Raw genomic sequence first — 120,091 nt, 5'->3', positions numbered from 1 at the left:
CAGCTGCGCTTCAGCTCGCAGATGGAATGCTTGACATTCTCCCGTAGAACTATCTGATACAGAGCAGAATTCCTGGTTCTTTCTATTAACTTTTTGAGGAAAGGGAGGCAGTATTGAGTAGCTTGGATGAAAAACATGCCCAAAGTAAAATGCCTGCTACTCAGACACAAAAACTAGAATATGCATATAATTAGTAGATTTGGATAGAAAACACTCTGAAGTTTCTAAAACTGTTTGAATGATGTCTGTGAGTATAACAGAACTCATATGGCAGGCAAAAACCTGAGAAAAATCCAACCAGGAAGTGGGAAATCTGAGGTTTGTAGTTTTTCAAATGATTCCCTATCTAATACACAGTGTCTGTGCGGTCATTTTGCACTTCCTAAGGCTTCCACTAGATGTCAACAGTCTTTAGAACCTTGTTTCAGGCTTCTACTGGGAATGGGAAGAGAATAAGAGCTGATTCAGTCGTGTGTCTGGAAAATTGGCATGAGCTCAAACGTGCGCACGGCCGTGAGAGCGAGCTGCCTTTCCTTTCAATTCTAAAGAGAATGGAATTGTCCGGTTGGAATATTATTGCAGATTTATGATAAAAACATCCTAAAGATTGATTCTATACATCGTTTGACATGTTTGTACAAACTGTAATGGAACTATTTTGACTTTTCGTCTGGACTAAACTCACGCGCTTAGTGAATTTGGAGTGCTGGACTAAACGCGCGAACAAAATGGAGTTATTTGGACATAAATATTAACTTTATCGAACAAAACAAACATTTATAGTGGAACTGGGATTCCTGGGAGTGGATTCTGATGAAGATCATCAAAGGTAAGTGAATATTTATAATGTTATTTGTGACTTCTGTTGACTCCAAAATGGCGGGTATCTGTATGGCTTGTTTTGCTATCTGAGTGCTGTACTCAGATTATTGCAAAGTTTGCTTTCGCCGTAAAGCTTTTTTGAAATCTGATACAGCGGTTGCATTAAGGAGAAGTTTTTCTATAATTCTGTGCATAACACTTGTATCTTTTGTCAAAGTTTATGATGAGTATTTCTGTAAATGTATGTGCTCATTCACTGGAAGTTTTGGAGGCAAAACATTTCTGAACATTACATGCCAATGTAAAATGGGGTTTTTGGATATAAATATAAACTTTATCGAGCAAAACATGCATGTATTGTGTAACATGAAGTCCTATGAGTGCCATCTGATGAAGATCATCAAAGGTTAGTGATTCATTTTAGCTGTATTTCTGGTTTTTGTGACGCCTCTCCTTGCTTAGAAAATGGCTGTGTGGTTTTTCTTGTCTAGGTGCTGTCCTAACATAATCTAATGCTATGCTTTCGCCGTAAAGCCTTTTTGAAATCGGACAATGTGGTTGGATTAACGAGAAGATTATCTTTAAAATGGTGTATAATACTTGTATGTGTGAGAAATTTGAATGATGAGATTTTTGTTGTTTTGAATTTGGCGCTCTGCTATTTCAATGGCTGTTGGCGATGTGGGACGCTACCGTCCCATATGTCCTAGAGAGGTTTTAAGGCAAGTCGTCCAGGTCCTGAGGCAGCAAAGCACCCTCCAACTGTCACACTACCAGCCCGCTTGACCGTTGGTATGAGGTTCTTACTGTGGAATGCAGTGTTTGGTTTTTGCCAGACATAATGGGACCCATGTTGTCCAAAAAAAGTTTGACTTTTGAATCATCTGTCCATAGAACATTATTCCAAGAGTCTTGATGATTATCCAGGTACTTCCAGGTGCTTTTTGGGAAAACTTGAGCCAACTTGGACCCCTGCGTGTCGACAAACTCCACTGTTACTTTACTTCGACAATGTTAAGACAGACATGGCAGAACAAAACTCTGTCATCTCATGCTACTAAAGGCTGTCCAAGTTTTAATCAGCCCGGTATGTTTGTTCTGTCTCTGGTGGGTTCCAGGTGGTCTTTTTTCCTAGTCGTGCTGCACCTCTCAAAAGAGGTGTTTTAAAACTTCTCCCAGGCGTTGTGAGATCTTATTATCTGTGCAGCTGCATCATTACTAAAAAACAGGACAACCTGGAACCTTACATGTGTGGTTGGGTGTGCTAGTGTATGGTTAGAACCAGTCTCTGTGTGTGTCTGTCCTGCAGGTTCACCTGCAGGACAGTGTCAGTCAGGGCCGGTTCACCTTCCAGACCTCTATGCACAGTGACGGAAGCATCGTCTTCGCTTACAAGGAGGTGATTCTCCTCTGGCAGTCATACATATCGACTGACTTTGGTGTGCTTATTCTTGTGTTTAGGTTCCTATTGACATCAGTGAGGTCAGTGCAGTGAACCACCCAGTCGAAGTGAGTGTCTCTGATGTGTTTGCGGTGCTTCATGAGATTGAGCAGATACCCAGTGAGTATCAACGTACTTTACTAACCTACTGTCTCTGTGTGTCTCTTCTCCCTGCATCCATGGTCCTCCAGTATGATTAGACCACTATGCCTGACCGCAGTCTGACCACCATTGACCACCTAACTCATTATGCCAGATGTCCGCAGGAGGACCGTCTATGAGTACCATAAAGTGAGCATCCTTAAGTCCAAGATCTCCAACTCCACTGCAGTTGAGTTGCTTCCTCTGCCCAGTAAGTCAAAGTCTGCAGTGCTATTTACAGTTAGATCCATATGGTTATTGTTTGTGCTGGGTTGGAACGAAAATGTAACATTTTCGGGGTACTATTTGGCACAAAACAGACAAACAGGGCGGACTAGCTGAACTTGTGCATTAAGAAACATTTTAGTTTTCCTTTTGCAAAACATTTTGCTACAGTGTGCTCTAATGAATATGGCTCAGGAGACGCTGCTCTATTGGAAATGCCTTCTTCTTTTGTCTCTCATTGTGTTTCCAGTTCTCCAGCTGTGGTCCTTGTCTCGTCTGAGATCGGCTTTAACTGCAGCTGGTGTAGCGGACAGCAGAGGTAAACAGTGCAAGTCCAAGTAAAGGTCATTGCCATTTGTAGGTACAGAATACACTGGAATGTTGTTGTGAAGAACCCAAAAGAAGAAAATACCAACCTATCTCTCCCATATCAGCCCTGTGTGTTCTCATAATTCCTGTTCTCTCCTAATCAGGTGCTCCAGTGGCTTCGACAGACATCGCCAGGACTGGGTAGACAGAGGCTGCCCTGAAAAGAAACTGAACAATTCACTATTCAATTCATTCGTTTTCTTCTGCTTCAAGGAAACTAATTCAAAACTGGAAACCAATTCCCACCGTCTTGGTTTTACAGGGGGAAAAACAAAGCTGAGTTCAGATGGTTCACACCAACACCAGCACCACACCACCTTACATTGTTACTCTCACTCACACTACAACCACTCCAGTTGCTATGACAACCACAGTGAGACAACGGACCGCCACTTTCGTCGCCACGACTACCTCCACCACCACAACTACTACTACAACCAGACCCAGCACCACGGTATCCACCGCCCTGCCCTTCACCAGTGCTCCTCCAGTGTGTTAGTAGCACCACATACCTGGCACACTTTCTGACCAACGCATTCTCCCCAAAGCGTGCACTAGTTTTATTCCTCCTCATGGATTCACTGTAAAAGGACTGAATTGTGTGAAAATCTCTCGTGTGAAAATGTGTCTATGCTTGCCAAAGCCAATCCAAAGCTTCTAAACCCATGATGTGAAGTAAAAGAGTGCACACTCCAGGGAGACAAGTATACAATAGGAGTTGGGCTGAGGTTTGTGTTTAGCTCTGGCTGCTCAGGGACGTAGTGATGGCGACGGTATGCCTCTATATGTGGCTCTGGTGTGAACATTGACTGCAGCCCTCTGACTTGCCATGAATTGATCACTAGGTGTCCAAACAAATCCTTTACCCATCTGTATGTACTTTTGTTCTTTCAGATCACACAAAGAAGTGGTTGCCAATCCTATTCTAATGAATAATGCATATGATCACGATAGGCAGGGCGTGCACTTTTAGGACTATTCCATTGGTTCCATTAGGCTGGGCAAGCAATAAGCAAGCGCACCGAAAGTACTTGAATGAACGCCAATATTATTTTGACCCAGATCTGAGCGACAGCCCAGCAAACGGAACATTCCTACAATGTTAGGTAACGACCCAACTTGTCCCCCTCCACAACACATCTCATTTTATTTAATTTATGCTAAACACATTGTGACATTTAGGACCTTCATCAGACAGAACATCAGATATTGCTTATGCCTACATGGAGTAGTTACACATTTTAGGGATGCCTCTCTTACACAGTTGTTTGTGCACAAACCTCCTTTCATTTCTGTGCTTCCCCCAGAGGCGGCTGGTAGACTGGCCTGCTATAAAGCTGACGTTCTGTCACAGCTCGCGGAACCCTGCATACTCCGAGGTGGTACGCAGGCCGCTGGAGAAGGACGGTGTGGTGGTCATCGACCCCAAACAAGCGCTCATCATCTCTGACCGAGATCTCAGGGAGAGCTTTATGGACGGCAAGGACAGTTTCATTGACCCCGACCAGAGAATACGCTTCGTGTCAGACCAGTGCTGACTGGAACTAACCGGATCTGACCAGAACTAACCAGACCTGACCATTCAGGGGGCTTTGGGGAGGAACTAGTATTTTATACTGTGGAAGGAGAATGTATGCTTCCGCTACCTCGCAGTCCAACCAAGGTGTAAGAAACTGGTACTTTCTACGGTGGAAATAAGATTGTATGCTATCGCTACCTTGCAGTCTAGTGAAGGTGCGTGAATAGAGGAACAGACAGAGTTTGTGAGACCAAATTCAGACACTTGGAGGACAAATTGAAGTTTGTGAAAAAAAACAACACGCTTTGGCCTTCTTCAGTTCTTCCATGGAAGAACTGTGTCGAGAAATTTATTCAATTACCTTTTATTCAGCATATGACAACCTCCAGGTTGATTTAAAAAGCAATGAACAATATAAGCTAAGAATGTCATCAGCATGATGACCAGGTTTTGTTTTCCTGGTGGACTACACTACTGCAGCCTACTGGAGATGGAAATGGCGGTGCCACAGGAGAGTCTCATGCCTATGCAGAGTTGACTGAACTCAACGACAGTGACAGAAAAAGCTGGAACAATGTACTAATGATTCTCTTCTCATTTGTGTGAGAATGCTGTGACTGCAGAGGACTGGACACAAAATCAATTCAACTGGACAGACGAATTGACCTATTCCTCTCAGGTCATTAAGTGATGTTTACTATAATGCATACCTTAGTGAAGGGGATGAAGGTAGGATGCTGTCGAATGTCTATGGAAAACAAAGGCAGGAGCACTGCTTGAGGGAAACAAGTGGATGTTAAAGGAAGCACTCACTGGAACATAAACTGTTGAATGTTTGTTTCCATAAAGATGGATTTTACTTCTCCAGAAGCCCTATGTGCAGATCCTCGGCTCCATCAACACAGGTGGAATGTCAGACAGTGGTGCCACTTCCTCCTCTCAAAAACCCAAACAAACGTCTTTCCCCATCTCTTTAACCTGAAAGGTTAGGCAAGCTCTGTGTGTGTGTGAATCTCAAGATTGATTACTTCAATGGCTTTAGTTCATGACTTTGTTCCCACACTTGTAATAGTGGAAGACAAGTAGCTAGCCTTCACATTGAAATGTCTGTCTGTAGGAGTCTGTAGGAGCACAATGATAAGCCATAAGTAATTGAATTATTATTTTATTGTGCACCATAATTTACAATGTAAAATCAAACATCAAATGTACAAGGTTAGAAATAACTAACGACCATAGACCTTTAATGTGGGACTTTCTGTTTACCTGAAAATCCAAAATGATGTATTACGCATATTCAACAGATACTTAACATTAGACAAATCATTGATGATTAAGGATGTAATTTGGCACTTTTTGCAATAACTATCTCATATGTAATTCTTCCCATTACAATGATAGACTATTAAACATGTTAAAAGGCCCAGTGCAGTCAAAAAAGTGATTTTCATGTCTTTTATATATGCATTTCCACACAGATTGGAATAATACTGTGAAAATAATGATAATGCACTTTTAGTGTAAAGACTGTTTAAAAAGAACACCTGCAATTTCTGCCTGTTTTTGTGGGATGGAGTTTAGACCTGCCTGGTGGCATCACCAGGTGGTAAATTAGTTAATAGACTGATAGGAAATAACAGCTAGTTTTCTGTTTTCTCCACTCCCACACAGCCCAAGCTAAATTCTTGCTTGAGAAATTGCTCTTTGCTAAGAAGCTATTTTTGTTTGTTTTAAATTCAAATGGTAAAAAAAAATTATCACAGTTAGGTACTTAATTGTTTCCCAGAAATGATTTTACGTTGAGATAAAAATGGCTTTAATTGTTAAAACAATCAGTAGTATTAATCACAGCTTTCAGCCAGGAGCAACACAGCTTGTTAGTGTCCGTTCTCTTCATTACCTTATATGGCTATATGGTTACTGATTGGTTAAAAGGTCCAATAATAAAGAAATTATTGACATGATATTTATTATAAATAGTCTATACGAAACCATCTTTGTTTTTAACTTCATCCATTTTTTTTTTTACATACATATGTACTATTTTCATCTCATTATAAAAAAATCTACAACTCTCGTATATGTCCACAGTGCCAAAATTAGTGGTAATACTGTCAACCTGTACTCGACATTGTCCTGATGGTTGGTTAAAGGCAGGTAGCACTGGTGTGAGGGGAAGCTAGGGGTCATGACAGGGGTCAACATGCCTGATCAGTCTGGCTTAGGTTTCTTTATCTGAAAAAAGATAAGGCATGTGGGTCAAAATACAGAACATATACAGTATGAGACCACACACTATTGAATACAGGAACGAATGTGATTGCAGTACATGTGTGACTATCATGGCATACAGCATATATATAATATACACTGGTACAATATATATATATATATATATATATATATATATATATATATATATATATATATATACATACATACACAGTACCAGTCAAAAGTTTGGACACACCTGCTAATTCAAGGGTTTTTCTTTATTTTTTATATTTTCTACCTTGTAGATTAATAGTGAAGACATCAAAACTATGTGTTATAAAATATATTTATATTTGAGATTATTCAAAGTAGCCACCCTTTGCCTTGATGACAGATTTGCACACTCTAGGTATTCTCTCAACCAGCTTCATCAGGTAGGAATGCATTTCAATTAACATATGTGCCTTGTTAAAAGTTAATTTGTGGAATGTCATTCCTTCTTAATGTGTTTGAGCCAGTCAGTTGTGTTGTGACAAGGTAGGGGTGGTATACAGAAGATGGTCTTTTACCAAAAAGGGCTAAGTCCATATTATGGCAAGAGCAGCTCAAATAAGCAAAGAGAAATGACAGTCCATCATTACTTTAAGACACGAAGGTCAGTCAATACAGAACATTTCAAGTTTCTTCAAGTGCAGTTGCAAAACCCATCAAGGGCTATGATGAAACTGGTTCTCATGAGGACCGCCACATGAAAGGAAGACCCAGAGTTACCTCTGCTGCAGAGGACAAGTTCATTAGAGTTACCAGCCTCAGAAATTGCAGCCCAAATAAATGCTTCAAAGTTCAAGTAACAGACACATCTCAACATCAACTGCTTAGATAAGACTGCCTGAATCAGGCCTTCATGGTCGAATTGCTCCAAAGAAACCACTACTAAAGGACAACAATAAGAAGAAGAAACATGAGCAATGGACATTAGACTGGTGGAAATCTGTCCTTTGGTCTGATGAGTCCAAATTTGAGATTTGTGGTTCTAACCACCGTGTCATTGTGAGATTCAGAGTAGGTGAACGGATGATCTCCGCATGTGTGGTTCCCACCATGAAGCATGGAGGAGGTGGTGTGAGGGTGCTTAGCTGGTGACACTGTCAGTGATTTATTTAGAATTCAAGGCACACTCTCTTCTATTAGTCTACAATAGAACAAAAAATAGTAAAAAACAAATTAATAGTAAAAATAAAGAAAAACCCTTGAATGAGTAGTTGTTTCTAAACTTTTGACTGGATTATGGTTCATTGTTTACCTAGCTAGCTAGCTAATGTTAGCTGGCTGGCTCGCTGGGTAACATTACATGTATGATCTTATTATTCATAGCTCAGAGTAATTTGCTTGGCTAGATATAGCCTAATGTTAGCTAGCTAACATTGAACCTTGTTGGTGCGCTCTGAATGCTCCAAGAGCGAAATGCTCTGAATTAACGAACGGACAATCTGACAGCACAGTTGCAGTCACCAACACTCTGGATAACAGCTCTGCTAGGGCAAGTAATGTTAAGTGAGCTGTTCTCTCATTTGTGTCTGGAAGTAGCTAACAAGTTAGCTTGGGTGCTTGACTGCTGTTGTTTGCACAGAATGCTCGGATCAACCCTTAAAGAGATGGGTGGGGCTATTGCTTAAGAGGGTGTGAACGATGCTGAATGGGTGTAGACAAAGACTCCAGTAGTAGTACCAAAACATTCAAAGGCCATTTTCTCAAAAGTGAGTTTACAAGTTTATCAATGATCAAAGCAGAATGACTTTCCCACTGTTCTCAACTGTAATGTATAATAAACCATTTTGTAGCTCTGAGTCTCTACTTGTATCCAATGTAAAAAACACATTTCAAATTTTGCTACATAAGACTGATTTGAGCTGGCTGGTCACATATCTCTAACCCTTCAAGGGTGGAGCAAGTAGTCGCCTCCTCTCTGCCATGACGAGACCAACATTTGTGGCTGCAGAGAGTCACGTGACACTTGATAAGTTGTTGTTCAAAAATCACAAGATAAGTTTATAATTGTTAGTGAGTGACAAGTAGGGCCAGGAGTTTTTCCTGACCACATGACCTGACCAGGTAAAACTCCTGGTCCTAGTGCTAAGTGACCTGGTCTGGTCCAGTACCTTAGGCTGTTTCTTGGGCTTAGTGAAGCGGTTCTGTGGGACCACGTTGAGACCTGCATTCTTCAGAGCTGTGATCCTGGCTGCAATGTCCGACACCTACAACAAAATACGTAACATTAACATGAATTTTCTCTCACTCAGATCAACTTAAAAGGACTTAAAAACACAATTGAATGTATATGTTTTTATGTTTTCAGGCAAATATCCACATTATGGACATCTTTCTAATTCTTTCTTTCAAACATTTTATTTGATAGTTTCATTATGTGACAATCACCAACATTCAAACATACAATTTTCTAATTCTAATGTCATCATACCCGAGGTAAAACCAGAGGTAAAATCCCCCGCTTTCTCCTTTTTTCCAAAGCAAAAGTCTGCGTCTGAAATGCCACAAAGGGCTCGGGTCAAAAGTCGTGCACTACATAGAGAATAGGGTGCCATTTTGGACACTAACTAGCTAGCTATGAGACACAGAGGGCATCCAGACTTGAACACACCTGGAGGTCAGACTGATGCACCTGGGCGGCAGCCGATGCCACCTGCTCCTCCAGGTAGGACAGCTCCAGGTCAGAGGTGGCATCGCCTATGGCCCGGGCACACTCCTCCAGGTCGTCCAGCTCCGCCTCCAGGCCGTACGCCGTGCCCGCCGCCACATACACCTGAATGGCACAATTCATTTGGTGCAGACAGATAGATATACTGTTGGCATTTCAGTTTTATAACATTAGCAGAGGTTAGCATCACAGTGTTCTTGAACCCACAGGGACTGTGAAATACAGTGCCTTCGGAAAGTATTCAGAACCCTTGATTTTGAGACGTAACAGCCATATTCTAAACTGGATTAAAAAAAAAATCCTTAGCAATCTATACACACACAGTACCCCATAATGACAAAGACAAAACAGGTTTTTTGAAATGTTTGCTAACTTATTAAAAATTAAAAACAAGTATTCCAACCCATTGCTATAAGACACGAGATTGAACTCAGGTGAATCCTGTTTCCATTGGTAAATAAAATTAATTGGACATGATTTGGAAAGGCACACACCTGTCTATATAAGGTCCCACAGTTGACAGTGCATGTTAGAGCAAAAACCAAGCCACGGGTCAAAGGAATTGTCCGTAGAATTCCGAGACAGGATTGTGTCGAGGCACAGATCTGGGGAAGGGTACCAAAAACTGTCTGCAGCATTGAAGGTCCCCAAGAACACAGTGGCCTCCATCATTCTTAAATGGAAGAAGTTTGTAACCACCAAGACTCTTCCGAAACTGAGCAATCGGGGGAGAAGGGCCTTGATCAGGGAGGTGACAAAGACCCCGATGGTCACTCTGACAGAGTTCTAGAGTTCCTCTGTGGAGATGGGAGAACCTTCCAGAAGGACAACCATCTATGTAGCACTCCACTAATCAGTCCTTTATGGTAGAGTGGCCAGACGGAAGCCACTCCTCAGTAAAAGGCACATGACAGCCCACTTGGAGTTTGCCAAAAGGCACCTTAAGACTCACAGTCCATGAGAAACAAGCATCACGTCTGGAGGAAACCTGGCACCATCCTTACGATGAAGCATGGTGGTGGCAGCATCATGCTGTAGGGATGTTTTTCAACAACAGAGACTGGGAGACTAGTCAGGATCGAGGCAAAGATGAACGGAGCAAAGTGCAGAGAGATCCTTGATGAAAACCTGCTCCAGAGCCCGGACTTGAACTTGATCGAACATCTCTGGAGAGACCTGAAAATAGCTCTGCAGCAACGTTCCCCATTCAACCTGACAGAGGTTGAGAGAATCTGTAGAGAAGAATTGGAGAAACTCCCCAAATACAGGTGTGCCAAGCTTGTAGTGTCATACCCAAGAAGACTCGAAGCTCTAATCACTGCCAAAGGTGCTTCAACAAAGTACTGAGTAAAGGGTCAGAATACTTATGTAAATGTAATATTTCAGTTTTTTCATTAGTAATACATTTGCAAAAATGTCTGTTTTGATTTGTCATTTTGGGATATTGTGTGTAGATTGTAGAAAAACAATTTAATACATTTTAGAATAAGGCTGTAACCAAACAAAGTGTGTGAAAAAGTCAAGGGGTCGGAATACTTTCCAAAGGCACTGTGTGTTAAAGGTTATACAGACACAAAGACAGACAGGTCTTACGTTCTCCTCCAGTCTGCTGAGTTGTTCGTCCAGCTTCTTGGTGTCAGTGTTGGGGGGTAGTGAAGGGGTGTAGGGAGGAGAACAAGCGTAGTCACCCCCTTCCACCCCCTGGAGTAGATCCTCTGTCGCATTCAACACCGTCAGCACCTCAGTGGTGATATTGCGCAGTGACATCGCCGAGTACCTCTGCACACACGCAATTGGATTTACACAGGTTTTATGCAATCCCTAAATGCCTACGGTCCCTGTGTGGCACACATCCATTTATGTGAGAATAACCGTTTTAGACAAGCAGAGAAGAGCCAAAGAGTCAAGAGAAAGAAAGAGTGTTTGACTGGTTGACTGCGTATAGCGCTACCCCTGTTGCCCAAAGCACGGTCAAGTTATCAGTTTGCCATCGCACCTGCTGTAGCAAAGCGGAAAAAGAACTGGAGTGTGTTTTCTAGGTCCTAATTGTTAGGACTATCCTAACACAGAGTAATGGAATGAGGGAGGATAGAGGGGGGAAAAAGAAAGGGAAAGTAGAATGGCATAGAGGAGCAAGCACAGAGTTAGTGTTACAGCTGTTAGTTGCTTTGAGGTTAGAAATGTCGAAAGGGTAGATCCACAGAATTACATAGCAATTTAGGCATCTCTATGGGTAAAGCTAGGTGTTTTTTCGTTTCTTACATTCTGGATCTCCTCTGAAGACAGTATCTCCTCCTGAACACAGGGGGCGCTCTCTTCTGGGTCCTTAGAAACTGAGAGCAACCAAACTTTCTCATCTGTATTCTTCTCAAAATTCTCCCCTTCTCTTTCCCCAAAATCATCCATCTCCTCCTCGCTTGTTTGCTCCTCTACCTCCCCACCTTCATATCCCCCTCTTTCTACTCCCTTGCTCTCTTCTTCCAGGTCTCGGGATGTCTCGCTCTTTGTCTGGTCTGATACTTGTTCCTTTCTCTCATCTAAATTCTGTGGTAGGATGCTGTTATGGGTCTCTGTTTCAGTCTGCTCATCTTTCTCTCGAGCCTCTTTCTCACCTCGCTCCACGACACGCTCTACTGTCTTATCCGAACTGTCCCTTTCTCTTTCCTTCCCTCCAGCCTTCTCTTGAGGTTTGACTCCAGTCTTATCTAAAGTGCCAAATCTGTCTGACAGCTGTTCTAACATTAGCATCTCATTAATTAGATATTCATCCATCTCTTCTTCTTTCTTAAACTCGCTTTCTCTAACCTTTGTTTGGTTCCTATCCTCTTCTCTCCCTTCTCTTTCGGGGTCCGCCACCATCTCTCCATCCATCTCTACCTCCATCCCACCCAGTGTGTGCTCCAGGTTGCTGATTATTTGGTCAAACATCACCTCTTCCTCCACAGTGTCCACACTTTCTGTTGTTTCTCGCTCTCTTCCTCCCACTTCTGTCTCTCCCATCCCTCCTTCCACCTTTCTCTCTGCTTCCCCTGCCCTCTTTCCTTCCTTCCCTCCTTCAAACATCCTCTCCATCATCCTCTGTACCTTCATGACTCCCTCTTCCTCTACCTTTGTGTCCATCTCTTCGCTTTGCAGCTCTCCCTCTTTCTCACTTTCATCCTCAAAGTCAAAGAGTCTGACATCTAGTTCTCCGATGCTATCTCTCCTCTCCTTGTTCATCATCCTCCCTTCCACCTCCATCCCCCCCAGGTACCAGGGCTTCTCTCTCACCCTCTCCACCTGTACCCTCCTCTTCTCTCCCTCCATCTCTCCCCATCTCTCTCCATGCCACTTTCCCTCCATTTCTCCACATCTCTCTCTGACCCAGTCTGCCACTCTATTGGACAACTTAATTCTGTCTCCTTTGCTCCCCTCTTCCCTCTCTCCCTTGTTCTTTCCCACTCTATCCAGTTCGTCTTCCGTAGAGGAGAATTGGGAGGCGCTAACGAGACTGGCCAGATCTCTCAACTTGGAGGTCAGTTCCTCTTTATCTCCCTCCATCTCCCACAGTGCCTCAGCGTCTATCTCCTCCCGCTCGCCACCCCCTTCTCCTCCTCTCTCCTCCCTCCCTTTCTCCATCTCTTCATCATAGAGACCCACTCTATCCAGCTCGTCCTCTGTTGATGACAACTGCGCATCATTGACCTGTCTAGCCAGTCTGCACCGTTTGTATGTTAGCTCTTCCTTCTCTCCCTCCCTCTCTCCTTCTCCCTGTTCCTCCATCTCTCCATCGCTGACACCGACTCGGTCAAGCTCTTCCTCTGTTGATGAGAAATGTGTGACTTGGCTAGCCAGCATACGCAACTTTACGGTGTGCTCCTCTCTTCCTTCTCTCTCCCTCTTTTTTGTCCTCTCCTCCACCCGCTCTCTCTCCCATTCTCGCTCAACCCTACCCACTCTGTCCAACTCATCTTCAGTGGATGAGAATTCTGTGCCTCTGACCTGACTAGCTAGCTTGATTAGTGTTGACTTCAGCTCTCCTCCTCCATCTCCCTCCCTTTCTTTTGTCCTCTTCTCCTCCTCACCCTCTCCCGCTCTCCCTCCTTCCATCTCGATTTCTATATGCCATAACTGCTCCTCCTCCTGAGTTCCTTCTCTCCTTCCCTCCCTTCCTCCCTCTTCCTCTCCTGATCTGTCCAGTTCGTCCTCAGATGATGAGAGGTGTGCGAGGCCGACTTGGCTGGCCAGCTCTCTCAGTCTGATGGTCAGTTCCTGCTCAAGATTGATGGTCACTCCCATGGTCCCTCCTCCCTGGCCCTTAGGGGCCCCGCAGCCGGGGGCCTCCCCCTCAGGACCCAGGGGTTCAGGGGTCAGTGACCTGGAGGTCAAGCCACCATCCAAAGTCAGAGTGTCTGCACCAGATTGGCTGGTCTTTTTCACACTTAGTTTCTTGGCCAGGGCATCCAGTAGCATGCTGCTATTCTCCTGTTAACAGCAGATAGAAGACATAGAAGCTATCAGAGAAATAAAATGGATGTCCAACATGATAAGGGGAATAAGTGAAATTGAGGTCATAAGTGAAAGTGACAGACTGTCTCGCTTTACCTCTCCTCTTCCCTCCCCCTGATCCTTCTTAGTCCTCTTCCTCCTTCGCGTCCTCCTGACTTTGCACCCCTCCTCCAGCTCATCAGCCCCGCTGCTCTCAGCCTCCTTCCCCTCAGGGTTAAAGTTCACGTCGAAGATGCCCGGCCGGGACGACCGACGTGAAGAGGGGGTGCACCGGTGCTCCACGGGCACCTTTCTCTTCAGGACGGTGAGCAGAGGCTTCTGGGGCTTCGGCCCTTGACCTCGAATCTGATCTTCTCCTACCTCAGATTCAGAGTTGAGGGTGTCCGTGCTGGAGTGGTGGTCCAGCAAGGGTGAGGGGAGGCTGTGCTGCTGATCGGCAGAGGCCTGGGCATCTGGTGCCTCTGACCCCTGGTTGTTGTTGGCTTTTGTCATTTTCCTGCGTATCTCCAGCAGGGCGGCGCCCCAGGCCCCCTCTCCCCCCTCGGCGTCGTCTGAGCCCATCTCATCGTAGGCGGAGATCACACCGGACTCCTTCTCCAAAACGCTGAATACCAGTGACTTCCTCTTGGTCAGCAGGCTGGGCCGAGACAGCTGTGTGCTCTGCTGGGCGATCCAGTTCCCGTCTGGGCTCTTCAGCACTGAGGACGCACCTCCGGACACACACACATCAGGGTAGACAGATGCCACACACACACACACACACACACACACACACACACACACACACACACACACACACACACACACACACACACACACACACACACACACACACACACACAGCAGACAGGCAGACAGGCAGACACACAAACACAGGGGAGGATGCCTTTAGCCACCAGTCTTTTACTACAGTACATCAATAATAGGTAATTTTGTGTGTTTGCTTTCCCCTTATTGAACTGTATAAAGTTGCATGTATGTACAGTGCCTTGCAAAAGTATTCATCCCCCTTGGCGTTTTTCCTATTTTGTTACATTACAACCTGTAATTTAAATTGATTTTTATTTGGATTTCATGTAATGGACATACACAAAATAGTCCAAATTGGTGAACTGAAATTTAAAAAATTACTAAAAAACAAGAAAAGTGGTGCGTGCATATGTATTCACCCCCTTTGCTGTGAAGCCCCTAAATAAGATCTGGTGCAACTAATTACCTCCAGAAGTCACATAATTAGGTAAATAAAGTCCACCTGTGTGCAATCTAAGTGTCACATGATCTGTCACATGATCTCAGTATATATACACCTGTTCTGAAAGGCCCCAGAGTCTGCAACCACTAAGCAAGGGGCACCACCAAGCAGGCGGCACCATGGAGACCAAGGACATCTCCAAACAGGTCAGGGACAAAGTTGTGGAGAAGTACAGATCAGGGTTTGGTTATAAAAAAATATCCAAAACTTTGAACATCCCACGAAGAATATGTCACCACAACAAACCTGCCAAGAGAGGGCTGAACACCAAAATTCACAGACCAAGCAAGAAGGGCATTAATCAGAGAGGCAACAAAGAGACCAAAGATAACCCTGAAGGAGCTGCAAAGCTTCACAGTGGAGGTTGGAGTATCTGTCCATAGGACCACTTTAAGCCGTACACTCCACAGAGCTGGGCTTTACAGAAGAGTGGCCAGAAAAAAGCCATTGCTTAAAGAAAAAAATAAGCAAACACATTTGGTGTTAGCCAAAAGGCATGTGTGAGACTCCCCAAACATATGGAAGAATGTACTCTGGTCAGATGAGACTAAAATTTAGATTTTTGGCCATCAAGGAAAACGCTATGTCTGGCGCAAACCCAACACCTCTCATCACCCCGAGAATACCATCCCCACAGTGAAGCATGGTGGTGGCAGCATCATGCTGTGGGGATGTTTTTCATCGGCAGGCACTGGGAAACTGGTCAGAATTGAAGGAATGATGGATGGCGCTAAATACAGGGAAATTCTTGAGGGAAACCTGTTTCAGTCTTCCAGAAATTTAAGACCGGGACGGAGGTTCACCTTCCAGCAGGACAATGACCGTAAGCATACTGCTAAAGCAACACTCAAGTGGTTTAAGGGGAAACATTTAAATGTCTTGGAATGGCCTTGTCAAAGCCCAGACCTTAATCCAATTGAGAATCTGTGGTATGACTTAAAGATTGCTGTAAATCAGCAGAACCCATCCAACTTGAAGGAGCTGGAGCAGTTTTGCCTAGAAGAATGGGCAAAAATCCCAGTGACTAGATGTGCCAAGTTTATAGAGACATACCCCAAAAGACTTGCAGCTGTAATTGCTGCAAAGGGTGGCTCTACAAAGTATTGACTTTGGGGGGGTGAATAGTTATGCACCCTCAAGCTTTCTGTTTTTTGTCTTATTTCTCGTTTATTTCATAATGAAAAATATTTTTAATCTTCAAAGTGGTAGGCATGTTGTGTAAGTTAAATGATACAAACCCCCCAAAAAATCCATTTTAATTCCAGGTTGTAAGGTAACAAAATAGGAATAATTCCAAGGGGGGTGAATACTTTCGGAAGCCACTGTATTGTATCTTGAAACTGTAATTGTCTAGGACATGGAAGACAAGCGAATAAATAATTGAGAAAAAAAAGTGTAATTTTGAAAATGACTAAACTAGGTGTGTGGAAAGACTGTTGTAATGGTGCGTGTGAATAATGACTAGCAGAGTTGCGGTGGCCAGCAGGGTCTTACTGGAGTTGTCCAGGCGGTCAACACTCTTCCAGTTTGCCAATCCTGCCGCTCCTCCCTCCTTTTTCAGCCCCTGCTGAGAGTCCTGGGAAACCCCAGAGCACTGCATCATAACGTTGTCATCCAGCAGCGAGAAGGCAGAGTGAGACCGCTGAGACAAATACAAATAATGAAATAGTTGAAATAGTAAATATAATCAACATAGGCCACACTATATATATATATATATGTTCTGTACTGGTCTTATGTGACAGACTGGGTTTTTAACCTGGGTTGACTGCATGCCGCAGTTAGACATCTGAGCTAAAGCCTAGGCAAGGCTACTGATCACGTAAGGTAGTTCCCTGAACCACCTTACACTCCATACTAACCCATATAGAGGCCTTGGCGCGGGCTGATGTGGTGCGGGAGATCTTGGAGCTGGGGGAGCTTGATGCCAAGGGCTGGTCACCACTCTGGTTGTCGGGGAGCCAGTCCAGGTCATAGTCTGGCTTCATCTCAGCTAGGTTCTTCCTCCGCCGGATGATCTAGCATGAAATAAACTGAGTTGAATTAAATTGTATTGAAATTAATTGAAATTAAATTAAATTGGACGTACTTTCTGCACAATGGTTGTGGTCAGTTCCTCAATCAGCTCTTCTCTGTGGTCTCGCAGATACATTGCCTCGCTCTGCTTGTCCTAACCAGAACAACAACAAAGTCAGCCAGACAGTCAATAAGATGTTTACTGTTTTTAGACAACTCCATCCTGCAGAGTATGTTACCTGACTGTCGGTGTGTCCCTCTGCCTTGGCGATGGCCTCGTCGATGGCCTCCTCTGCCACCCTCAGTGCCACCGTTAGGGTCTCTGCCATGCTGTGCTCTGAAAAGGGATGGGGACATAACCAAGAGGTTTCTTTAGATTAAAGTCTGTCTTGCTATACACACACCAGCCAGCAGAGGGCGGTAGTACTTAGTGTTTTGTTTGTCTATTTTTGGAATAATTTTTTTGTTTTTATTTATTTTTGTAATTGTTATTTTTCAGAGGGGAGTTACATGTACACAACATTTTTTTTGTGTAACCCCAATCCATTGATCCATTATAGAGATCAGTCCTTTTTGGAGCCCAGATAATTTATTTATAAATCCCATCATTAGATGATTCGGTAGCTGACCTAAGTTGTAAATATGGGGAAAAAAAGGAATTACCTGGTAATGTGAATGTATCTTTCAAATCTTGGAATGTTCTCAAACCATTACTGTCCATGATATCGGTAAGGGTCCGGAATCCACATTCGCACTACTGGGGGGATGCAAAAGGCCGCCTTCCAGATCTCAAGGCATTGTTGTGAAATATTGGAGTATGGGCATGCCATTTTGATTCCCAGTTACATTGTTTTTCAATTTTGCACCAAATAGAAAGTGTGAGCAATAGTAGCATCAAATCGTAATTGTGACGACCCTCCCACTCTGTCTGCCGTATTCTCTCTCTTTGTTCTTGTTTCCTTATTAGGATGCCGGTGGGCGGAGTTGGAAGGGTCGTCAGCTAAATGGGAAGCACCTGGGCCTGGGTGTGTCCCAGGATAAAGAGACCTCTTCCCCAGTCAAAAAAAGACTCTCTCCATGCAGACACCTTGTTGTTTTTGGTTGTGCTAGTTGTGGCTTTTTGGTTGTTTGCTTTGGCACCCTTCAACACTCTGCATTATTACATTCAGGTATGCAAAACACTCACTTACACTACTGATTACTGATTACACACACCATGGTTAATTATTTAGTTACTTTATTTAATAAATATATATTTTGACACTCCTTGTCTCCACGTTGTCTCCCTTTTGTTGCGAACTCAGAGCCGGTTCGTAACATAATTTACATTAAGGGATATATCAGTGAAGACCACCTCTTCCAGGGCAATAGGAGACATTATATTTCTCTATATACTCAACCAAGAGGCAGAATAATAATGTCTGAAACAATTTAAGATGGAGCCAAATGCTTGAGCCAGGAAATACAATTGAAAGTTTGGTAAAATATAGTCCTCCTACGTCTTTCCCTCTTTGTAAATGTACAAATTGTATCCGAGATCGTTTACCTTGCCAAAAACATTTTTATATATATATGGCTTCCCTGTGGCTCAGTTGGTAGAGCATGGGGTTTGCAACGCCAGCAGGGTGTGTGCAATGCCAGGGTTGTGGGTTCGATTCCCACGGGGGGCCAGTACAAAAAAATAAATAAACGCATTAAATGAAATGTATGCATTCACTACTGTAAGTCGCGCTGGATAAGAGCGTCTGCTAAATGACATAAATGTAAATACTGCACTATGAATTTTATCCCAATAGCCAGAAGGGGGAGCCATGGGATGCATTTAAGTACAGAAATTCAGCCATGGCAATATTCATTTTGACAACAAATATTCAGCCAGTCAAAGCAACCGGGATATCATTCCATCTACTGATGTCGGAATGAATTGATTTGAGCGTTCTGTTAAAGTTTTTGGCAATGGTTTAATCTAAAGAAGGAACTATATCTACTCCCAAATATTTAAAATGGGAAATGATTGGGATTCCATAAGTAGAGATGGAGTCCTCCACCGGGGTCTTGAGAGGCAGTAGAGAGATTTGGTTAGATACATTTTATAACTTGAGTTAAGCTGAATTTATCTATGATCTTCAATGCATTTGGGAACGATTGAGATACAGTGTCTAGATATAGTGAAATGTAATTTGCGTATAAGGAAATGAAATGATCAGTAGAATATAGAGAAATCTGTGTTATTTAAATCGATTGCCAAATTGCCTGGGCCAGGGGATCCATGGATAAAAAGAACAGCAGAGGTGAAGTTGGATCTCCTTGTCTACTGCTTTTAGTGATTCTGAACGGAGCAGAGCAGATATTGCTTCGAGTGGCGCAGCGGTCTAAAGCACTGCATCCCAGTGTTAGAGGTGTCACTACAGACCCTGGTTTGATTCCAGGCTGTATCACAACCAGCCATGATTGGGTGTCCCATAAGACAGTGCACAATTGGCCCAGCATTGTCCGGGTTAGGGTTTGGCCTAAAGTCATTGTAAATAAGAATTTGTTCTTATTATTAAAAAATAACCATGACTGAGGAATTGGCATATGGTATTTTAATCATATTAATGAAATTGTTGTCAATTCCAATATGTTCCAAGACTGACCATTCTAGTCCATCAAATGCTTTTTCTGCATCGAGAGATAATACAGCCCAAAGAGCTGTTGTTTCTGATGATATAGTCGATGGAGGTTATCCGAGGATAAACGCTTTTTAACAAACCCACTTTGGACCGTGTGGATTAATTTAGGTAAGTAACATGCTGACCACACTGCATTGCGTGCGCGAGAGTTGCAAAATAAATGTACACATACATGTTATTCAATCATTGCATCCACACTGCTTGCGCACGTCAACGAGTCTGTGTAGCCAGGCGGTAAAGTAGAACTTGCTTCTATTTGTGAGGCTTGATGCGCTGCAAGTCCCGCCTCTACCATCTCCTCATTGGTTTTTAGGAGTATATAGCCACATGGGTGACTGAAAGATGAACTGAGGTCCACACTCCAGTCCAGTTGGAGGCAGTAATGCACATTAAAGTTGTTTGCCAACTGCCATATAAAGTCCAAAGAAGAAGACTGAAAGAGGAGAGATTACTAACTCATTATCTGTGGATTAATTGTCGTAGAGGACCTTATGCATTTCAGGTAAAACAACAACCCAATGTTTATATCCCAGGACAAATTAGCTAGCAACAGCAAGCTAGCTAGCTAAATTGCCATGACTGTTTAATGCTTTTCGACCTGTCCCGAAATTAATATAGTTGGTTCAGAGTATGTTTAGATATTTCAACCTGGGTGTCCTGATCAAGTCTGGTGTGGATGGACAAAATCAACATGCGCACGCCTGGTGTAGTCAGCATGTGAGTCTCGAGACGCGACACCAATATTTTATAAAACAGTTTAATATCTGTGATTATCAAAGATAGAGGACTATAGTGAAAACACTGGGTGGCATCCTTACCTTTTTTTAATAAGAGCGAAATTAGTGCCGTGTTCACATCTCTCCCAAATTAACCTTTAAGAACGGCTGTATTAATCATTTAATAGTGGACCTAATTGATTCCAACATTTTACATAGACTTCAGTTGGAATACTTTCCCATCCAGGTGATTTGCCTATGTTCATGGTATCCAATGCCCCTTTGAGTCCCCTGAGACAGATTTGGGCTCCAAGCAAGGTGGCTTCCTCTGTTGAGAGGAGTTCTTAAAAGGTGCAATATGCAGAAATCGCTCTGCCATTTCCTCGTATCAAAAATGTGAATAGTTCGCCAACTTTTCTGTTTATGTGGCAAAACAAGCGTACCATCTAAATACGTTTTTAATAAAAATATTGTATTTTCAGCTGTTTGAAGCTGGTGTACAAAACTTAAAGTAAAAGAGGCAAAAACAAAACATAAGAACGGGAAGCATAGAAATAAAACAGATCTACCGGTTCTTAGACTTGCTTTCAATGAGAATGACAGATCTATAGCTCATATTTCTATTTGAATTTGGTTGGGTCTCCCATGAATTTACATATTGCAACTTTAATTATTTTACAAAAAAGTCTGGTTTGGTGTGGATTTACAATCAGAGGTGTACAGTTCTTTATAGGAGCGGGGGAATCTTTGATTCGTTTGGGTTCTGATAGCAACTATTGAATCTGAAGCGGGAATTACTATGTCAGCTAATTGATCATTACTGCATAGCTTGTTAGTCAGTAAAGGACTGGGATGATTACCATGAAAGTAATGGTTAAGTCTTACTCGATGGATGGCAAATTCTGCTCTTTGTCTTATCAATAAATTATGTTCTGTCTTGACTTTGGAACAATAATAGCTACCTGGTCTGAAAAGAGTGTTTGTTGAGAATGTTCTAACACAGCATTTCCAATTCTGATATCTTCTTTAAATGTAATTTATTCAACACAGCTGCAAATGTAGTTGCATTATGTTTTATATAACCTTTGGTGGCATCCCATAGAATCCGGGGGTCATCGACCAAATGTTTATTGCATTTCAAATTGATCACAGAATGCAGGATTTTGTAGTAATGACCTCTTAAAATGCCGTCTTGTGGCTCTTTTAGGAGATTCTGACATTTGAAGTTGGCAGTAGTAAGCGTGGTTAGACAAGCTCATATGTCGAATTTCTGTTTTCTTGATTAAAGAAAATAGAGGTGTAGATAATAGTATGAAATCCATTCATCAGAATGATTTATGCTTGTTTGATTAGAATGTGTATTATTTTGCTTTAGGATTATGTGCTTACCAGGCATAAATGAGATGTAATCAGAGAGTATATGCTGGAGAGCCTTGGTTTCATTGTACAGTAGTTGCTAAAGCGGTGTTTGTCAGACATCCCCCCCAAAAATTGGTCTTCTCACAGAATCGTCTGTAGCGTCCGAACGGTTTGGCCTACAAACTCCTCTATGGAAAGATGAGACTCGTGAACACGATGGTGTTCTCTGTTTTGCTCTACGGCCCCCACAAGCATCTTGGGACTCGCTTGGAGTCAGTACAGCCAATCTGCCAACTTATGTCTCTAGCGTTTGGGCTACATGCTAATATGACCCCTCTGTGGAAAGGCGAGACTCTCACATACATTGTTTTGCTCTAGGACGACCACAGGCCTCACAAGACTCATCTGAAGGTCCCCGGTACGAGTTGAAAAAATTAATGGAAGTATATATGGATAGTGTTCAGTGGCAAAAATATGGGGTTAAATATGTGTAAAAAAATATACAAATGTGACTTGTTTCAGGAAACTAGGCATATGTCGCACGTCATAACTTCACAGGAGAGGCATTTCAACATAATTTTTTAAAATCAAAAGGCATTTTTGGGCAGAAATGCCTTCTCGAACATGTGAACTTTCATGTGCCTTAATATAAAACTTGTATTTCATCTGTAAATACGAATAAAATTGTTAAATTACGAGCCTAGTTGGTTAGCCACAGAGAAAGTAAGCAACCTTCCCGCTTGCCATGATTGGCTGAGATAATGAGTGGGCTGGACATGCCGAGAGTTGAGTTTGGATTGGTCTGCGGTGTTGCATCTTGTGTCTATAAAATGAGCTGCTCGTAATGCAGTTTTTTCAAAATGTATAACTTTAGCCATGGAGAACTGCAAATATGTTGCTACTGCTCTTAATAACATTGCTGCCTTGAATTTATCAGGTGCTATCGACAAAGGTCAGTGGGAAAAAGTTATGATGGACTACTTTCTGGATGACGATCGTGCCATGCAATGTTGACTTTCTCTCACTCTGAAAATAACACGTTTTGAAATCAGTGGAACACAACCGACCAAACAAGCTGTGCAAACTAAACGGAAACAACACAGGATGTGTTATAAAAAATCTAGTTTCAGATTCAGATATTATACGTTTCTAATTTTGTCAAAGTTGTTTTCATTGCAAGCTAAAGCTTGCTGTTAGCTAGCCAGCTGGAGTTCGATGGCTGGCTTGCTAACTAACAAGGAACCTAACCAAAATAACGATAACTTTAGCTTGCTATGACAATCGGTTTGTATTGCTAGTAACTCTATGGATTGGGGTTATAATAGATTATAACATGACATGTCTAAACAAAAGACCCCAAGTTTAGGTTAGGTGGCTGGCTTGCTAGCTAACATTAACTTATGTGTATGAAGTGTCTAGCGTTAGTGTAGTTTTCTCAGAATGCCATTTCACATTGCTAGTTATAGCCTAATGTTAGCATTGAACCTATTGTAGGCTGGACAATAGAACGAGTCAAAATTCACTCAAGGCTGAAAAACGACTTAAGAACGTTGGCTAAGCTGGAACACTAGCGTGAGCCCATAGCAAATGAATGGAATCGAACGTTCGCAGAGCTTGTTTTGACTGGAATGATGCTTAGAATTCCATTTCGCCTAAATGCCACAAAAAAATGTATCCCTTTTTATTTTACCACTATAATCTGTTCGTCGGACGGAACTGAAAAAAAACTACTTATGTAGAAAGTAAACATCCGCACTCCGATGGTGTCAACTGTGCTTATGTCTGCATAATGAGAAAGTAGGGAAAAAATAAAAACTTCTGACTATTTCTGGTCTAGTGATCGATGACAAACGAGCTGCCCAGATTTACATAATTACAAAGAGGAGATTCTCCTGATTTAAAATGGTGTAACTTTAAAAAAATCTAAATATACACAGTGAGATATTTGGCGAAATAGACCGGCATGCCTCTCCATAGGAAAACAGTGGGAAAAAGTGTTCAGTGTTAAAAGTGCTCAGTGTTACTGAGGGCAACAAGTATTTTGGGGCTAGCATTTGATGACAACCAAGCTAGCTGCCCAGGCTTACATAATTAGAAAGAGGAGATTCTCATGATTAAAATGGCATCCGACTTGAAAAAATCAAAATATACACATTGCGAGATATTTGGCAAAATAGACAGACATGCCTATATTTCCCCCATAGGAAACAATGGGAAGGCCCCAGAGTTCCAATATTATTTTTGTTGTTGTTTACATTTTAACTATAAAACAACGTGAGCAGGTCTCATTGCCAACAATAGCAAAGCAGGAATTGTGACGTTGAACAATATACTGGGAATAGAATTTTCGGAAGGCGAGTTGATGCCACCGTGCTCAATAGAACTAATAGGAGCTGGCAGGGTGAAAAATGCACTAAAATAAGGCCTGTTTTTCACGATTACTTCAAACGACGGCAAGCAGCTGGGAAATATGGTCATATTATGAAACGGATGCAATGAACTAGTTTTTATCAGAAAAGAACGTTGTTAAAATGTCATGTGTCCAGCCTACCTATTGGTTAACTTTAGCTAGCTATGACAATCAGTTTGTATTGCTAGTTAAAGCTTGCTGTTAGCTAGCCAGCTGACGTTAGATGGCTGGCTAGCTACAGTAGCTAACATTCCTTGTATGAACTGTGCATAGTGATATCACTACTGTGCGTAGTGATATCTGGCCTTCTGCCTAGAAGGCCAGCATCCCAGAGTCACCTCTTTACTGTTGACATTGAGACTGGTGTTTTGCGGGTACTATTTAATGAAGCTGCCAGTTGAGGACTTGTGAGGCGTCTGTTTCTCAAACTAGACACACCAATGTACTTGTCCCCTTGCTCAGTTGTGCACCGGGGCCTCCCACTCTTTCTATTCTGGTTAGAGCCAGTTTGTGCTGTTCTGTGAAGGGAGTAGTACACAACGTTGTACGAGACCTTCAGTTTCTTGTCAATTTCTCGCATGGAATAGCCTTCATTTCTAAGAACAACGATAGTCTGACGAGTTTCAGAAGAAAGTTATTTGTTTCTGGCCATTTTGAGCCTGTAATCAAACCCACAAATGCTGATGCTTCAGATACTCAACTAGTCTAAAGGCCAGTTTTATTGCTTCTTTAATCAGAACAACAGTTTTCAGCTGTGCTAACATAATTGCAAAAGGGTTTTCTAATTATCAATTGGCCTTTTAATATGATAAACTTGGATTAGCTAACACAACATGCCATTGGAACATAGGAGTGATGGTTTCTGATAATGGGCCTCTGTTCGCCTATGTAGATATTCCATCAAAAAATCTGTCATTTCCTACAATAGTCATTTACAACATTAACAATGTCTACACTGTATTTGTTATCAATTTTATGTTATTTTAATGGACAAAAAATGTGCTTTTCTTTCAAAAACAAGGACATTTCTAAGTGACCCCAAACTTTTGAACAGTAGTATATATACATACATAAACATTCATACATATACACACATATATACACTTTTTTTAAATATACCTTTATTATTCCCAGCAAACCCTACCACCCTTCCCCCAATTACAGTAAACTAATAAACAATAACACTTTGGCTTCTACCTTCAGTTTATACATACTATACACATTTTACAGACACAATCTATTTTACAGTTCTATTTTGTTTGTTTTTAGTCCTGGCCTTCCTCTATTTCTGATGTCAATCCAGTTTGATTTCTATTTGTAACTGTGCTATTTCACAAAAGTTCTGAACCTATATACATTTTACAGACCCTGTATGTTTTACATTTATTATCTTGTTGTTATTAGTCACGGTTGTCGTAAGGAGAAGCGGACCAAAGTGCAGTTTGTGTGTGTGTGTGTCGTTCCACATTTTATTTACACTGTGAAACTATGCAATACATGAACAAAACAACAAACCGTGACACAGAGTAGAAACATACACTACTCAAAAAAAAATCTCCCACAAACCCAGGTGGAAAAAAACCCTACTTAAGTATGATCTCCAATTAGAGACAACGAGGACCAGCTGCCTCTAATTGGAGATCATCCCAAACAAAACCCCAACATAGAAATACAAAACTAGACCCTGACAACATAAAAATAGAAAACATAGAAGAAGAAAAACCTGTCACGCCCTGACCTACTCTACCATAGAAAATAACATCTTTCCATGGTCAGGACGTGACAGTCCCACCCTTCAGCTCCATTCAACCCATCCCATCTATCTCTTAACCATCCATTTTGGATTTCTATTTGCCATCCATTTTTAACTGTGCTGTGATGCTTCACAAAAGTACTGAACCTTTCTATTGTCATAGTTTCTACAGATTGTAAATTAAAGAAACATTTTTGCTAAAATAATTATTATATTATTGATCGATTGACTATGACTTTTCAAATCACCCAGTATTGCTATCTGCAGCGTTAGTTCTAGGTAAATGTTGCAATTCTTCAGTCATTCCTGGACCTGTGACTAAAAACGAGCTACATATTGACAGTACCAAAATAAATGATCTAATGACTCTGCCTCCTCACAGCAAAATCTGCAGAGCTGGGAAGATTGTATCCCCCATATATATAACATTCTATTGGTTGCAGAACGTTGTATAATAATTTAAATGGAAAAATTCTAAGTTTTGAATCAGGTGTCGTTTTGCGTGTCAATTCATAAACCATGTGCTATGGAATCGGTACATCGAAAATCTCTTCCCAACTATTTTGCAATTTATATGGCACAGTTATCAATTTTTTGGTCCTTAAATGAAACTGGTATATATTTTTTGTTATCACAATTTTCTTTAACCATTTTTGGTCTTTAATGCAGGACAGACAGACAAGTTCCTTACTTTTTCCCCGTAGACTTGCTATTGTTACTTGCCATACAGTAAACGTCCCACACCTTAATGTGATGTTATATGTTGACAATAATTTGAAAATAAGTAAATGTATAGTTATTTTGCAAAAGAAAAGCCACGAGATAGCCACCATTCCCAATGCATGCCACCGGAACCAGAAGTTATTTTATGAACATTGTATATCTCCTTGAGATACCTCAGAGAGTGAGGTCCAAGCCAGGGATCAGCCATGATGGACAACAACCAGGGTTAAGTGCCTTGCTCAAGGGCAGATCAACAGATTTTTCACCTCGTCGACACAGGGATTCAAACCAGCAACTTTTCAGTTACTAGCCCAACATTCTAACCACTGGGCTACCTACGGCCCCCGTATCTGCTCTTTCAGTAAAGACATGAAATGCTTTAGAAGGGGAAAGCCGGAAGCCTACCTTCACTCTGTCTGTAGAAGGCGTTTTCACTACAGACGCTGCCCTCGTTGCCGATGCTCTCCTCGTACGCGCTACCCTCTGCAAAAAGATACAACACACAGGGCATGGGTCATGTTCAGTAGGTCACAATGTAGCAAAAAGGTGTAAACTGGGTATTGGAAAACTTAAGGCATTGGACAACTTTGTCTGTTTCAAATAATTGTCTCCTGTGATGTGCTTACTGAACAGGAGGACTATGGCCACAACATTCACACACTGAACATTCAAACAAACAGCTACAGTGCACAGGCTATAGCGAGAAATATTGCAGATCAATTTCAACCCCAATTCTTTTTGACAATTATTTTGCGCATAACAGTGACAAAATACTCTAATGACATGAGCAAACATTGTAGCACGCTGATGGCCTCAGAGTAACTGCAGTCGAATAGATGGTTTTTACCTGAGCAGTGTTAACTTATGCCTGGGCTGTGGCGGTCATGACATTTTGTCAGCCAGTGATTGTCAAGCAAACAACTGCCGGTCTAATGGTAATTGACCGTTAATGAACATGAACACATTTAGAATTGACTGGCTTCCATGCATAGCCTACAAGCCACTGATGCAGGCATTTGGGTCATCTACATCCATGTAATATAGCCTACACCATCACAATAAATCCATGATTTATTTTAGACAGGACTAAAGGTACATGATACGAAGAAAATGTAGTCTGTTTCAGAAGAACAGAAAAACATACCCTGAGTTGTCCTTACAGTATGTTAGGTCTTGATCTGGCTATGCCATGTAGCTGTGGGCTACACTAGTTCATTTAGCAGACAAGATTTGCTTAGAATTCCATGGTATTTTTTTAATGTTATTTTATAGTATGAAGAATACAATTGAACGAAGCTGAATAAAATAGAAAGGATATTGTCTCAAAACGATTTGAGGGAGTGGACATGCGGCTATTTTATGTTGAGCGGTTGATAAATCCTCTACTGGATCGGTGGGTCCCCCGCGGGACGGTTGAGGAAACGTAGGCTAATGTGATTACCATGACGTTGTAAATAACAAGAACATTTCCCAGGACATCGATATATTTGATACTGCCAGAAAGCTTAAATTCTTGTTAATCTAACTGCACTGTCCAATTTCCAGTAGCTATTACAGTGAAATAATCACATGCTATTGTTTGAGGAAAGTACACAGTTATGAACTTGAAAATGTATTAATAAACCAATTAGGCACATTTGGGCAGTCTTGATACAACATTTTGAACAGAAATGCAATGGTTCGTTGGATCAGTCTAAAACTTTGCACATACACTGCTGCCATCTAGTGATCAAAATTTAAATTGTGCCTGGGCTGGCATAATACATTATGGCCTTTCTCTTGCATTTCAAAGATGATGGTACAAAAAATATACAAAAAACATGTTTTGTTTCTTTTCCTTTCAAATGGTATCAATAATATGCATATCCTTGCTTCAGGTCCTGAGCTACAAGCAGTTAGATTTGGGTCATTATAGGCACAAATTTGATTTACGGTGTCCACAGATCAATTTATAAGTGAAAATGGCTGTCGGAACCGGAACCAGAGGGGGACCTTACATCTAAGAGGATTTATTAATGTTTCCGACATTTTCTGACTACTAAACAACTATTGATTTAATACCATGGAAAGTTACCGCAAGTCACAAAGAAAACAGAAGCTGCCTCCACTATTTCAACACCATTTCAACTTCAACATTTCAACATCATCAAATCACCTATGCTAAGTCTAATAGTGACTTACCATCACCTATGCTAAGTCTAATAGTCTAACTTACTTTCATGGGCAACGTTAGCTAGTTAACATTAGCCTTCAATGTTTAGCTACATATTGACCTTCCATCGGCTGATTGGCTATTATTTTATATTTATTTTATCAAGGGAGGCCAAATGCTCGCTGCCTTCCCTTGCATTCAATGCTACGGGCAGCAACAATGTCATACTCTTTTTGCCCAGACAGCATCAGATAGATGGCCTACACATATGTTTTGCTCGCTCTGATGCTTTCTCCGGTGAGATACATTCAGCCTTTTGTGAATTGAAGGAAAATTATTAAAAAAAACAGAGAGACAAAATATAAAAATGTATCTTTTTATAAAAAAAAACATTTTAGCATTTATTTTTTTAGAAAGCCTGGCTTCCCTTGGCAACCATGAACACACACCACCGTTTGTGTACACATTTGAATGGTGTATCTGCGCCACTCAGAGAGAGAGAGAGAGAGAGAGAGAGAGAGAGAGAGAGAGAGAGAGAGAGAGAGAGAGAGAGAGAGAGAGAGAGAGAGAGAGAGAGAGAGAGAGAGAGAGAGAGAGAGAGAGAGAGAGAGAGAGAGATTATTTGTTCTCAAATCTAGTTCATGTCACTCAAGTTCACTGCCTTCCTCCTTAAAAGGACTGGAAATGACCATAGTGTTCCCCAATCCACTTCTGAACTACATGAACACTGGGCACACGCAGTCCAGGGATAAGGCTGATAATGCCCCACACAAGACTCAGTAATGCAGTTATATAACAACAAATAACCTCAGCTTTATGTGCATATTTAGAGCACCTGAATAGAGCTCAAAGCAGAATGAGAATGTATGACTAGGGCTGCTATGGTGACTGTAATACCGCCACACCGACGGTCACCAGTCATGATGGCAGTCAAATTCCACTTCACATTTAGTTTCTGCAAGCTCTGATGCTACTCAACACTCTACTGTCCCTCTAACCACTCTGACATCAATGCAAATGTAATCGAAAATCTCTTCAAATACATCTTGAGCCCATGTTGTCCAACATTTCAATAGGTCATGCAATTGAGTGAGAAAACATGGCCTCTATTAAAAAGAGGAGGATCCCATCAGCTTTCTATAGGCTTACAATATTTAAAACTCAACTTTCCTAATATTAAGCACATTGCTTCTCTTTACAACAGGAGTATAGCCTACCTGGCTGGCATGAAAATGAACCATTCGCTATTTATGTTTTTTTTCCCGCTGCCCCTGATTTGATACAGGTGCATGATAATGGCCACTTCTAAATCAAAACAAATTTCACACATATATTATTTAGTATATGTAAAGACAAGATTAAATCAAGAATAGTGTGATGGGTGACAATATTAGCCTATCACTTGTGAATAATATATTGTCACTTGTGAATGATACCTAGCTTAAGGCAAGAAACAGCGCATCTTTTTTTTGCTACTTTTTAAAATCATGTAGCCTAGCCCATAGGCCTATATGTTTTGATAAGGTGTGTATCACAACTAAAGTGGCCAAAAGTAGCATGTGAGTTTCAAGTTTGGGGAAGATAACTTTCACCATAAAAATGCACTTTTATAATAAAAGCAATGCATGCATAATCGCAATTGTGGTTACTTTTGAGAATTGTGTTTTCCTGCTAATGGAACATTTGCGCTTATAGCCTACTGCCATGTGCACATTGCTGCGCTTACACTGTGAAGAAATAGCCTAATAGTTTATCAACGTTTAAAGCTAAACGTTCTCATCTGTTGCGTCAGGCTCATTGCTTAAAGGTTTTTTGATGCTAGTGGTTGTATTAATTTGGCATCTACCGCATCCCACAACTGTCCCAGACTAACATGCGTTTTTTAATTTTTTAATTTAAACCATCATCTTTGAAATGCAAAAGAAAGAACAAAATGTATTATTCCAGCCCAGGCGCAATTTAGATTTTGGCCACTAGATGGCAGTAGTGTATGTGCAAAGCTTTAGATGGATCCAATGAACCATTGCATTTCTGTTCAATATTTTGTATCAAGACTGCCCTAATTGGTTTATTAATACATTTTCAAGTTCATAATTATTTCACTGTAATAGCTACTGGATATTGGACAGTGCAGTTAGATAAAAATTGATTTTAAACAGCGGTTGACATGCTTCGAAGTACGGTAATGGAATATTTAGAATTTTTTGTCACGAAACGCGTCAGGCGCGTAACCCTTCGTCACCCTTCGGATAGTGTCTTTAACGCATTAACAAAACAGAGGATATTTGAACATAACTATGGATTATTTTGAACCAAACCAACATTTGTTATTAAAGTAGAAGTCCTGGGAGTGCATTCTGACGAAGAACAGCAAAGGTAATCCAATTTTTCTTATAGTAAATCGGAGTTTGGTGAGGGCCAAACTTGGTGGGTGTCAAAATAGCTAGCCCGTGAAGAATATTGCAAAATGTGCTTACGCCGAAAAGCTATTTTAAAATCGAACATAGCGATTGCATAAAAGAGTTCTGTATCTATAATTCTTAAAATAATTGTTATGTATTTTGTGAACGTTTATCGTGAGTAATTTAGTAAATTCACCGGAAGTTTTCGGTGGGTATGCTAGTTCTGAACATCACATGCTAATGTAAAAAGCTGGTTTTTGATATAAATATGAACTTGATTGAACAAAACATGCATGTATTGTATAACATAATGTCCTAGGAGTGTCATCTGATGAAGATCATCAAAGGTTAGTGCTGCATTTAGCTGTGGTTTGGGTTTATGTGACATTATGTGCTAGCTTGAAAAATGGGTGTCTGATTATTTCTGGCTGGGTACTCTGCTGACATAATCTAATGTTTTGCTTTTGTTGTACAGTGTGGTTAGATTAACAAGAGTCTTGTCTTTAAAATGGTGTAAAATAGTCATATGTTTGAGAAATTGAAGTAATAGCATTTCTAAGGTATTTGAATATCGCGCCACGGGATTCCACTGGCTGTTGAGTAGGTGGGACGATTTCGTCCCACATACCCTAGAGAGTTTAATAAAAGGTAGACTTGGTTTTAATGTAACTGTCACACCCTGATCTTTTTCACCTGTCCTTGTGATTGTCTCCACCCCCCTCCAGGTGTTGCCCATCTTCCCCATTATCCCCTGTGCATTTATACCTGTGTTCTCTGTTTGTCTGTTGCCAGTTCGTCTTGTTTGTCAAGTCAACCAGCGTTTTTGTATCAGCGTCTGCTTTTACCTGATTTTGACCCTTGCCTGTCCTGACCCTGAGCCTGCCTGCCGTCCAGTACCTTTGCCCCACCTCTGGATTACCAACCTCTACCTGACCTGACCCTGAACCTGCCTGCTGTCCTGTACCTTTGCTCCTGTTGCTGTAATAAACATTGTTACTTCGACACGGTCTGCATCTGGGTCTTACCTTTATCTGGATAGTAACAGCCCTTCACTGACAGGGAGGCAGGTTATTTAAAGAGTGCATGGTGGGTGGAGGAATTGACAGACAAATCTATGGATATAGCAGCCTACAGCCTAATTTAATCTGTAAAACAGGCAGGCATGCCTCTTATTTCGTAAATAGGAAGAAATAGGCTCCAACAGAAAGTCTTCTTGTTGTTAGTAAAGTCTAATTCAAATGAAGACGGTTGCCTACTCAAATTTTCCTACTTTCAGCAACATTAGCTGTCTGTTTCCGATTGATTGTGCTGTGGCTGCTGCATCAAGTTTTAGCAGCACAAAGTTACTTGAATCTGCCTTACGAGAGGTCAATAACTCTGATAAATACATCATGGGTAAGAAAAATGTTGTAATAAAATCGATTATAGTAGTAGAAAGCTATCAACCTTCTCATCTTTGCGCTCTTCCTTCTCAAACTGAACAGAACATAAAGTATAAGCTAGTCCATGTGCAATATTTTTTAGACTAGGCCTAATTTAAAGGAAAACATTTGGAGGAAGCCTTTCACTCCTCCTGAACTGACACTGGAGGCCTACACAGCACAGCCATTGGATCGCAGCACACACATTTTTTTTGATCAGCAAGAGCAGAGCAGGACCGGGGCTCAGGGTTGGAATATCCATTGCAGTGTGTAATGCAGTCGTATTTACACCATCCTAGCAGCTATCTTAGAAATATATAACTTTGCTCTGTGATTTGCTTCTCCGAGCATGCACTTCGTAGCCCATATGGATCTTTTGACTTGAGACGACACTAAATAGCCTATAGGCGCATTTTGATATTAAGCGCCCAGCGGAGAATCAGAGATGAGGGACGGCATCGGGCACATATCGATTTATAGCTTAATAAGCAATTAATTCTAAAACACTAAGAAATATTGACATTTTATCAATTACAAATGACATGACCTCCCCTGGACTAGATTACTAGACCTCCCCTTGACTGAAATTGAAAAAGCATTACCCTCCCCATTTTCCTCCATGTAACCATTCTGGAAATGTTGATCCATCCCTAAGATGCTGGAAGATTTGCCACAAGCAGAGAGTCTCTGCACTCTTACGGTCGATGCAAACGTTTGGTTAATGTAGTGGCAGCAGTAAAAAATAACTGTCCAGTCCAGTACCTGTGAGTTCTCCCAGCGTCCCATGCTCCGCCAGGTGTTTTCTGTATAGTGTCTTTAGCACCTTGGCACTACCAAACCTCTTGAAGCGACACTTTACATTGTTGTAATACCACTCCAGGGACTGGGTCTTCAGAAGCCTGGCACAATGACAACAGAGAGGAGAGAGAAAGGAGGACTGATGAGATGTGGTGATATACAGTGCTTTGGAAAGTATTCACACCCCTTGATTTTTTTCCTGATGTTGTGTTACAGCCTGAATTTTAAATGGATTAAATTGAGATTTTTTGTCACTGGCCTACAGACAATACAGCATAAAGTCAAAGTGGAATTATGTATTTAGAATATTTTACTAATAAATGAAAAGCTGAAATGTCTTGAGTCAATACGTTTTCAATCCCTTTGTTATGGCAAGCCTAAATTAGTTCAGGAGTATAAATGTGCTTAACAAGTCACATAATAAGTTGCATGGACTCTGTGTGCAATAAAAATGTTTAACATGATTTTTGAACGGCTTCCTCATCTCTTTACACCACACAAACAATTATCTGTAAGGTCCCTCAGTCGAGCAGTGAATTTCTAACACAGATTCTATTCAGGGACTATTCCATTTGGTTGTAACTTTTAGGACTATTCCATTAGGGAGGGAGAATTTTCCTTTGTTTTACTATCCTTTTGGGGATTTCAGGTCCCCATGAAGATAGAAGAACAAGATCACACACACACACACACACACACACACACACACACACACACACACACACACACACACACACACACACACACACACACACACACACACACACACACACACACACACACACACACACACACTTTGTCTGCCAGGGAAAGCATCTTAATTCTAGCTGCGTATGTAGGTCAACAGTCCACAGGTCTAAATCCTACAGTGGAACAGCTGGGCAGAACAGGGCTGTCATTAGAAACAGCTGGTCCAGAGTGTACAGGAGGAGACAGAAGGCCTGTAAAATCTCAGTTAATGACCTGCCAATGACCTGCTGAAATCAAATTATTAGTCACATACACTAGTTTAACAGATGTAGTGAAATGCGTGTGCTTCTAGCCCCGACAGTGCAGTAATATGTAACAAGTAATATCTAACAATATCTAACAATTACACAACATATACCCAGAACTGTCACGCCCTGGCCATAGAGAGGTTTTTATTCTCTATTTTGGTTAGGCCAGGGTGTGACTAGGGTGGGCATTCTATGTTTCTTTTTCTATGTTTTGGGAAGTTGACTTTGTTTAGGGCACATAGCCTTTAGCTTCATGGTTTGTTGGGTAGAGTTTATTGTTTTGTTTGGCGTCTTTCCAATAAAGGGAATATGTACGCTCACCACGCTGCACCTTGGTCCTCTACTTTCAACCGGTGTGACAGAACTACCCACCACCAACGGACCAAGCAGCGTGGTAAAAGGGAGTCATGGACCTGGGAGGAGATCCTGGATGGGGCAGGACCGTGGACAAGGCCGGGAGAGTACTGCCGCCCGCCGGAGGAGATAGAGGCAGCGAAGGAGGAACGGCGTTTCTGGGAGGAACGGCTAGGAAGGCAACAGGAGGCCGAGAGGCAGCGGCAAAAATATTTTTTTGGGGGGGGCACACGGGTAGATTGGCTAAGGCGGTTGTAAGACCTGAGCCAACTCCCCGTGCTTACCGTGGGGAGCAAGTGACTGAACAAGCACCATGCTATGCGGTGATGCACACTGTTTCATCCATGCGCACTTACAGCCAGGCTCGGTACAAGCTCCTCATCGTTGCCGTGCGAGAGTGGGCCGTCAGCCAGGAAGAAGTGCGCCGGCTCAGCGTATCTGGTCTCCAGTGTGCCTCTTCGGCCCAGGTTATCCTGTGCCTGCTCTATGCACGGTACCCCCCATTCACCAGCGCAGCACAGTTCGTCCTGTACCTGCGCTCCTCCCGTGCTGGGCGAGAAGAACCATCCAGCCAGGACGGGGTGTGTCAGCCCCGAGCTCCAGACCTCCACTGCGCCTCCATGGCCCAGTACGTCCTGTGCCTGCTCCTCGCACTCTTCCTCCAGTGCTCCCCCACAGCCCGGTCTATCCTGTGCCTGTGCCCAGAGCCAGGCCTCCTGCATGTCTCCCCAGCCTGGTGAGTCCTGTGCCTGCTCCCAGAGCCAGGCCTCCTGCATGTCTCCTCAGCCTGGTGAATCCTGTGCCTGCGCCCAGAGCCAGGCCTCCTGCATGTCTCCCCAGCCTGGTGAGTCATGTGCCTGCTCCCAGAGCCAGGCCTCCTGCAAGTCTCCCCAGCCTGGTGAGTCCTGTGCCTGACTCCAGTACGGAGCTGCCAGAGTCGCCCGCCTGTCCGGAGCTGCCAGAGTCGCCCGCCTGTCCGGAGCTGCCAGAGTCGCCCGCCTGTCCGGAGCTGCCAGAGTCGCCCGCCTGTCCGGAGCTGCCAGAGTCGCCCGCCTGTCCGTAGCTGCCAGAGTCGCCCGCCTGTCCGGAGCTGCCAGAGTCGGTGCCCAGTCCGGGGTTGGTGGCGAGGGTCCCCGCTCCAGAGGAGCCACCGAAGTGGGCTGTGCCAGAGGTGGAGCGGGGTCTGCGTCCCTCACCGGAGTCGCCACCATGGAGAAAAGCCCAACCAGACCCTCCCCTATAGGTTCAGGTTTTGCGGCCGGAGTCCGCACCTTTGGGGGGGGGGTACTGTCACGCCCTGGCCATAGAGAGGTTTTCATTCTCTATTTTGGTTAGGCCAGGGTGTGACTAGGGCATTTTATGTTCCTTTTTCTATGTTTTGGTATTTCTTTGTTTTGGCCGTGTATGGTTCTCAATCAGGGACAGCTGTCTATCGTTGTCTCTGATTGGGAACCATACTTAGGTAGCCTTTTCCCACAGGGTTGTTTTCCGCTAATTGGGTAGGAAACCAGACTGAACTGTTGGCTGTCATTTTGTTTCTTTTGTAAAGTGGTCTATTTCTTCATTAAACTTCAAGATGAGCACTAAACACGCTGCGCCTTGGTCTACTCCATTTGATACCTGTGACAAGTACACACAAATCTAGTAAAGGAATGGAATTAAGAATGCTAATTCCTGAACACTGTCAACCAATGACACACTGAGATATACAAATAATAATGAGTATTTATTTATGATGCAAGGTTCTTTGTAGATCAGTCAGTCGGCAGTAGGCTGCACTGTCAAACGACTGTATTGTCTCTTGAACACTCTCAGCCAAAAGCCTGCTTTTCTCTGTATACTCTCAGCCAGAGGTCTTCACGGATCCAGTTGTACCCGATACCCGAGAGGGTCCGGATTCAGAATTCTAAATAATGTCACAGGTCTGGGTCGGATCTGATATGATTGTCACGGGTCTCCTTATGTGTAATTTGAAATGACTTGTCCGGAAGGACCCATATAGATCTGAACCCGACTGCTGCAGTAAAGAGAGAGAGAAAATGTGTTACATTTATGCTGCTGCTCTTTGCTTTTCACAAGAGTGTGTAGCTTGTTGTTGTTGTTGGCCAATCATAAGTGAACAAAGCGGCAATAGGCTACTGTCATAGAGCCTCCTTGTGGGGCAAAAGTTAGGAGATATCTAATCAATGGAAGATGGAATTAAAATGACGGAGTTAAAAGTTAAATGAGAAGGATAGTCTACAATGACCAAGAGCCAACAGCCTGCTGCTTCATATCCTGAATGGAGTTGTTATTTGTAACTATGAGAAAGTGCATGCACTACAGCCTTTTCTGCTGCTTCCCTCATTTGGATCGGACCGGGTCTGGATCTGAACAGGTCTACACGGAATGGGTCTAGTGTTCCTCGGGTTCTTTCGGAACGGGTCTCTATGTAAAAATTAAAAATAAATTATGCATTTCGGGTCCGGCTGGGAAAGCCCCAGGTCTACTTTGTGAACAGGTCCAACTTTTTTGACATGTGAAGACCTCTACTCTCAGCTAATTAGGCTACCCTTCACCTGTTGCTTCCTGAACCCAGTCAGCCAATGACACACTGTCTCTTGAACACTCTCAGCCAATAGGCTGCTTTCCGCTGTACACTCACACAATCAGACTTCACCTGCTGCCTCATATAGACTTAGTCAATGAACGGCGTACCCCTGTACACTCTCAGCCAATGTCCTGCTTTCCCCTGTACACTCTCAGACAATCAAACTTCACATATTACTCCCAGCCAACCGTTGCCCGGGTTGACTCACTTACAGAAGTCCCGTTTATACCTGGTAACATGAGACCTTTGTTCTGATTGTGCCCACATTTTTAAACAGGTGTAGATAATCAAAAGACAGGTTGTGATCAGATCGAGATCAGATCTTCGTGCCTACCTCCGGAGGTAGTCAGATACACACTTGTTCTGGATATCTTACAAGTGTATATGAATCTGGACAGTGAATTCCATAAATCATCATTAGACTGGCGTTAAGGCAGCGCTAGTGTCAAACGCACACTCTTTGGCAATTTCTTCTTGTAAAAGCCAGCAATCCGCTATTTTACAACATTTGCACCAGAGTTGGTAATTTATCTGTCTAACATCAACTCCATTGCGCTGAGGTTGGAGGGGTGGAAATATTTGAGGTGTAACATGCGCCAATATGCCAATTTCAGTCAGCACAACTAGACCGACCAAAAGCTGGTTTTAGCAGTAACGCAATTGTTTAAGGCATTGATTTTGCCAACGGAGGCTCACACAGTAGCCTTATCAGTAGCCTACATCCCCAATGTTTTATGAAAATATCACGAACAGCAAAGCAGTCAACAGAAATTCCCCTTTTTAATTTATATTGGACATATATACATGCATACACTGTATATTTGTCCAGATTCTGTGAAACGTTTGGACTCATTTGCGCGATGCCCATTGCATGAAGGGTGTCAGTGACCATAGGAACCCTGATTAGGAGCATCCATTTATTTAACTAAAAAGACTGATATTGTTTTTTGTTTATTATCTTCAACTTTACTCTGAGGGACGTAACTGTCAAATCGCGGGAATTTCGATTGCTGTCCATGCTGCTGAATCCGCTTGTAGGCTGTTAATTTACAAAGTCACTATTGGCCATATCAACAGCGATGGTAGGCTATAGATATACAATTGGGAGCACAATAACAGTGAGTGGACATTTCCTTTTTCTCTTTACATTGGATATTTTTCCAGCTCCTGTGAAAATGTTGGATGTGCGTAAAACTCTCCATAATCTATGTTGTCTTAATATTATATGCCCATGGGGCGCAATTATGGTTCCTGTAGCCTAACTCTATTTAGACATACTGTGTCTTATTTAAAACAAGTAGCTTTTTTGTTTTATTAGAATTTGATTTGAATTATTCACTGTCTTTTTAGGTCTTATCAATGGTGACTTATCTTGCTTTTTGGCAATGTTTGGCCCAAGGCTCATGATGCGTTTTATAGTTGGCCTACATAAGTGCGAATGCTATGTTTAACAATATATTTCCATGTTAAAGCCATGCAATTACTTAGAACAATGTGGACTGTTCAATATATTAAGAAAATATGGGATAGCCTCACATTTTGGCATTTTGTTTATGTAGGCTATTTAACAAACTAGGCTATAATGGACTAACATTCGAATTGGAGTTGGAGAATTGGAGAAGCAACCACATATTTAGCCAGGGTAGGACCAGGACATCTGGTCACAATGCGGACACAGAGGACAGATAAGAGACACATTTTAGTACCATGTGTAGACGCATGTCTGAAAATGTTGGCACAATCAGAATGTGGACAAGATCAGGACACAGAACCCATGTTAGCGCCAGGTATAAACAAGGCCAGAGAGATGCTGGACAAGTCAACCAGGGCAACAAGCATAGCCTACACAGATCTTCTACATCCTGCCTCGTTGAACAGACTCACTAAGGCATGAAAGCACCACCTGTAGTGCAGCTGCTAGTCTCTCATGACAGACAAAATCGACTTACTGGCCAGACCATGCAAGATTTGATTCTGGGTGCCAAAATTATGCACCTGCATTAATTTGATTACTCTGTTGTCGCAGATATTTTTCCTGTGCAGCAGGAAATTTAAATTGTAATGTATTTTGAGATTTAAAAAGGCTTCTAAAGTTTGTAATTTCCACTTTAAAATGTCAAAACATTTATCAACCCCTACAAAAATGTCCATGAATTATAATCTACATGATAATTCACATTTCCTGTTGTTGAAGTAATATTTTCCTGCTGTGAGAAACTGGTCAAATTAAAGTAGAACTGTACATATGTAGAGGCGTTGAGTTCTGGAGGAGCACCAATCCACTTCAGCCACAGTTGATGCATTAAATACAGTTGGTCCACAGAGAATCAGAAGTGTTCGACATCTTCAGAGTGCAGTAGCCAATTGTGAGGATGAGATCCTCAACTCTAAAAGGCAGAGACATTTTCCCGATATTTACAGTACATTCAGAAGGTATTTACACCCCTTGACTTTTTCCACATTTTGTATTTTTACAGCCTGAATTTAAAATGGATTAAATTGAGATGGTTTGTCATAGGCCTACACACAATACCCCATAATGTCAATGTAGAATCATGTTTTTAGAAATGTACATTTTTTTTATTAAAAATTAAAAGGTTAAATGTCTTGAGTGAATAAGCATTCAACCCCTTTGTTGTTGCAATACTAAATATGTTCAGGAGTAAAAATGTGCTTAACTAGTCACATAATAAGTTGCATGGACAAACTCTGTGTCCAATAATAACTAATCTCTGTACCCCACACATACAATTATTTGTAAGGTTCCTCAGTCGAGCAGTGAATTTAAAACACAGATTCAACCACAAAGACCAGGCAGGATTTCCAATGCCTCGCAAATGAAGCAGACATTGAAAATCCCTTTGCGGATGGTGAATTTATTAGTTACACTTTGGATGGTGTATCAATACACCCACTCACTACAAAGATACAGGCGTCCTTCCTTGTTGCTGGAGAGGAAGGAAATTGTTCAGGGATTTCACCATGAGGCCAATGGTGACTTTAAAACAGTTACAGAGTTTAATGGCTGTGATAGAAAACTGAAGATGGATCAATATAATTGTAGTTACTCCACAATACTAACCTAAATGACAGACTGAAAAGAAAGAAGCCTGTACAGAATAAAAATATTCTAAAACATACATCCTGTTTGCAACAAGGCACTAAAGTAATACTGCAAAAAATGTGGCAAAGCAGTTCCCTTTTTGTCTTGAATACAGAGTGTTATGTTTGGGGCAAATACAATACAACACATTACTGAGTACCACTCTCCATTTTTTCAAACTTAGTCGTGGCTGCATCACGTTATGTGTATGCTTGTAATCGTTAAGAACTGGGGAGTTTTTCAGGATAAAAAATACACTTTTTTATTCTAGAGGAAAATCTGGTTCAGTCTGCATTCCACTAGACACTGGGAGATTCACCTTAATTCACTTTTCAATAACCAAATGTACACTTGAATTTCTTATCAAGAAGACAGTGAATGTTCCCGAGTTACAGTGTTTACTTAAATCTACTTGAAAATCTATGGCATGACCTGAAAATGGTTGTCTAGCAATGACCAACAACTAATTTGACAAAGCTTGAAGAATTTTGATAAGAATAATGGACAAATGTTGCAAAATCCAGGTGTGGAAGCTCTTAGAGACTTACCCAGAAAGACTCACTGCCAAAGGTGCTTCTACAAAGTATTGACTCAGGGATGTGAATACTTATGTAAATTAGATATTTCTGTATTTTATTTTCAATCAATTTGCTAAAATTACTAAAAACATTTTTTCACTTTGTTATTATGGGGTATATGGTGTGTGATGGGTAAAAAAAATATATTTAATCAATTTTGAATTCAGGCTGTAACACAACAAAATGTGGAATAAATCAAGGGGTATGAATATTTTCTGAAGGTATCTATGAGTGTCTGATACACAGTGTGAATACGGGCCTATATCATAAGCTATAATATTACAAAAGAGACCAACCATTGGCTTAGTATTTACAATATCTAGATGAGCTTGTCTTAAGATATTTACTGTATGCAAAGCAGCATGAGATCATGAATAATAAATGAGGTTAATGAGTGTTTCAACACAACACAGAGGTTGTGGTCCCTGTGGACTGATGTGATTTAACCTAACCATTACTGGACAACCCAGGGTAAGCTCCATTAACTGGTTAACATTAATATGCACATAATAGCTTACACATAGTGCTACATGACCACATAGTGCTGCATGACCACAACATGTCTTGAACAGAATGAAAGATCAAATCAATGGGGAGAAGTGTGGCTTTAAAACCTTTACCAAAGATCAGTGTTACCTAAAGCGTGTGCCTCTAGGCCTACACGGGCGATAAACTTAGTAAATGTGTGAGTGGTGGTTGCCGTGTTGAGGTGCGACAGTGTGTGTGCATGTACAGTATGTGCCATAGTGAATATAAACTAAGCTGACACAGGCGGTGTACATTCTAGACATTTTACATTTTAGTCATTTAGCAGACGCTCTTATCCAGAGCGACTTTCATACATTATTTTTTTCTCTGTACTGGTCTCCCGTGGGAAACTAACCCACAACCCTGGCGTTGCAAACACCGTGCTCTACCAACTGAGCCACACAGGTGTCACAAACAGTGACGTCTGAGAGAGGAGACTGTGGAGATATCCATGTGTTTATGACAGTGTGGCTACCTGACATTAGTACTAAATACATGTTAGTCACTGAGGTCGAAGGCTCAACACAAGCTCACACAGCGGATGAAGACTGTCACTGTCATTCACCATTGGCAAATAGGCTAGCTATACGGTATACAAAATGCACACACACATAGACACACCCACACACATAGACACACCCACACACATTGACACACCCAAACACGTAGACACACCCACACACATGGATAGTTCTCTGACAGTCTTCTCTTCCATCTCCAATCTACCATCCTACTACACCTCCTTCCACCCCTCCATCCCCGCTTATACCTGTACACAGAATCACACATTCCTCCATCCCCACTGACCTGCCCTTCTGACACGCCGAGCAAACCCAGGCTTTGTCCTTCTTGCTGTAGGAGCGGCAGGTCTTGCAGACGTTGTACTTGCAGTCCAGACACGTGCGCTTGGGGTTGACCAGGAAGGTGAAGGGAGAGCAGCAGCGGATGCAGCAGCGCTCGTTGAAGCGATGCTGCCGAGAGAGCAGGGAGCAGCGACTACCCTCCTCGTCCAGCTCCTGCTTCAGCTCACTGAGGGAGGATGATGGGGAGGGGGGGGGGGGGGGGTTAGGGGGAAGAGAGGATGAGGGGAGAGAGGATGAGTGAGAGGGGGAGGGTGATTTCCACCAACTGAAGTTATCTATTAGGGGAAAAAAATGAATAATAGTGTAAAATTATCAGCTGTACAGGAAGACTTGTGTAAGGGACAAATTGTAGAGGAGGAAGTTCTTGAGGGCTGGATGGCATACCAGTTGAAGTATATTAAACCTTTTATAGTCTACTCAATGATACATTATTAGCATGTTTTAACCACTCCTATAAAAATTGTCAACTATCAGGTACTCAGCAAGGTTCCGTTTTGGGACCACTATTGTTTTCACTATATACTTTACCTCTTGGTGATGTTATTCAGAAACATAATGTTAACTTTCACTGATATGCGGATGACACACAGCTGTACATTTCGATGAAACATGGTAAAGCCCCAAAATTGCCCTTGCTGGAAGCCTGTGTTTCAGACATAAGGAAGTGGATGGCTGCAAATGTTCTACTTTTAAACTCAGACAAAACAGAGATGTTTGTTCTAGGTCCCAAGAAACAAAGAGATCTTCTGTTAAATCTGACAATTAATCTTGATGGTTGTACAGTCGTCTCAAATAAAACTGTGAAGGACATCGGCGTTACTCTGGACCCTGATCTCTCTTTTGACGAACATATCAAGACTGTTTCAAGGACAGCTTTTTTCCATCTACTTAACATTTCAAAAATCTGAAACTTTCTGTCCAAAAATGATGCAGAAAAATTTATCCATGCTTTTGTCACTTCTAGGTTAGACTACTGCAATGCTCTACTTTCCGGCTACCTGGATAAAGCACTAAATAAACTTCAGTTGGTGCTAAACACGGCTACTAGAATCTTGACTAGAACCAAAACATTTGATCATATTACTCCAGTGCTAGCCTCTTTACACTGGCATCCTGTTAAGGCAAGGGCTGATTTCATGGTTCTACTGCTAACCTACAAAGCATTACATGGGCTTGCTCCTACCTATCTTTCCGATTTGGTCCTGCCGTACATACGTACGCTACGGTCACAAGATGCAGGCCTCCTTATTGTCCCTAGAATTTCTAAGCCAACAGCTGGAGGCAGGGCTTTCTCCTATAGAGCTCCATTTTTATGGAATGGTCTGCCTACCCATGTGAGAGACGCCGACTCGGGCTCAACCTTTAAGTCTTTATTGAAGACTCATCTCTTCAGTAGGTCCTATGATTGAGTGTAGTCTGGCCCAGGAGTGTGAAGGTGAACGGAAAGGCACTGGAGCAACGAACTGCCCTTGCTGTCTCTGCCTGGCCGGTTCCCCTCTCTCCACTGGGAATCTCTGCCTCTAACCCTATTATAGGGGCTGAGTCACTGGCTTACTGGTGCTCTTCCATGCCGTCCCTAGGAGGGGAGTGTCAGTTGAGTGGGTGAGCGCCCCCCCTTGGGTTGTGCCGTGGCGGAGATCTTTGTGGGCTATACTCGGCCTTGTCTCAGGATGGTAAGTTGGTGGTTGAAGATATCCCTCTAGTGGTGTGGGGGCTGTGCTTTGGCAAAGTGGGTGGGGCTATATCCTGCCTGTTTGGCCCTGTCCGGGGGTACCGGCGGATGGGGCCACAGTGTCTCCTGACCCCTCCTGTCTCAGCCTCCAGTATTTATGCTGCAGAAGCACAGTTCCCACTCAGCCCAGTCAAAACTGTTCGCTGCTCTGGCACCCCAATGGTGGAACAAGCTCCCTCACGACGCCAGGACAGCGGAGTCAATCACCACCTTCCAGAGACACCTGAAACCCCACCTCTTTAAGGAATACCTGGGATAGGATTAAGTAATCCTTCTTTGATTTGATTTGAGAAGGTCTGATTTCACTATGACTGAAAAAGAAACCAGGTAGTAAGTATAAAGATGCAGTCTATCTAAAAAACTGGAGGCCCCTTACACTTGAGTGCTGTGATGCAAAAATCCTAGCAAAGGTGTTGTTGAATATTATTCATCCTGATTAGACATGTTTTTTTAAATGAACGATACATTGGAGATAAATAAGACAAGTACTTAAAACAATAGAACACTATACAAAATCTACGAAACCAGATATGGTATTCATGGAAGATTTTGAAAAGGTATGATAAAGTAATTTTGATAAAGTATGACTAGAATTGATATATACAGTAAATGCTTGGACTATTTTAATTTTGGTGAATCTCTTATACAATAGGTTAAAGTTATGTATAGAACTCCAGGTGTAAAATAGTAAATAATGGCTATTTCTCAGAAAGTATTAAACTGTCAAAAGGAGTAAAACAAGGTTGTACACTCTCTGCATATCTATTTATTGTGGCCATCAAAATGTTAGCTATTAAAATCCGATCCAACAATAATATAGAAGGGCTAGAAATCCAGGGCTTAAAAACAAAGGTGTCATTTTATGCTAACGATGTAATTAAGTTTCCTCTTAAATCTGCAATCTGGATCCCTGCACAGCCTCATAGAGGATTTAGATCATGTTTCTAACCTCTCTGGATTACAACCCAACTATGATAAGTATACCATATTACATATTAAGTTGCAAAAAAATACAACACTTACATTACCGTGTAGTTAACCAATAAAATGGTCTGATGATGAAGTGGACATACATGGTATTCATATCCCTAAAGAAATAAAGGAACTACCTTACTCTGCTTATCTTAATCGGTGCACGGTCAAAATGGAAGTAAGCATATGCCGATTAAAACACCTGGTTTTCTGAGCAATCTTTTTAATTATTAGGACATGTAAACACCTTAATTGGTGTTCCAGCGGTGTACTTCATCTGTGCATGTGCTAGCACCGGCCAAGTGGTAGAACGTTTATTTTGATTGGCTATTTTATTTTCTGCCATCATGTAGCCTGATTTCAGATGTGTCCACGTAAACAGTATTACTAGGGAATCACTCTTCTTGCAAAGCATGTAAACATTTTAATTGAACTATTATATTAATCAGACTATCTACAATAATCACATTATTGTGTGCATGTAACCATACTCATTGATGAGGGACTAGTCTGATGAACTGATAACTGACAAAATGTTTTAATAAAATCAAACCAAAAATGTTTTTGTCACATGCGCCGAATAGTAGACCTTACCGTGAAATGCTTACATACAAGCCCTTAACCAACAATGCAGTTCAAAAAAGAGTTAAGAATATATTTACCAAATAAACGAAAGTAAAAAATTATAAAAAATGAACACAAAAAAATGAAGACGCTATGTACAGGGGGTGCCGGTACCGAGTCAATGTGCGGGGGAACAGGTTAGTCGAGATATTTTGTACTTCCTCTGACACTGCCTAGTATATAGGTCCTGGATGGCAGGAAGCTTGGCCGCAGTGATGTACTGGGCCGTACGCACTACCCTCTGTAGAGCCATATGGTCAGATGCTGAGCAGTTACCATACCAGGTGGTGATGCAACCATTCAGGATACTCTCAATGGTGCAGCTGTAGAACTGTTTGAGGATCTGAGGACCCACGCCAAATCTTTTCGGTCTCCTGAGGGGGAAAAGGTGTTGTCATGCCCTCTTCACGACTGTCTTGGTGTGTTTGGACCATGATAGTTCGTTGGTGATGTGGACATCAAGGAACTTGAAACTCTCGACCCGCTCCACTACAGCCCCATCGATGTCAATGGGGGTCTGTTAGACCCGCCTTTTCCTGTGGTCCACGATCAGCTCCTTTGTGTTGCTCACATTGAGGGAGAGGTTGTTGTCCTAGCACCACACTGCCAGGCCTCTGACCTCCTCCCTATAGGCTGTCTCAATGTTGTCGGTAATCAGGCCTACCACTGTTGTGTCATCAGCAAACGTAATTATGTTGTTAGAGTCATGTTTTGCCATGCAGTCGAGGGTGAAAAGGGAGTACAGGAGGGGACTGAGCATGCACCCTTGAGGGGCTCCAGTGTTGAGGATCAGCGTGGCAGACGTGTTGTTACCTATCCTTACCACCTGTGGAGTCCAGTCAGGAAGTTCAGGGACCAGTTGCAGAGGGAGGTGTTTAGTCCCAGGGTCTTTAGCTTAGTGATGAGCTTTGTGACACTATGGTGTTGAACGCTGAGCTGTAGTCAATGAACAGTATTCTCGCATAGGTGTTCCTTTTGTCCAGGTGGGAAAGGGCAGTGTGGAGTGCAATTAAGATTGCATCATCTGTGGATCTGTTGGGATGGTATGCGAATTGGAGTGGGTCTAGGGTATCCGGGATGATGCTGTTGATGTGAGCCATGACCAGCCTTTCAATGTACTTCATGGCTACCGACGTGATTGCTATGGGGCAGTAAGCATTTAGGCAGGTTACCTTCGCTTCCTTGGGCACAGGGACTATGGTGGTCTGCTTGAAACATGTAGGTATTACAGACTCGGTCAGAGAGAGTTTAAAATGTCAGTGAAGACACTTGCCAGTTGGTCTGCGCATGCTTTGAGTACACGTCCTGGTAATCCGTTTGGCTCTGCGGCTTTGTGAATGTTGTTTGGTTTTAAAGGTCTTGCTCACATCGACTACCGAGAGCGTTATCACACAGTCGTCCGGAACAGCTGGTGCTCTCATGCATGCTTCAGTGTTGCTTGTCTCGAAGCGAGCATAAAAGGCATTTAGCTCGACTGGTAGCTCGTGTCACTGGGCAGTTTGCGGCTGGGTTTCCTTTTGTAATCCGCAATGGTTTTCAAGACCTGCGACATCCGACGAGCATCAGAGCCGGTGTAGTAGGATTCAATCTTAATCCTGTATTCACGCTTTGCCTGTTTGATGGTTCATCTGAGGGGGTAGCGGAATTTCTTATAAGGCTCCGGATTAGTGTCCCACTCCTTGAAAGCGGCAGTTCTAGCATTCAGCTCGATGCGGATGTTGCCTGGTATCCATGGCTTCTGGTTGGGATATGTATTTATGGTCCCTGTGGGGACGACATCAATGCACTTTTTGATGAAGCTGATGACTAAGGTGGTATACTCCTCAATGCCATTGGATGAATCCTGGAACATATTCCAGTCTTTGCTAGCAAAACAATCCTGTAGCGTAGCATCCGCATCATCTGACCACTTCCGTATTGAGCGAGTGAGTCACTGGTACTGCTTTAGTTTTTGCTTGTAATCAGGAATCAGGAGGATAGAATTATGGTCAGATTTGTCAAATGGAGGGCGAGGGAGAGCTTTGAATGATTCTCTGTGTGTGGAGTAAAGGTTGTCTAGAGTTTTTTTTACTCTGGTTGCACATGGGACATGCTGGTAGAAATTAGGTACAACGGATTTAAGTTTGCCTGCATTAAAGTCCCCGGGCACTTAGAGCACCGCTTCTGGATGAGCATTTTCTTGTATGCTTATGGCCTTATACAGCTCGTTGAGTGCGATCTTAGTGCCAGCATAGGTTTGTGGTGGTAAATAGATGGCTACAAATAATATAGATGCAAATTCTCTTGGTAGATAGTGTGGTCTACAGCTTCCCATAAGATACTCTACCTGAAGCGAACAATATCTTGAGACTTCTTTAATATTAAACATCGAGCACCAGCTGTTATTGACAAATAGACACACCCCCCCCCCTCGTCTTACCAGACGTAGCTTCTCTGTCCTGCCGATGCATGGAAAATCCCACCAGCTCTATATTATCCATGTCTTCGTTCAGCCATGGCTCGGTGAAACATAAGATATTACAGTTTTTAATGTCCCGTTGGTAGGATAGTCTTGATTGTATATCATCCATTTTATTTTCCAATGATTGCACGTTGACCAATGGAACGGATGGTAGTGACTAACCACTAGGCTACCTGCCACCCCCAATGACGGGGATTTGGGCCCGTTTCCGAGAAAGCAGTATATCCTTCGCATCTGACTCGTTAAAGTAAAAATCTTCATCCAGTTCGAGGTGAGTAATCACTGTTCTGATGTCCAGAAGTTATTTTCGGTCACATGGTGGCGTAGCAGAAAGATTGGAATGCTGTGAAGTAAGAGGTCAATTCAAATCCCAGGGGTGGACATATGGAATAATAATTACTTTATAAATTAACATGCAAAATGTAATCATGTGTGTTAAATATGTAAGCTGAAAACACTATGTTAAAAGCATTGTTTGTGTGTGTATGAGTGAGCCTAACCTTGCCAACAAACAAAGAGCTGTGAATGGATCGGTGGTTCACCAATTAGAGCCTTGATGGGCTCAGCCACAGTAACAAGGGGTGATGTATAATGATGAAACAATAATTTTTTTGTAGAATGTTTCTTTGGGACTATCCCGATGACTGATACATAGGAATACTAGTATTTAATAAAATGTATGCACTCTACTGTAAGTCGCTCTGGATAAGAGCGTCTGCTAAATGACTAAAATGTAAAATGTTAATGTTCTTGCAACATTCTCATGAAATGTGTCTAGAACATTAATATCTTATAATTTGAGAACATGGCAACCATGTTCTGTGTATGTCTGGTGGGACGTTGAATGAATATTCTCCTAACCCTCAGAAAACTGGACATATGAATGTTCTTGCAACATTCCCATGAAACGTGTCTAAAACATTCATATTTTATCCGGACATGGCAACCATGTTCTGTGTATGTTTGATGGATCATTAATGGAATATTCTCCGAACCCTCAGAAAACTGGACATATGAATGTTCTTGCAACCTTCCCATGAAACGTGTCTAGAACGTTAATATCTTATATTCTGAGAACATGGCAACCATGTTGGCACTCTTTTACCAGGTACTGCAGGAATGTGAGAATAGAATGGCAACCACCTCAGTAGTATTGGGTAACATAAAACTCAGCAAAAAAAGAAACGTCCCTTTTTCAGGACCCTGTCTTTCAAAGATAATTCGTAAAAATGAAAATAACTTCACAGATCTTCATTGTAAATCGTTTAAACACTGTTCCCCATGCTTGTTCAATGATCCATAAACAATTAATGAACATGCACCTGTGGAACAGTCGTTAAGACACCAACAGCTTACAGACGGTAGGCAATTAAGGTCACAGTTATGAAAACTTAGGACACTAAAGAGGCCTTTCTACTGACTCTGAAAAACACCAAAAGAAAGATGCCCAGGGTCCCTGCTCATCTGTGTGAACGTGCCTGAGGCATGAGGATTGCAGATGTGGCCAGGGCAATAAATTGCAATGTCCGTACTGTGAGACGCCTAAGACAGTGCTACAGGGAGACAGGGCGGACAGCTGATCGTCCTCGCAGTGGCAGACCACGTGTAACAACACCTGCACAGGATCGGTACATCCGAACATCACACCTGCGGGACAGGTACAGGATGGCAACAACAACTGCACGAGTTACACCAGGAATGCACAATCCCTCCATTAGTGCTCAGACTGTCCGCAATAGGCTGAAAGAGGCTGGACTGAGGGCTTGTAGGCCTGTTGTAAGGTAGGTCCTCACCAGACATCACCGGCAACAATGTCGCTTATGGGCACAAACCCACCATCTCTAGACCAGACAAGACTGGCATAAAGTGCTCTTCATTGACGAGTCGCGGTTTTGTCTCACCAGGGGTGATGGTCGGATTTGAGTTTATCGTCGAAGGAATGGGCATTACACCGAGGCTTGTACTCTGGAGTGGGATCGATTTGGAGGTGGAGGGTCCGTCATGGTCTGGGGCGGTGTGTCACAGCATCATCGGACTGAACTTGTTGTCATTGCAGGCAATCTCAACACTGTGCGTTACAGGGAAGACATCCTCCTCCCTCATGTAGTACCCTTCCTGCAGGCTCATCCTGACATGACCCTCCAGCATGACAATGCCACCAGCCATACTGCTCGTTCTGTGCGTGATTTCCTGCAAGACAGGAATGTCAGTGTTCTGCCATGGCCAGCGAAGAGCCCAGATCTCAGTCCCATTGAGCACGTCTGGGACCTGTTGAATCGGAGGGTGAGGGCTAGGGCCATTCCCCCCAGAAATGTCCGGGAACTTGCAGGTGCCTTGGTGGAAGAGTGGGGTAACATCTCACAGCAAGAACTGGCAAATCTAGTGCAGTCCATGAGTAGATGCACTGCAGTACTTAATGCAGCTGGTGGCCACACCAGATACTGACTGTTACTTTTTTGACCCCCCCTCCCCCTTTGTTCCGGGACACATTATTCCATTTCTGTTAGTCACATGTCTGTAGAACTTGTTCAGTTTATGTCTCAGTTGTTGAGTCATGTTATGTTCATAGAAATATTTACACAAGTTTGCTGAAAATAAACACAGTTGACAGTGAGAGGTCATTTCTTTTTTTGCTGAGGTTATATAGTTTCTCGCTCTTAACTCGGATCTCTGAGACCACACTGAGTGTGATGTGTCTTCCAGTGCCTCTGGGCTCTCACTCATCCCTATATGGTATTGTGTGATGCTCCTGCGTGTCAAAGGAGAAATTGAAAAGCAGCATGCATAGAGCCAACAGCAAGCACTTGGGGACAGATGGGTAGAGAGAGAGAGAGAGAGAGAGAGAGAGAGAGAGAGAGAGAGAGAGAGAGAGAGAGAGAGAGAGAGAGAGAGAGAGAGAGAGAGAGAGAGAGAGAGAGAGAGAGAGAGAGAGAGAGAGAGAGAGAGAGAGAGAAAAAGCCTTAGCCCAGGTACACTAGCTTAATGAAATGAGTTTAGCCTCTTGATGCAATAACAACTGAAAAGAGTGGGGTGTGAGTGGTGTGTGTGTGTGTGTGCAGTAAACAAATTATAGCTCAATGTCATTAAGCCATTGAGTCATTAATAGACAGTAACTAAAGTACCAGTCAAAAGTTTGGACACACCTACTCATTCCATGGGTTTTCTTTATTTTTTACTATTTTCTACATTGTAGAATAATAGAGAAGACATCAAAACTATGAAATAACACATATGGAATCATGTAGTAACCAAAGTAGCCTCCATTTGCCTTGATGACAGCTCTTGGCATTCTCTCAACCAGCTTCATGAGGTAGTCACCTGGAATGCATTTCAATTAACAGCTGTGCCTTGTTAAAAGTTTTGGCCAATATTATTTCCTTCTTAATGCATTTGAGCCAATTAGTTGTGTTGTGACAAGGTAGGGGTGGTATACAGAAGATAGCCCTATTTGGTAAAAGACCAAGTCCATATTATGGCAAGAACAGCTCAAATAAGCAAAGAGAAACAACAGTCCATCATTACTTTTTACCTTTATTTAACTAGGCAAGTCAGTTAAGAACAAATTCTTATTTTGAATGACAGCTTAGGAACAGTGGGTTAACCTGCCTTGTTCAGGGGTGGAACGACAGATTTTGACCTTATCAGCTCGGGGATTCGATCTTGCAACCTTTCAGTAACTAGTCCAACGCTCTAACCACTAGGCTACTTGCTACTTGCATGAAGGTCTGTTAATCCCTGAAATTTCAAGAACTTTGAAAGTTTCTTCAAGTGCAGTCGCAAAAACCATCAAGTGCTTTGTGAAACTGGCTCTCATGAGGACCGCCACAGGAAAAGAAGACCCAGAGTTATCTCTGCTGCAGAGGATAAGTTCATTAGAGTTAACTGCAGCTCAGATTGTAGACCTTATTATTGCTTCATAGAGTTCAAGTAACAGACACATCTCAACATCAACTGTTCAGAGGAGACTACATGAATCAGGCCTTCATGGTCGAATTGCTGCAAAGAAACCACTTCTAAAGGACACCAATAAAAGAAGGAACTTGCTTGGGCCAAGAAACAATGGACATTAGACTGGTGGAAATCTGTCCTTTGGATCCGATGAGTCCAAATTTCAGATTTTTGTTTCCAACTGCCATGTCTTTGTGAGACGCAGAGTAGGGGAACGGAGGATCTGTGCATGTGTGGTTCCCTCCGGGAAGCATGGCGAAGGAGGTGTGATGGAGTGTGGGTGCTTTGCTGGTGACACTGTCTGTGATTTATTTAGAATTCAAGTCACAGTTAACCAGCATTGCTACCACAGCATTTTGCAGCGATACGCCATCCCATCTGGTTTGCGCTTATTTATTTTATTTTATTTTACCTTTATTTAACCAGGTAGGCCAGTTGAGAACTAATTTTCATTTACAACTGTGACCTGGCCAAGATAAAGCAAAGCAGTGTGACAAAAACAACAACACAGAGTTACACATGGGATAAACAAACATACAGTCAATAACACAATAGAAAAATCTTTATACAGTGTGTGCAAATGCAGTAAGATTAGGGAGGTAAGGCAATAAATAGGCCATAGTGGCGAAGTAATTACAATTTAGCATTAACACTGGAGTGATAGCTGTGCAGATGACGATATGCAAGTAGAGATACTGGGGTGCAAAAGCGCAAAAAAATAACAATATGGGGATGAGGTAGTTGGGTGGGCTATTTACAGATGGGCTGTGTACAGGTGCATTGATCAGTTAGCTGCTCTGACAGCTGATGCTTAAAGTTAGTGAGGGAGATATAACCAGCTTAGTGGGACTATCATTTGTTTTTCAACAGGACAATTACCCAAAACACACCTCCAGGTTGCATAAGGGCTATTTGACCAAGTTGGAGGTTGATGGAGTGCTGCATCAGATGACCTGGCATCCACAATCATCCGACCTCAACCAAATTGAAATGGTTTGGGATGAGTTGGACCACAGTGTGAAGGAAAATCAGCCAACAAGTGCTCAGCATATGTGGGAACTCCTTCAAGACTGTTGGAAAAGCATTCCTCATGAATCTGGTTGTGAGAAGGCCAAGTGTACAAGTGTACAAAGCTGTCATTAAGGCAAAGGGTGGCTACTTTGAAGGTTTCTAAAATATAAAATACGTTTTGAATTGTTTAACACTTGTTTGGTTACTACATGATTCCATATGTGTTATTTCATAGTTTTGATGTCTTCACTATTATTCTACAATGTAGAAAATAGTAAATATAAAGAAAAACCCTTGAATGAGTAGGTGTGTCCAAACTTTTGACTGGTACTGTATATCACCAGCATTTGATTAAAACAGGATCACAGGATCTGACGCTAACTAAACTATCCAGTGTCTTATCTCTGAAACTACCTATAAATCAATGAAATTATGCTTAATAATCAATATGATGATGAATACAGCTGAAGTTCAACCAAGCCACACTTCAGGAAACCAGCAGTGCATTATGCTGTGTTGAAACTGCACCATCAAGCTCACCCAATCTCCCCAGCCTGGCTGTACAAATCCAGACATAAATGGAAAACAACAAGATTAGTTGATGGTAAGCGCCTGCCCTGTTTACTACAATCAAACACAGCAGCAGCAGCTAAACTCACTTCCTAATCACTGGGGAAGTGAAGGGTAAAACATCTGGTTGGAAGATAGAGCGGTGAAGGCCGCCAACAAGAGTATGCTGGATATGCGAAGGTTGTACAGTTGTGATATAAACTAAGTGAAGCCTTGGTCTTTACAAACTGGTCATCCTCTTGTCAGTTGCCACTATCTTGAGATCAGTCAAGTAGGAATGAAAAAAGGTTCAGCTTAAGCTAAACCTAGTTAGAGTCTCCAAGGACTGAGCACACACTCCTTATGCGGTTTATAAATTCCAGGTTGTAGCGACAGCACATCTCTACTACTCTCAGTCAAGTGGATCAAGCCTCCATGGTAGCTACATCTCCATAAAGTTGATACGTACCTTATTGCACTGAGTGTCGCAATAGATCACGAGTGAATGCTGGCCAGACACCAAAGATTCAGGCCAAGACTTTGATTAGTCCAAAACAATCTAATAATCTTGGCCAAATCCCCATATTTCAGTTACCACTGATTCAACAACAGCCTCGTGAACCAGCCTGGTTGCGTGATAGGTCACCATTTTAACACAGCTATCAGACTGGTTCTGCGAGGCTAGATCAACTCTGTGCCCATTAAGACAGAATAACTCACTGTGGTTTTCAACAGGGAGAGATACAATCGCAGAGAGAGAGAGAGAGAGAGAGAGAGAGAGAGAGAGAGAGAGAGAGAGAGAGAGAGAGAGAGAGAGAGAGAGAGAGAGAGAGAGAGAGAGAGAGAGAGAACTGTCCCTGAATGTTCTGGAGCATAATAGAGAGATAGGACTGAAGTGATGACATTCTAATGTTATTTTAACCCTCTAAAGGGCATAACTCAGACCATGAATCCATTAACAGATGCATTTAATTAATTGCGATTGTGGGTATTCAGAACCAACCAAGGACACCTCTTAGTTTCATTCAGTTAGTACCCAATTATCACAAACAGCACACTGTGGTCTTGACGCTTGTATCTAAGGACCTTCAATAGCTGTCAATGGAATTCATACACCCCTACCTAATTGTGCAAATCTGAAAGGACTGGTAATGACTGGATGGGTATAAGCAATATAGTACTGTACAGTAATGACTCTATTTCCCCCCTGATATGCCATATTGATTATCACTATCCTATCCTCTCAGATCTCCCCAGGTCCCTTGGGGGTTTGGGATTGGGCCTATACCAGTTTCCATGGTGATTTAGGCAGGAGGTGAGTCATAGTCAAACAGGAAAGGGCAGGCTCTTCCTGTCTCTTGTTTTGGAGACACAGTGGGCCAGAGGCAGGATGGGAAATCTCCTGTGATATCCAATGCCTGGACTCCAGCCACCCAAGTCATAGACTGTTCTCTCTGCTACCGCACGGCAAACAACAAGTCTGGAACCAACAGGAGCCTAAAGAGCTTCTACCCCCAAGACATAAGACTGCTAAATAGTTAGTTAAATAGTTAGTCCGGGTAGCTATTGGTTATCTGCATTGACCCTTTTTGCACTAACTCTTTTGACTCATCACATACGCTGCTGTTACTGTTTGTTATCTATCTTGTTTCCTAGTCACTTTGTCCCTACCTACAGTATATGTACATACCTACAGTACCAGTCAAACGTTTGAACACACCTACTCATTCAAGGGTTTTTCTTTATTTTTTACTATTTTCTACATAGTAGAATAAGAGTGAAGACATAAAAACTATGAAATAACACATATGAAATCCATGTAGTAACCAAAAAAAGTGGGGCGGCAGGTAGCCTAGTGGTTAGAGCGTTGGACTAGCAACCAAAAGGTTGCAAGATTGAATCCCCGAGCTGACAAGGTAAAAATCTGTCATTCTGCCCCTGAACAAGGCAGTTAACCCACTGTTCCTAGGCCATTATTGAAAATAAGAATTTGTTCTTAACTGACTTGCCTAGTTAAATAAAGGTAAAAAACAAATCAAAATTGATTTTATATTTGAGATTCTTCGAAGTAGCCACCCTTTGCCTTGATGACAGATTTGCACACTCTCTATTTTTCTATTTTTTTCTCTCTGTGTTGTTGGGAAGGACCAGTAAATCAGCATTTCACTGTTAGTTTACACCTGTTGTTTACGAAGCATGTGACAAATACAGTATGATTTGATTTGACCTAGATGGAAATCTGTGATCCTCCATAACCCATAGCAAGTCCCAACAAGTTGACTACTTTAGAATAGTGAAAGCCTTCAATGGCACTACCCATGCTAAAACAGGCTTTGTGGCAAGTGTGCCCTCCATCCAACTCTATGGTCCAACGGTCCAAACTCACCTGAGGCGCTCGTCCTCTTTCTTCCGGAGCCTCATGTCCCGCTGCACCACTTGTAGAACGTGCTCTGCCTCATCGTCCGTCAGTCCCGACATGTCCAGCTTCCGCCTCATGGCTGACTCAGGTACCACAGTCAATCCAACACCCTGCCCCAATCTGTTGTCTCCACTGAGCTCAGGACAGACTGTAAGGGGATGACAGACATTGGGAAAAGGTCAAAGGATGACGTTTCTCCTAGATTATGATATAAGGACAGTTTAGGTTGTTTCTTCTAATGGTTAAGGTTTGGATTTGAGAGGGTTAAGTTTGTCTTAAGTGTGTGCCTAACGTAGATCAACATAGCACAACAGAGAACTATGCTCAGTGTCGTCTCCTCCTTCAGCAAAGTCGTTTTCAGTGAGCACACGCTTTGAAAAAGGGTTCTAAAAAGGGTTATTTGCGGAGGAATAGGGTTCTACCAAGAACCGTTTTCGTCTGAAGAACCCTTTTTGATAAACAATGGTTCATTGTAAAACAATGGTTCATTGTAAAACAATGGTTCATTGTAAGGCAAAGGGTTCTATCTAAAACCTTTAACATTCTATGTTTCTTTCTTTTAAATAGTGCCTGAGCATTAGTGTTGACCTAAGTAATTAAACTTTAAAATCAGGAGTTTGAATAATCTGATCAATTTAAAAAGATATGTGTGAGAATGTTTTAAAATGTATATGGAAATATTGTGAATGTATCTGGTATTCCCTTAATCACTTTACATTTACAGTACTGACAATTTATATTGTTGCCATGATTTCTGTCTTTCAAATGAGTATTTTCTGTGATTTTATTGAGCAGAGAATAGGTGAATAGAAGGGAGTATGAGTGAACCAGCAGTGTCCCCATGGGGACAAACCCAAATAACCATATATGGTTCTACTTTGCACCTTTTTTCAAAGAGTGTATCACACACCTCACTGCTGTATCACTAACAACTAGCTACATCAAGATTAAACTAAAACAGATATACTGTTGAAGTGAATGTGAAATGTCAGAATAATAGTAGAGAATTATTTATTTCAGCTTTTATTTCTTTTATCACATTCTCAGAAGTTTACATACACTCAATTACTATTTGGTAGCATTGCCTTTAAATTGTTTAACTTGGGTCAAACATTTTGGGTAGCCTTCCACAAGCCTCCCACAATAAGTTGGGTGAATTTTGGCCCAATCCTCCTGACAGAGCTGGTGTAACTGAGTCAGGTTTGTAGGCCTCCTTGCTCGCACACACTTTTTCAGTTCTGCCCGCACATTTTCTACAGGTTTGAGGTCAGGGCTTTGTGATGTCCACTCCAATATCTTGACTTTGTTGTCCTTAAGCCATTTTGCCACAACTTTGGAAGTAAGCTTTGGGTCATTGTCCATTTGGAAGACACATTGGCGACCAAGCTTTAACTTCCTGACTGATGCCTTAAGATGTTGCTTCAATATATCCACATATTTTTTCTCCCTCATGATGCCATCTATTTTGTGAAGTGCACCAGTCCCTCCTGCAGCAAAGTACCCCCACAACATGATGCTGCCCCCCCCCCCCCCCTCCCAGGCTTCACGGTTGGGATGGCTTGCAAGCCTCCCCCTTTTTCCTCCAAACATAACAATGGTCATTATGGCCAAACAGTTAGATTTTTGTTTCATCAGACCAGAGGACATTTCTCCAAAAAGTACAATCTTTGTCCCCATGTGCAGATGCAAACCGTAGTCTGGCTTTTTTTTATGGCGGTTTTGGAGCAGTGGCTTCTTCCTTGCTGAGCGGCCTTTCAGGTTATGTCGATATAGGACTCGTTTTACTGTGGATATAGATACTTTTGTACTTATTTCCTCCAGCATCTTCATAATGTCCTTTGCTGTTGTTCTGGGATTGATTTTCACTTTTCGCACCAAAGTACGTTCATCTCTAGGAGACAGAACGCGTCTCCTTCCTGAGCGGTATGATGGCTTCGTGGTCCCATGGTGTTTAAACTTGTGTACTATTGTTTGTACAGATGAACGTGGTACCTTCAGGCGTTTGGAAATTGCTCCCAAGGATGAACCAGACTTGTGGAGGTCAACAATTTATTTTCTGAGGTCTTGGCTGATTTCTTTAGATTTTCCCATGATGTCAAGCAAAGAGGCACTGAGTTTGAAGGTAGGCCTTGAAATACATCCACAGGTACACCTCCAATTGACTCAAATTATGTCAATTTGCCTATCAGAAACTTCTAAAGCCATGACATAATTTTCTGGAATTTTCTAAGCTGTTTAAAGGCACACTCAACTTAGTGTATGTAAACTTCTGACACACTGGAATTGTGATAGAGTGAATTATAAGTGAAATAATCTGTCTGTAAACAATTGTTGGAAAAATGACTTGTGTCATGCACAAAGTAGATGTCCTAACTGACTTGCCAAAACTATAGTTTGTTAGCAAGAAATTTGTGGAGTGGTTGAAAGACGAGTTTTAATGACTCCAACCTAAATGTATGTAAATGTTCTACTTCAACTGTACAAATTAAACCTTTTTTACTTTAAAGGTCTAATGAAATTCTGAGTCTGTGTTGATTTCACAATATAGAGCATGCTCCAGGAATGAATACATGGTGGCTCTGCAGTGTTTTGTCAGTGTGGGAGCTTTCTGGTATGCAGGTCAGGTAGAAAGACCTTCCTATCCAATCCTTACATAGCATAATTTGTCTTCCTGTGTACAAACAATGCAGCAAGAGAGCCATAAGCATTTCGAAATGCACACTTATTTACAAAGTGTTATAAAAATGATCTCCTTTTACAGAAGACTGAATTGTAATTAGTCCCTTTTCACTTAGCAATGAGATGCCTTTACTTGAGTGAATGAATATAACCTAATCATCCATAAATTAAATATAACTGTAGGCTCTGACTCTCTCTTAAATCAAGATATCATTGTCTAGGTTGGTTCCAAGTCCTTCATTTCCTCCAAGACAAAAGACAAATCATGGCTGGTATTTTGTGTGTACGGGAAACACAAAACTAAATATTTAAGATGAACAATGATGAATGAAAAGCTCAACTAACGCTCTGTGCTGAAAAACAAGACTGAACACAAGATTACAAGTGTGACTGATTGAAAGAAAACATGGGTGAGCTACACTGTGCTAGATACTTGTACTCTCAGATTGAACAACAACATTGAGCTGTCTGACTCTTCAGGAGCAGCCAAATACCCACCAGACCTGGGTTCAAACACAATTTGAAAACCTTCAAATACTTTTAGCGTTTGCTTCAGCCTGCCTGAAGTGCCAGATTGGTGGGTTTTGCACTTTTGCAACTGTTGCATTTGATCCATTGCACCGGGCAAGGTCAATCAAGCCTAGATAAAGTATTTGAAATGATTTGAAATAGTATTTGAACCCAGGTACGACACCTATCACTGCCTTGTTAATAACTCCTGATTAAGGTACTAACTACAGCAGGTGATTAGGACTGCTCTCAGCACAGCAGCACCCTAAACCCCATGGTGAGAGAACACACATTTCAATCGGCTAAGCCACAACAATCAAGCCGTTTTGTAAGGAGAATTAGTACTCATGACCTGAATTACATTTCCCAAGTAATAATTTTTCTCTCATTCTGACTCACAGAACAACATTTAAAACAACGTTAACTGTATATGAACTAGAGGACAATCAGGACAGTCAGACCCGAACCCGAATGGAGCCAACGACAACCAGACCTAGACCCGACCCGTACCCTAATGGGTCTGGGTCTAGACCAGACCCGATTGGACCCGAGTGAGAAAAAAAAAGAACATCAGCCAAGTTGCCATTCTGGTAAACAAATAGGTTTTTATATGTTGGCTTGGCCTTCTATAAATCAATAAATTCACCTTATTAGTGTAAAATAAATATGCTATAGGTTATGCAGAGCTGTGGTCGGGTCCATTCGGATCTATTAGTTGTAGTTGACTCGAGACCCGATGGCAATCAAACAGACCCGACCCGGACCTGAGGGAAAAGTTTGCATTTTTGGACCCGGACTCGCTTAGGTCCTGGGACGGGTCTGGGTATCCAGGTTCAGGTGGACCCGTGAAGACCTCTAATACCGTATGTCAGAAGTCCCAGAAGAGATTCAACTGTGTGTGTGTGTGTGTGTGTGTGTGTGTGTGTGTGTGTGTGTGTGTGTGTGTGTGTGTGTGTGTGTGTGCGTGTAGGCAGTCCAAAAGCTGATGTCTCACTCCAACTCTGACATAATAGCGTATAATAACTGATTTACAATCTGTTGAGCTGATGTGAGGAGGAACACAGGAGTCCCTATTCCTGGAGTTAACAGCAAACATTGCCTGCATCTGTACAATCCTGTTAATTAATTCAGTATCTCTTTTGGAGGGGGGTGGGGGGGGGACGAGAACGAGAGAGATTGAATGTACATTTGTGATTAATTCGTTATTATACCAGTACTACCTTGTGATGATAGTGATGAACAGTGAAATCCAATTCATATTAATGAATCGGCTACTACTATTAGGATATTCTGCTTCATCAGTCGTATAGTACTACTATAACTTTGACGGGGTGTAATAATAACATTTTAATTTGTCACTAAAAACGTAGCTTATATCGAAACATTAAAATGTAGAAAAATAAGTAACTCACCGGGTCCGTGTCCTAGTCTTCTTCTTCTCAGTTCCACACCGGTACAGTAAGCAAATCCCGGTCTCTGGCCAGATGTTGTGCAAGTCAGCTGTCGTGCGCGCATTAACACGATTTATAAAAAAACAGAAACACTCTAGCCTACATGATCATATCCGTGTAAGTCAAGTCCATTTCATTCCCATTTCATGTTAGTCTCTTCAGAATTTCGACTGACTTTTTAGGCAACTCATGCATAAAGCTAGTAACCTATGTTTCAGTCTCTGTACAGTACGGAAAGGGCGGCATCTGGGCTACTAACAAGCGCAGTTGAAGTTGCAAACACCTGCTGGCGAAAGAGCCTATCAGACCGCGACATATAAACCGTTATTTTACTGTTTGGAATAAACGCGGCACAGTAGGCTAAACTGTAAATTAATTTGTACAGCCCGTCAGTAATATAACAAAGACTATGCCACAGTAGTTCATTTCATCGACAAAAGTTAATATAATTGAGCAATACATTTAACATGAAATGTTTTTAACTGAATGAGAATAAAGTCATTATATTCTAAGCTTCCATCATCTATTTCTAAGGAGCAACTATAGCTGGATTTTGAGGTTAACTTTTCATTGAACAAAGTTTAACACTCCATAATCACATTGGCCCACTAAACCTGAAATGCTATGAAATAATACACTTGTAAATACAAATTTGTTCATGGGCACATTTTAGCACATTTTTAATGTAAGTCATGAGCAACCGAACGCTCTCTGAAGCTTTTATCCTGGGATCCCTTTCCCATTCAGATAGCCTTGCTCCTCATACCCTTACTGAACCCAACCAGAAAACAATGCATTCTATACACGTGTCAGCCCAGCATGAAAAAAAAGAGAGAAAAACAGGTACTCAACTGCAAGAGATGGTGAAATAAATACAAACTAATAACCAGGAAACTCCACAGCCTGTGACTATATCCCAGAAAAAGAAAAGCAAGCTCCTGCTGGAACAGTGAACAGTCACACAGTGAGGTTTCCTGGGGTAAGGAGGCTTTTTGTAGCCTGGTCCCAGATCTGTTTGCGCTGTCTTGCCAACGTGAATGGTCATTAGTGAGACACAGATCTGAGTCCAGGCTTTTTGAGGGAGCCAGTAAAGGGATTCTTTGGAGAATTAAGCTGGACTAATGATTGCTTCATGTGAAACCCCAGTCACATGAGGATCCAGTCAGCTGGGGCTGCTGCCAAGGCTATGGTGTGGTGTGGTGTGGTGTGGTGTGGTGTGGGAGGGCAAAGTTCTCTGGGGGCCTCTGCTGCTCCATGGCACGTCTCTAATCTCTGATGCTTGTAGTAGACTCGGTATCAGAGCGCAGAATCCCACCTAATCACACTATTCACCATATACTGCACTAAGTAGTACACTATACAGGTAGTTGAATTGAATTGAGAGAGAGAGGAATGGTGAGAGAACTGGGAAGTGGGTGTGTTGCATGCATGGGTGCATGAGTGTGCGAAATGCATTTGTGCGTTGTGCTTGCGCATGTGCGCCCGTGTGATAAAAGTACAAAAGGGAGTTGAGTGTGTAGCAGGTTGTAGTGTATCAGTATGGAGCAGGCTGTGTGGCTGCTGGGCGTCCTGTGTCTGCAGGTCTGTCTGCTCTCCACCACAGCCCTCCCTGACCAGACAGACGAACAGCAGCCTTACAAACCAACCAAGCCATGGTAAGACATTCCAATCCTCTGTTCTTTACTGGTCAGAATGAACTGTGTTCTTCTACCCACAGAGTTAAATAGAACACTAATATAAATGTTTCTCCATGGGTCTACCAACCTTTGGGGTCGGGGAACATTGTGAGTCAGTGAGGGTTTGTCCACTAAGGTCACAAATAAAGTAATCAGTACGGTACATGTTTTAGGCAAATTTACTCTTATCTTCAAAGTACATCATGTCACGTCCTGACCAGTGAAAGAGGTCATTTGCCATAGTCGAGTGGTCAGGGCGTGGCAGGGGGGTTTGTTTTGTAAGTATTTCGGGTTTTCTGTTTCGATGTGGGTTTGTTCTAGTTATCATTTTCTATGTGTTGGTTTTCATGTTCGGCCGGGTATGGTTTCCAATCAGAGGCAGTTGTCTTTCGTTGTCTCTGATTGGAAGCCATACTTAGGCAGCCTGTTTTTCCTTTGGGGTTGTGGGTAGTTGTTTTCCATTCTAGTCTAGTGTACCTGACGGGACTGTGTTGGTCGTTTGTTATTTTGTCAAGTGTTTTCATTAAAGAGTTTGAAAATGAGCACTATCCACGCTGCGTCTTCGTCTCCATTTTACAACCCCTGTGACACATCAATGATATTACTGTGTGCATGTGCAGGCTTCAACTGTGTGGGGTGACACACGTCATGTTTTCACTCAATTATCCAGGACCTCTGCCATTCAGGACCTCTATACCAGGCGGTGTCAGAAGAAAGCCCTAAACATTGTCAAAGACTCCAGCCACCCGAGTCATAGACTGTTCTCTCTGCTATCGCATGGCAAGCGGTACCGATGCTCCAAGTCTGGAACCAACAGGGCCTTGAACAGCTTCTACCCCCAAGCCATAAGACCGCTAAATACGGTAAAACTTAAATTAGTAGCTCAGGCGTTTATCACTGAACACCAACAGCGCTTATTGGAGTCTATTTCCTTAATTCACACAGCTTTTGCTCAATAAAATGTTGAAAAGACCACCGCACTGTTTACTGTGACCAGTATGACCAGTATAAACATTATAATAACAAATCCATCGCAGATCAGACTTGCAAAGACTAGGCTGCCTATCATACACCCCCAATTTCACACTTCAGCACCATTCTCTCACCAGTTTCACCTTGTTGAGCTTTGTATCCCCCGTAGTTCCAATCACATCTGATAGAATTCACTATTCAACGTTTGTCCAGGTCCCCAGGACATCGTGAGATGCCTTCAATACCGTCCACTTGGGGCAACTTAACCGTCAAAGTTAATTACGATTGACCATCAATTTTTTTCTGTTTTAACTACCTTTTAACAGCCTTACCTACTTTCTCTTAGACATTTATCTCCCCCTGGACAGATGTTGAATACTGATGTGAGACCGTGAGATCTTGTTGCTAGTTGAGCTGACCATGTCAAACCACACTTCTGTTTCATCCATGGCAAGGATGTGGCTCTCCTTTCTCTTCTTTTGCGCAATCTTTGCGCACTCACTGTCGTTCACTCATAAACAAGAGAATTTAGACTCTGGGTTTATTTGATACAGGCTCTTATTTGCTGATACTGTATGTGTGTCGATGCCCGGCTATTAAAAAGAACAGGCAGCTATTTGAGACTGCGTTTATCTGAAGTTTTACGGTAGTTAGTTAAATAGTTAACCAACAGCTACCCGGACTGTCTGCGTTGACTCTTTTTTACTCTTCACATATGCTGCTGCTACTGTTTTTTTAATCTATCCTGTTGCATAGTCACTCTATTCCTAGTTATATGTACATAATTACCTCAATTACCTCGTACCCCTGCACATCGACTCGGTACTGGTACCCTGTGTATATAGCCAAGTTATCGTTACTCATTGTGTATTTATTATTGCCTTTTTATTATTAAGTGTTATTACTTGTCTATTATTTCTCTGTTTTCTTTCTCTCTGCATTGTTGGGAAGGGCCCGTAAGCATTTCACTGTTAGTCGACACCTGTTGTTTACAAAGCATGTGAATAATAATATTTGATTTGAATTGAATTATAGTAATAGAGAATGGAAATGTACAAATAGATGAATTGCTATCATATTCATATTTCTGTGAGGTTCAGAAGGTTTTTTTACTTCCGATGTTCGTTTCTCTATAATTAATTCCTGTTAACAATGAGGATGCAATTGTTGTATTGGGTAATATCCTGCTGATGTAGTTATTGTATGGTGTCAAAGATAAAACCAACTCCTTATCTTATCTGAGGGTACAGTTCCAGTGCTAGAGAAGTTACATTGCGCCATTGGGGTTGTCGAAGCAATTGTCATGGTAACATGGTGCTGTCAGCTCCCTACCAAAAACCCATGTAATGTTATTCATCCACAAGTACAAGAGAGCTATCCAAGCCTACTGTAGCTAGGCCGGCTGGGCTGTCTGTCCACTTTAGTGAAGAGACATGTTATATAATACATGAACTCCACTAACATCACTAAGGTATGAAAATATATGCAGTCAACAGGAAGGCTCATGTCCAATCATACTGTGAGCACCACCTCAGATGAGAAACAATTAACCCACAACTTCAGAAACTGAATTTCATAAGAACCACTGTCTGATTCCTCTCTCATCTGGCCTCAGAGTTCAAGGACTAAGAGGCAGACTGAGGCCGAGGGCCAATGCAAGAACGGTTGTCTCTCCCTCATAGGAGAGATGAGTGGACTCTCCGAAATGCCTGGGCCTCCTACCGGTTGGGTAAGACTCGATGATTCGATTGGATGAGTTTGTTAGCCACATTCACAGGGTCGCAGATGTAATTGCAGGGTACAGTGAAATTCTTAAGCTCAGAGCTCCAACAATGAAGGTCAAAAAGTGAAGGGAATGAGAAAATATTAAATAATAATATATACGTATTTACAAATGTAATAATGATAAATGTTCATTGGGCAGGGTAAATGTCCATGAGGGGGAAGTCAGGGGGGCAGGAGGGGGAAAGGGGGAGCAGGTAACTACCTAGTGGTGGCTACTCAGGAGCCTGATGGTCTGTGGGTAAAAGCTATTGGTCAGTCTTACAGTTTTTGACATGATGCTCCTACACTACCCGCATCTGAGTGATGGAAGCAGGGAGAAAAGGCCGTGGCTTGGGTGGCTTAGGTCCTTGACAACCAAACAAAGATTTGAAGAATCAAAGTGGTTGAGTGGTCAAAAACCACTGTTATTGTTTCCACTGTCTGAACCCTCTCTCCTTTATCCTCAGAGTTTAAGGATTAAGAGGCAGAAGAAATTCAGGAGTGAATGCAAGAAAAAACAGAAAATGTGTCGCTCCCGCCCAGGAACCTTCACACCCATGGATGCTCCGCAGCGCAGTTGGGTAAAACACCAACAAACAACAACCAAAGAGGTTGTTAGTAAAGCAGAAGCTGAGAAAAGTCATGTTTTCTTATGGTATGACAATATGTATCACGTTTCAGGTAAGACCCAGATGCAGAACATGTTGAATTAACAACAGTTTATTAATCCAACAGGGGCAGGCAAAAGACAGGTCAAGGGCAGGCAGGGGTCAGTAATCCAGATAGACAGGGCAAAGGTACAGGACGGCAGGCAGGCTCAGGGCAGGCAGAAAGGTCAAAACCAGGAAAACAAGAAAACAGGAACAATCGAGAGCCATTGGTTTTGTCTTGTCTTCTATCACACCTGCTTCCAATTCCATCAATAACATGTTGTGTATTTAACCCTCTGTTCCCCCCCATGTCCTTGTCCGTAATTGTTTGTTGCAGTGCTTGTGCACGGTATGCTGGTATTTTACCGGGTTTTGTTTGACCCATTTATTGTATTGTTCTGTTGACGGTGGTTTATGGTTATTAAACACAACCGTTGTAAATCAGTTTCCGCTCTCCTGCGCCTGACTTCTCTGTCACCAGTAGCATCGCATTACATTTACACCACTGCCCCATACAAATGATAATTACATTTAGTCTGTTTTATGCATAATACGCATAGTATTTGTGTCATGCAATGTGTCATGCATATGAACTCAAGATAGTGCATTTATATTGTTACAGAGCAGACATATTCATGCATGTGTATACAAATGTAAAACAAGCAGGGGTCTAGAACCCCCTTGAGGTTCTTGAAAGAGCCACCAAGGAATTAAAAGGGAAAAAGGCCATTTGAGCAGCAGCAAGGGATGAAGAAAATAGACTGAATGACACTGAAGACGTACATTAACAATAAAGAAAATGAACATGTACCTGTGTGAAAGAGAGGCTATGACAGAGTAGCAGAGGAGCACAAGGTATTATCTGATGACATGGAGTCTGAGCTTGATAAACATATCAAGAATCTCGCGGACAAGTTTCATGGGCTTAGTTGCCTCAAATGCAGAGACGTTGCCTCTAAATTGGCACATCGAAACAACATCCCTGTCCCAGACAACTCGTCAAGAAATGCATGGGTAAGTGATATTGCACAGAGATACACTACCGTTCAAAAGTTTGGGGTCACTTAGAAATGTCCTTGTTTTTGAAAGAAAAGCTAATTTTTTTTGTCCATTAAAATAACATCAAATTGATCAGAAATACAGTGTGGACATTGTTAATGTTGTAAATGACTATTGTAGCTGGAAACGGCTGATTTTTAATGGAATATCTACATAGGTGTATATAGGCCCATTATCAGCAACCATCATTCCTGTGTTCCAATGGCACGTTGTGTTAGCTAATCCAAGTTTATCATTTTATAAGGATAAATGATTGTTAGAAAACCATTTTGCAATTATGTTAGCACAGCTGAAAACTGTTCTGATTAAAGAAGCAATAAAACTGACCTTCTTTAGTCTAGTTGAGTATCTGGAGCATCAGCATTTGTGGGTTCGATTACAGGCTCAAAATGGCTAGAAACAAAGCCCTTTCTTCTGAAACGTGTCAGTCTATTCTTGTTCTGAGAAATTAAGGCTATTCCATGCGAGAAATTGCCAAGAAACTGAAGATCTCATACAACGTTGTGTACTACTCCCTTCACAGAACAGCACAAACTGGCTTTAACCAGAATAGAAAGAGGAGTGGGAGGCCCCAGTGCACAACTGAACAAGAGGACAAGTACATTAGAGTGTCTAGTTTGAGACAGACGCCTTACAAGTCCTCAACTGGCAGCTTCATTAAATACTACCCACAAAACACCAGTCTCAATGTCAACAGTGAAGAGGCGACTCCGGGATGCTGGCCTTCTCGGCAGAGTTCCTCTGTCCAGTGTCTGTGTTCTTTTGCCCATCTTAATCTTTTCTTTTTATTGGTCAGTGTGAGATATGGCTTTTTCTTTGCAACTCTGCCCAGAAGGCCAGCATCCCGGAGTTACCTCTTCACTGTTTAATGGGCATCTGTACGCCTAAAAAATGTGCTTTTCTTTCAAAAACAAGGACATTTCTAAGTGACCCCAAACTTTTTTGTGTATATACTGTGTATCTGAATGTAGACATACATTTAAGATATACAATATACCACACCCCCATCCCATTAATTAAACATTGACCTACCATCACCCACTTTCACAGGACATCATCACTCACTTACCCCAAGGCAGCTCAACTTACCCTGTTCCTATGCTCAACTTACTCCATACCCCAGGGGTAAGTTGTGCCAAGAGACCACCTTTTTTGGACAAGCTATGTTTTCAAAACTGTAACGTTGACATGAATTCTGATTATTTCCATGGATACACAACATCCTGAAATATATGTAGATATCTTTGTTAGAAAGAATATTATATTTCCCTTGACGAAGTGATGCTGAATATTAAATATCTCAACATACCTCACTCTCCCCTAATCACAATCAACAGGAAGGCGTACCCCCTTTCCTGCTTCCTAGACGACCTCCTCCTCCACTCCACCTTAAGTGAGAAACAAACAAATTAAGACAAGCCACTGGGCTTGTTTCCATCTCTGATCATTCTCTCATCTCGCCTTAGTGTTCCAGGACTTAAAGGCAGGAGAGGCAGAAGAAAGCCAAGAACAAGCAAGAACATACCACAAAGTGTGTGGTGTCGCAATTGGCTTGGACTCCATCTTGAAGGCAGCCCAGTAGCTGCTGAAGACATTCACATAATCATCTATTGCTACTGGATTATCAATACCAATAATAACTACAGTGTTTGTTGGTATTTTATTTCTCTGTATGCATTTAGACTGCAAAACTATGTGAAACGTCTTGGCAAATAAAATTGGCTGTTGTTATTATTATTATTACAAAATCACATATTAAACCAAACCAACAGCCAGGGAAGCTAAGATCAACTCCCTCTTGTCTGACAAGCTGTTCCAATAAGAAAGTATATTACTCAATCCAATGGAGGCTCCTTAGATGAGGAAAGAGGGGACCATCCTCCTCAGTGAATTTCAGAAAAATAAAATTGGTGAAACATTTAAAAAGTGATACTTTTCTTAGATAAAACTGTACTAAATATATTCACATCACCAAATAATTGATTAAAACACACTGTTTAGAAATCCAGTCCCACTCCATGGCCGGAGCCTTCCTCTGCGCCGGTGCCCAGTCCAGGCACGGCGTCCAGTCCCGCTCCATGGCCGGATCCTTCCTCTGTGCCGGTGCCCAGTCCAGGCACGGCGTCCAGTCCCGCTCCATGGCCGGAGCCTTCCTCTGCGCCGGTGCCCAGTCCAGGCACGGCGTTCAGTCCCGCTCCATGGCTGGAGCCTTCCTCTGCGCCAGTGTCTAGTCCAGGCATGGCGTCCAGTCCCACTCCATGGCCGGATCCATGGTCTGGGCGGGTGCTAAGAGCCGCACCGGAGCCGCCACCAATGTTAGTCATCCCCCCCAACCCTCCCCATTTGGTTTTAGGTGTTGCGGCCGGAGTCCGCACCTTTGGGGGGGGGGGGGGGGGTACTGTGACGCCCTGAGCATGGAGAGCCCTCGGGGTTCTCTATGGTGCTTTAGGTCAGGGCGTGACTTGGGGGTATTCTAGATTTATATTTCTATGTTAGTGTTTTTTGTATGGCTCCCAATTAGAGGCAGCTGATTATTGTTGTCTCTAATTGGGGATCATATTTAAGTGGTTCATTGTTCCCACCTGCTTTGTCGGATATTGTTTTTGCATGTGTGCATGTTGCACCCCGGCTATCACGCTCGTTGTCTGTTTATTGTTTTTTTTATCTTTCACTTTAAATAAAAGATGTGGAACTCAACTCACGCTGCGCCTTGGCCCGTCCATTACGACGATCGTGACACATCCTCTGGATACATTGACTTCGATACAAAACCTAGGAGGCTTGTGGTTCTTAACCCCTTCCATAGACTTCCACAGTAATTATGAGAACTTCCGGAGGACATCCTGCAACCTATCAGAGCTCTTGTAGCATGAACTGACATGGTGTCCACCCAAACAAAGGATCAGAGAATTAATCTAGTACTGAAAGCATAAGCTACAGATAGCTAGCACTGCAGTGCATGAAATGTGTTGAGTAGTTGACTCAAAGAGAGAGAAAGACAATAGTTAAACAGTTTTGAACTCTTCAAAAACGAAGACGCAAAAGAGAGAGAGAGAGAGAGAGAGAGCTAATGAATGCAGCTAGCTAGTTTGGCCTACTCAAACACCCGGCTCAAACAGAAAGGGATACTATGTCAGCTAGCTGGCTCTGGTTATCCAACACTGGAACTCTTCCAAGTCAAGGTAAGCTTTTGGTTTTATAAATGTATTGCCACCGAGGCCTGCCAGTGTAACTGCTAAACTACTTGCTGACTGTACACTGTACTGCATGATTGTAGCGGGTCTACTAACGCGTTACTTCTAGTAGCTATGTTGACTATGACGTTAGCTAATACGGTGACAATGATATAGGCCAGGGTTCCCCAACCAAATTTGGCCCAAGGGTGGTTAATTTTCCACCCAAGTTTTCTGAGTTAAAAAAAACACTTAAAAATGTAATAATAATTGTTATACATAAGAATGTAAAAACACCAGAAAATCAGCTCCAAGTGATTTTAATTTATGAAATCTGTTCCCAAGTCTTCACATGCATAATAGAGAGACACATGATCATACACAAATGTAAGCAAGATTTGAAATTATTATGTGTTAGTCAAACATATCTGTTTGGGCTTCTTGTGGTCAATTTGCAGTCTACACATTTATTTATAATTATGTTACGGTCCCCCGACCATCCGCTCAAGAAAAAAATTGTCCCGCGGTTGAATCTAGTTGAAGTCCACAAGCGAAGAGAAAAGGTTAGAGGAGGTCGCGAGAAGGAATTATATATACAATGAGCAAATTGATCATGCTGTTTGTATGTGGTTGCTATGAAATGGAACTGTGTTTGCGTGTGATCAGGGTGTATTCATTCCACTGATTCTGTTGAAAAACTTTTCTTAAACGGAAACAAATGGAATGAAGCGGGGATAAACATACCTGAATTTATCCAATAGAAACTATCGTTTGCAACTGTTAGACTAATGATTACACCCTAGATCAGCTAGGTGCAGCCAAGAGTGCGCAAGGCGGTATTGAATGTGTCACTGTCACAGATTCAACCTTGATTACAATTTTTTTTTTTATCTCGACCTGTGCACTATGTTGTAAGCTTTAATTCATAGGCTAGATTGTAGCAACCTCATGATGGGTATAGGGAAAATTAGAGTATCATGTATACCTATCGATGTTACATTGAACTGGGTGAATGGAATATGAATGAGCCATCCAATATGCTGTAATAGAATTAAGGCCATGCTCATAAAAAATATACAATCCTCCCTCATTTTAAATGGCACCGACCGCCACTGACTCATATTTTCCTAATACAGTCCATACCTCCTCCCTCTTGTTCACACACAGTTAAAAATTGCCCTGTCTCTGTGTGTGTGTGTGTGTGTGTGTGTGTGTGTGTGTGTGTGTGTGTGTGTGTGTGTGTGTGTGTGTGTGTGTGTGTGTGTGTGTGTGTGTGTGTGTGTGTGTGCGTGTGCGTGTGCGTGTGCGTGTGTGTGTGTGTGTGCGTGTGTGTGTTATTGTTGGCATTCCTCAGTGTTCCCTCTCTACATCTGGTAATCATTAGCCATGTCAGTATAAAGAGGATTTTGTGCGTAGTCAGGATCCAGTGCGTCAGTATGGAGCAGGCTGTGTGGCTGTTGTGTGTCCTGTTTCTGCAGGTCTGTCTGCTCTCCACCACGGCCCTCCCTGGACAAGACAGACGGACAGCAGCCTTTCAAACCAACCAAGCCATGGTGAGACATTCCTCTGGATTCTACTAGGTTTATTCCCTGTCCTATAATCTGTGATTCTAACCCTGTTCCTGGAGAGCTACCCTCCTGTAGATTTTCACTCCAACCCCAGTTGTAACTAACCTGGTGCAGTTTCTCAACTAGCTAATTATTAGAATCAAGTGCGCTAGAGGGGGGAGGTTTTCGGGGGTGACTGTGACTAGAATGTAATGTAAATGTTGAGCGGCTTCACGGCCGGTGGATTGTATATTTAATTATTAAATAAAGAAATATATTTTTTAAAGGGTGCTAAATTAGGGTTGAGGCGAAAACCTACAGGACGGTAACTCTCCAGGAACAGAGTTGGAGAGCCCTGCTCTAGACTGACACACAGTTAGAATGTGCACATTGGTATAGAAATCAATCTGGTTCTATCACGTTCATTCTGAACCACTCTCAACAGGGAGGCTCTTCCCCATTCCTCCCAGGACCTCCACCTCAGGTAAGAAACAATTTTATCTCATATTACCACATTACATTTCCACATAATTTCTACGTAAAAAAAATAAAAACACAAAGTCAGTAGTCTAGCAAAGATTGCTTTGAGACATGATCGATTCTAATGGTATCATCATTTGGACATCAGGTAGACATGAAGCCACTGGTTGTGCAGCTCAGAGCAAAGAGACATGAGGAGAGTGTCCCCGACGGAGACAGGGTAAAGGGATGCAGCGGCCATCGTCCAGGGGGTTGTTCAGTGATGAAGAATGCTATTAGACCTCCACCGCCACCCGAGGTAAGAGAGAGAAACAGAGAGAGAGAGACGCTATAGTGTTGAAACATGTAAAGGATATGTAGACTTACACCTGATTTTAAGTAAAGTCCTACATCTCTGTCAAAGGAATAAGTAACCTTAAATGTATCAAAGCTACACTCAGAAAAAAGGGTTCCAAAAGGGTTCCACCTGCATAAAAAAATTGTTCTTCAAAAGGTTCTCCCATGGGGACAGCTGAAGAACCCTTTAAGGTTCTAGATAGCACTTTTTTTCTAAGAGTGTATAAACTGGCTGATAGAGTGGACAGCCCATATCATAACAATGCTATTGTACTGTCATACTGCAAGGTTGATATGAAATCTCTTAAATTCATTTGTTCTCAAGGAAACCCTGACTTTGTGATCAGTGACAGTAACAGATTTGATCGGAATCACTGTGCTCCTTTCCGCTTTTAATCCTTTCACCTCAGAGTTCCAGGACTAAGAGGCATGAGAGAAAAAAGGGCAGACGCAAAAGACCCTATCGTCCTGGAGCCTTGGCTGCATTTTCCGAACCAGCTGTTCCTGTAAGTGTGGTGTACCCGACAATCGTCCATATAAGGGAATGCTAAAGGTTTACATGATGGTATATGTGTCTGATTGTATTAATCCTTTGCTGCCATACTTACAAAACATTTTTATCTGTGCATTCAGCCTTACAGATCTTCAGCATAGAAGAAGACGGTACTGAGACAGAAGACATGCCATGGAGAGGAAACCCACCGCTGAAACTTGCTTTATTTTAGGTCATAAGTGAAATAAGCATGAAAACAATATGTGTTATCGACAGTAAAACACTCAGTCCTGCTTTATTTGAAGTGCATCTTGAGAAAGCTTTAAACATTCATATAGGCTTCATAAGCACTGCATAAATGGGACACAAATAATCTATAACTGTATTTCATGCTCTATAAAATATTTCTTAATGTGATTTATAAATGTGAACAAATAAATGTATGGTTATGTCATACAGTTATGCCACATTATGAATCTTTATAGAGCAAGATATAAGGTTATAGATGATATGTGAAGCATCTATGTGGTGCTTTATGAAGCCTTCATAAGATGCATTTCAAATAAAGCGGGACTGAACTTTCATTGACTTTGCTTTCAGTTTTCCAGCAACGCAATTATAAATAATACTCTCCCGCGCTATGGACTGGACTAGACTATGAAAGCAATTCACTCATTTCTGATTGTTCTGTAAGACAAATCACATTGGGGCCACCAAACTTGTAGGTTATTTTCCTGGAATCTACTCTGTATTTTAATGTTTTTCAAAGCCAGATAAAACAAAGGAAACAAAAATGTCAAGACACGCGTTCAATGTATTTGCTTCAGTAGTCAATAATTTCACAATTTCTCTTTATTCTTTGTTAAATGCTCAATGTTACTGCATATTTTACCATAGCAAACCTTTCAACAGTTGTATATGTCTGTTCTACTAAATAGAAATGTTATATCTAGGACATGAACACAATCCAATTTATTCCTACTGTTGTTATTACGAGAGATTTGACTCAATCCAGAAAACATCACAACCCCAGATGTATTGATTTTTGAAAAGGTCATTATGGACGTTTGCAATATCTCCACAAGTTCCAATCAACAGCTGAAACTTAGGTAGATTTAGGGAGGCAGTTAGAGAATATACACATGTTGAAAACAGAGTTAGAAGACCAGCTGTCTGCAACTTTTAACAGAGCAGTGAATCAATCACCTCAGTGCTGTCTTTGGGCGGTGCCGCATTAGACTGGAATCCAAGCTGATGTGCTCTGTTTTACCAGTGAATCAGTTCGGATCCCAGACTAGTGCAGTGTAGAGACTTGGCCAAAGAGCAGAACCTTAGCAGATAAATATTTACAGAACAACATACTTCAGCCTAAACATGATGGAAATGTACAGAACGATCGTAAATCATTAATTTCCCTCCTAACTCACACAAATAAAGACTTGATCCAATATCAGCATTACGTGTGTACTGAATCTTGAGTCCTGGACTCTGTGAACTCTCTATATCCATCCTTAAAATTGTGATTATAGCTCATAGGCTTCAACATACATACACTATATATACAAAAGTATGTGGACACTCCTTCAAATTTAGTATATTTGGATATTTCAGCCACACACGTTGCCAGGGGAGCATCTTTGTTTTTAGAAGTGGGGGAGACATAATTGGAGGGGTATTTATCCCATTTTTGGGGCATCTAAAGCTAATTTCCTGCATTTCTACACAATCTAATATGGCCCTATGGCCATCTCTTTTTAGAACAACGTAAAGTAAGCAAAAATGCCGAGTCATCAAGCTAGGTAAGAGATCATTCTTAAATATGTTTAAGTACCAATTCCAAGATGGCGTAGCAGTCGGACGTGTGTTTTGTCCTGTCCCATGTATATATCGTTTTTCCCTCATTTTTTTCATATATATTTCGTATATATTCTAATCCCACTTTCCATCTACGGACTGAATATACTCTCCTGCAACCCGCCTCACCCAATGTGGTACGGATCTGCTATATTTTATACTTTAGAACCGGAACCCCCATCAGAGGCTAGCCAGCTAACTAGCTAGTAGTCAGTTAGCCCCTGCTAGTGGTCTTCACTGTTAACTCGGACACCAGCCAGCCTCAGCTCAGTCAATACCTGCCAGTCTGCACAGCGCGATATCAACCCAGAGCATATCGGACTGCTTTTTCTCTACCACATCTCTGGATTCCTACCGCAAGATCTGAACCTTTACACCGGATCATCGCAGCTAGCTAGCTGCAATCCGAGTGGCTACTCCTGGCTAACGTCTCTGTCCCGAAGCAAGCACCAGTTAGCCTTGAGCTAGCCTCGATCTAGGCCCATCTCCCGGCTAGCCGAAGAGGTCCACCAGCCAATTCTTGGGCTACAATACCTCTTTTGCCAATTGGCCTGGACCCTTTACTGCCGACACGGAGCCCCACCGATCCATCATGACTGGTCTGCCGACGTAATCGTCCAAGGTGGTTTCAACAGGCACTTCCGTTGTGACATCGCCGGAGGCCCATCTGCAAGCCCCGGCCCGCTAGCTGTCTGAATCGCCGTGTCTCCAGCTCGCCTAGCGTAGTTGCAACTACTGAATCGGCTCCCTGACTCATCTATTGCTACTCTTTGGACCCTATGATCACTTGGCTACACATGCCTCTCCCTAATGTCAATATGCTTTGTCTATTGCTGTTTTGGTTAGTGATTATTCTCTTATTTCACTGTAGAGCCCCCAGCCCTCCCCAATATGCCTTAGATAGCCCTTTTGTTCATCCCCCCCACACATGCGGTGACCTCACCTGGCTTAACTGGTACCTCTAGAGACAATATCTCTCTCATTGTCACTCATCATCCGACCATACCCTTGTCTGTACATTATGCCTTGAATCTATTCTTCCACGCCCAGAAATCTGCTCCTTTTACTCTCTGTTCCGAACGCACTAGACGACCAGTTCTTATAGCCCTTAGCCGTACCCTTATCCTACTCCTCCTCTGTTCCTCTGGTGATGTGGAGGTTAATCCAGGCCCTGCAGCGTCTAGCTCCACTCCCATTCCCCAGGCGCTCTCATTTGTTGACTTCTGTAACTGTAAAAGCCTTGGTTTCATGCATGTTCTACTTTTAAAAATCCACCTTTCCAGAAACAAGACTCTCACTGTTGCCGCTTGTTATAGACCCCCTCATCCCCCAGCTGTGCCTTTGACACCATATGTGAATTGATTGCCCCCATCTATCTTCAGATTTCGCACTGCTAGGTCACCTAAACTGGGAAATGCTTAACACACTGGCCATCCTACAATCTAAGATAGATGCCCTCAATCTCACACAAATTATCAAGGTACCTACCAGGTAAAATCCTAAATCCGTAATCATGGGCACCCTCTTAGATATCATCCTGACCAACTTGCCCTCTAACCCTGTTGGGGATAGGGGGCAGTATTTGCACGGCCGGATAAAAAACGTACCCGATTTAATCTGGTTACTACTCCTGCCCAGTAACTAGAATATGCATATAATTGTTTGATTTGGATAGAAAACACCCTAAAGTTTCTAAAACTGTTTGAATGGTGTCTGTGAGTATAACAGAACTCATTTGGCAGGCCAAAACCTGAGAAGATTCCAAACAGGAAGCGCTCTCTCTGACTATTTCTTGGCCTTCTTGATCATCTCTAACCAAAACAGGGGATCTCTGGCATAACGTGACATTTTCTAACGCTCCCATAGGCTCTCAGAAGGCGCCAGAACGATGAATGGTGACTTTGCAGGCCATGGCTGAAAAACAGTAGCGCATTTGGATAGTGGTCGATCTGAGAACAATGAGACTGAGGCGCGTGCACGAGCCGACACCATGTTTTTATTTTTTGGTCTTTGAACGAAAACAGGGTTTCCCGGTTGGAATATTATCGCTTTTTTACGAGAAAAATCGCATAAAAATTGATTTTAAACAGCGTTTGACATGCTTCGAAGTACGGTAATGGAATATTTTGAAATGTTTTGTCACGAAACGCGTCGGGCGCGTCACCCTTCTTTACCCTTCGGATAGTGTCTTGAACGCACGAACAAAACGCCGCTATTTGGATATAACTATGGATTATTTGGAACCAAAACAACATTTGTTATTGAAGTAGAAGTCCTGGGAGTGCATTCTGACGAAGAACAGCAAAGGTAATCCAATTTTTCTAATAGTAAATCTGAGTTTGGTGAGGGCTAAACTTGGTGGGTGCCAAAATAGCTAGCCTGTGATGGCCGGGCTATCTACTCAGAATATTGCAAAATGTGCTTTCACCGAGAAGCTATTTTAAAATCGGACACCGCGATTGCATAAAGGAGTTCTGTATCTATAATTCTTAAAATAATTGTTATGTTTTTTGTGAACGTTTATCGTGAGTAATTTAGTAAATTCACCGGAAGTGTTCGGTGGGAATGCTAGTCACATGCTAGTCACATGCTAATGTAAAAAGCTGTTTTTTGATATAAATATGAACTTGATTGAACAAAACATGCATGTATTGTATAACATAATGTCCTAGGAGTGTCATCTGATGAAGATCATCAAAGGTTAGTGCTGCATTTAGCTGTGGTTTTGGTTTTTGTGACATTATATGCTAGCTTGAAAAATGGGTGTCTGATTATTTCTGGCTGGCTACTCTGCTGACATAATCTAATGTTTTTCTTTCGTTGTAAAGCCTTTTTGAAATCGGACAGTGTGGCTAGATTAACGAGAGTCTTGTCTTTAAAATGATGTAAAATAGTCATATGTTTGAGAAATTGAGCAAGCGTCCCACCTAGCCCATAGAGGCTAAATACACCTCTGCTGTCTTCAACCTGGGTCTCAGCGATGACTGCCTCATTGCCTGCATCCGTAATGGGTCCGCGGTCAAATCGACCACCCCTCATCACTGTCAAACACTCCCTAAAACACTTCAACGAGCAGGCCTTTCTAATCGACCTGGCCCGGGTATCCTGGAAGGATATTGACCTCATCCCGTCAGTAGAGGATGCCTGGTTGCTCTTTAAAAGTGCTTTCCTCGCCATCTTAAATAAGTATGCCCCATTCAAAAAAACGTAGAACTAAGAACAGATACAGCCTTTGGTTCACCCCAGACTTGAGTGCCCTTGACCAGCACAAAAACATCCTGTGGTGTTCTGCATTAGCATCGAATAGCCCCCGCGATATGCAACTTTTCAGGGAAGTCAAGAAACAATATACACAGTCAGTTAGGAAAGCTAAGGCTAGCTTTTTCAAACAGAAATGTGCATCCTGTAGCACTAATTCCAAAAAGTTTTGGGACACTGTAAAGTCCATGGAGAATAAGAGCACCTCCTCCCAGCGGCCCACTGCCCTGAGGCTAGGAAACACTGTCACCACCGATAAATCTACGATAATCGATCATTTCAATAAGCAATTTTCTACGGCTGGCCATGCTCTCCACCTGGCTACCCCTACCCCAGCCAACAGCTCTGCACCCCCTGCAGCAACTTTCCCAAGACCCCAAGGCACTCTAGACCCAAACTGTTATAGACCTATATGCATCCTGCCCTGCCTTTCTAAAATCTTCGAAAGCCAAGTTATCAAACAGATCACCGACCATTTTGAATCCCACCGTACCTTCTCCACTATGCAATCTGGTTTCTGAGTTGGTCATGGGTGCACCTCAGCCATAGCATAACCGTCATCGATAAAAGACAGTACTGTGCAGCCGTCTTCATCGACCTGGCGAAGGCTTACGACTCTTGGCAATCAGTGCATTCTTATCGGCAGACTCAATAGCCTTGGTTTCTCAAATGACTGCCTCGCCTGGTTCACCAACTACCTCTCAGATAGAGTTCAGTGTGTGAAATTGGAGGGTCTCTTGTCCGGACCTCTGGCAGTCTCTATGGGGGTGCCACAGGGTTCAATTCTCGGGCTGACTCTCTTCTCTGTATATATCAATGATGTCGCTCTTGCTGCTGGTGATTCTGTATACATCTGGCCCTTCTTTGGACACTGTGTTAACAAACCTCCAAATGAGCTTCAATGCTATACAGCACTCCTTCCGTGGCCTCCAACTGCTTTTAAATGCTAGTAAAACTAAATGCATGCTCTTCAACCGTTTGCTTCCCGCACCCGCCCACCCAACTAGCATCACTACTCTGGACGGTTCTGACTTAGAATATGTGGACAAATACACATACCTAGGTGTCTGGTTAGACTGTAAACTCTCCTTCCAGACTCACATTAAGGATCTCCAATCCAAAATTAAATCTAGAAACGGCGTTCTATTTCGCAACAAAGCCTCCTTCACTCATGCTGCCAAACATACCTTCGTAAAACTGACTATCCTACCGATCCTTGACTTTGGCGATGTCATTTACAAAAATTCCTTCAACACTCTACTCAGCAAACTGGACGTAATCTATCACAGTGCCATCCATTTTGTCACCAAAGCCCCATATACTACCCACCACTGTGACCTGTATGCTCTCGTTGGCTGGCCCTCGCTACATATTCATCGCCAAACCCACTGGCTCCAGGTCATCTATAAGTCTCTGCTAGGTAAAGCCCCGCCTTATCTCAGCTCACTAGTCACCATAGCAACACCCACCCGTAGCACGCGCTCCAGCAGGTATATTTCACTGGTCATCCCCAAAGCCAACACTTCTTTAGGCTGCCTTTCCTTCCAGTTTTCTGCTGCCAATCACTGGAACGAATAGCAAAAATCACTGAAGCTGGAGACATATCTCCAAATCTAACTTTAAGCATCAGCTGTCAGAATGTCAACCAACAGTACGGCAGACCCCGAGGGCCAGGACTGAGCAGCCCAGCAGCTAGAGTTTGCTTAAATAGGTAGGTATCTTCCCTGACGTGGGCGTGTTTTCAATGCAGACTCCTTTTGTTGTACTGTATTCCATATAAGGCATCCAAACCGTATGTTGCCAGTATACCCTTAATCTTGTAATAAATCAAATCTAGTGATACATAACTTGACATTTCTTCCATCCATTGTGGGAGGATAACCAACCTTCCAATTAACGGCAATTGTAACGGCTGTCGTCGGAAGAAAACCAAGATGCAGCGGAGGTTGTGTGTTCATCTTGATATTTCATAAAAATGAACCACTACAAAACAAAACACTCAATAGCAACGACAGCAAACAGTCCTGTCTGGTCCCAACTGAACAAAACAGAAAACAATCCCCCACAAAACCCAAAGGAAAAACCTGCTCCTTATGTGTGACTCCCAATCAACAACAACGAACTTCAGCTGTGCCTGATTGGGAGCCACACACGGCCCAAAACAAAGAAATACAAAAAACATAGAAAAAGAACATAGAACGACTACCCAATGTAACACCCTGGCCTAACCAAAATAAAGAACAAAAAACCCCTCTCTATGGCCAGGGCGTTACAGTACCACCCCCAGGTGGGCCTTCTTACGGCGGCGGCTCAGGTGCGGGACGTGGCCTCTGCCCCACCCTTGGCGTCGCCCTCTTAGGTGGCGCACCTGGCCACGCCGAAGGTCTGGTGGGCGACCCTGACTTTGCCCGGCTGGCGGGCGACCCTTGTTGCGCCCGGCTGGCGGACGACCCTGGATGCGCCCCCCTGGCGGGCGGCGATGACTGAGCCCGGCTGACGGGTGTCCCGTGCTGCGCCCGGCTGGCGGGCGGTGATGGCTGCGCCCGACTGGCGGGCGACCCTTGCTGCGCCCGACTGGCAGACGACCCTAGCTGCGCCCAGCTGGCGGGCGGCGATGGCTGCGCCCGGCTGGCGGGCGGCGATGGCAGATCTGGACAGGCGGACCACTCTGGCAGATCCGAACAGGCGGGCCACTCTGGCAGATCCGGACAGGCGGGCCACTCTGGCAGCTCCTGACAAGCGGGCCACTCTGGCAGCTCCTGACAAGCGGGCCACTCTGGCAGCTTCTGACAAGCGGGCCACTCTGGCAGCTCCTGACAAGCGGGCCACTCTGGAGGCCTAGTCCTGGGAGGAGGCACAGGACGGACCAGGATGGGGAGACCCACTGGAGGCCTGGACCTAGGAGGAGGCACAGGACGGACCAGGATGGGGAGACCCACTGGAGGCCTGGTCCGAGGAGGAGGCACAGGATAAACCGGGCTGTGGGGGAGCACTGGAGTTCTGGTACGGACACTCGACATGCTTACTCCAGGCTAGATGCCCACTTTGGCAAGGCACGAGCGGAGAGCAGGCATTGGGCGAACTGGACCCTCCCAGCGCCCTGGAGACCCAGTGCGCAACGCAGGCGCAGGATAACCTGGACCGAGGAGGCGCACTGGAGACCAGACGCGCTGAGCTGGCACAACCCGTCCTGGCTCGATGTCTGCTCTCGCATGGCACTTGCGGGGGGCTGGCATGTAGAGCTCCGGGCTATCAACGCGTACTGGGGACACCGTGCGCTTTACCGCATAACACGGTGCCTGACCAGTACTGCGCTGCCTCCTGTAAGCACGGGGAGTTGGCTCCCGTGTCCGTTGCGCTCCCTCTCTTCGTACCAGCGCCTCTCAGCTCTCGCCGCCTCGATCTCCCACTGCGGGCGGCGATAATCCCCAGCCTGAGCCCATGGTCCTTTACCGTCCAGGATTTCCTCCCAAGTCCACGACTCCAGATAGCTTCTCTCCATTTCTTTCAACGTCCATGAGTCCCGATAGCTCTTCTCCTTCCTCCGCTGCTTGATCCGTTTCTTGGTGGGGGATTCTGTAACGACTGTCGTCGCAAGAAAACCAAGATGCAGCGGAGGTTGTGGATTCATTATAAATATTTAATAAAATGAACCACTAATAACAAAACATCAAACAGCAACGAAAGCTAACAGTCCTGTCTGGTCAAAACGAACGAGACAGAAAACAATCCCCCACAAAACCCAAAGGAAAAACCTGCTCCTTATGTGTGACTCCCAATCAACAACAACGAACTTCAGCTGTGCCTGATTGGGAGCCACACACGGCCCAAAACAAAGAAATACAAAAAACCTAGAAAAAGAACAAAGAACGCCCACCCAATGTAACACCATGGCCTAACCAAAATAAAGAACAAAAAACCCCTCTCTATGGCCAGGGCGTTACAGCAATGCACTTCTTAGCTGCTATAAATGCTTGGTTACACAGTTTCTTCTGATAACAGTCTCCAGTATCAACATTTCCAAGCAAACAAAACCAGGGAGAAGGGAGAATCTGTAGACATGCTGAGATAAAGAACATACTCTTTGACAGAATTCAGCCAGCCTTCACAAGACCATAACATATGCAAGTATGTCCCTTTTTGTGTTTTACACCTCCAGCAGAATAATTACATTTCTGTGTGCATGATATTCAGTTTCATTGGCATATAGTATGTTCTATAGATGGTTTTAAACTGCAGCAATTTATGTCTGAGATTATATGAACATGACTGGGCATTCTGTATCCATTCATCATCTATATCCATTCATCATCATCAATAGCGTCTCCCAGGACTTCATCACATTTTTGTTTGACATGTTTTGTGTCATGGGGAAAAGCCTCTATCAACCCTTGATACAGTTTGGAAATCAAATTTAGAGGTTTAAAAGACTGCCTTAAAATAGTTTCAATCTTTGAAGCTTCTTGCTTGTCCAGTGTTTGCTGCACTGAGAAAATAAAGTGTTGTATCTGCAAAAATTCACCTCAACTCCGTCAAAGACTGGTCTTCCATGGCTGCCTGACCCTGCTGAGACCCCTGTCACCATCTGATCCTGTTTAAATGAGGCATGGCAAATAATTACATCAGTGTACATTTAGACATTATATTATCCATGAATAGAATCAATGGTTCAACAATTGAAATTACCATTATTCCCAGATCCCAGACTGTAGCCTACCCATCAACACAAGATGGAACTTTGAATCCATTGTTATAATATACTGCAAAATTCACCTGAGCTCCGTAGACTGGTCTTCCCTGGCTGTCTGACCCTGCTGGGACACCTGCCACCATCTGATCCTGCTAAGACATGATGAGCATAGTGTTGTGTACTGACTGTGCACCATGACAGTGAAGCCTGTAGAGTTGTTTATACCGTATACGTGTGAAAAGTAGGGAATTAGCCAGGGAAACTGACATCAATAACGTTACATTGCTATACTGACTAATAGAAACTCACATTGCACTGAAAAAATAGAATATCAGTCTTCAATCGTTGGCCGCTGGTTTCATCGTTTAATTCAGGTCTAATGTGATTGAGGCAAAAATAATAGCTAAAGTTAGTAAGCTAGCTAACGTTAGCCAACTTTTGGCTAGCTCTGCTAGCTAATGGTACAATGGTACATCATTAAATTTACTTCTGTTGAAACGGGACAAAACAGCTGTTAGATACTGCTACCTGACAGATACTGTAGCTAGAGGCTAGCTAGAGCTGAACTGGCTGTGGATGGTAGCTACTAGCTAGCTAACTAGCTGCTAGTAGTTCATTCACTTGAGTCTAGAGGGGAGGATACATTAGATAATGTAACATGTCAGTTACACTACTGGCTCAGCACTGGGAATATACACTACCGTTCAAAAGTTTGGGTCACTTAAAAATGTCCTTGTTTTTGAAAGAGAAGCAAATTTTTTGTCCATTAAAATAACATCAAATTGATCCGGAATACAGTGTAAACATTGTTAATGTTGTAAATGACTATTGTAACTGGAAACGGCAGATTTTTAATGGAATATCTACATAGGCGTACAGAGGCCTATCATCAGCAACCATCACTCCTGTGTTCCAATGGCACGTTGTGTTAGCTAATTCAAGTGTATCATTTTAAAAGGCTAATTGATCATTAGAAAACCTTTTTGCAATTATGTTAGCACAGCTGAAAACTGTTGTCCTGATTAAAGAAGCAATAAAACTAGCCTTCTTTAGACTAGTTGAGTATCTGGAGCATCAGCATTTGTGGTTTTGATTACAGGCTCAAAATGGGCAGAAACAAATAACTTTCTTCTTAAACTTGTCAGTCTATTCTTGTTCTGAGAAATGAAGGCTATTCCATGCGAGAAACTGAAGATCTCGTAGAACGCTGTGTGCTTCTCCCTTCACAGAACAGTGCAAATTGGCTCTAACCAGAATAGAAAGAGGAGTGGGAAGCCCCGATGCACAACTGAGCAAGAGGACAGGTACATTAGAGTGTCTAGTTTGAGAAACAGACGCCTCACAAGTCCTCAACTGGCAGCTTCATTAAATAGTACCCACAAAACACCAGTCTCAACATTAACAGTGAAGAGGCGACTCCGGGATGCTGGCCTTCTAGGCAGAGTTGCAAAGAAAAGCCATATCTCAGACTGGCCAATAAAAAGAAAAGATTAAGATGGTCAAAAGAACACAGACACTGGACAGAGGACTCTGCCTAGAAGGCCAGCATCCCGGAGTCGCCTCTTCACTGTTGACGTTGAGACTGGAGTGATGAATCATGCTTCACCATCTGGGAGTCTGACGGACGAACCTTGGTTTGCCGGATGCCAGGAGAACACTACCTGCCTGAATGCATAGTGCCAACTGTACAGTTTGGTGGGGGAGGAATAATTATCTGGGGCTGTTTTCATGGTTTGGGCTAAGCCCCTTAGTTCCAGTGAACAGAAATCTTAATGCAACAGCATACAATGACATTCTAGACGATTCTGTGTTTTCAACTTTGTGGCAACAGTTTGGGGAAAGCCCTTTCCAGACATGATTGGGACCCTGTAAATGATTAGGGCGCTGGGCAGTGGTGCCCTGCGGTGTTTGTTTGTTCGTTGTTTAAACTAATCCGTTTTTGTTGCTTTGTTTATGTAGTTTAATAGTGTTTTATGTTGAATCGGAATACCGATTAGGCTATAGTAGAGGGACATGAAGTGCATACAGTGGATTATTCTCCTACTTGGATAAATTTTTCTGGTACCAGAAACTGCATGCAAACTTCTGAGTAAGTCGGCGGTACCACACATCCGCTATAGCAGAAACGATCTTTTACAATGTAACAACTCACGTTTGGGAGAATGGATTAAAGGGGACATACCTGCAGAGATCGTGGGATAAAACAAACCAGGCGAACGACTATTGAAAAGGAAGAGGAAAAGGGAAAGGGAAGGAGGTGTGGCCAGAGGTTGAGGAGGAACAAAACAAAAATTCCACTTCCAACTATTCTGCTCTCCAATGTCCAATCGCTTAATTGCGGGCAAACTCACGGTATCTATATGAATACAGGGAGGCCTGTGTGATGGCCTTTTCTGAAACTTGGCAGTCGGAGGCGGTGCCCAACTCTGAAGTCACCCCTGACGGATTCCCTATCACTCGGATGGACAGAGACAGTGAAGCTACTGGTAAGGAGCATGGAGGCGGAGTCTGTGTTCTGATAAATTATAGATGGTGTAAAACTACGATTGTCAGGGAGAAAAATGATGCACTCTGATATAGAGCTACTGTCAGTGTCGCTGCGCCCCTTCTACCTCCCCGTGAATTCCCCCAGCTTTTTCTGACCGTTGTCTATATCCATCCAAGAGCAAACAGTGTCAATGCAGCTGACAGAATTTTTTACATCACTCAAGAGCTTGATGCGATTTACCCTGATGCGCCCAAATTCATCATGGGGGATTTCAATAGCTGCACTCTCAAGCATACTTTGAGTACTTACACCCAGTGTGTGACTTGCCTAACAAGGAAAAATAAGATCATTGACTTACAGTATGTTACGGCTCGGTCCCCAAAGCGTGTTCATCCTTGGCCAGACCTCCACTGGGTGGATCAGATCATAACACTGTTTTTTCCTAACCAACTTATAGACAGTTACTCAAAAGGGAGAAGGTGGTGGAAAAACAAATACAGGTGTGGGACAATGACAGTAGTGATCAATTGCAGGGATGCTTTGGTTGTACCTCCTGGAGTGTATTTGAAGAATCATCCGATGACCTGAACGAGTAATGTCTGGCTATATTGAATTCTGTGTTGATTTGGTGATCTCCCCCAAAAAACTTGCAAGATATTTCCTAAAAATAAACAATGGATGACCAAAGAATTGAAGGTGGTGCTTAGCAAGAAAAAACAAGTGTTTGCCTCCGGGAATCCACTCGAAAGAAAAGAGGTACAGAGATAGGCGAACAAAGGGATAAAAAAGGCAATATGCCAGTACAAGGATAAGTTGCAACATATAATGTCAAAGGGAGACTCTCGGTCTGCCTGGTTGGGCATTAAGAATATGGCAAACGCCTCCTTCAAAGGTAGGCAACGTATCGATCCCTGCCTGGACGAGAGGGTGTGCCTCTCTACAGCTAATGAACTAAACAAGTTCTTCACCCGCTTTGATACAGGTGGCGCCCCCGCTCCCCCGGCATGTCTGGAGGAGGATGTCATGGCAACCGAGAGCGCGCTTGTCATCAATGAGGAAGTCGTACGAGTGTTCAAAAGCACTGGAGCACGGAAGAGCCCGGGGCCTGATAACATAAGTGGTCGTGTCTTGAAACACTGCTCCACTCAGCTGAGAGGTGTATTCTGCTCTATCTTTCAGAGGTCCCTGGATACATTGGAAATTCCATCTCTATGGAAAAAATATATTGTTGTACGTGTCCCAAAAACCTCTCATCCATCTGCTTCAAATGATTACAGACCTGTCGCTCTTACCTCTCTCTTGATTAAATCTATTGAAAAGATCATCAAGGCAGAGATAATCAACACCACCAGACACTTTCTTGACCCCTCCAATTTGCATACCGGTTAGAGAGAGGGACAGATGATGCCAACCTCCAGCTCTTACATCTGGTGTACATGCATTTGGAGGGCAGTAAAACCCATGTGCGTATCATGTTCGCAGATTTATCCTCTGCGTTTAACACAATCAATCCGTTGGTCCTCGCGGACAGACTGGGAGGAGACTTCAGACTGGATGCTTCTCACATGGATCACCAACTTCCTAACTGATAGGTCTCAGCAGGTACGAGTTGGAAACACACTCTCTGAGGTGCACAATACTTCAGTTGGAACCCCACAGGGCAGTGTTCTTTCACCAGTACTATACATACTGTATACAGACAGCTGCCGGAGCCGGTTCCCAGGGTGCCACCTGATCAAATATGCTGACGATACTGCTTTGGTCAGTCTTATCGAAGGGGTTGAGACGGAGTATGGACCGGCTCTGAATGATTTTCATGCCAGGTGTGAGTCATCCCATCTAAAAGTAAATACGTCAAAAACAAAGGACATGATAATTGACTTTTGAAGGAACACTACCATGCACACACCATCACAGATAAAAGGTGATCCCAATTAAATAGTGGAGGGGTACAAATACCCTGGGCTAGTCATTGACAGCAAGCTGCCCTAGATCAGGTTACTGACGTTATTTTTAAGAAAGGCCAACAGAGACTGTATTTCCTACGGAAACTGCACTTTTTTAATGTTGATGAAACCATCATGGTTTTCTTTTAGAAATCATTAATTGAGAACATTCTGTCCTACTGCTTGACCTGCTGGTTTGGGAATATCAAGGTTGCACAGAAAAATAGGTTGGGCAAGATGGTCAGGACTTGAGGAAAAATCATGAGGCAGCCACAGCAAGAACTGTCATCTCGCTACCTGGGCAGAGCCCTCCATAAGGCGGATAAAATAGAGGCTGACTCTTCCCATCCACTCCACCCTGAATTCCAGCTCCTTCCCTCTGGTTGCAGGTACAGACTACCTAAGTTAAACAAAAAATAGGACAAAGAACTTTTATTCCAAATGCAATTCTGCAACTTAACAAAATGTTGGACTAATTAAACTTGGCACTTGCACTTGATGAAACCGCACTTACCCTGCCTATTTGCTTGTAAATATCCTTTGCTATTTATTTTTATATATGATATGTTTTATGACTGCTGCAAGATGAATTGCCTCTCTGAGGACACTAAAGTTTTCTGAATCTTTCCTGTTTCAACATGACAATGCCCCCATGCACAAAGCGAGGTCCACAAAGAAATATTGAGATAGGTGTGGAAGAACTTGACTGGCCTGCACAGAGCCCTGACCTCAACCCCATAGAACACCTTTGGGATGAATTGGAACGCTGACTGCGGTACTAATCGCTCAACATCACTTCCCGACCTCACTAACACTCTTGTGGCTGAATGAAAGCAAGTCTCCGCAGCAATGTTCCAACAGCTAGTGGAAAGCCTTCCCAGAAGAGTGGAGGCTGTTATAGCAGCAAAGGGAGGACCAACTCCATTTTAATTCCCATGATTTTGGAATGAGACGAGCAGGTGTCCACATACTTTTGGTCATGTAGTGTACATCATGCGATGCAGTGAGAGGGTGGGTGTGTGTTGGCCGGTATATTCCTTCACATTGGCTACATCTGCTGGCCAGGAGAGAGCGTGGCACCTGAATATAATTAGCTTGGCAGTTGGGCGGTGGCTGTTTTAGCCTGGCTTTTGCCAGATCTGCTTTGATCGGGAGGGTATCAAGCGCATGAAGCGAGACCGTGGATGGTGGTTGGAAGAGCGCGCTTGTTTGAAATGTAAAAGCGGAAGGAAAGAATTCAGATCCCTTTACTATTTCCTTTACTGTTACATTACAGCCTTATTCTAAAATGGATTAAATATATATATTTTTCCCCCCTCATCAATCCACATACAATACCCCATAATTTGTAGCTTTTGATAAAGAAGAACATCAAGACGAAGCAGCTGCTTTATAAGTGGGATGCACTGTTCAGCGTTACATCCCGAGGGGTTCGTGCTGGTGGTACAGAGATTGCGACAGCCGGTTAAATGGCGTCCCTTGAGAAGGCAAGAACAAGATGTTTGTCAGGAGAAGTGCAGTATTTTCATAAGGAGATGTATACTTGGAATATGGAGGAGGAATGGAGGGGAAAAGAGAGGCAGAGGAGGTGTAAGAGAGATAGGGAGGAAGAGGGTGAGCTTGAGTTGGTTAAAAATGGTGGAAAAAATAGATTTGGTTTGTTAAAGAAGAATGGTAGAAAGTGTAAGCATAGTGAGTTGAAGACAGGAGGAGAAATGGAAGTGAATGAGGTTGAAGTATCGTAGGTGGTAGGTATGGTGAAGTAATAGTGAGTAGTATGTCTACTAGTACAGAGAGATAGGTCAACAAGTCATATATGTTTCAGTAAGATTGGATTTTTTTGCATTTAAAGCAATGGTTATCAACTGTACTTCAAGGATGGAACGTAAGTCACAGAAAATTTAGGTTGTGGAGGCAGATGCAGAGAGTTATTTGGGTGTGTGAGACTTGACCCAGAAGAGTTAAATGGTGTGTTAAGTGGTGGTGCCCCGTCCTTTCAGGTTTTTGGCCTGAGGTTGGACTAAATAGATTTAAATAGTGGAGTAGGGTGATGTTATTTTTTATTATTTAGATATACACTATTGTTCAAAAGTTTTGGGTCACTTAAAAATGTCCTTGTTTTTGAAAGAGAAGCACATTTTTTGTCCATTAAAATAACATCAAATTGATCAGAAATACAGTGTTTATGTTGTATATGACTATTGTAGCTGGAAACGGCAGATTTTTTATGGAATATCCACATAGGCGTACAGAGGCCCATTATCAGCAACCATCACTCCTGTGTTCCAATGGCACGTTGTGTTAGCTTATCCAAGTTTATCATTTTAAAAGACTAATTGATCATTAGAAAACCCCTTTGCAATTATGTTAGCACAGCTGAAAGCAGTTGTGCTGATTAAAGAAGCAATAAAACTGGCCTTCTTTAGACTAGTTGAGTATCTATTTGTGGTTTCGATTACAGGCTCAAAATGGCCAGAAACAAATAACTCTTCTGAAACTCGTCAGTCTATTCTTGTTCTGAGAAATTAAGGCTATTCAATGCGAGAAATTGGCAAGCAACTGAAGATCTAGTAGAACGCTGTGTACACTCCCTTCACAGAACAGCACAAACTGGCTCTAACCACAAGAAAGAGGAGTGGGAGGCCCCGGTGCACAACTGAGCAAGAGGACAAGTACATTAGAGTGTCTGAACCCGATCGAACATCTCTGGGAAGACCTGAAAATGGTTGTGCAGCAACGCTGCCCATCCAACCCATCCAAGAATGGGAGAAACTCCCCAAATACAGGTGTGCCAAGCTTGTAGCTTCATACCCAAGAAAACTTGAGGCTCTAATCGCTGCCAAGGGGACTTCAACAAAGTACTGAGTAAAGGGTTTGAATACTTAGTATGTAAATGTGATATTTCATTTTTTATTTTTTTTATAAATTAGCAATAATTTCTAAAAATCTGTTTTTGCTTTAAAAATGATGGGGTATTGTGTGTGGATTGATGAGGGGTAAAACATATATTTAATCCATTTTAGAACAAGGCTGTAATGTAACAAAATGTAGAAATAGTAAAGGGATCTGAATTCTTTCCTAAGGTACTGTATGTATGTGATTGTATTATTCCTTTGCTGCCATACATTAAAAAAATGATCTGTGCATTCAGCCTTACAGATCCTCATCATAGAAGAAGACGGTACTGAGACAGAAGACAGGCCATGGAGAGGAAACCATTACTTAAATTTGTTTTGTTTTCTCGACAGAATGGTCAGAAGTGAATTATATATATTTTTAAATACCTTGATTTGTCTAATATCTCAGTGTAACTATACTGAAAAAACACACAAAATATACAAAAGTATGTCGACACCCCTTCAAATGAGTGGATTAGGGTATTTCAGCCATACCTGTTGCTGACAGGTGTATAAAATCAAGCACACAGCCATGCACTCTCCATAGACAAACATAGACAAAAGTAAGGCCACAGTAGAATGGCCTTACTGAAGAGCACAGTTACTTTCAATGTGGCACCGTCATAGGATGCCACCTTTCCAACAAGTCAGTTGGTCAAATTTCTGCCCTGCAAGAGCTGCCCCGGTCAACTGTAAGTGCTGTTATTGTGAAGTGGAGATGTCTAGGAGCAACAACAGCTCACCTGCGTAGTGCAAACAAATAATTTGTCCTTGGCTGCAACACTCACTACGAGTTCCAAAGTGCCTCTCGAAGCAGCGTCAGCACAAGAACTGTTCATCAGGAGCTTCATGAAATAGGTTTCCATGACCGAGCAGCTGCACCCAAGACTAAGATCACCATGCGCCATGCAAAGCATCGGCTGGAGTGGTGTAAAGCTCACCGCCATTGTTCTCTGGAGCAGTGGAAACGCGTTCTCTGGAGTGATGAGTCACGCGTCACCATCTGGCAGTCCGACAGATTAATCTGGGTTTGGCGGATGCCAGGAGAACGCTACTTGCCGGAATACATAGTGCCAACTGTAAAGTTTGGTGAATGAGGAATAATTGAATAATGGTCTGGGGCTGTTTTTCATGGTTCGGGCTAGGCCCCTTAGTTCCAGTGAAGGGAAATCTTAACGCTACAGCATACAATGACATTCTAGACTATTCTATGATTCCAACTTTGTGGCAATAGTTTGGGGAAGGCCCTTTCCTGTTTCAGCATGACAATGCCCCCGTGCACTAAGCGAGGTCCATACTGAAATGGTTTGTCGATCGGTGTGGAAGAACTTGACTGGCCTGCACAGAGCCCTGACCTCAACCCCATCAAACAATTTTGGTATGAATTGGAACACTGACTGCGAGCCAGGCCTAATCACCCATCATCAGTGCCCGACCTCACTGATGCTCTTGTGGCTGAATGGAAGCAAGTCCCCTCAGCAATGTTCCAACATCTAGTGGAAAGCCTTCCCAGAAGAGTGGAGGCTGTTATTGCAGCAAAGGGGGGATCAACTCCATATTCATGGCCATGATTTTGGAATGATATGTTCGATGAGCAGGTGTCCACATACTTTTGGTCATGTAGTGTAGCATTCATTTTAAAGTATAAAAAAATGTGGACTGTGGACTGGACTATGAAAGCAATTCACTCATTTCTGATTGTTCTGTAAGACAAATCACATTGAGCTCACCAAACTTGTAGGGGGATAGCTATGTTCCTGGAATCGACTCTGTATTTTAATGTTATTCAAAGCCTTAAATCACAGTTAAAAGAAAGGAAACAAACATTTCAAGACACGCGTTCAATGTATTTGCTTCAGTAGTCAATAATTTCACAATTTCGCTTTATTCTTTGTCAAATGCTCAATGTTACTGCATATTTTACCATAGCAAACGTTTCAACAGTTGTATATGTCTGTTCTACTAAATAGAAATGTATATTACAGGACAGGAACACAATCCAATGTATTCCTACTGCGGTTATTATGAGAGATTTGACTAAATCCAGTAAACATTAAAACCCCAGATGTATTGATTTTTTAAAAGGTCATCATGGACGTTTGCAATATCTCCACAAGTTCCAATCAACAGTTGAAACTTAGGTAGATTTAGGGAGGCAGTTAGAGAATATACACATGTTGAAAACAGAGTTAGAAGACCAGCTGTCTGCAACTTTTAACAGAGCAGTGAATCACCTCAGTGCTGTCTTTGGGCGGTGCCGCATTAGACTGGAATCCAAGCTGATATGCTCTGTTTTACCAGTGAATCAGTTCGGATCCCAGACTAGTGCAGTGTAGACACTTGGCCAAAGAGCAGAACCTTAGCAGATAAATATTTACAGAACAACATACTTCAGCCTAAACTTGATGGTAATGTACAGAAAGATGTACTCCCACAGATAAAGACTTGATCCAATATCAACAAACACGTGTACTGAATTTTAAGTCCTGAACTCTTTGAACCCTCCATATCCATCCTTAAAAATGCAATTCTAGCTCATAGGCTAAAACATAAACTCAGCAAAAAAAGAAACGTCCTCTCACTATCAACTGCGATTATTTTCAGCAAACTTAACGTATAAATATTTGTATGAACATAACAAGATTGAACAACTGAGACATAAACTGAACAAGTTCCACAGACATGTGACTAACAGAAATGGAATAATGTGTCCCTGAACAAAAGGGGGGGGGTCAAAATCAAAAGTAACAGTCAGTATCTGGTGTGGCCACCAGCTGCATTAAGTACTGCAGTGCATCTCCTCCTCATGTACTGCACCATATTTGCCAGTTCTTGCTGTGAGATGTTACCCCACTCTTCCACCAAGGCACCTGCAAGTTCCCGGACATTTCTGGGGGAAATGGCCCTCACCCTCCAATCCAACAGGTTCCAGACGTGCTCAATGGGATTGAGATTTGGGTTCTTCGCTGGCCATGGCAGAACACTGACATTCCTGTCTTGCAGGAAATCACGCACAGAACGAGGAGTATGGCTGGTGGCATTGTCATACTGGAGGGTCATGTCAGGATGAGCCTGCAGGAAGGGTACCACATGAGGGAGGAGGTTGTCTTTCCTGTAATGCACAGCGTTGAGATTGCCTGCAATGACAACAAGCTCAGTCCGATGATGCTGTGACACACCGCCCCAGACCACGACGGACCCTCCACCTCCAAATCGATCCCACTCCAGAGTACAGACCTCGGTGTAATGCTCATTCCTTCGACGATAAACGCGCATCCTACCATCACCCCTGGTGAGACAAAACCACGACTCATCAGTGAAGAGCACTTTTTGCCAGTCCTGTCTGGTCCAGTGACAGTGGGTTTGTGTCCATAGGTGACGTTGTTGCCGGTGATGTCTGGTGAGGACCTGCCTTACAACAGGCCTACAAGCCCTCAGTCCAGCCTCTCTCATCCTATTGCGGACAGTCTGAGCACTGATGGAGGCATTCTGCGTTCCTGGTGTAACTCGGGCAGTTGTTGTTGCCATCCTGTACCTGTCCCGCAGGTGTGATGTTGCGGATGTACCAATCCTGTGCAGGTGTTGTTACACGTGGTCTGCCACTGCGAGGATGATCAGCTGTCCGTCCTGTCTCCCTGTAGCACTGTCTTAGGCATCTCACAGTACAGACATTGCAATTTATTGCCCTGGCCACATCTGCAGTCCTCATGCCTCATGCCAGGCACGTTCACGCAGGTGAGCAGGGACCCTGGGCATCTTTCTTTTAGTGTTTTTCAGAGTCCGTAGAAAGGCCTCTTTAGTGTCCTAAGTTTTCATAACTGTGACCTTAATTGCCTGCCGTCTGTAAGCTGTTAGGGTCTTAACGACCGTTCCACAGGTGCATGTTCATTAACTGTTCATGGTTCATTGAACAAGCATGGGAAACAGTGTTTAAACCCTTTACAATGAAGATCTATGAAGTTATTTTGATTTTTACTAATTATCTTTGAAAGACAGGGTCCGGAAAAAGGGACGTTTCTTTTTTTTGCTGAGTTTACATACATCAATGATGACAATAATGTAATATTATGGCATTGTACTGCTTAACTCTATTCCGTTATTATTACGTTGCACTTTATATTGCTATACAGTTCATGAAGTCACGGAAACTGTGGTTTATTTTCTGTGAATTGTTTCTCTGTGTCCTTACTCACAGGAGAGAAATATTTTGTTTTCTCCAAACAAGACAAACACTTTGACAACTTTTCACAAAGTAAAAAATGTCACTTGTGTGAAAGCTTTGACATCCCTGTCAGCTAGCACGTAGATTTACACACTGTAACGCCCTGGCCATAGAGAGGGGTTTTTGTTCTTTATTTTGGTTAGGCCAGGGTGTTACATTGGGTGGGCGTTCTATGTTAATTTTCTATGTTGTCTGTTTCATTGATTTTGGCCGTGTGGCTTCCAATCAGGCACAGCTGTTGTTGGTTGTTGCTGATTGGGAGTCACACATAAGTGCCTGTTTTTCCGTTGGGGTTTGGTGGGTAATTGTTTCTGTTAGATTATTTCCTAACAGGACTGTTTTGCTGTCGTGTTTTTGTTCAGTTTTGTATAGTGTTCTTACGTTAATTAAAATCATGATGAACACTAACTCCGCTGCGCCTTGGTCTACTCTCTCTCCCGACAGCTGTTACACACACACATTCACACTGTGGTTTGTTGTTGGTTATTTCTCTCTTGTTTTTCACTGCACTAACATCTGATTTGTGTTTTCGCTGTCATCGCTTCATTTATGAAATAACTTTTTGAAAGAGCTCACGCTGTAATATCTAATGAAATGAATCAGGTCTTTAATTTTGCAGTGTGGTTCACCATCACTCAAATTCATCTTCTCCAGAGCTGTTCAATTATCCGACCACAAATACATGACAGCAGACGTTGAGAGAGTTTGTGGCAGCAAAAAGTAAAGCTAGGACTTTGCTTACCGGTACTTTTGTTTTGGTAACACTAATTACAAGCCTGTAAGCCCCATATGGTTTCTAAACCCAGTTATATTAGTAAGAATGCTGTACTCTGTTATGATTGAGCAAATTAGGTGTGTTTCTCTTGCTCTCTCTCCCTCCCCTCTCATTCTCATTCTGTCATTCTCTCTCTCTCTCTCCCTCCCTCCCTCAATCTAAAAAAATAACACCCTCCTTGTGATGTGCTATGAGTCAGAGTTCCCAAAACACAGAGGAGGATACGGACCAGTAGCTACAGCTCACTGCAGTAGAGGAGACAAGCAGAGGCGGTAAGGCTTACTTATTTGTGGATAAAGTATTCCTGGTAGTGACATTGTGAAGCTGGTTAGTGGTTGATGTGTTCCTTAGCGAGCAAAAGCATTTGACTATAGATTGGCTGAAGATATGATTGGATGTGGAGAGACAGGTATACAGTATAAAGAAACAAAGACACCCTATGTATGTCATATACTTTCCCCAAATGTGTAGAGTAAATCCAGGTGAATGTTTCAGCTTGATTTATTTATTTTATTTCCGAAATGCTATATCCACCAATTTGTATGTGTTCATCAGAAATTACTTATAGGTACCTTCATGTGTGTAAAATATGACCGTTCTCAGATTTTTTTATTCATTGATTTTGTACAAAACGCTATGTACCCATTGTTTCAGCTGGAATGGAATGTTTGTATCCTGTATATTTGTACTGAAAATGTATATATAGCGTTTTGGTGAGAAACTCTATGTTTAGTGTCTGTTATTATTGGTCCATCACTGGTGAGATGTCTGGGATGGGCATAACACACACACATACCCTACTGGATGATACACCTGTTACCTATAACATTATATTTCATTTGTGGTTCTTTTAACTCCTCTATGGTACTTATGCTGCTAATACACTTAGATAGCCATGAGACACAGGAGTTTAACCCCACCTTTCTTCCTGTATGAGTAAGAAGTTAGATTCCATTCACACATTTTATAGCCCCCAATGATTTTGCAACCTCATGAGGTAAAAGACGCAATGGAAAGAGCTGGGATGGATTGAGCAAATGTCATTTTGATAGCGTCTCCACCTGGACCCGTGGTGTGTGTGTGTGTGTGTGTGTGTGTGTGTGTGTGTGTGTGTGTGTGTGTGTGTGTGTGTGTGTGAGTGAGTGAGTGAGTGTTCCTCTGACTGTGCACTGGACTGGGTCAGAGTGAGATCCCATAGAGATCACACAGGGTTCAAAGCAAGCAGAGGAAAAAGCAAGGTGATAGTGAAGTGACTGTGGCCCAAACTTTGCCTCTGGTCTCCATATAATCACTCTGCCTGTTGTAATTCTTGCTTTTTATGCCTTGCATTTTATTTTACTATATCTGTTTTACTGTAAAATCCATTGAGATGTTAAAATGTTAATGCACTTTCAATGAAAGGTGCATTTAAAAGAAATAAGTGCACTATTGAGACCAGCTAACTAGGTGAAGCATCCCAGTTATCAGAAAGGATCTCACATGAAAAGACTAGTAGATTCATGCTCTACTCTGCATCTCAAAACCACATTTTGTTTCGACACCCACCCTTGGGTGTGACAAACCGTTGTCCCCACACATAATGACTCAGGGAAATAGAGGTGTTAACATTCCTTTCTTTTTCCTTTCCCTTTCAATGTATACTGAACAAAAATATAAACACAACAAGCATTGTTCCTATGTGTCATGATCTGAAATAAAAGATCCCAGAAATGTTCTATATGTTCAAAGATCTTATTTCTCTAAAATGTTGTGCAAACATTTTTTTACATCCCTGTTAGTGAGCATTTCTCCTTTGCCAAATTAATCCATCCACCTGAAAGGTGTAGCATATCAAGAAGTTGATTAAACAGCATGGTCATTACACAGGTGCACCTTGTGCTGGGGACAATAAAAGGCCACTCTAAAATCTGCAGTTTTGTCACAAAACACAATGCCACAGATGTCGCAAGTTTTGAGGGAGTGTGCACTTGGCATGCTGACTGCAGGAATGTGCACCAGAGATGTTGCCAGATAACTAAATGTTCATTTCTCTACGGCCTCGAATGTCGTTTTAGAACATTTGGCTGTACATCCAACCGGCCTCAGGACCTCCATATTCGGCTTCTTCACCTGCAGAATCATCTGAGACCAGTCACCCGGAGAGCTGATGAAACTATGGGTTTGCACAACCAAATAATTTCTGCACAAACTGTCAGAAGCTCATCTGCATGCTCGTCATCCTCACCAGGGTCTTGACCTTACTGCAGTTTGGTGTCATAACCAATTTCAGTGGGCAAATACTCACCTTTGATGGCCACTGGCACACTGGAGAAGTGTGCTCTTCACTGATGAATCTTGGTTTCAACTGTAAATTGGGCTCCCGAGTGGTGCAGCGGTCTAAGGCACTGCATCTCAGTGCTAGAGGCATCACTACAGACCCTGGTTTGATTCCAGGCTGTATCACAACAGGCCGTGATTTGGAATCCCATAGGGCGGCGCAAATTGGCCCAGCATCGTCCGGGTTAGGGTTTGGCTGGGGTAGGCCGTCATTGTAAATAAGAATTTGTTCTTAACTGACTTGCCTAGTTAAAAAAATTAAATTCCGGGAAGATGGTGCTGTGTGGTCGAGAGGTATGCTGATGTCAACGTTGTGAACAGAGTGCTCCATGGTGGAGGTGGGGTTATGGTATGGGCAGGTATAAACTACGGACAACAAACAGAATTGCATTTTATCGATGGAAATTTGAATGCACAGAGATACCGTGGACGAGATCCTGAGGCCCCTTGTCGTGCCATTCGTCCGCCGCCATCACCTCATATATCAGCAAGATAATGCACGGCCCCATGTTGAAAGGATCTGTACACAGTTGCTGGAAGCTGGAAATGTCCCACTTCCTCCATGGCCTTTATTCTCACCAGACATGTCACCTATTTAGCATGTTTGGGATGCTCTGGATCGACGTGTACGACAGCGCGTTCCAGTTCCCGCCAATATCCAGCAACTTCGCACAGCCATTGAAGAGGAGTGGGACAACATTCCACAGGCCAAAATCAGGCTGATCAACTCTATGAAAATGAGATGTGTTGCGCTGCATGAGGCAAATGGTGGTCACACCAGATACTGACTGGTTTTCTGATCCACCTCCCTACTTCTTTTAAAAGGTATCTGTGACCAACAGATGCATATCTGTACTCCCAGTAATGTGAAATCCATAGATTAGGGCATAATGCATTTATTTCAATGACTGATTTCCTTAAATGAACTGTATCTCAGTAAAATCTTTGAAATTGTTGCATGTTGCGTTTATATTTTTGTTCAATGTAGTTTGATTTGATTTGAATTTGCTGCACAGACTGGGTTGAACATGGTGAATTCCATTAAAGACCCTTTGTACTACTGACTTCCAGTGCTCCATCGTAATCTTCCTGCTTTGTCCTACAGATACAGATATTCCTCCAGTATGGATCTGACCGAAGAGGATGACTATGATTACCACAACCTCACCCTGAACTACAGCTACGAGGACTACCACACCGTGTGTGAGAAGGCTGACGTGCGCTCCTTCGCTGGCCTCTTCCTCCCTGTGGTGTACGCAGCCTGTGTGGTGATAGGGCTAGCCGGTAACTCCTTGGTGCTAGCTGTGTACGCCTACCACACACGTCTGAGAAGAACCATGACGGAAGCCTTCCTAGCCCACTTGGCCGTAGCCGACCTCCTCCTCCTCCTCACCCTGCCCTTCTGGGCTGCAGACGCGGCGCTGGGCTGGGAGCTGGGCGTGCCTCTCTGTAAGCTGGTCTCGGCCTGCTACGCCATCAACTTCACCTGCTGCATGCTGCTGCTAGCCTGTGTTAGCATGGACCGCTACCTAGCATCTGTTAGAGCGGAGGGCAGGAACCAGGGAAGGCTGGGCAGGGTCTTCACCCGGGCGCACTGTGGGAAGGTCTGCCTAGGGGTGTGGGCTGTAGCTTTCCTCCTGGGTCTTCCCGATCTTCTGTTCTCCAGAGTAAGGGAGACCCCCGGGAGGAGGGTCTGCATGACCGTCTACCCGCCCAGTCTGGCCCGGGAGGTCAAGGCCTGCCTGGAGGTGGTTGAGGTCTTACTGGGGTTCCTGGTTCCTCTCCTGGTTATGATGTGGTGCTACGCCGGCGTGGGGCGTGTGCTGAGGCGGCTGCCCGAGGAGAGCAGAGGCAGGAGGCGGAGAGCTATCCGGGTGTTGCTGGTCGTGGTGGGGTTGTTCGTGGTCACCCAGTTGCCCTATAACGCGGTGAAGATGTGTCGGGCGATGGACTCGGTCTACACACTGGTGACCCACTGTGGTGTGAGTAAGGCCCTGGACCGGGCGGCGCAGGTCACTGAGAGCCTGGCTCTGACCCACTGCTGTCTCAACCCACTACTCTATGTCTTCCTAGGGTCTTCCTTCAGACAATATGTGCTGAAAGCAGCCAAGGCATTTGGAGAAAGGACGAAGAGGAGAAGGGGGGAGCAGAGAGAGGACGAAGGAATGGAGATGTCCTTCAATTCTCACAACACTGCCTCTCAGGAAACCAGCACCTTCTCCATATGAGAGAGAAGAGGGAGAGAGAGAGAGAGAGAGAGGGAGAGAAAGAGAGAAGAGAGAGAGATGATCTCTTTGGCTAACACCTTTGTATCACATGAGATTCTAGCACTTCTATAGCATGAGGACCTCCTCAACCCACCAAATACACGCCTCCCCTCAAGAAAGCCAGTCTGGAAAGATCCACCCAATGATGACTTCAACAGAAATCTGACCTGGACACAATGGGAGTTACTGGACCTGACAAATAATCACCTCATCGCCACCCCCACGCAACAGCCCCCTGGTTTCAACCTCCCCAGGAAGGAGGGATTCACCCTCAATAGGTTCAGGACTGGCCAAGGCCCATGCCTCGCCAACCTCCACCAATGGGGCATGAAAGAAAGCCCACTATATGCCTGTGGGGTGGCGCAAACCCTGCACCACGTTCTTGAAGTCTGTCCAATCTACAAACTCAGCGGAGGCCTACTTACTCTTAACACAGTGGGACTGGAAGCAATAACTTGGCTAAAAGATCTGATTCATAGTCTTGCTTCAGTGTATTAAGAAGCTATCAGTGCTGTATAACCAGATGCTTTAGTATCATTAATACTATATATCTGATGCTATGGAATTATTGAGCCCAACCAGGGGAAGGGTAAGGGCTAGCCTGGTCCCAGATCTGTTTGTAAATGTGCTGTCGTGGCAGCTCCTATGGTCATTGTCAAGAGGAAGTGACAAAACAGCACAAACAGATGGGATTAGGCTAAGGAGAAGCATTCCAGTTATCAGAAAGGATCTAGCATTAAAAAAAACTAGTAGATTCATGCTCTACCCTGCATCTTGAAACCACATTTTTGTTTCGACACCAGCCCTTGTCCTCAGACATGTGGTTGACAATGACCTTAGGGGTAGCGAAGTGTTTACATTCCTGTCTTTTTCTATCAAAACAACGACAAGTTCCAGACGTTAATTAAAGTGACGTTATAGGGGATGATGACTTTGTGTTGCACAGAACGCACCCACACCCTCTCGATTGGCCAAGCATGTCGGGGAGTTCACACTTGTCAGTGGGGCCAGGGTACATTGTAATCGTATGAGATAAGAAAATGGCTATTTGAAGATGTATGTTTATTTTTTGGGGGAGAAACATATCAAATGTAAGCAAGCTACTCGTGCCAATAGCAGTCCTCTGGGATGGGTGGTGCCACTAATTTCAATCTCATTAACTCATTCCTCAAAATGTCAGCCACGGTTTACCAAAACAGATCAATCTTCTGCACTCTCTAAAATAACATTTGCGTATGTGGGGTGGGTCAGCCTGACCTCAGAGCCATACAAAACATATTATATGTATTTTTGACCACCTCCAGGACGTGATACCTACAAATGGTCTAGTTACTTTGGACAGAAACAAAACTAGGGAGGTTGGTCAGGTGTAATCTGCAACCGTCTAGCAATCCAAAAGGTTGCATGTTTTTGAGTCGTGTCAGTGACAACTGTAACATCTTAGCTAACCCTTCCCCTACCGTTATTCTAAACGTAACCCATTTCACCTAACCTGCTACAGAAATATAACATTTACGTAAGTATTCACACCCCTGAGTCAATACCTTGTAGAAGTGATTTCAGCTGTGAGTTTTTCTGGGTCTCTAAAAGTCTCTAAGAGCTTTGCACACCTGGATTGTGCAACATTTGCTCATTATTCTTTTCAAAATTCTTCAAGGTCTGTCAAATTTGTTGTTGATCATTGACAGACAACTATTTTCAGGTCTGCCATATATTTTCAAAGTAGATTTAAATCAAAACTGTAACTCAGCCACTCAGGAACATTCACGGTCTTCTTGGTAAGCAACTCCAGTGTAGATTTGGCCTTGTGATTTAGGTTATTGTCCTGCTGAAAGTTGAATTAATCTCCTAGTGTCTGGTGGAAAGCAGACTGAACGAGGTTTTCCTCTAGGATTTTGCCTGTGCTTAGCTCCATTGTGTTTATTTTTTATCCTGATACCCCCCAGTCCTTAATGTTCACAAGCATACCCATAACATGAGGCAGCCACCACTATGCTTGAAAATATGGAGAGTGGTACTTAGTAATGTGTTATTCAGATCCCTTGACTTTTTCCAGATTTTGTCAGGTTACAGCCTTGTTCTAAAATATATTAAATTGTTTTTTTCCCCTCATCAATCTACACACAATATCCCCATAATGACAGAGCAAAAACATTTACGTAAGTATTCAGACCCTTTCACTCAGTACTTTGTTGAAACAGCTTCGTCACTATGGGGTATTGTGTGTAGATTGATGAGGAAAAACAGTAATCCATTTTAGAATAAGGCTGTAAAGTAACAAAATGTCAAGGGGTCTGAATACTTTCCGAAGGCACTGTATATGGAACTAGTTTAGTGCCAAAAATGGGGTTAAATATGGGTAAAAAAAAATTGTTCTCAGCTAACATATGGAATTGTTTTAAGAACGTCATACCATGGATGATTTAGATATTTGATTTAGCATTTTAGGACCCCTTTAGGTATCCCCCCAAAAAGATTTTCAATTTGGCCTTTACTACTATGGCCCATAGAAACGCATTGAATAACACATTCATAAATGGCAAAAAAAAGACAAGTAAAAAAATGTATCATAAGGAATAAGGTTTTGATGTGTCTGTCCGAAAGATCAGGAAATATATATATATTATTTTGGGGGGCACAAAACTACCTCCATACTTCCATTCATTTGTATGGGTTACCTTTAGACGAGTCCGGTGGGGGAAGTAGAGCAAAACGTGTTTGTGAGGGTCTGTCTCCCCTTTCTATTGAGTGGTCATATTAGTTTTTAGGCCAAACTGTTCAGACACTGAAGACGTATTTGTGAGAAGACCAATTTCCGGGATGTCTCTTGGTCTGACAAATAGCACTGTTAGCTCTCTCACTTTCTACTGCAGATGCAGAACTGCGACATAGGCGGATGAAATGAACTGAGACGCAGCCCACGCAAAAAAACATATCGCTAGCTTCAACTGACAGATTTTGATGGGGATTGTATTATGTTACTTAGTTTGACACACCGGTGCCAGAACAGAAGTACTCTATTGGGGTGTTATTTTCTAAAGTACTATTCTAGGGATCAGAGGAATCTCTAAATATGTCAGCCCTGGGAACAATGTCAATCCCTCAGTCTCAAAACTAAAGACACTAAATACCAGCATCATCCAACGACCCAGAGACATTGTTCGTAATATTCCGTTTGCAACATGTTTCATTTGCCTTAAGAGTGTAGTAGGAAAAATCTAAATATTATTTCACCTGCTAAAGACCAGTTAGCCTTTCAAAAAACCTGAGACATCTGCTGTTTATTACACACATTTTTACATCGACGCTGTTAGCCAAAACCATCTGTTGTGGACAAAATGTTGAGTAACATCCCCACTCTTCCCACCCTAAAGAATTCAAGAAATCTGTTCGGTACATTTATTATTCAACTCTTTGTCTGCTACCACCTCAGAAATTCACCCCCTTACGAGTGAGCAGCAAGATTGAGACCGGTTTTTAAAAACTTGTTAGTTGTTAATGGTCCCGAGCAGTTATTCTGATTCACATGTAAAATATCACCTATACTTGGCATAGAAACGCTCCAAATTTCAGAAAAAGTACTCTTTCTACCAGAAATGTTGAGTTGAAAAGACAGGCTGAGTGGGCAGGGATCTTACTGAAATTCCTATGTCAAGAAACGTGGATGCAGTGAGCAGTGTTGCAGTAAAATCATCTCAAGCTAATTTGGTGATACACAAAGCAACTCAAACAATGAAATTGCATCAATAACGTCAAATCTTTTACATCTGCCATTCGGCATGTCTCTTGTGATGTTCACAGCAGCACTGACAGATGTGTTGACATGACAACTGTGTCAGAGTTCTGAAAGACTCCACCACCTCTTTTATTCCATGCAGGCTGAAGACCTAGCTAGCCAGTAACTAAACGTTTAATTGTATTTGCTGACACCCTAATCAAATGTTCATACTTCGATCTGGTTTCATCCAAATATCCAATTCCGTGAAAAACATGCTTTTGACTGTTCATGATCCTTAACCCGCTCTAAGATCACTTTGAATAAAAATTTTAAAAAACTATCAAAGTCTTGATGTTTTGGTTGCAATCTGTTGCCATCTGAGCTTGTTGTTGAAATGTCTTGTTTTTACATTTGACACTTTTTTTCTGTACAATGTCAATAAATAAACACCATTCTTACTCAGAAAGCGTATAGTAAGCAAGGACAGCTGAATGTCATACTAGTCTACGGACCAGATACCGTAACTTATTTACTCAAAATGTATACTTAAGATGGTGTTTATTATTACCATCAGTAAAATGTTTATGCTAGGGTAACATTCCTATTATTGACAGGTAATCAAATATCCAACCTACTGCATAGGAACTCATTTCAACAGTACATGACCATGAGCCCACAGCAATTGAATGTGTTTAATATAAAACTTTGGTCCAACAAAATGTGCAAATATACAAAATATAACAAAAACACAAAACAATATTCCTTTGATTAGGACAAGAAACTAGAAATATACAAAAGCACTTCACACAAGGCACCATTCTGGTCTATAAAAATTCAGACCAATTGTCATACGGCAGGTCAAATTATCATAAGGCAGTTGAACAGCTTCAAGTCCTGCAAAAAATAACTACAACCAAGAATCATTTTCTTTCATTGAAGTTTAAAAAAACCTCTATACATCTATTCAAATATAACTAGTTAAGGGAAATAACATACTTAAGCCTAAAATATTAGCAGTCACATTAATTTACAAAGCAAAACAGTAACATCCATACAGTTAGGCCTTCAGTTAAATAAGACTGAGTAGGATCGAGTTCAGAAAGACGCTTCACATTGCATGGTGGAGATGAGGAAGACATCGAGTCAGTGAGAATCAATACTACCTGACGTAATTACATACATCCGGGTCTACATACAATCACACTGGATCAACAAGCATCTCCACGACCGGAAACGTCAATAACTGTGTCCATGTCAGCAATGAACACAATCACATGACTATGAGGTGTTAAATATCAAAAGGATCTACAGAAAAAGAAAAACCCTGGCGTCAACGCAATGGGATTCAGTTGTGGAAAATACTTTGGTCGTCTAAACAAAGACGATGCAGAGATGCATCTAAATAAGTGCATTGGATAGCCAACAACAACCCCACATCATGGCTGCATCCACTCAGGCACTTTGCTAACTGTAATCTAACTCTAGAATGTAGCAGGGTTTTCTGTCACCTGACTCAAGTATGGCTGTATTATTGTCTGGACTCTCGATGTATTCCCCTCACACATGAATGAGAAACTTCCCTCAGGACTCCCATTTGAGCACGGCGACTCCTGGTATAAACAAAGGGCGACCAATTACTGTCATACAGCGGATCAAATCCTCATCATCCTCTGGCAGATAGGTTCAGCTGCTACATTCTTCTTAATTCACATTTGGACAGATAGTAATGGCTGGTAGAGCCATAGCCAGAGATAACTGACGGCTGGGAATAAGAGGTCATTATAGGTCGCTGATATCTAGGGGCTCAGAAAATGTCAGTGTTTAGGGTTGATGCCAAAGGGATATTATTAGGAGTACAACCATTGGCTTCAGAATAGGCAGTGCACTAATAACTCAATGTAGGCTTAAATTAGGAAATTTAAACATGACAGAAGAACCTCTGCTACGCTAGGGAAAAGTAAAGAAACACCCCGCTGTTTGTACGAACATGACGCCCTCTCGTCCCTCAGTAATTGAGGATCTGGACGTCAAACAGATCACAGACTCCCTCATTGTCATCCAGGTTGAAGTTGTAGTCCACCCCTGCATTGGGAGACAGTCGCAGCAGAGGGAACACTAACACAAAATAGAGAGAGGAGAAAACTCAAATCTCACACTGTTAAACTTGTATATCTTGATGGTCTTTGGAGAGAATATTGAGAGCAGCCAGATAGGATCTTTAGACACTCAGCCCTAATGCTTACCATCAGAAGACATCAGCTCATCTATTAGGTCAGCAACACCTAAAGAACACAGAAAACATTTATCTGTAAGTACACCACAGGGAGTAAAGCCATGTTAATATAAGCCCCCATCCAAACCAGTTGGCCACCCTCCCAGTTCCAGACCTCCCTCAGCTGCTCTCCTGAGGGAGAGACCTCCCCTCCCCTCCCTCACATTTCTCTCTCCTCCTTCAGCTAGTGTCCTGTGTTGGTTAGTTTCAGCAGGCTGCGCACTTCCCCCTTTCACCCCCCCTCACTCACTCACCCTCTCTCTCTTCCTTCATGTGGTCTCCTGTGTTGGTTAATTTCAGAAGGCTGCCCACGTCCAGCATGGACTGGAGCTCCTGGCCCAAGTGTCCTACCAGAACCCCTTGCTGCTGGACACCTGTTGGCGTGCCAACCAACTGCTGCATCGCTAGACCAGTAGTCGCCAGGGGGTGGCATTCTACAGGAGGGGAAGAGGGACAAAACAGTAGCATGGCATTAGTCTGGAGCATGATGGGATTTGATGCTGCAAATACTTCCCATTGCTCTTACTCCCTCATCTATACAGTTGTTGATTTCAGATTTTTTTTTTTAAAGATTGTTATTGTCATAAGTCACTAAAATCCTTAGCCTGTAGCAATCAGAAGGGAATCTAAAATAACACCACCAGTAATTTGTAGAATATCTTCACAAATGATGTGAGCCCTGAATGAATGGCCTAGTAGTCCTCCTTACCCATGTGTATGTCTGGTGGGGTGGAGGAGGGTGTAAGATCCTCATCGTGCCTCCGCATTGGCGCCATCTTGTGTTCAGAGATGTGGTGTGTCACAGGGCTGGGGAAATGGGCTGAGTCAGAGGGCAGGGGGAACCTCTGCAGGTCCGCAGGGGTGGTTGGTGGGGTAGGCATGGAAGACAGGTCCTCTGGGGGAGGCACAGAGAACACAACAGGTCTGGAGGAACCAGACTCTTTGTTGATGAGCATCACCTGGATCGGAGCTGACGTGCTCCTTAGATTCACCTGGTACCTCTTCTGGCCTCTCTGACCCTAGGAGACCATGGGGACAGTTTGTACACCAAATAGCCTTTTCATAAAATGGTGTCGACCCAAAACAAACTTCTCTGGTTCGGATAGTTTCTTTCCACATCATCCTTTCCAGTACAGTTCAACCAACTATGGTGAATGCGTAAACAGTCCAGCCCAGTATGGCTTAGCTTGGTTCAACTTAGCTCAGTAGTGTGAAATACGTATAAAGCGCTTGACTTTGTTCCAATATCCACCCTAGCACACCACATGACATACCGTTTCAGGCACCGGTACCTCCAGTTGTGTTCCTGAGGGAGCGACCACCGCCAGGAGAGTGTCCCCACTGAACGCATCACAGATGTCCTCGTGGGTCACATACATATACGTAGGGGGTGTTAAGGAAAGAAATGGGGAGAGAGACTGAAGTGGAGCAGGAAAGACTGACGTGATAATCAGTGTAAACTGGAAAAACTAGACCAAGAGCATTAAACAACAAAGAGCTTAAAACTGATCTGACATGCTAATTACACTCATGTATGTAATCCCATCCTTACATTTAAGGGATTTCCTCCTTTGAGTTCATCGTTAAAAGTAGGGGGGCCTTTCAGGGACATAATCACTGTCAGCATAGATGAGGTAGAACACAGGTATAAGAGAAACAGACAAAACCCATCTCATATTTCACCCTGTCTAATCCAAAATTCAGCCCAGACTTTTAAGACCGAATCCTTCTTCTCAAATTCTCACAAATGTCCCACCAATAAATGCATGATTCATGCTAAAACTTCGAGCAACACGAGTTTCTCGAGTGACTTACGGTCAGTAACACACGCAACCTAATGGGGCAGTGCCCCATCACCCCCACAGCGCAAGGGAGTTCATGTTGAAGGATATCTGCTGGCGATGGGGTCGTCGTTCATGTGTTTGATGCTCTGCTCCAGCCAGGCCTTCTGGCTGTCAAGCTCCTTCTCCTGCTCCTCCAGTTCACACAGCTGAGCTGTCAGCACCTCCACCTGCTCCAGCACCTCCGCTGTCTGGCAGCCCAGGTTCTCCCCTCTGGGACAGGATGAGAGAAGGGGTTTGAATGGGAGAATGTGTGTGTAGGGCATTTTGGATGTGCAGTGATTTTTTGCATTCCTTTCCCTTACGTGTTGCATGGAAATTAACACCATCCAGAGTGACTGACTTCACTCACCCTGACCCTGCAGACAACAGGCAGCCGCCCAACTCACCTCCACTGAATTATGTTCTTGGTTTTCTTCTCGATGAGGCCCACTCCCTCCAGCACGTTGGTGATGTCATAGATCCTCCTCTTCTGTCTCACGGCCAAGCTGTCTGCAGCCTGTCAATGGACACAACAGATGTGTTTAAAAACTAGATAATACTGACAGACATCTGAAGAGACCATTACTGAGAAAACTAATCTTGAGGAAAACTGTACAGTCACAATACATTGGGGATGAAAACCCATGCAAACACGTGGAAATGATGAAGCTGCTTTCTATTGTGTAGAATTAAACTACTGAGTACTGTGTATATACGCCTACCCCCCAGGCTCAGAATTGGCACAAACCAACCAAAACTTGGCACATGAAGACTAAGTAGACTTCATACAATGGAAGGAGAGGGAGGGAACCTGCCTGCCTGCCTGCAGAGTAAACAGCCTGCTGTGGCGGGCAAGTAGAGAGGGAAACGTCCAAACTCCTTATCAGTGAAGGAGTTGAAAACAGCCAGTTCAAACAGCCAGGCTGTCCAGGTGGGTAGTAAGTTAGGTGGTCCTAGTCTACTCTGCATTAATCAATCAATCAAGCATTACAATCACTGTAAAAGGAAGGAAACCTTGTCAGGAACCAGACACTGATGGGGGTGGGGTTAGTGGGGGTGGCCGGGTGTCCCAGTTGTGATCGTCTTGGTCGCATTAACAGTTTAAGTAACTTGTTGCATAACATACATGTCCAGAAAACATTATTTCATAGCTATGGACCAATGACAACAGGTAGCTAGCTATGGAGCCAACAAGCTAGCTGCCTTGCTCGGTATCTGCCTTTTAGTGGGGAGATATAAAGTAAGTCTTTTGACAGAACTGAAAACTGGCAGAATGAAAGTGTGCCAGCACCTAACTAGCTAGCTAGCAAGCAAGCAAGCTTTTCTGGCTAGTTCATTTCCAAACTTGGTTGAAAACAAAAATGTAAAAACTTTCTTCACTGTGAAATGACCTTGAGACGTTATAACACATTGACAATCTGAGATTTGGTCAGAAGAATGACTGGTGAATCAAGACCTTGCTTTGTTCAATTTCACACCAATTTCTCTGGCTGGATGATGGGGAAAACACCGACATAACATTGCATAAATAGTGACAAATATGAGAAGCAAGCTTCGACAACTGACCACTTTCAGGTCAAGTACGCCGTCCTTCGCCTCTTGGAGTAAAGTCACGAACTTGATTGTGAGGAGCCCCAAACTTTTCTCATGTCGACTCGATGCGGCTCCGCCGTTCGGCACGCTCGAGCGCATAGACTCAGCCATTGTCTCGAGCTCCTGGGTGAGAAATGTTTCTATAGCTAGCTAGGTTGTTGAACTCACTTCTTGGGTGGTGAGGTGATGGCTGAGAGAAACGGGAATTTTCTCCATTCAGTTTATTTACCTCAGTCAGGACGACGGCAAACACTGTTTGAGGTTTTTAAAACGAACGGAAGTGACGTTAGATTACATTTGCCATGGCAACTTCCCTTACCCCATGCAGAGATATTAGCAAAAACAGTCAGTACGAAGATAGGCAGAAACTGCTTCGATAATAGAAATCCCCTATTACACTTGTCGACGATGTCATAGCGACGTTGGCTAGCTAAGCTCGTGCGCAGAAACACCTCTCTCTCTCAAAAGTTTTAGAACACCTACTCATTCAAGGGTTTTTCTTTACTATTTTCTACATTGTAGAATAGTGAAGACATAAACTATGAAATAAAACATATGGAATCATCTAGTAACCAAAAGTGTTAAATAGCCACACTTGATGACACCTTCATGACAGCTTTGACAGCTTTGCACACTCATTCTCTCAACCAGCTTCACCTGGAATGCTTTTCCAACAGTCTTGAAGGAGTTCTCACATATGCTGAGCACTTGTTGGCTGCTTTTCCTTTACTCTGCGGTCCGACTTATCCCAAACCATCTCAATTTGGCTGAGGTCGGGGGATTGTGGAGGCCAGGTCATCTGATGAAATTCCATTACTCTCCTTGGTCAAATAGCCCTTACACAGCCTGGAGGTGTGTTGGGTCATTGTCCTGTTGAAAAACAAATGATAGTCCCACTGGGATGGTGTATCGCTGCAGAATGCTGTGGTAGCCATGCTAGTTAAGTGTGCCTTGAATAAAATAAAATAAAATTACAGACAGTGTCACCAGCAAAGCACCCCCACACCTCCTCCTCCATGCTTCACGGTGGGAACCACACAGGCAGAGATCATCTGTTCACCTACTCTGCGTCTCACAAAGACACAACAGTTGGAACCAAAAATCTCAAATTTGGACTCAGCAGACCAAAGGACAGATTTCCACTGGTCTAATGTCGATTGCTTGTGTTTCTTGGCCCAAGCAAGTCTCTTCTTCTTATTGGTCCTTTAGTAGTGGTTTTGTTTGCAGCAATTTGACCATGAAGACCTGATTCACGCAGTCTCCTCTGAACAGTTGATGTTGAGATGTGTCTGTTACTTGAACTCTGTGAAGCATTTATTGGGCTGCAATCTGAGGTGCAGTTAACTCTAATGAACTTATCCTCTGCAGCAGAGGTAACTCTTTGTCTTCCTTTCCTGTGGTGGTGAAATTTTCCGGATTGACAGAACTTCATGTCTTAAAATAATGATGGACTGTCGTTTCTCTTCGCTTATTTGAGCTGTTCTTGCCATAATATGGACTTGGTATTTTACCAAATAGGGCTATCTTCTGTATACCACCCCTACCTTGTCACAACACAACTGATTGCCTCAAACGCAATAAGAAGGAAATAAATTCCACAAATGTACTTTTAACAAAGCACACCTGTTAATTGAAATGCATTCCAGGTGACTACCTCATGAAGCTGGTTGAAAGAAATCCAAGAGTGTGCAAAGCTGTCATCAAGGCAAAGTGTGGCTACTTTGAAGAATCTTAAATATAAAATATATTTTGATTTGTTTAACACTTTTTTGGTTACTACATGATTCCATATATGTTATTTCATAGTTTTGATGTCTTCACTATTATTCTACAATATAGAAAATAGTAAATAAATAAAAACCCTTGAATGAGTAGGGGTGTCAACTTTTTACTGGTACTGTACATGTCAGTACATACACACGACAAGTAGGTCACATGGGGGAGAGGCTTTGTGCCGTGAGGTGTTGATTTATTTGTTTTTTGAAACCAGGATTGCTATTCACTTGCACTTTTAAAGATGGAAAGGAGTTCCATGCACTCAGAGTATTATAGGAGCTATGTTTCCTGGACCTGGGGACTTTGAAAAGACCCCTGGTGGTATGTCTGGTGGGGTGTGTGTGTCAATGCTGTGTGTAAGTTGACTATGCAAACAATTTGGAATTTCCAACACATAAATGTTTCTTATAAAAACAATTAGTGATGCAGTCACATGGAAAATAGCAAAAAGAAAAGAAAAACCCTGGAATGAGTAATCAAACTTTTGACTGGTACTATACTGGCGCCGGAAGAAATGGCAGAAGTTTTACGGGCCACAACCATTTGTGCTATTATGTGTTTTTTTCGCGTTATTTGTAACTTATTTTGTACATAATGTTTCTGCAACTGTATCTTATGGCAAAAAATAGCTTCTGGATATCAGGACAGCGATCACTCACCTCGGTTAAGACAAAGATTTTTTCTTCAACAAGCAGGACACACAGGACATTCTCCGAACAGCCGACAAGGCCAACATCCCAGTTATTGGCAAGAGGAAGAGACGCGGATACAGAGGACACAGAGCGGGGTGCCTCTTAAGGATTTGCAGTTGGCTAGTGGGAAAGCTGCCGTTACTGTCAATATTACTCGCCAACGTGCAATCATTGGACAATAAATTAGACGAGTTACGAATATCCTACCAACGCGACATCAAAAACTGTACTATCTTATGTTTCACGGAATCCTGGCTGAATGCTGCACCGGCAAGATAGAACAGCACACTCCGGTAAGACGAAGGGGGGGGGGGGGGGGGGGGGGGGGCGGTCTGTGCATATTTGTAAACAACAGCTGGTGCACGAAATCTAAGGAAGTCTCTAGATTTTGCTCGCCTGAAGTAGAGTATCTTGTGATAAAATTCAGACCACACTATTTGTCTAGAGTTTTCAGCTATACTTTCGTGGCTGTTTATTTACCACCACAGACGGATGCTGGCACTAAGACTGCACTCAGTCAGCTGTATAAGGAAATAAGCAAACAGGAAACCACTCACCCAGAGGCGGCGCTCCTAGTGCCCAGAGACTTTAATGCAGGGAAACTTAAATCAGTTCTACCTAATTTCTATCAACATGTTAAATGTGCAACCAGAGGAAAAAAAATTCGAGATCACCTGTACTCCACACACAGAGAAGCGTGTGGACCACAATTCTATCCTCCTGATTCCTGCTTACAAGCAAAAATTAAAGCAGGAAGCACCAGTGAATCGGTCTATAAAAAAGTGGTCAGGTGAAGCAGATACTAAACTACAGGACTGTTGACTGGGGCATGTTCCGGGATGGCATTGAGGGTACACCACATCAGTCACTGGCTTTATCAATAAGTGCATCGAGGACGTTGTCCCCACAGTGACTCTACGTACATACCCCAACCAGAAGCCATGGATTACAGCCAACATTCGCACTGAGCTAAAGGGTAGAGCTGCCACTTTCAAGGTGCGGGACTCTAACCCAAAAGCTTATAAGAAATCCTGCTATGCCCGCCGACGAACCATCGAACAGGCAAAGCGTCAATAAAGGGCTAAGATTGAATCATACTACACCGGCTCCTACGCTCGTCTTATGTGGCAGGGCTTGCAAACTATTACAGACTACAAAAGGGAAGCACAGCCGCGATCTGCCCAGTGATACGAGCCTACCAGACGAACTAAATCACTTCTATGCTCGCTTTGAGGCAAACAACACCCACTTGACCCTATCCCCTCCTCTCTTCTCCAGACCATTTCCGGAGACCTTCTCCCCTACCTCACCTCACTCGTCAACTCATCCTTGACCGCTGGCTACGTCCCTTCCGTCTTCAAGAGAGCGAGAGTTGCACCCCTTCTGAAAAAACCTACACTCGATCCCTCCGATGTCAACAACTACAGACCAGTATCCCTTCTTTCTTTTCTCTCCAAAACTCTTGAACGTGCCGTCCTTGGCCAGCTCTCCTGCTATCTCTCTCAGAACGACCTTCTCGATCCTAATCAGTCAGGTTTCAAGACTGGGCATTCAACTGAGACTGCTCTTCTCTGTGTCACGGAGGCTCTCCGCACTGCTAAAGCTAACTCTCTCTCCTCTGCTCTCATCCTTCTAGACCTATCTGCTGCCTTTGATACTGTGAACCATCAGATCCTCCTCTCCACCCTCTCCGAGTTGGGCATCCCCGGCGCGGCCCACGCTTGGATTGCGTCCTACCTGACAGGTCGCTCCTACCAGGTGGCGTGGCGAGAATCTGTCTCCTCACCACGCGCTCTCACCACTGGTGTCCCCCAGGGCTCTGTTCTAGGCCCTCTCCTATTCTCGCTATACACCAAGTCACTTGGCTCTGTCATATCCTCACACGGTCTCTCCTATCATTGCTATGCAGACGACACACAATTAATCTTCTCCTTTCCCCCTTCTGACAACCAGGTGGCGAATGTCGCATGTCTGGCAGACATATCAGTGTGGATGACGGATCACCACCTCAAGCTGAACCTCGGCAAGACGGAGCTGCTCTTCCTCCCGGGGAAGGACTGCCCGTTCCATGATCTCGCCATCACGGTTGACAACTCCCTTGTGTCCTCCTCCCAGAGTGCTAAGAACCTTGGCGTGATCCTGGACAACACCCTGTCGTTCTCCACTAACATCAAGGCGGTGACCCAATCCTGTAGGTTCATGCTCTACAACATTCGCAGAGTACGACCCTGCCTCACACAGGAAGCGGCGCAGGTCCTAATCCAGGCACTTGTCATCTCCCGTCTGGATTACTGCAACTCGCTGTTGGCTGGGCTCCCTGCCTGTGCCATCAAACCCCTACAACTCATCCAGAACGCCGCAGCCCGTCTGGTGTTCAACCTTCCCAAGTTCTCTCACGTCACCCCGCTCCTCCGCTCTCTCCACTGGCTTCCAGTTGAAGCTCGCATCCGCTACAAGACCATGGTGCTTGCCTACGGAGCTGTGAGGGGAACGGCACCTCCGTACCTTCAGGCTCTGATCAGGCCCTACACCCAAACAAGGGCACTGCGTTCATCCACCTCTGGCCTGCTCGCCTCCCTACCTCTGAGGAAGCACAGTTCCCGCTCAGCCCAGTCAAAACTGTTCGCTGCTCTGGCACCCCAATGGTGGAACAAGCTCCCTCACGATGCCAGGACAGCGGAGTCAATCACCACCTTCCGGAGACACCTGAAACCCCACCTCTTTAAGGAATACCTGGGATAGGATAAAGTAATCCTTCTAACCCCCCCCTTAAAAGATTTAGATGCACTATTGTAAAGTGGTTGTTCTACTGGATATTATAGGTGAATGCACCAATTTGTAAGTCGCTCTGGATAAGAGCGTCTACTAAATGACTTAAATGTAATGTAAATGTAACACTGAGGCATGCATGAGAGCATCAGCTGTTCCGGATGACTGTGATCATGCTCTCCGTAGCCGACGTGAGTAAGACCTTTAAACAGGTCAACATTCACAAGGCTGTGGGGCCAGACGGATTACTAGGACGTGTGCTCTGGGCATGTGCTGACCAACTGGCAGGTGTCTTCACTGACATTTTCAACATGTCCCTGATTGAGTCTGTAATACAAACATGTTTCTAGTAGATACCATAGTCCCTGTGCCCAAGAACACGAAGGCAACCTGTCTAAATGAATACAGACCCATAGCACTCATGTCCGTAGCCATGAAGTGCTTTGAAAGGCTGGTAACAGCTCACATCAACACCAATATCCCAGAAACCCTAGACCCACTCCAATTTGCATACCGCCCAAACAGATCCACAGATGATGCAATCTCTATTGCACTCCACACTGCCCTTTCCCACCTGGACAAAAGGAACACCTACACAAGAATGCTATTCATGGAGGACCGAGCACGCCCCCATTCTCATCGACGGGGCTGTAGTGGAGCAGGTTGAGAGCTTCAAGTTCCTTTGTGTCCACATCACCAACAGACTAGAATGGTCCAAACACACCACCCTCCCTCTGCAACTGGATCCTGGACTTCCTGATGGGCCGCCCCCAAGTGGTGAGGGTAGGTAGCAACACATCTGCCACGCTGATCCTCAAAACTGGAGCCCCTCAGGGGTGCGTGCTCAGTTCCCTCCTGTACTCCCTGTTCACCCACGACTGCATGGCCAGGCACGACTCCAACACCCTTATGTTTGCAGACGACACAACAGTGGTAGGCCTGATCACCGACATCGACGAGACAGCCTATAGGGAGGAGCCCAGAGACCTGGCCAGGTGGGGCCAGAATAACAACCCATCCCTCAACGTAACCAAGACTAAGGAGATGATTGTGGACTACAGGAAATGGAGGACCGAGCACGCCCCCATTCTCATCGACGGGGCTGTAGTGGAGCAGGTTGAGAGCTTCAAGTTCCTTTGTGTCCACATCACCAACAAACTAGAATGGTCCAAACACACCAAGACAGTCGTGAAGGGGGCACGGGAAAGCCTATTCCCCCTCAGGAAACTAAAAAGATTTGGCATGGGTCCTCAGATACTCAAAAGGTTCTACAGCTGCAACATCGACAGCATCCTGACTGGTTGCATCACTGCCTGGTTCGGCAATTTCTCGGCCTCCGACTGCACTGAGGCTAAGCTGCCTGCCATCCAGGACCTCTACACCAGGCGGCGTCAGAGGAAGGCCCTAAAAATTGTCAAAAACCCCAGCCACCCCAGTCATAGACTGTTCTCTCTACTACCGCATGGCAAGTGGTACCGGAGTGCCAAGTTTCGGACAAAAAGGCTTCAACAGTTTTTACCCCCAAGCCATAAGACTCCCGAACAGGTAATTAAATGACTACCCGAACTATTTGCATTGTGTGGCCCCCCCCCAACCCCTCTATTACGCTGCTGCTACTCTCTGTTTATCATATATGCATAGTCACTTTAACTATACATTCATGTACATACTACCTCAATTGGCCCGACCAACCAGTGCCCCCGCACATTGGCTAACCGGGCTATCTGCCCTGTGTCCCACCACCCACCAACCCCTCTTTAACGCTACAGCTACTCTCTGTTTATCATATATGCATAGTCACTTTAACCATATCTACATGTACATACTACCTCAATCAGCCCGACTAACCGTTGCCTGTATATAGCCTCGTTACTCTTATAGCCTCGCTATTGTATATAGCCTCGCTACTGTTATTTTTCACTGTCTTTTTTCTGTTGTTTTTATTTCTTTACTTAACTATTGTTCACCTAATACTTTTTTGCACTGTTAGTTAGAGCCTGTAAGTAAGCATTTCACTGTAAGGTCTACACCTGTTGTATTCGGCGCACATGACAAATAAACTTTGATTTGATTGTATGTATTTAGTATTTTCTTATTTATACCTGTGTTTTGTTTTGTTAGAAATGTTTGATGTAGTGGTGTAAGTTGTTGATAATTTTGTACAATGAAAAAAAAAAGTATATATAAATAAATAAAATCATGCGCAGAAACACGTAATTTTCTAATGGTCGCACTGAACTGCGCATGTGCAGGGCGTCAAATCAAAGGCACTCCTTCGATATTTTTTAAATTGAACCTTTATTTAACTAGATATAAAGTTGTTGACGAAAAGTGTCAGTTTGACACTTTTACAAGGTTTTTTTTATTTCTTCAGTTTTTTAAAACCTTTTTTAACTAGCAAGTCAGTTAAAAATAAAGTCTTATTTACAATGACACCCTAGTGGGTTAACTGCCTTGATCAGGGGAAGAACGACAGATTTTTACCTTGTCAGTTCAGGGATTCGATCTAGCAACCTTTTGGTTACTAGCCCAATGCTCTAACCACTAGGCTACCTGCCACCCCGGTAGGTAGGAGTAATAACATATTCACCCACTTAAGACATTGGCTCAAATCTAGGTTGTGGCTTTAGATTTCTAGAAAATTAACAACTAATGAATAATTATTCCCCATAGCTAGCTACCTTGACTTCTCAAATCCCAAACCCGGCCTGGTCTGTTTCGCGCGTTCCAGACGTCTCGCAATGTTGCGCCTCTGGGTTTAGAAACCAGGGAAGAACGACTGCCCCCTCACATGGAGGATTTCAAGTTGATGGCCGACCGCGGTATCAAAGATATTCTACTCTATCTGTGGCGGTACTGCAAGCATTGTTTCCAGAAAACAGTATTCCCCCATTATAGTGAATTGGGAAATGGCTTTGTTCGTAGTCAATATTCATGGATATACATTTTTTTTAATCAGAACACAATCATGGTATCAATAACTGCTTCTAGTACACCAAATGTATGTCCTTGAACCGATTGCTTTAAAATCACGTGCAAAGTTCTAAGGACAATTTAGTTGCTAATGGAAGCCTGCAGTACCCCGGTCGACCTTCAACTTAACATACTCCATGAGAGGGGGCAGCAAACCAAACCAAACTTTATTTAATTTGTCACATCCAACGAATACAACAGGTGTAGACCTTACCGTGAAATGCTTACTTAACAAGCCCTTAACTCTTTATTGAACTGCATTGTTGGTTAACAAAATATTTACCAAATAAACTAAAGTAAAAAAGTAACAATAACGAGGCTATATACAGGGGGTACCTGTACTGAGTCAATTTGCAGGGGTACAGGTTAGTTGAGGTCATTTGTACATGTAAGTAGGGGTAAAGTGACTATGCATAGATAATAAACAGCGAGTAGCAGCACTGTAAAAACAAATGCAAATAGTCCGGGTGGCCATTTGATTCATTGTTCAGCAGTCTTATGGCTTGGGGGTAGAAGCCGTTAAGAAGCCTTTTGGTACTAGACTTGGCGCTCCAGTAACTCTTGCCGTGCAGTAGCAGAGAGAAGAGTCTATGACTTGGGTGACTGGACTCTGACAATTTTTTGGCCTTTCCTCTGACACCGCCTAGTATCTAGGTCCTGGATGGCAGGAAGCTTGGCCCCAGTGAGGTACTATGCCGTATGCACTACCCTCTGTAGCACCTTACGGTCAGATGCAGAGCAGCTGCCATACCAGGTGGCGATGCAACCGGTCAGGATGCTCTCGATGGTGCAGCTGAAGAACTTTTGGAGGATCTGGGGAACCATGCCAAATCTTTTCAGTCTCCTGAGGGGGAAAAGGTGTTGTCGTGCCCTCTTCACGATTATCTTGGTGTGTTTGGACCATGATAATTTGTTGGTGATGTGGACACCAAGGAACTTGCAACTCTCAACCTGCTCCACATCAGCCCTGTCGATGTTAATGGGGGACTGTTCGGCCCGCCTTTTCATGTAGTCTACGATCAACTCCTTTGTCTTGCTCACATTGAGGGAGAAGTTGTTGTCCTGACACCACACTGTCAGGTTTCTGACCTCCTCCCTATAAGCCGTCTCATCGTTGTCGGTAAATCAGGCCTATCACTGTTGTGTCGTCAGCAAACTTAAATTATGGTGTTGGAGTCATGGGTGAACAGGGAGTACAGGAGAGGACTAAGCACGCACCCCTGAGGGCTCCAGTGTTGAGGATCAGCGTGGCAGATGTGTTGTTGCCTACCCTCACCATCTGGTGGCAGCCCGTCAGGAAATCCAGGATCCAATTGCAGAGGGAGGTGTTTAGTCCCAAGGTCCTTAGCTTAGTGATGAGCTTTGTGGGCACTATGGTGTTGTAGTCAATAAACAGCATTCTCACATAGGTGTCCTTTTGTCCAGGTGAGAAAGGGCAGTGTGGAGTGCGATTGAGATTGCATCATCTGTGGATCTGTTGGGGCGTTATTGGAGTGGATCTAGGGTATCTGGGATGATGTTGTTGATGTGAGCCATGACCAGCCTTTCAAAGCCTTTCATGGCTACCGACGTGAGCGCTACGGGGTGGTAATCATTTAGGCAGGTTACCTTTGCTTCCTTGGGCACAGGGACTATGGTGGTGTGCTTGATCTGGTATTACTGACTCAGTCAGGGAGAGTCAGTCAACTGGCAAGTGTCTTTCAATGTCAGTGAAGACACTTGCCAGTTGGTCTGTGTGCATGCTTTGAGTACACGTCCTGGTAATCCGTCTGGCCTCGCGGCTTTGTGAATGTTGACCTGTTTAAAAGGTCTTACTCACATCGGCTACGGAGAGCGTGATCACACAGTTGTCCGGAACAGCTGGTGCTCTCATGCATGCTTCAGTGTTGCTTGCCTCAAATCGAGCATAAAAGGCATTTAGCTTGTCCGGTATGCTCGTGTCACTGGGCAGCTTGCAGCTGGGTTACCCTTTGTAGTCCGTAAATGTTTTCAAGCCCTGCCACATCCGACGAGTGTCAGAGCCGGTGTAGTAGGATTCAGTCTTAAACCTGTATTGACGCTTTGCCTGTTTGATGGTTGAAGGGCGTAGCGGGATTTCTTATAAGCGTCCGGATTAGTGTCCCGCTCCTTGAAAGCGTCAGCTCTAGCCTTTAGCTCGATGCGGATGTTGCCTGTAACCCATGGCGTCTGCTTGGGATATGTACGTACGATCACTGTGGGGATGACATCGTCGATGCACTTATTGATGAAGCCGATGACTGAGGTGGTATACTCCTCAATGCCATTGGATGAATCCTGGAACATATTCCAGTCTGTGCTAGCAAAACAGTCCTGTAGCGTAGTATCCGCATTATCTGGTACTTCCTGCTTTAGTTTTTGCTTGTAAGCAGGAATCGGGAGGATAGAATTATGGTCAGATTTGCCAAATGGAGAGCTTTGTATGTGTCTGTGGAGTAAAGGTGGTCTAGAGTTTTTTCCCCCTCTGGTTGCACATGTGACATGCTGGTAGAAATGAGGTAAAACGGATTTAAGTTTGCCTGCATTAAAGTCTCCGGCCACTAGGAGCGCCGCTTCTGGATAAGCATTTTCTTGTATGCTTATGGCCTTATACAGCTCGTTGAGTGCTGTCTTAG

The 120,091-nt window shown here is 43.1% G+C and overlaps 3 protein-coding genes and 1 long non-coding RNA gene across 8 annotated transcripts; 2 read left to right on the top strand and 2 right to left on the bottom strand.

Annotated features, from left to right (window-relative positions):
• Positions 1-5,666: 5,666 nt before the first annotated feature.
• On the bottom strand, positions 5,667-61,397 carry LOC115156781 (rab effector MyRIP). 3 transcript variants are annotated; one of them, XM_029704458.1, is made up of 16 exons: positions 60,941-61,397; positions 56,307-56,487; positions 42,568-42,789; positions 33,574-33,710; positions 27,242-27,319; positions 17,443-17,540; positions 17,277-17,357; positions 17,050-17,205; positions 16,682-16,829; positions 14,032-14,645; positions 11,710-13,911; positions 11,041-11,226; positions 9,391-9,552; positions 9,211-9,273; positions 8,891-8,986; positions 5,667-6,752 (listed from the first exon to the last, which is right to left on the bottom strand). In XM_029704458.1, exons 1-16 carry the CDS (start codon positions 61,041-61,043, stop codon positions 6,729-6,731), a joined length of 4,551 nt encoding a protein of 1,516 aa, XP_029560318.1. In that variant the 5' UTR covers positions 61,044-61,397; the 3' UTR covers positions 5,667-6,728. The 3 variants fall into 3 exon arrangements, with proteins under 3 accessions (XP_029560318.1, XP_029560319.1, XP_029560320.1); XM_029704459.1 differs by having other exon boundaries at positions 14,032-14,633; XM_029704460.1 differs by lacking the exon at positions 9,211-9,273.
• A 2,080-nt stretch (positions 61,398-63,477) lies between these two features.
• LOC115156778 (uncharacterized) lies at positions 63,478-65,994 on the top strand. Its single transcript, XR_003868320.1, has 3 exons — positions 63,478-63,518; positions 65,243-65,356; positions 65,859-65,994. It is a non-coding gene; the product is annotated as an uncharacterized LOC115156778 (long non-coding RNA).
• Positions 65,995-95,427: 29,433 nt separating this feature from the next.
• On the top strand, positions 95,428-100,767 carry ackr4a (atypical chemokine receptor 4a). The gene is made up of 2 exons (XM_029704454.1): positions 95,428-95,531; positions 98,681-100,767. The coding sequence occupies exons 1-2, from the start codon at positions 95,443-95,445 to the stop codon at positions 99,801-99,803; spliced, it is 1,212 nt and encodes a 403-aa protein (XP_029560314.1). The 5' UTR covers positions 95,428-95,442; the 3' UTR covers positions 99,804-100,767.
• Positions 100,768-104,238: 3,471 nt separating this feature from the next.
• e2f5 (E2F transcription factor 5) lies at positions 104,239-109,598 on the bottom strand. Of its 3 annotated transcripts, none has more exons than XM_029704457.1 (8): positions 109,417-109,598; positions 108,063-108,172; positions 107,725-107,886; positions 107,107-107,215; positions 106,542-106,851; positions 106,087-106,266; positions 105,804-105,842; positions 104,239-105,675 (listed from the first exon to the last, which is right to left on the bottom strand). In XM_029704457.1, the coding sequence occupies exons 1-8, from the start codon at positions 109,462-109,464 to the stop codon at positions 105,566-105,568; spliced, it is 1,068 nt and encodes a 355-aa protein (XP_029560317.1). In that variant the 5' UTR covers positions 109,465-109,598; the 3' UTR covers positions 104,239-105,565. The 3 variants fall into 3 exon arrangements, with proteins under 3 accessions (XP_029560317.1, XP_029560316.1, XP_029560315.1); XM_029704456.1 differs by having other exon boundaries at positions 104,239-105,642; positions 109,222-109,597; XM_029704455.1 differs by having other exon boundaries at positions 109,222-109,596.
• Between the last annotated feature and the right edge of the window lie 10,493 nt (positions 109,599-120,091).

The sequence above is a fragment of the Salmo trutta genome, chromosome 21 (assembly GCF_901001165.1).
Source record: "Salmo trutta chromosome 21, fSalTru1.1, whole genome shotgun sequence".
Lineage (NCBI taxonomy): Eukaryota > Metazoa > Chordata > Actinopteri > Salmoniformes > Salmonidae > Salmo > Salmo trutta.
The sequence above is the reverse complement of the archived record's forward strand: the minus strand, read 5'-3'. Positions and strand labels throughout refer to the sequence as shown.

Bases quoted from the DNA above. Each gene is read 5' to 3' on its own strand.
- LOC115156781 (XM_029704458.1), bottom strand. From the start codon at position 61,043: ATGCGCGCACGACAGCTGACTTGCACAACATCTGGCCAGAGACCGGGA. The intron at 27,320-33,573 runs GTACTGGACTGG...ATCTTTTTGCAG, and splicing joins GACGCTGGGAGAACTCACAG to AGGGTAGCGCGTACGAGGAG. The intron at 16,830-17,049 runs GTTAGTATGGAG...TATTTGTCTCAG, and splicing joins GCGCCAAGGCCTCTATATGG to CGGTCTCACTCTGCCTTCTC.
- ackr4a (XM_029704454.1), top strand. From the start codon at position 95,443: ATGTGCTATGAGTCAGAGTTCCCAAAACACAGAGGAGGATACGGACCA. The intron at 95,532-98,680 runs GTAAGGCTTACT...TTTGTCCTACAG, and splicing joins AGAGGAGACAAGCAGAGGCG to ATACAGATATTCCTCCAGTA.
- e2f5 (XM_029704455.1), bottom strand. From the start codon at position 109,359: ATGGCTGAGTCTATGCGCTCGAGCGTGCCGAACGGCGGAGCCGCATCG. The intron at 106,267-106,541 runs GTAAGGAGGACT...CCCCTCCTGTAG, and splicing joins CCCACCAGACATACACATGG to AATGCCACCCCCTGGCGACT. The intron at 105,676-105,803 runs GTAAGCATTAGG...ATTTTGTGTTAG, and splicing joins TGAGCTGATGTCTTCTGATG to TGTTCCCTCTGCTGCGACTG.